The sequence below is a fragment of the Girardinichthys multiradiatus genome, chromosome 7 (genome assembly GCF_021462225.1).
Source record: "Girardinichthys multiradiatus isolate DD_20200921_A chromosome 7, DD_fGirMul_XY1, whole genome shotgun sequence".
NCBI classification, from domain to species: domain Eukaryota; kingdom Metazoa; phylum Chordata; class Actinopteri; order Cyprinodontiformes; family Goodeidae; genus Girardinichthys; species Girardinichthys multiradiatus.
Window position 1 is genome coordinate 9,551 of NC_061800.1, and position 144,179 is coordinate 153,729.

Consider the following 144,179-nt stretch of genomic DNA (forward strand, 5'->3'; position numbering starts at 1 on the left):
AGAGGTTATGCGGTGTATGAAACGCTGGAAAAGCTGCTCAAAATTGAACTGGCATCTGGGGTGCCTGGATGGTGACAGTTTGCTGTTGCCATTTTAGGTTGCCCCTCCTGGAGGCTGGCAGGGATGGTCACAGTTTGCTGTGGCTGATCCTGTTTGTCCTTTGGGGCCATCAATTTGAGCTCTTTCTACCGCACTTTACAAAATTAAACAGAAAGTGGTATTTGCCAATCCTCTTGTGAAAATCAGTGATATTCACTCTAAAACCGATTTTCAACTTTAACTATTACACTTGTGCAAAACTGCAGATTGCTATGGTTGTTCCTGTAAACCTCAGTGATGTTCACTCTACAAACCGATTTGCAACTTTAACTATTAACCCTGTGTAAAACTGCAGATTGTTGTGACTATTCCTCATTTTGTGCTATTTTCACCAAACTTTAGAGAAACTAAGACAAAGATCTGTGTTATAATGGTGTTTGCCAATCCTCTTGTACAAAACAGTAATGTTCACTCTAAAACCGATTTTCAAACTTAACCCGGTACAAAACTGCAGATTGCTATGACTGTTCCTGAAAATAACAGTGATGTTCACTCTAAAACCGATCTTCAAACTTAAACCGGTACAAAACTGCAGATTGCTGTGACTGTTCCTGAAAATAACAGTGATGTTCACTCTAAAACCGATCTTCAAACTTAAACCGGTACAAAACTGCAGATTGCTGTGACTGTTCCTGAAAATAACAGTGATGTTCACTCTAAAACCGATCTTCAAACTTAAACCGGTACAAAACTGCAGATTGCTGTGACTGTTCCTGAAAAACAAGTGATGTTCGCTCTACAACCGACCTTCAAATTTACCTGTTAAGATTATGCAAAACCTAATTTATATGACACACACCAAGACTTGATCAATCTTGGCTGGGCCTTCCTCGGGTTAGAGTGTATAGTGATAAATGGCCGAAACACTCAATGACACCCGAGGTCCACTACTGATGATGTGTCTAATCCTTTAATGTTTAATCTCTAACCATTCAATATTTAATATTAAATGTTTACCATTTATGGTTCAACTATAGGCGTTTTTAGCTTAATTTTGCTTCAATCCTGAGCTATTCTTCAATTTCATGTTTTAGACTGCTGTTCTTTTCCTTACTACTGATTTTTCTGTATTTTACACTGTAAAATAGAATCTTTCCACAATTTTAGTTTTTCAGTAACTGTTTTTATCAATTTTTAACTGCATAGTTTATGTTGTACAGCCACAATAGAACATAGTGCTCTTTTCAGTTGACTATAGGGATCATGTACTAGGTACATAACCCACACTTAGCTGTTTTCTCACCTTGCAATTTGTGACCTTACTGGGTTTGTTAATGGTGATAATATTGATCCAAATACTAGTAATAGTATACTACTCATTGGAAGGAGTTTAGTGATTTTTACTGGTAGGTTTTTCACCCTTTCCTCACCTCTTTTCCCTCAGGTCTTGCCTTGAGGGAGTAGAGGGGGGCAGAGTAACGGCCCGATCCGGCGGGGGAGAATGCAGCCCGTTCAGGCGGTTCTCCCTGACCTCTGTCCTCCTCGACTTACTCTTCTCTTCCCCTTTTCTTTTTATGTGTAATCCTTAATAATCCCTTGAGTTTCATACCCTTAATGCTTGTTCTTGCCTAACACCTAAATTCACTGGGTGTTTTAATGCCTAAACTTAAAAATTTGGCTTATTGTATTTTGGGCTTGATACCTAAAACCTAAAATTATTGAGTTTGTGTTTGATTAATAATTTTTTATATAATATTTAATATATATTTGTTTATATACTTTTTATCTTTCAATTTATGGCCTACCCTGATGTCTTACCCTAAACCTAAGGTTTCAGGGTTATTGCCTAAAACCTAAATTCACTGGGTGTTTTAATGCCTAAACTTAAAAGTTTGGCTTATTGTATTTTGGGGCTTGATGCCTAAAAACCTAAAATTATTGAGTTTGTGTCTGATTAATAATATTTATATAATTTTCTTAATATATATTTGTTTATATAGTGATAAATGGCCGAAACACTCAATGACCCAGAGGTCCACTACTGATGATGTGTCTACTCCTTTAATGTTTAATCTCTAACCATTCAATATTTCATATTAAATGTTTACCATTTATGGTTCAACTATAGGCGTTTTTAACTTAATTTTGCTTCAATCCTGAGCTATTCTTCAATTTCATGTTTTCGACTGCTGTTCTTCTTTTCCTCACTACTGATTTTTCTGTATTTTACACTGGGAAATAGAATCTTTCCACAATTTTAGTCTTTCAGTAACCAGCCTTTCAGGACTTATCTTACAGTGGGATTAGGACCTCAGCATTTATTTAGTAAGTTAGCTTGTTTGAAGGAGAGCTTATACAGCCTTAGCATGTTATACAACTCTGACTTTAGCTCTTTATTATTATTATTATTACTATTATTACTACTATTTCCTCTGCTTGGGTGCGGCCAAGGACATGAGAGCTGCGGACGGCGTGCGACGGCCAGTGCATTACCTTTGACTTTCCAGTTTCAACCACTCAGTCGCTGGACGAGTTGGGGAGAGTCACCGAGAGAGAAAAATTGCCTAACCCTAAAATTGAGTTTGTGTTTGATTAATAATTTTTTATATAATATTTTTAATATATATTTGTTTATATATTTTTTATCTTTAAATTTATGACCTACCCTGATGTCTTACCCTAAACCTAAGGTCTCAGGGTTATTGCCTAAAACCTAAATTCACTGGGTGTTTTAGTGCCTAAACTTAAAAGTTTGGCTTATTGTATTTTGGGGCTTGATGCCTAAAAACCTAAAATTATTGAGTTTGTGTCTGATTAATAATTTTTTATATAATTTTCTTAATATATATTTGTTTATATAGTGATAAATGGCCGAAACACTCAATGACCCAGAGGTCCACTACTGATGATGTGTCTACTCCTTTAATGTTTAATCTCTAACCATTCAATATTTCATATTAAATGTTTACCATTTATGGTTCAACTATAGGCGTTTTTAACTTAATTTTGCTTCAATCCTGAGCTATTCTTCAATTTCATGTTTTCGACTGCTGTTCTTCTTTTCCTCACTACTGATTTTTCTGTATTTTACACTGTAAAATAGAATCTTTCCACAATTTTAGTCTTTCAGTAACCAGCCTTTCAGGACTTATCTTACAGTGGGATTAGGACCTCAGCATTTATTTAGTAAGTTAGCTTGTTTGAAGGAGAGCTTCTACAGCCTTAGCATGTTATACAACTCTGACTTTAGCTCTTTATTATTATTATTATTACTATTATTACTACTATTTCCTCTGCTTGGGTGCGGCCAAGGACATGAGAGCTGCGGACGGCGTGCGACGGCCAGTGCATTACCTTTGACTTTCCAGTTTCAACCACTCAGTCGCTGGACGAGTTGGGGAGAGTCACCGAGAGAGAAAAATTGCCTAACCCTAAAATTGAGTTTGTGTTTGATTAATAATTTTTTATATAATATTTTTAATATATATTTGTTTATATATTTTTTATCTTTAAATTTATGACCTACCCTGATGTCTTACCCTAAACCTAAGGTCTCAGGGTTATTGCCTAAAACCTAAATTCACTGGGTGTTTTAGTGCCTAAACTTAAAAGTTTGGCTTATTGTATTTTTGGCCTTGATGCCTAAAACCTAAAATTATTGAGTTTGTGTCTGATTAATAATTTTTATATAATTTTCTTAATATATGTTTGTTTATATACTTTTTATTTTTAAATTTATGGCCTAGCCCTGATGTCTTACCCTAAACCTAAGGTCTCAGGGTAATTGCCTAAAACCTAAATTCACTGGAATTATTTATTACACCTGAACACCGGGGTTTAACCCTAACTTCCAAGCCTGTTAAAAGCTTGATTCATGCTTTATTTCACACCTGGTGGGTTTGCTTACTTTAAAAGTTTTCTTACTTTAGTTTGACCTATACACCTGATATTTCCCATCTCAGCTTTTCTCTTTTTATATTTCTGTTCATGTTTCTACTGTACAGATGGTTTACACCTGGTTAAGTCCACTTCATCTTGCAAAAATAAAAGTCCGTTTTTCACTTACCCAGCATGCATTGCGCATGCTGTCAACTTCGTTTTTTTAAAGATTAATTCATTTTTAAAAAACCTACTATGGTCTCTCTGAACCCTTATACTTTATATAATTGAGCTCAGGTGGCCTTACTCTATCACACCAAGGAGACTAATTAGGTCTTGAAGTGTAACAATTGCGGTCACCAGGACTGAACTGGCTAGCTGGCTTAGTGACCCCTGGGCCGTTTCTGAGTTTTCATTCAAGAAGCAGGTCTGAATTCACACCTTTCTGGTAAGTTTTCTCACCTTGTTAAAGTGGTTGTGAACTGTTATGGACCATCAACTAAGCATTCCAGAGGTTATGCGGTGTATGAAACGCTGGAAAAGCTGCTCAAAATTGAACTGGCATCTGGGGTGCCTGGATGGTGACAGTTTGCTGTTGCCATTTTAGGTTGCCCCTCCTGGAGGCTGGCAGGGTGGTCACAGTTTGCTGTGGCTGATCCTGTTTGTCCTTTGGGGCCATCAATTTGAGCTCTTTCTACCGCAATTTACAAAATTAAACAGAAAGTGGTGTTTGCCAATCCTCTTGTGAAAATCAGTGGTATTCACTCTAAAACCGATTTTCAACTTTAACTATTACACTTGTGCAAAACTGCAGATTGCTATGGTTGTTCCTGTAAACCTCAGTGATGTTCACTCTACAAACCGATTTGCAACTTTAACTATTAACCCTGTGTAAAACTGCAGATTGTTGTGACTATTCCTCATTTTGTGCTATTTTCACCAAACTTTAGAGAAACTAAGACAAAGATCTGTGTTATAATGGTGTTTGCCAATCCTCTTGTACAAAACAGTAATGTTCACTCTAAAACCGATTTTCAAACTTAACCCGGTACAAAACTGCAGATTGCTATGACTGTTCCTGAAAATAACAGTGATGTTCACTCTAAAACCGATCTTCAAACTTAAACCGGTACAAAACTGCAGATTGCTGTGACTGTTCCTGAAAATAACAGTGATGTTCACTCTAAAACCGATCTTCAAACTTAAACCGGTACAAAACTGCAGATTGCTGTGACTGTTCCTGAAAATAACAGTGATGTTCACTCTAAAACCGATCTTCAAACTTAAACCGGTACAAAACTGCAGATTGCTGTGACTGTTCCTGAAAAAACAAGTGATGTTCGCTCTACAACCGACCTTCAAATTTACCTGTTAAGATTATGCAAAACCTAATTTATATGACACACACCAAGACTTGATCAATCTTGGCTGGGCCTTCCTCGGGTTAGAGTGTATAGTGATAAATGGCCGAAACACTCAATGACACCCGAGGTCCACTACTGATGATGTGTCTAATCCTTTAATGTTTAATCTCTAACCATTCAATATTTAATATTAAATGTTTACCATTTATGGTTCAACTATAGGCGTTTTTAGCTTAATTTTGCTTCAATCCTGAGCTATTCTTCAGTTTCATGTTTTAGACTGCTGTTCTTTTCCTTACTACTGATTTTTCTGTATTTTACACTGTAAAATAGAATCTTTCCACAATTTTAGTTTTTCAGTAACTGTTTTTATCAATTTTTAACTGCATAGTTTCTGTTGTACAGCCACAATAGAACATAGTGCTCTTTTCAGTTGACTATAGGGATCATGTACTAGGTACATAACTCACACTTAGCTGTTTTCTCACCTTTGCAATTTGTGACCTTACTGGGTTTGTTAATGGTGATAATATTGATCCAAATACTAGTAATAGTATACTACTCATTGGAAGGAGTTTAGTGATTTTTACTGGTAGGTTTTTCACCCTTTCCTCACCTCTTTTCCCTCAGGTCTTGCCTTGAGGGAGTAGAGGGGGGCAGAGTAACGGCCCGATCCGGCGGGGGAGAATGCAGCCCGTTCAGGCGGTTCTCCCTGACCTCTGTCCTCCTCGACTTACTCTTCTCTTCCCCTTTTCTTTTTTATGTGTAATCCTTAATAATCCCTTGAGTTTCATACCCTTAATGCTTGTTCTTGCCTAACACCTAAATTCACTGGGTGTTTTAATGCCTAAACTTAAAAATTTGGCTTATTGTATTTTGGGCTTGATACCTAAAACCTAAAATTATTGAGTTTGTGTTTGATTAATAATTTTTTATATAATATTTAATATATATTTGTTTATATACTTTTTATCTTTCAATTTATGGCCTACCCTGATGTCTTACCCTAAACCTAAGGTTTCAGGGTTATTGCCTAAAACCTAAATTCACTGGGTGTTTTAATGCCTAAACTTAAAAGTTTGGCTTATTGTATTTTTGGGCTTGATGCCTAAAACCTAAAATTATTGAGTTTATATATGTTTGTTTATATACTTTTTATTTTTAAATTTATGGCCTAGCCCTGATGTCTTACCCTAAACCTAAGGTCTCAGGGTAGTTGCCTAAAACCTAAATTCACTGGAATTATTTATTACACCTGAACGCCTGGGTTTAACCCTAACTTACAAGCCTGTTAAAAGCTTGATTCATGCTTTATTTCACACCTGGTGGGTTTGCTTACTTTAAAAGTTTTCTTACTTTAGTTTGACCTATACACCTGATATTTCCCATCTCAGCTTTTCTCTTTTTATATTTCTGTTCATGTTTCTACTGTACAGATGGTTTACACCTGGTTAAGTCCACTTCATCTTGCAAAAATAAAAGTCCGTTTTTCACTTACCCAGCATGCATTGCGCATGCTGTCAACTTCGTTTTTTTAAAGATTAATTCATTTTTAAAAAACCTACTATGGTCTCTCTGAACCCTTATACTTTATATAATTGAGCTCAGGTGGCCTTACTCTATCACACCAAGGAGACTAATTAGGTCTTGAAGTGTAACAATTGCTGTCACCAGGACTGAACTGGCTAGCTGGCTTAGTGACCCCTGGGCCGTTTCTGAGTTTTCATTCAAGAAGCAGGTCTGAATTCACACCTTTCTGGTAAGTTTTCTCACCTTGTTAAAGTAGTTGTGAACTGTTATGGACCATCAACTAAGCATTCCAGAGGTTATGCGGTGTATGAAACGCTGGAAAAGCTGCTCAAAATTGAACTGGCATCTGGGGTGCCTGGATGGTGACAGTTTGCTGTTGCCATTTTAGGTTGCCCCTCCTGGAGGCTGGCAGGGTGGTCACAGTTTGCTGTGGCTGATCCTGTTTGTCCTTTGGGGCCATCAATTTGAGCTATTTCCACCGCAATTTACAAAATTAAACAGAAAGTGGTGTTTGCCAATCCTCTTGTGAAAATCAGTGGTATTCACTCTAAAACCGATTTTCAACTTTAACTATTACACTTGTGCAAAACTGCAGATTGCTATGGTTGTTCCTGTAAACCTCAGTGATGTTCACTCTACAAACCGATTTGCAACTTTAACTATTAACCCTGTGTAAAACTGCAGATTGTTGTGACTATTCCTCATTTTGTGCTATTTTCACCAAACTTTAGAGAAACTAAGACAAAGATCTGTGTTATAATGGTGTTTGCCAATCCTCTTGTACAAAACAGTGATGTTCACTCTAAAACCGTTTTCAAATTTAACCCGGTACAAAACTGCAGATTGCTATGACTGTTCCTGAAAATAACAGTGATGTTCACTCTAAAACCGATCTTCAAACTTAAACCGGTACAAAACTGCAGATTGCTGTGACTGTTCCTGAAAATAACAGTGATGTTCACTCTAAAACCGATCTTCAAACTTAAACCGGTACAAAACTGCAGATTGCTGTGACTGTTCCTGAAAATAACAGTGATGTTCACTCTAAAACCGATCTTCAAACTTAAACCGGTACAAAACTGCAGATTGCTGTGACTGTTCCTGAAAAAACAAGTGATGTTCGCTCTACAACCGACCTTCAAATTTACCTGTTAAGATTATGCAAAACCTAATTTATATGACACACACCAAGACTTGATCAATCTTGGCTGGGCCTTCCTCGGGTTAGAGTGTATAGTGATAAATGGCCGAAACACTCAATGACACCCGAGGTCCACTACTGATGATGTGTCTAATCCTTTAATGTTTAATCTCTAACCATTCAATATTTAATATTAAATGTTTACCATTTATGGTTCAACTATAGGCGTTTTTAGCTTAATTTTGCTTCAATCCTGAGCTATTCTTCAGTTTCATGTTTTAGACTGCTGTTCTTTTCCTTACTACTGATTTTTCTGTATTTTACACTGTAAAATAGAATCTTTCCACAATTTTAGTTTTTCAGTAACTGTTTTTATCAATTTTTAACTGCATAGTTTATGTTGTACAGCCACAATAGAACATAGTGCTCTTTTCAGTTGACTATAGGGATCATGTACTAGGTACATAACTCACACTTAGCTGTTTTCTCACCTTTGCAATTTGTGACCTTACTGGGTTTGTTAATGGTGATAATATTGATCCAAATACTAGTAATAGTATACTACTCATTGGAAGGAGTTTAGTGATTTTTACTGGTAGGTTTTTCACCCTTTCCTCACCTCTTTTCCCTCAGGTCTTGCCTTGAGGGAGTAGAGGGGGGCAGAGTAACGGCCCGATCCGGCGGGGGAGAATGCAGCCCGTTCAGGCGGTTCTCCCTGACCTCTGTCCTCCTCGACTTACTCTTCTCTTCCCCTTTTCTTTTTTATGTGTAATCCTTAATAATCCCTTGAGTTTCATACCCTTAATGCTTGTTCTTGCCTAACACCTAAATTCACTGGGTGTTTTAATGCCTAAACTTAAAAATTTGGCTTATTGTATTTTGGACTTGATACCTAAAACCTAAAATTATTGAGTTTGTGTTTGATTAATAATTTTTTATATAATATTTAATATATATTTGTTTATATACTTTTTATCTTTCAATTTATGGCCTACCCTGATGTCTTACCCTAAACCTAAGGTTTCAGGGTTATTGCCTAAAACCTAAATTCACTGGGTGTTTTAATGCCTAAACTTAAAAGTTTGGCTTATTGTATTTTGGGGCTTGATGCCTAAAAACCTAAAATTATTGAGTTTGTGTCTGATTAATAATTTTTATATAATTTTCTTAATATATATTTGTTTATATAGTGATAAATGGCCGAAACACTCAATGACCCAGAGGTCCACTACTGATGATGTGTCTACTCCTTTAATGTTTAATCTCTAACCATTCAATATTTCATATTAAATGTTTACCATTTATGGTTCAACTATAGGCGTTTTTAACTTAATTTTGCTTCAATCCTGAGCTATTCTTCAATTTCATGTTTTCGACTGCTGTTCTTCTTTTCCTCACTACTGATTTTTCTGTATTTTACACTGGGAAATAGAATCTTTCCACAATTTTAGTCTTTCAGTAACCAGCCTTTCAGGACTTATCTTACAGTGGGATTAGGACCTCAGCATTTATTTAGTAAGTTAGCTTGTTTGAAGGAGAGCTTATACAGCCTTAGCATGTTATACAACTCTGACTTTAGCTCTTTCTTATTATTATTATTATTATTACTATTATTACTACTATTTCCTCTGCTTGGGTGCGTCCAAGGACATGAGAGCTGCGGACGGCGTGCGACGGCCAGTGCATTACCTTTGACTTTCCAGTTTCAACCACTCAGTCGCTGGACGAGTTGGGGAGAGTCACCGAGAGAGAAAAATTGCCTAACCCCTAACCCTAACCCTAACCCTAACCCTAACCCTAACCCTAAAATTGAGTTTGTGTTTGATTAATAATTTTTTATATAATATTTTTAATATATATTTGTTTATATATTTTTTATCTTTAAATTTATGACCTACCCTGATGTCTTACCCTAAACCTAAGGTCTCAGGGTTATTGCCTAAAACCTAAATTCACTGGGTGTTTTAGTGCCTAAACTTAAAAGTTTGGCTTATTGTATTTTTGGCCTTGATGCCTAAAACCTAAAATTATTGAGTTTGTGTCTGATTAATAATTTTTATATAATTTTCTTAATATATGTTTGTTTATATACTTTTTATTTTTAAATTTATGGCCTAGCCCTGATGTCTTACCCTAAACCTAAGGTCTCAGGGTAATTGCCTAAAACCTAAATTCACTGGAATTATTTATTACACCTGAACACCGGGGTTTAACCCTAACTTCCAAGCCTGTTAAAAGCTTGATTCATGCTTTATTTCACACCTGGTGGGTTTGCTTACTTTAAAAGTTTTCTTACTTTAGTTTGACCTATACACCTGATATTTCCCATCTCAGCTTTTCTCTTTTTATATTTCTGTTCATGTTTCTACTGTACAGATGGTTTACACCTGGTTAAGTCCACTTCATCTTGCAAAAATAAAAGTCCGTTTTTCACTTACCCAGCATGCATTGCGCATGCTGTCAACTTCGTTTTTTTAAAGATTAATTCATTTTTAAAAAACCTACTATGGTCTCTCTGAACCCTTATACTTTATATAATTGAGCTCAGGTGGCCTTACTCTATCACACCAAGGAGACTAATTAGGTCTTGAAGTGTAACAATTGCGGTCACCAGGACTGAACTGGCTAGCTGGCTTAGTGACCCCTGGGCCGTTTCTGAGTTTTCATTCAAGAAGCAGGTCTGAATTCACACCTTTCTGGTAAGTTTTCTCACCTTGTTAAAGTGGTTGTGAACTGTTATGGACCATCAACTAAGCATTCCAGAGGTTATGCGGTGTATGAAACGCTGGAAAAGCTGCTCAAAATTGAACTGGCATCTGGGGTGCCTGGATGGTGACAGTTTGCTGTTGCCATTTTAGGTTGCCCCTCCTGGAGGCTGGCAGGGTGGTCACAGTTTGCTGTGGCTGATCCTGTTTGTCCTTTGGGGCCATCAATTTGAGCTATTTCCACCGCAATTTACAAAATTAAACAGAAAGTGGTGTTTGCCAATCCTCTTGTGAAAATCAGTGGTATTCACTCTAAAACCGATTTTCAACTTTAACTATTACACTTGTGCAAAACTGCAGATTGCTATGGTTGTTCCTGTAAACCTCAGTGATGTTCACTCTACAAACCGATTTGCAACTTTAACTATTAACCCTGTGTAAAACTGCAGATTGTTGTGACTATTCCTCATTTTGTGCTATTTTCACCAAACTTTAGAGAAACTAAGACAAAGATCTGTGTTATAATGGTGTTTGCCAATCCTCTTGTACAAAACAGTAATGTTCACTCTAAAACCGATTTTCAAACTTAACCCGGTACAAAACTGCAGATTGCTATGACTGTTCCTGAAAATAACAGTGATGTTCACTCTAAAACCGATCTTCAAACTTAAACCGGTACAAAACTGCAGATTGCTGTGACTGTTCCTGAAAATAACAGTGATGTTCACTCTAAAACCGATCTTCAAACTTAAACCGGTACAAAACTGCAGATTGCTGTGACTGTTCCTGAAAATAACAGTGATGTTCACTCTAAAACCGATCTTCAAACTTAAACCGGTACAAAACTGCAGATTGCTGTGACTGTTCCTGAAAACACAAGTGATGTTCGCTCTACAACCGACCTTCAAATTTACCTGTTAAGATTATGCAAAACCTAATTTATATGACACACACCAAGACTTGATCAATCTTGGCTGGGCCTTCCTCGGGTTAGAGTGTATAGTGATAAATGGCCGAAACACTCAATGACACCCGAGGTCCACTACTGATGATGTGTCTAATCCTTTAATGTTTAATCTCTAACCATTCAATATTTAATATTAAATGTTTACCATTTATGGTTCAACTATAGGCGTTTTTAGCTTAATTTTGCTTCAATCCTGAGCTATTCTTCAATTTCATGTTTTAGACTGCTGTTCTTTTCCTTACTACTGATTTTTCTGTATTTTACACTGTAAAATAGAATCTTTCCACAATTTTAGTTTTTCAGTAACTGTTTTTATCAATTTTTAACTGCATAGTTTATGTTGTACAGCCACAATGGAACATAGTGCTCTTTTCAGTTGACTATAGGGATCATGTACTAGGTACATAACTCACACTTAGCTGTTTTCTCACCTTTGCAATTTGTGACCTTACTGGGTTTGTTAATGGTGATAATATTGATCCAAATACTAGTAATAGTATACTACTCATTGGAAGGAGTTTAGGGATTTTTACTGGTAGGTTTTTCACCCTTTCCTCACCTCTTTTCCCTCAGGTCTTGCCTTGAGGGAGTAGAGGGGGGCAGAGTAACGGCCCGATCCGGCGGGGGAGAATGCAGCCCGTTCAGGCGGTTCTCCCTGACCTCTGTCCTCCTCGACTTACTCTTCTCTTCCCCTTTTCTTTTTTGTGTGTAATCCTTAATAATCCCTTGAGTTTCATACCCTTAATGCTTGTTCTTGCCTAACACCTAAATTCACTGGGTGTTTTAATGCCTAAACTTAAAAATTTGGCTTATTGTATTTTGGGCTTGATACCTAAAACCTAAAATTATTGAGTTTGTGTTTGATTAATAATTTTTTATATAATATTTAATATATATTTGTTTATATACTTTTTATCTTTCAATTTATGGCCTACCCTGATGTCTTACCCTAAACCTAAGGTTTCAGGGTTATTGCCTAAAACCTAAATTCACTGGGTGTTTTAATGCCTAAACTTAAAAGTTTGGCTTATTGTATTTTGGGGCTTGATGCCTAAAAACCTAAAATTATTGAGTTTGTGTCTGATTAATAATTTTTATATAATTTTCTTAATATATATTTGTTTATATAGTGATAAATGGCCGAAACACTCAATGACCCAGAGGTCCACTACTGATGATGTGTCTACTCCTTTAATGTTTAATCTCTAACCATTCAATATTTCATATTAAATGTTTACCATTTATGGTTCAACTATAGGCGTTTTTAACTTAATTTTGCTTCAATCCTGAGCTATTCTTCAATTTCATGTTTTCGACTGCTGTTCTTCTTTTCCTCACTACTGATTTTTCTGTATTTTACACTGGGAAATAGAATCTTTCCACAATTTTAGTCTTTCAGTAACCAGCCTTTCAGGACTTATCTTACAGTGGGATTAGGACCTCAGCATTTATTTAGTAAGTTAGCTTGTTTGAAGGAGAGCTTCTACAGCCTTAGCATGTTATACAACTCTGACTTTAGCTCTTTATTATTATTATTATTATTATTACTATTATTACTACTATTTCCTCTGCTTGGGTGCGGCCAAGGACATGAGAGCTGCGGACGGCGTGCGACGGCCAGTGCATTACCTTTGACTTTCCAGTTTCAACCACTCAGTCGCTGGACGAGTTGGGGAGAGTCACCGAGAGAGAAAAATTGCCTAACCCTTAACCCTAACCCTAACCCTTAACCCTAACCCTCTAACATACGGAGATGAGCTCTTGAGTGACATGCGTCGGCCCGTGCCTTGCCTTTGACTCCCTACACCAAACTTTTTCGGTCATTAGACTGAATTAGGGGGATGTCATCGTGACACTAAACTCACCCTAACCCTAAAGCAGGTCAATTTTAGCAAGTCCCATTGCTGGGAATGCTCTTGGCCACGCACACTTTTGTGATCCCGCCCCCAATTGCCTTAACTCGCCCACAGAGCGTCAAAGTATGGGGAGGAACAGGTATGGCCAATCCCATGCTGGGAGGACCCAAATCAATCCCTTCAGGGACTTGCAGAAGCCCAACTCCAATGGGAATACATATAAATGCAATAGCCATCTCTCTCATGGTTTCTATATACCCAGAATGCCTTGGGAGTTTTAACACCGTTTTTGGGCATTTTCACCACTTTTAATCCTTTTTAACCCCCTACAACCATATATTGGCGTGTTCGTCTAATCAAGGGCTTTCCGCTGACATACATATATCCCACCTATAAACCACTTTACAAAACAGTCGAACCAAAAACAAACAGAAATTTCCCATGATGCCGCTGGACTCCGTATAATTATAGAATGCAACCATGAGTGAGAGTACTCTATCCCGGAGAGATCTAAAACATTTTTTAATGCCGACCTTCCAGGGAATCGGGAAGATACCTTTTGAGGTAAGCTTCCTCACATGATTATTACTTATCATGTGACTTGATCCTGGGGTCGTGCGGTGTATGGGGCACAGGATCAAGCTTAGCACTCCAGGGGTTGTGCGTTGTATGGAACACTGGAGATGCTGATTCCCTCTACTTGATCCTGGGGTCGTGCGGTGTATGGGGCACAGGATCAAGCCTAGCACTCCAGGGGTTGTGCGTTGTATGGAACACTGGAGTTGCTCGTCCCGGCAAGTGTCCTTCCCGGAGGACGGCCGGACCGTCGCGGCTTGCTGCGGCCGGTCTGGTTCGTTCTCTTGGGGGACACCAGGGCACGGGGGGCCGTAACGACCTAGAGAGGCTTGCTTCTCTGGGGGGGCCCCTCAATCCCCTGAGATGAGACCATTTCTCAACCTTACTTGGGCAGGCCGGAGTAACCTCACGGTGTCAACAACCGGCCTGTTTACCGAACGGTTCTGGGTAAGGAGGTAAGTATGCGGCCCTCCTGCGTTCCACTCTGGAACAGCACGCAGGATGTGGTGGTCCAGGGCGTCAGGACCTTAAACGTGGCCCAGTCTTCTATGAGGGTTAGCCTCGCTCATGCACGGTCCATTTTGCACCTCACACGTCCAATCCAATCCGTCCTCTAAACTGTTGTTCCACTTCAGGGTTCCAGGGTTCCTGGAGAAATCCAGGTCCCCGTTACCTATGGCATTGGGATGGTGGTGGCTTGCTGCTGCCATTCCGATTAGCCTCTAGGTGATAACCCTCACATTGGTGGTTCAACAATTGGGCTCCTTCAAATTGTCATCTCCCTCCAAATTTACATCCCCTAACCCAGCTTAGAGGGTTAGGCCGTGGATGCACTGGACAACCATTCCCTTTGTTTATTCAGATTATTTAAAATTTTTTACTAACTCACTCAGATAACGTTTTTCAAAGCTCGAGCTTTAGTATATTGTTTATTTTCTATATTAAATTTTACTCCCTGCAGTATCTCATTTTAATTCCAAAATTAGAAGGTTCTATTGAACAATTTTAAACAAAAACCAATTGGTCTTCATGACACACACCAAGGCTTGATCAACCTTGGCTGGGCCTTCCTCGGGTAGGGTGTCTAGTGATAATGGCCGAAACACCCAATGATCCCGGGGTCCACTACTGATGATGTGTCTCAAATTTCTATTTTAGTTCAAATTTTACTTTAATTTTAGTTTTACATTTAATTATCCCTTTTAACTTACAATCTCTAAGATCAGAATTAAATCTATATTTCTGTTTCATTCGATTTTTAAGCCAAATTTTTAACGTTCCCATTAGCTTAACTAAGTTTTTATTCCCTCCCAAACATTTTACCTACAACCTCCTGCATTGGGGTTGTGGGCGGGGGTGTGGGGACATGGGTAGAGTGGTGGTGGGGGTCCTGGGTCGGTTTGATTTGTCATTTGGGGAAGAAACTCGTCGTGGCTCCATTCTGTGACCGGTTGTCCTTGGACTACTGTGGGTTCCTAGCCGGATTGAATTGCGGCGTGGGGGGTTCATCCGAGCCCCTTGCTTAGCTTCTTTCCGGTATTGGGTTTTCATGGTGGCTCGGGGATGCCGGCCAGTTTGGTTGCCTGCGGTGGGATTGAAACTTGTTGTGGCTTCATTCCGTGGCCGGATTTCCTTTGTCTGCTATGGGATTCTTGCCGGTCTGTGTGCGGTGCGGAGAGTCTGTTAGGACCCTTTGTTAGCTGCATTCCGGTACTGTTTTCCTTTGGTGGATGAGGGATCCCGGCCGGGGTTGTTGCTATACGACGGGCGGAGACCTATCGCTGCCACTTTCCGATGTTGGGTTTCCTTCGGTGGCTGGGGGATCCTTGCCGGCTTGGGTGTAGCCAAGGGGGCTTAATCGAGCCCCCTGTTGGCCCCATTCCGGGACGGGGTTTATCCAGCGGCTGTGGTTCCCAACTGGTTTGCTTGGCTTTGCGGCGGGTGGAGGACCCTCCTGGCTTCATCCGATTCCTGGAATTACCTGCACGATCTTTGCCTGGTTCCTGGGCCCTTGCTCGCTCCCTGATGTGGTATTAGGATTGTGTTATTGTGTACCTTCCACCTGGGTCTAACATACGGAGATGAGCTCTTGAGTGACATGCGTCGGCCCGTGCCTTGCCTTTGACTCCCTACACCAAACTTTTTCGGTCATTAGACTGAATTAGGGGGATGTCATCGTGACACTAAACTCACCCTAACCCTAACCCTAACCCTATATAGATTTAATCTTTTAATGCAGCTCCAAGTTTTTTCCACATTTCTATCTCCTGTGGTGGACTTTGTTGTTGCATTTATTTTAACACAATATTGTCTATATTATGCTGTTTTTCCATTACTAATATTTTGATTTGTCCTGATGCAGCTGCTTTTGCTGTCTTATCTGCAAATGCATTCCCTTTTATGACATCATTTTTGCCAGAAGTGTTAGCTGCACGCTTACAGGCTGCTAATTTTGTAGGGAGGTGTACTGATTTCAGTAATTTTTTTAATAAATCAGCATGTGTTACTGGTTTCCCAGTAGATGTTACCATGCCTCTATTTTTCCAATATTGAGCGAATGTATGCACTGTTGCAAATGCATATTGACTATCAGTATAAATAGTTAACTCTGCAGCTTGCGCAGAATAATGTGAAGGTAATTGCTTCGCTTTTAACACTATATCTTTCGTCACCACTGCATATCCTGTTTGTGTCTTCCCTCCTCTTTTCTGGAAGAACCATCTACATAGACTATCTTGCCCTATACCAGGGGTAAATCCTGCAAGTCACTTCTTGTTTTTGCTTCTTTTTCTGCTAATTCTTGACAACCATTCTGAATTCCATCTTCAGTTGTGGGTAACAGTGTTGCTGAGTTTAAAGTGGTGCACCTTTCTATAGTTAAGTGTGGTTGTGACAGTAAGGTTGACATGCAGGACAAATGTCTAGCAGGTGATAGAAAGGTCATAATCGTCTGCAGTGATAATGCTGAAACTGCATGGGGAACTCTTAAAGTTAAAAGGTGAAATAACACTATTGTGGCACTGACTTCAACTGCCATGGAGGCAGCAATTGCAGCTCTCACACAATATGGTTGCGCACACGCAACACTATCTAGTTTTGAAGAGAAATAGGCAATTGGTTTCATTTTATCTCCATGTTGTTGAACCAGAACTGAAGTCATAAAATGTCCCTTGCAATCTATCATCTGAACAAATGGTTTACTATAATCTGGTAATGCTAAAGCAGTACTGGAAACTAGAACTTGTTTTATGTTAGTAAATGCTTCTTCAGCTTCTACACTCCATCTTAGTTCAGACGTCATTTTCAGCTCTTCCTCATACATTAATTTGTTCAATGGAGTTACTATTTCTGCATAATTTGGCACCCAGTTTCTACAATAATTAGTTAGTCCAAGGAAGGACATCATTTACTTTTTTGTTACTTGTTTTAGAACTTATAATATTGCAGTCTTTCTTTCTTCTACAATTGTGTGTCCCCCTGCGCTAAAATTATGACCTAAGTATTTAACCTCATTTTTACACAACTGAAGTTTGTTTTTACTAACTTTGTGTCCTTCTTCTGCTAAATGTTTTAATAATGCTATTGTGTCATTTTTACAGGTCTCCTCATCAGGAGAGGCTAATAGCACATCATCAACATATAATCAACCCTGACTACCTCCTGGAGGGTCAAACTTGGCCATACTTGCACTCATTACCTGAAAGTATATAGTTGGACTTTCACAGTAGCCTTGAGGTAGTCTGGTATAAGTATATCTTTGTCCCTCAAAGGTGAATGCAAACCAGAACTGACTATCTTTATCTACAGGTACAGGAAAAAATGCATTGCTTATATCAACTACAGTAAATATTCTAGCATCCGGTCTTAGGGAATTTAATAATGTATAAGGATCAGGAACACACGGTGCCCTCTGAACAACTGCATTATTAACTACCTGTAAGTCTTGTACCATGCGCCATCCTGTTGATAGAGCTTGTTTTTTAACTGGAAAAATGGGGGTGTTACATGGTGAGTCTTCGCATGGGTTAGGGTTATGTAGGTCATCTGGTGTCATCTGATGTTGTAGTCGAATAATTACATTTCTTCCTTCTGTTAATAAAGCTGTCCCTATGTCTAGGGGTGGTTTGTTTGGAACATCCAGTGAGTAATAGTAATAAGGTGCTCCTACTCCTTTCAACACGAAAAAATCTCCTAGTTCTGCTTTTCTCTTTACTACAATATGTCCTTCTGAGGTCAGAATTAATGCTAACCCCAGATGTAGTAATCCATCTCGTCCCAATAGATTCACCAGACACTCAGGGAACATTAGAATAGATAGCTGGCATGACTATCCATTGGGATCTCTTATCCAAACTGGTTCAGACTCACAGACTTTTGTCAATTTCCCACTAGCTGACCTTACTGTTATTTACTGATCACTAAGTCTGGAATTTGGGATTGTTTCTCTACAGGTGGTCCTGCATGCTCCGGTATCACAAAGAAAAGTAATTGATTTTCCATTCAACAGTAAGGTAACTTCAGGTTTAATGCTATCTAGGGAGAGAAGGTCCTAGAAATTTAGGAGGACATCCTGCCCCTGTGTTTTTGTTTTCATCAGTGTCTGAGGTACTGGGAACAATTTCACTTGTTTTCTGTCCTAGTCATGCTGAATCATTATTTCTCCTCTCAGAACAGTATCTGATCGGATGTCCTTCTTTCCCACAACACCAACACCCTGAGGTGTATTGTCTGTAGTTTCCTCTGCCTACTCCTCCTCTCTGACACCTGCGATTTTGTCCTCTGCCTCTAAATCCTCCTCTTCCTCTGTTGTTCTGATAATAAATCTGTTCTTCTTCTTGCTGAAAAAAGGTGTTGACTATCTTTTTCTGTTTCTTATCCTTCATTACTTTTTCTGCATGGAGGGCATGACTAACATAGTCCTCTAGAGTTGTTGTGGGGAACCCTATAAAATGTCTCCTTTCCCAGGTATTAATTGCATCCCTGCTCTCCAATTTTGCATTATTTGCTGTTATTTCAGCTAACTTTATGTTCTCTCTCTTTTCTCTTCCTAGAAGCTACACCTGGCCTGGCTCTGTGTCTACCTGTGACACCTTTCTGGAGAGGGGAATTGTCCGAGCTTCTGCTGGAAACAACTTAATGCTCACCTTCTACAGATGATCCACATGGCCCTGTCTTTTAGTGTTTAACCCTTTCTCTCTCCTAGACATGGCTACTGACTGAGCTTAACTGTAACTAACTCTATGTGCTCTCTTTCAGACTCTAACCTTGAAAACTGGTTCAGAGTTTATCTGTTCTTTCTTTCTAGGTGAAACGACTAAAGGAGCTACATCCATTAACATTTACTTTTCCTTCCCATAGAAAGTACTCCTGGATCAGTGCTTCTTTGTTCTCTTTGTGTCTCTGCTCTGTTCTCTCAAACCCCCAGTCAGTCGTGGCAGATGGCCGCTCACACTGAGCCTGGTTCTGGTTCTGCTGGAGGTTTCTTCCTGTTAAAAGGGAGTTTTTCCTCTCCACTGTCGCTACATGCATGCTCAGTATGAGGGATTGCTGCAAAGTCAACACCAGTGACTCTCCACTGTCTCTACATGCTCATCCAGGAGGATTGAATGCTGCAAGTCACTGACTGGATGCAATCTGCTGGGTTTCCTTAGATAGAAAAACGTTTTATTCAATTTGAATAAATAACTGAATCTGACTGAACTGTTCAATGGTTAGGATTAATAGGAATGTATGAACCTGACTGTTGTGAAGAACCTTGAGACGACGTGTTGTGAATTGGCGCTATATAAATAAACTGAATTGAATTGAATTAAAAATAAAACTGAATCCCTGGAACCAGCATGTAGTGCATTTTTTTAACTGCTGTCGATAAGCTCCTTGCTCGTTTTCATCTTCTTGTAGACCACTGTGTATTTTAAACACTTTTGTTAGTCTAATCCTATATTGTTCAAAAAGCTCTTCTTGTTGTAGTACAGCTGCATTTCCAGGTTGTCTCCGTCGAGCCCCGACACACCCAGTCTCATTGTCTTCCGCTCTATGAAACATTGTTTTCTATGATTTTCTTCTTCCTTTTCTTTCTCTTTCACTTTACGCTTCTTTACTCCTTCCTCTCTCCTTTTTGCTACTTCTAACCAATAATCTACATCCTCATAACCTTCTTTTCCAGTAAAAATATATATTTGTCGGCTTGCTGTCTAAAGTTTACACAGTTCTTATTATTCTGATTTGATGGCTGGTTACGTTGATGGTTGTGATTGGTTTTTGCTCAGAACGTCATCTGCAGCAGTGAATTGTGGGTAATATACGCATTTAAGCGGACTTCGCCGAAGGGCGGATGTGGGGCATAAAGGGGGCGGGGCTAAGGACCACACTACGCACTCGAACCCATCAACGGGAACGCGCAATTCAGGGACACAAGGGTGGAAGTGCGGGTTTTGGGACAGAGCCTTTGTCTTTCCCCTCTCTCGGAGTTCCGTCAGCCGTCAGACCCCAGTGGGTGGGCCGAAGTCCAGTAACAGAAAGGGTCTGAGAGTCTCCCTGATGGAGCCTGCCGTGCGCACGGTCTTTACTGGATTCTACCAACCCGCTGGAATCCTCAGGCATATTGGTCTCTGGCTTGAAGGACCAAAAATGTCAGGTTTAATCAACCTAAAATATTTATATCATCACAAAAAGAAGAGAAAGACAAGAGAATTAGTTTCTTACTCGCTGCGAGGAGAATGGACAGAGATGTGCTTCAGTTACAAATCTCCTACCGCTCTGAAACACATCTCGCCAAATCCTCTTTTTATTTAAGGTGGTCCCTAGTTACATGAACGTTGCTGCTCTAAAGGGTGGGAAATAAACAGCAGCAACGTGACATAGATCATGCACATCATTAACTTGTACAAACACACTTGCATTGTCTCCATAATCTTAAGATATGTGCGACCCTTGCTCAGCACGATCAGCTGTTATCCTTGTGATGAGTCCCCAACTGTGATTGCATCATCCCTCTTTCACCTTTACTCCTTGCCTGCAAAAGAACTCATCACATGTTTGCTTACAGCATGAAAGGTTATAAAGGTCAAATAGCAAAGGTAATAAAGAGGAAATGTAAGATAAATCTATATACAATTATTCCAACAACAATGACTATCTTTTCTATAGTTTTAGAAATGCATCTGATGCAACAAACATGGATAGGCAAAAGTTATTCTGACGCCCCATAAGGATGTTTGGAACAACAATCTGATGAATCTGACAGATTTTGTATTTGACTTTATATTGACTTATGGGAGAAATTGTGTTTCTTTGTATGTTGAAACCGGATACAGTGGTTGTGTTTGGTATTAGAATTTAAGAACCATCCGTAAGGTATCAGTTCAGGTCTTACAGCAGATAGTGGTTACAACAGTTTGTGTAACAGGGTATGAGGATCAAATACAAGGTAAGGACACCCATGAACTGTACATTATAAGCTGTTCAATAATTCTCTTCGGCTGAAGCATCTACTACATTTGCCTTTTTCAGGTGATAAGTATTTTTTTACATGAAATAAAAATGTACATTTAGGCAAACCGATGGCTATGAATGAATCTGCTGGACATATCCACTGCATGTCACAGAAACCGCTGAAATAAAACAGATATGTAATAATGTTTGGGACCCTGCATCCTTTGAAACAGGCAAGCCGTGGGTTTGGAATGCGGCTTTGGTTATTAGCTTGTTACAGATGTGCACGTGACTTAGGCTTTAACGTACATAATAAGACGACACAAGACTGGTAAAGTAAGGTGCACAGCAGATCTGTGCTAATGGATTAGGTGCCAAGTGCAGGAGAATGCTCGCCTGATTGATGCTTATGTGTAAATGTCAGATCTCCCTAGAAACATTTCCCCAAAAAGTGTATTTATATTTACTGCGCACATATGAACATATGATGATGCATTGTACACGTGTGGGGTTTCAAGAGCCAAAGCAGACATTCGGATGTAACAACTAAATCTAAAAAAGGCACAATGGTATCTTATTAATGTGAAGGCACAGCTCAAGAGTTTTTACATAGATTACTAATTCTTTAAGAAAAACTTTAGTGATTTCATTTAAAAACATCAAGTTCAGATGTGTTGGACAGAGCTCAGGTTTCCCTTATAAAAACATCTTTGGTTGGCTCCATCCTGGTAAACACACTTGTAGATTCATACTTCATTGTTATTACTGTATATCATCGCTAAAGCAACAGCTGACAAGCAGAGAGAACAGCACATATATAATTGAAAAAAGAAATATAAAACACATATATAATATTACAACATATGCAGTATGGATAAGCACTGATATAGTTAAAGTAGACTTGAGGGTGTGTCCTCCTGTGGCGGATGGACGAGGTTCTGCTCTACTCCATGATGGCAGGACTGAAAACTCCACGACCCTGAGTGGAGCCTCTGTGGCTCTGCTGAACGGACAGAAGACAAGTCAGTAAAGGAGCACAGCATCAAATTCTATAAAAAAAACCATGGGGATGAGAGTGGGACTGAGCATTAAAGCAGCAAAAAAGGATGGCAAAAAGTAAGAAATCATCACTATTGGATGGTTTTTAGTTGCTTCTTTTACAGTGGAGCAAAGCAAAGACCAGGATTATTTCACAAAACTATTATTCAATTCAATTCAAAAATACTTTATTAATCCCAAAGGGAAATTAAATGTTGTTGTAGCTCATATTATGAAGGTTTCTTCAAAGAGACATTGTAGATGCTGATGGCTGTGGGCAGGAAGGATCTCCTGTAGCGCTCCGTCTTACAGCAGATCCGAAGAAGCCTCTGACTGAAGACACTCTGTTGTTGTAGGACAGTCTCATGAAGAGGATGCTCAGGGTTCTCCATAATGTTCTTCATTTTATGAAGAATCGGTCTTTCCACAATGATCTCCAGAGGTTCCAGAGGAGTCCCCAGAACAGATCCAGCCTTTTTTATCAGCTTGTTGAGCTTTTTTAAGTCCCTGGCTCTGATGCTGCTTCCCCAGCAGATGATGGTAGAAGAGATCAGACTCTCCACAACAGACTTATAGAAGATCTGCAGCATCTTGCTGCAAACACCAAAGGACCTAAGCTTCCTCAAGAAGTACAGTCTGCTCTGTTCCTTCTTGTAGATGGCTTCACAGTTGCATCTCCACTCTAGTCTGTTGTCCAGGTGAACACTGAGGTATTTATACTCCTCCACCACCTCCACTTCTTCTCCCAAGATGGAAATAAATATTAGGAAAAATCCTCCAAGCTGCACAGCATACGATACCGGAGAGGACAGTCGTCCAAAAAAAATCAACTGTATCCAACAGAGCTATTCCAACTGGAGGAGGAAACATCATTGTTTGGGGATACTTTTCTGTAAAACGGACAGGATGACTGCACCGTACTGAGGAGAGAATGGATGGGGCCATCTATCAGGAGATCTTAGCCAACAACCTCCTTCCCTCAGTGAGGGCATTGAAGATGGCTCGTGGCTGTGTCTTCCAGTATGACAATGACTCGAACCACACAGCCAGGGCAGCTAAGGAGTGGCTCCGTAAGAAGCATCTCAAGATCCTGGAGTGTCCTAGCCAGACTCCAGACCTGAACCCAATCGAAAATCTTTGGAGGGAGCTGAAAGTCTGTATTGCCCAGCGACAGACCAGAAACCTGAAGGATCTGGAGAAGATCTGTTTGGACCAGTGGTTCAAAGTCCCTGCTGCAGTGTGTGTGAACCTTGTCAAGAACTACAGGAAACATCTGATATCTGTAATTGCAAACAAAGGTTTCTGTACCAAATATTAAGTTTGGTTTTTCTGATGTCTCAAATATTTATGTCATGAAATAAAATGCAAATTAATTACCTAAAAAAATCACACAATGTGATTTTCTGGATTTTTGTTTTAGATTCCGTCACTCACAGTTCAAGAGTACCTGTAATAAAAGTTAAAGCCTTCTGCAAGTGGGTGAACCTGCAAAATCGGCACTTTATTGGTCCCCACTGTATGTCAGTGGTCACACTGCCCTACCTGATCAGTATAGGTGTAACTCAGAACCTAAACTCAGATTTCTGGGAGATAAAGGACTGACATAAGCAATCATTTTGTTCTGTGTGCCATCTCCTTCTGGAGCCCATATTGGGCTGATGTTTGTGTGTTTGAGGCTGTTCACCTGTCTCTCTGTTGCTGTCAAGGTAGTGCTGCATGTTGCAGGAGTCCTGTGCAGCGCCCATACTTGGGGCCACAGTCAGAGGCCTGATGGGGGCGAGCTCCTGGTTGATGGCTGATGTGCCAACTGGAAGCTCACTGCTGCTCCACTGGATGCTGCTGAAACCTTGGCGAGGAATCTGATCCAAAGACACACTGGCCTCACTGAGGTCTGAAGGTCCACAGTGAGACAGAATGTTTACTCCTGTTAGATGGGAGGAGAAGGTCTGCTCAAACATGCAGCTGCTGTGAGGGGCTGTCTGGCTGCCTGCCAGTCCCCCCTGCTCTATGTGGTTCAGTCTGGTGACACTGCTTGGACAAAAGCCAGCTCTTGGGAATGTTTGGTTCCCTGAATTTTGGCTCTGGAATGTGCACGTCATGTCATGCCCATTCTGCACGATGCCAGCATGTGGCAGCTTCTGCTGCTGGCTCTGAGGCCACTGCTGAAGAGGAGCATTGTGGTTTTTAAATATCATGCTGTTCTGCAGGAACTCTGGATGATGTCCACCAGGAACTGTGGAGGTGTTTGAGGAAGTGAACTTGTTATAGGGAATCGTGGGCGGCAGAATGTTTTGTACCGCAGATGCTGTGTTGCTCATTTGCTGAGCAGAACTTTGTGGCATCTGCCCAGCTTCTGTTAGTCCAGGTACCTCCAGACTGTTTTGTGGCTGCAGAAGCTTCTTCGGCTGCTGGGCCAGAACAGAACCACCCTGAGAGCAGCTTGCTTGCCTGATGGATACCTGTTGGCAAGACTGAAGAGCAGGGAAGGCATCATTCACTGAGATATTTGGTACAGTGAGCTGTGGGAGCTCAATAGATGGGATGAAAATGTCATCCAGCTGCAGCTGCTGAAGAGGTGGCAGACTGCTGTCACTGTGAAGAGGGTCCTGGTGGGCGAATTTCTGGTTCCTGTTGCCAATCGGAGCAGACTGGGCCAGGCTTTGCCCAGGAATCGCCGCTCTGTTGACTGTTTCTTCATGGTGCGCGTAGAGGCCGTTCACTGGGGAGTAAGAACAATCAGGACTCTGAGTCAGAAACAGCTGCGGCTCACACAGTTCAGAGGATGAGAAGTTGTTAACTTCTTTCAGGCAACTGAAGGTGAGGTTGTTCAGGCACTCCTCTCCCCTCTCCTTGAACACAGAGTCAATAAAGTCTATTATCTCATCAGTGATGAAGTTGTCCAGGTCCAACCGAGCACTTCCTGGTGGATCCTCTTCCTGGTGTAATCTCTTAAAGCAATTTTCCCACTCCATCAGCTCAACATCATCTATCTCCACATTTCCCAAAACATCTTCAAAGTCTCCGCTTTGTGTCAGTTTCTCCAGGGTGTCGATCACAGCTATCACTGACTGACTGGCCTCCCCCTTCACCAGCAAAGGGTCAGCTATTGTGGACTTGTTCTCCTGCCACTCATCGCTGGCCACACTGACCAAAGCGTGGCTATCCATAAACACCTGGTCCACAGGTAGGGTATCCACTGTCTGGGTGTAGATGGTTTCATCCTGTCTCAGGAAGCAGTCCAGCAAAGAGGCAGGGGCCATGTCCTTCTTGGTGTCCTTGCTGTCAAACATTTTGTCAAACTGAAAGTGGAAGAGATCCATGGTGGGGCCTGTGTTGTAGAGGATGGCCTCTCCAGTGGCACGGCTGAAGGGCAGCTGACATCGTCGCTGCCGCAGATACTCCTCTCCTTCAGCGTTGCTGAAACAGAGAAGGCGGTACACATTGCATCACCCATATAATGAAACACTCGTGCAGCCTGTTTGGACTTGGTTCTATCTGATTTTAGAATTCTGCCTGCTGCTGATATATCCAACCACTCACGTCAAAGCTTTCTGGTATGCAATGATGAACTCAGGTCTTCCTCCTTTGTAGATGAGCTTAGCGTTGGAGTTCACCCACACCCAGCCATTAGACTTACTGAGAAGTCTGAACACAGTCAGACCGCTCTCTCCTGTTTTAATCACTGTCACATTACAACAAACAAAGAGACTTAAATAATGAAAATTGGTTTTGCAAATATTCAAATATGGTAAATAATGTGAGACAATTATTCAAAAAAGACAGCTCCTACAGTTACTCCAACATTTGATCAAATAAAGCACAAAATGCAAATAAGCCCCCTGAGTAGAAACTCTACAGAGTCACCTTTCACTGCAGGTACAGCTGCCAGTCTTTCAGGGTGTGTCTCTACTATCTTTGCCATCACTAAGCTGAGCTCCAAAACTTTCAGCTTTGAGATTGAGATTGTTGCCCATTCTAGGTCAAGCTCAGAAATTTTCAGATTTTGCCAAAGATACCATGTGGATTTAGGGCAGGACTTTAACTGGGACATTCTGACACATAAATATGCTTTGGTCAAAACCATTGTATGCTGACTGTATGTTTAATATCGTTGGCTTGCTGGAAGGTGAACCTTCATTCAGTCTCAGATCTTTTACAGCCTTTAACAGAATTTTTCTTCCATGATTGTCCTGCATTTAGCTCCATATGTCATCTGATCAGTTGTGACCCTCTTCCCTGTCCCTGCTGAAGAAAAACATTCACACAGCATGACACAGCCACCACCATGTTTCATTGTAGTGGTGTGCTGGTTAGGGTGATGTCCACAGCACCATTTCCCACATATATGCTGTATCCCCTACCTTGCATCAAGCAGACTGCAAACATGACTTTGTATGTCGTTCTTTTGACACGGTGGTTGTTGTTACCACTCTTCCATAAAGGCCAGATTTGTGGAGTAAACAACTAATAGACAGATTCTCCGATCTAGGTTGTGGATCTCTGCAGCTCCTCCAGTGTTACCATGTGCTTCTTGGCTGCTTCTCTTTTTAATGCTTTAGATAAACAACAATGTTTTGGTGGGTTTGCAACTGTGCCATACTCTTTCTATTTTCAGATGAACTGACCTGTGCTATGTTGCTATAACATGTTGAAAGATTGACATATGACCTAACCTGCTTTAAAACACTGTAATGCAAAGAACACACGTGAGAGGAAAACATACTGCGGATGTGGTTGTCAGCACAGTACATCATATCAGCAGCATGGATGAATTGGTAGCCTGAGCCCTTCATGCACAGTTCAGTCTCACAGTAACCCAGAATGATCTTCCCCCTGGAGATACAGCCAAGAAAAGTCATGTTAGCCCTGTTGGATCAGATGTTTTCAACTGCTCTCCATGCCTAACCAACCTTTCACTGTCAGCACAGGAATTAAAGGGACCGTACCTTACATCATCTGAACTTCAGTTTATTTTCTAATTGAATCTAACTTTGTTTTTGTCTCTTCAGACTCTACTGTGCTTCCAGGAACTTTTTCAGTGTTTTGTTATCAAAAGTAAATACAAAATATCTGATCTGAAGTTATGCAGGACCTGCTATCGACGCCTGTGGGTGTAAAATCCAGCTTGTGCCTTGTTTGGAAGAGGAGCATTTTGGCTCTGATCTCCACGATGGATGGAGGCTGAACGGGCATAGCAATGGCAAACAGAGCCAGCTGGACCTTTTTACAAGTCTCACTGTCCCTGGAAACGTTTTGAGCCTGGAGGTACTTTAGTCGCCCGTGGAACTTCAGGGCCTGTTTTCAAAAAACATTTAATTTACATGATGATTTTAGATTTTTTTTGTAAATTCCCAAATTAGGATTTGACAAACCAGGAAGCCGGAGGAGTTGTCCAAGAGACATCGGAAGCGACACACAAAGCTTCTCTCCAGGAAGGATGAGTTATCAGGAGGGAGCTGCTCAGGATTGTACATCATTACAGTACCGCAGCTCTGCGAGACTGAGAAGGCAACAAACAAGGAGACAAGGCACATAAAGTAATGGGTTCAGCTCAAAGATTAGGAATCACACTTCATATTTTGGGTAGTGCAGATAACAAGACAACAATGCAACCTTTAAAACACAGTATTCTGCCACTACAACATGCACAGTGTGTACTGTACATTCAGAGGCAAGTATGGGACTCTTTAGATAGACAACAAATAAATCAGGAAATTATTCTTAAGTCAGATGTTTCAAACAGTTCATGCACATTTTGTGGGTCATTGTAAAAACCACTTACAGTCTGCATCTGAGGCAACTGGAGGAGGGTTTAAAGCAAAATGGAGCTGCTCTCTGAACATGGCTCGATCATCAGTGTGGATGAGCTCAAACACACTCTGGTGGACCACATCTGACTGTGGGGAGAGAGGACAACAGCGATCATCAACAGCTTAACTTCATCATCATCAATTCAGTACTGAAACAAGACAGAGTTAAAGTAAGGTCAGAAAGACCCAAACACTTTCAATTCTGGATTAATATGAATGGCAATGGTCTTATTTTTTGATTCATTTTTAAATTCTGGCCTTAACTTTCAGGACCCTGCATGGTCAAGTTCCTCCTGAATAGTTAAGGCCATGTACTCCAACTTAAGCCCTCAGGTCCTCAAACCACAATCTACCCATAGTCCCAAGGACCAGGTATAAAACTTTTCAGACTGCAGCACCTCGACTGTGGAAAATCAGCTGCTATTCTTATTCAATTAGGCTTTTCCTTAACATCTGTTTTTCAATTATGATATTAGTTTTCAATTTCAATTATATTTATATGATACAATTTTTTTTATATTTCATTATATTAATTTAAATCATGTTTTAACTGCATTCATTTTTGCTATTTCTTTGTGCAGCAGTTAGTGATTTTTGTTTGTGAGGCGTGCTTTCTAAATATGAGTCACTCACTGAATGATTCTGGTTTCACAGCGACCTTTACTGATGATGTGTGACACAAGCAGGCTTGTCTGTTTTTACCAGCCACACTGGACAGGAAGGCTGATGTCTCACCTGCTGGAAGCCCAGGTAATCTTTGATCGTAGGAGACGCGTAGAACACCATTCCTTCAGATGTGACCACCAACACAAAGCCGTTCAGCGCCTGCACAGGGAACACAGAACCATGATGTGGATGAACAGAACCTCCACATGTAAAGTAATTTGGTCCTGATACAGGGACACTTAGCAGAACTAACAACTGTTATGTTAGTAACATATGTTTGAGGAGTAAAATCATTGGGTGTATAACTGGCTTTGAAACCCAATATACAATAAAAAAAATATAAATGAGTTTAACAATCATATGAATGTAAATCTATACAACAGTTCATGCAGTACTGTTGGATTGGCTTCCTGCTGGTCAAAGAGAAACCAATCCAGCTGGCTGTTTATATACTAACAGCTGCTGCTGCTATAGTTGCACATTACTGCTTCTTGTTATGAACAAAACATGTGTTTACACATGGCTGATAGGTGAGTGTGCTACTTGATGAGTAGGCTCTGTTTAAAAGCAGAAAACCTACAGAAACCTGTGCAGAGACAAGCAAACTCACCCTGTTGGAACTATCTGCCGAATAAGACATGGGCTACATCACCACAGTTTCACTAAAACCCTGATTTTTAAAATGAGGGGGATTCTAATACCAGGGGGTACCATGTAATTCAGAGACTATACTTACCAAATGTGTTTTTTATTAGCAATAAATTGCTAAGTTAAAATTGATTAATCTGGGCTTTTTGGCATGCTTGACAATATGCTTTAGGTCATCCTAGGCGCAGCTGCAAGATGAAAGCTGCTGATGCAGAATCAACTAGAAAAAGTCCTTAAACCCAGCACTCGTCGGATAAATATAGAGGTGGTGTAAAAACATTCAGGACAGGTTGAGGTGCAAACACACCCTCCATTTCTGCTACCTGTATGACCCCTTCTCTTTTCCAATGGTTATAATCAGTCTGACAGAGAGAGGTATCCCAATCCTTGTGGTTTTTAGTATAACAATGACCATCAGTGGGACCCTTTGTGAGGTTCCTTGAGACGACATTGTTGTAAATAAGTGCCGTTTCATTAAATAATCTGAACTGAAACTATCTGTGTAGTTATGCTGCTATAGGCTTAGGCTGCTGGAGGACATAATGACCACTTTCACCCTCTTCGCTACATTCTCATACTACTCTCCAATTTTGCATTATTTGCTGTTATTTCAGCTTTTAACTTTGTTCTCTCTTTTCTCTTCCTAGAAGCTACACCTGGCCTGGTTCTGTGTCTACCTGTGACACCTTTCTGGAGAGGGGAATTGTCTGAGCTTCTGCTGGAAACAACTTAATGCTCACCTTCTACAGATGATCCACATAGTCCTGTCTTTTAGTGTTTAACCCTTTCTCTCTCCTAGACATGGCTACTGACTGAGCTTCTACTGTGACTAACTCTATGTGCTCTCTTTCAGACTCTAACCTTGAAAACTGGTTCAGAGTTTATCTGTTCTTTCTTTCTAGATGAAACGACTAAAGGAGCTACATCCATTAACATTTACTTTTCCTTATAGAAAGTACTGGATCAGTGCTTCTTTGTTCTCTTTGTGTCTCTGCTCTGTTCTCTCAAACCCCCAGTCAGTCGTGGCAGATGGCCGCTCACACTGAGCCTGGTTCTGGTTCTGCTGGAGGTTTCTTCCTGTTAAAAGGGAGTTTTTCCTCTCCACTGTCGCTACATGCATGCTCAGTATGAGGGATTGCTGCAAAGTCAACGCCAGTGACTGTCCACTGTCTCTACATGCTTATCCAGGAGGAGTGAATGTTGCAAGTCACTGACTGGATGCAATCTGCTGGGTTTCCTTAGATAGAAAAACTTTTTATCCAATTTGAATAAATAATTGAATCTGACTGAACTGTTCAATGGTTAGGATTAATTGGAATGTATGAACCTGACTGTTGTGAAGAACCTTGAGACGACATGTTTTGTGAATTGGCGCTATACAAATAAAACTGAATTGAATTGAATTCTATGAAAGTGTTAGTGCAGTCTCTCACCTGGAGCAGCAGCTCTCCTTCTGAGAAGCCAAAGGAGTCCATATTCACCCCAGGATACACCTGACTGCATTTAGTGTTCTTTATGGATGCTGAGAAGGTCGTGAAACACAAAAGCAGTAAGCATAAGTGTTCTCCAGCTGATCAAAAGACAAGCTGAATGCACGGTGAAAGTGAAACAAGTTTTTAGTAAAAAGCTTTGGAATTTGACTTCATACAGACAGTAAGGTGAGCCTCAGTTCAGGTTTTAGTGTTAATTAAACATTGGGACAAACATAAATAAAAACATATTACTTATCACAAACATTTGACCTGCACTTCTCCACCTTACAATTGTAAGTATGACCAATAAACTGATAAACTGTAATCCATTGTGTACCTTTCTGAGCTGGCAATGATTTTAGAACCCAAACCATCTAAGAATGCCTTACACTCTGACTTAGGTCCCAACATTTTACATTATGTGTGCTGGAACTGGGGCTTTAAAACAAATCTTCTTTTTGCCCTCTTTATCCCTAATAAACATAAAGGAGAAGTAATCTAAACCAAGACATACAGAGATTGGACAATGAAACTGAAACACCTGGTTTTAGACCACAATAATTTATTAGTATGGTGTAGGGCCTCCTTTTGCGGCCAATACAGCGTCAATAATTCGTCATGGGAATGACATATACAAGTACTGCACAGGATAGTGGCCAGGTCACTACGTGATACTGGTGGAGGAAAACGTTTCCTGACTCGCTCCTCCAAAAGACCCCAAAGTGGCTCAATAATATTTAGATCTGGTGACTGTGCAGGCCATGGGAGATGTTCAACTTCACTTTCATGTTCATCAAACCAATCTTTCACCAGTCTTGCTGTGTAACCCAGGATACAATGTTTGAACCATTGGATGCACATGGTCCTCAAGAATGGTTTGGTAGTCCTTGGCAGTGACGCGACCATCTAGCACAAGTATTGGGCCAAGGGAATGCCATGATATGGCAGCCAAACCATCACTGATCCACCCCCATGCTTCACTCTGGGCATGCAACAGTCTGGGTGGTACACTTCTTTGGGGCTTCTCCACACCGTAACTCTCTCGGATGTGGGGAAAACAGTAAAGGTGGACTCATCAGAGAACAATACATGTTTCACATTGTCCACAAGATTTGCGCTCCTTGCACCATTGAAACCGACGTTTGGCATTGGCATGAGTGACCAAAGGTTTGGCTATAGCAGCCCGGCCGTGTATATTGACCCTGTGGAGCTCCTGACGGACAGTTCTGGTGGAAACAGGAGAGTTGAGAGTTGAGTTTAATTCTGCCGTGATTTGGGCAGCCGTGGTTTTATGTTTTTTGGATACAATCCGGGTTAGCACCCGAACATCCCTTTCAGACAGCTTCCTCTTGCGTCCACAGTTAATCCTGTTGGATGTGGTTCGTCCTTCTTGGTGGTATGCTGACATTACCCTGGATACCATGGCTCTTGATACATCACAAAGACTTGCTGTCTTGGTCACAGATGCGCCAGCAAGACGTGCACCAACAATTTGTCCTCTTTTGAACTCTGGTATGTCGCCCAAAATGTTGTGTGCATTTCAATATTTTGAGCAAAACTGTGCTCTTACCCTGCTAATTGAACCTTCACACTCTGCTCTTACTGGTGCAATGTGCAATCAATGAAGACTGGTTACCAGGCTGGTCCAATTTAGCCATGAAACCTCCCACACTAAAATGACAGGTGTTTCAGTTTCATTGTTCAACCCCTGTATGTGTCACACTTCAGCAGACTGATGTAGGGTTTCATTAGAGCTGGTCTTCAGTGCACCATTGCCATCTGTTGTACTTAAGACCTTAAGCCTTGGGGACCCATCCATAAACAATCTAATGGGCTTTACTTGATTCAGTTTAGGACATGCTGCACTTTATTAGCCATGTAGTGGTTGTAAAAATTAAGAAGTTTAGATCTAGATTTTAAACCCTAAGCCAGTTTTGAGATGGTATGGTTGCAACAATTGAGAATATATAAGATTCAAGGAGAACCAACATATTATTTGCTACTGCTCTTCCCATAAGACAGAGGGATGAGGCTCTCCACAGTTGCTTTAAGAAATGGAATATGGTTTATCATGTTACGTCATGCACCCTGGTAAAAATATTAATGCCCAGGTAGTTGATGTCTCCTGTCTTTGGTGAGATATTTCGACTGATCTGTTTGAAATAATTGGATAATTAGATACAAATGTGTTTACCTGTCTCATCCTTGAAACTGTTGCTAGTTAGTTATGAGGAAACGGTGGTATGCTGAATGAATTCTTGCTGTAACATGTATATGTTTTCTGATAGTGTTGCGCTCCTACATATGAAAACCCTGCAGAAACTCTTAGGTGTCAACAAAAACAAAGAAAAGCCAAAGTTGACAAAATAATAATTACTGATCATTTAAAAATGTGTTCTGCATTAAATGTTTTCATGGTTATATGGGCTTTTATTGGCCCTGCTTACAACTGGACCTCATTAATCTTGGAAAAAGTCTGAGGCTAAAACAAATTCCCAGAGTACAGTCAACAGAGAAGCACATTCATTATCTGACAGAGAACAAAGCCATTGTTAACAACTGTTGCCATTATAAAGAAAAGGCAAGAATGATTGATGGCAGCGCTATCAGAGCTTGTTTGAAATGAACTCAGAACCTTCCACTGCATGAAGAACCACTAGTCTAGTGTTTGCCTTGGCGTGTTCTACAGGCAGTTAATAAAATACCTTAAAAGTAAAGTCAAGGTTCATCATTTTTCTCTAGCAGCTCTGCATGCTGCGTCATGTTCACAGTAGTTTTCCTGTTGCTCCCACAAACACACACACACGCACACACTCTCTGGTCCTCCTATAAATCCACTGGTTTGGCAGATTGTTTACATCCCTGTGACCATGTGACCAACTGGTGGTTCTGTTGTTCCCTAGAAAGTCTGGATGTCAGGTTATGAAAGTGGAGCAAAAACAACTAAACAGGCTAGACATAGCTCTGCACAGATCTCTGACAGAAAGAAAACTGATCCGCCAGTATGTGTATCCATGCACATATACATAAAACACACCCTGTCTTTAGGGAGTTTTGTAAATAGTAGCCATTGAGATTGTTTCCCATATCTGGACAACCACTACAGGAAGATCCCAGGATATGGCCTCTCCCTGAGTGGCCGTCTAGCCAGGTCACGCAACTTTTTTAAGGAGCGGAGGGCCCTCAGAGCTCCTCCTCAAACACAATACTGAGAACAAGCTGCACCTCCACAAGTTCGGGTCAACAATAAAAAAAACAAATGCTGCTGCTTTTAAATATTAACAGTCATGTGGGCAGATTATTAGTTTAAACTGCTTCAAACTAACTGTCCACCACTGCTCCTTATTCTGCTCAGGGTTTTCGTGAGCAAGTGAACCTCTATGTGGCGCCATTTGCTTTCTTTCTGCTTTGTGCTCTTCCTCCACAACATTTTCAGTTGCGAGCAGTCTTGTTGCTCATGTTGCTGTTGTGTGCAGAATCGCTGCAGCAGGAGAAAGAGATGGATAATGATACTGTGAGAGCAGATATTCCTCTGTGAAAAAACAAAACACTGCACAGGGATGTGAAGCCAAAGCAGCAGTCATTCCTCTCATTTTCTTTAAACCACCACTGCTTATTCAGACCACAGTGTTACTTTGTCTTATCTCACACTCCCTCAACAGTTTGCCTTAGTTTTGTTACATGAACAACAGCACAGCAGAGGGATAGCGTGATGCTGTGAGACATCCGGGCTTATAAATACCAAATTCTTATTATGACCAGATATTAAATCTCTCCATGTTTTTTACCACAATTTGGGAGAAAAGCGCTTTTAGTTCAGGCTTTAGCATCTGAACTTTTCACCACAGATGGAGAGAGAAACAGCTGCCATCAGCACAATGATCCATCTTATTTGCTTAACAACGTGTCAGGATGGCTGACCACCCATTCTGAATTGAAAAAGAAACGAGTTCATGTTTTCTACACTGACTAAACCAGAGGGAGTCACTACTGCAACTCATGCAAACACCAACATCTGTGTTTGTTTAAAACTATGACTAAGACAAAGGTGATTTTAATCCTCAGAAACCCGAGAACCTCAGAACAACAGGTAGTTTAAGCTCTTAATTACAAAAAACATGTCCAAAACAAAACCATGATACAGGCTGCAGATCTTCCTGCAAGACCCTCTGACTCCATCAGCTTTCAGTGTAAACCGACACCAACAGAGGCCCTTTTTCAGCACCAAACTGTAACTTCCTGTTTTACAAAACAGCTCTTTGTGCGATTGATAAAATTGCAGAGCAGATTTCTGATGCAGAAAATCATCTCTGCTGCTCAGAGCAGAGAAGGAAGATGCAGTTCAAGCACTCAACAATCACAAACAGGCAGACGTCATTTAGCCTGTGCAGTAAACCTCTGTTGAAGAAACTGATGCTATAAAGGAGCTATACAGAAACAACTAAACCATCCAGTTTTTAATAATATTAACCACAAATGTAAAATATTGGTGCAGAGGGAAGCAATTAAAACTGAGCAGGGACAAAGGAAATGCTGTCATAGGCTGGGAGTCTGCTACATTGAGAGAAGTATAAAGCATGCCAGTGATGCAGAGTGGAATATTATCTTTATTTGAAAATATTTAGTTCCAGTAGATCCTGAGCAGAGATCTCTGTTCTCACACAGATGTGCAGGAAGGGCAGCACTAACAGCCAATAAGAGCTGCTGTAGCAGGTCCTCAAAGCAGACTTCATCCTTCCAATATGACTAACTAATGTTCCTGTCTGCTTTTAGGAACAGAGGAACAGATCACACCAGCTGTTCTCTCACATTAAGTAAAGTAACATGTCTGTTAGGCAGATGACTGCAGGCTACCTGAACAGATAAACAAACTAATTACTCAGCTAATATCAGTTTTTAATACATTTTTTACTCTATAAAACACAAAATGGCAAAAGGTAGAATATTTGCACTTGAAAACTATTAATAAGTTTAGGAGGAGTTATGTTGTGTAGTTTTGCTCAAGTCTATGTATCAAAATCCAAATAATAAATACATTTTATATATAACTTTATTATAACCATAATAATTGACTAGTTATCTTATTTTAAAACTTTACTGGAGGTCATGTGAGATCTGAGCAGTTGCAATAATTGCTGCTTCTTGGCTTTAAATATAGCATATAATAATGTTATACACATGTTTTACTTTATATTTTTGGTTTATTGCCATAACTTTGTATGAAACCTTGAGCAAGTATTTTTGCTATATAAAAGTTATATCGTCTGACTCTCACAGCAGCTCATGTCTAAATGTATATGTATACTACAGTAAAATGAACCTAATGCAGGCTAGTGAAAAGCATATCTGCTCATTGGTAAATGAGTCTGGAAGTTTTGAACAGTAACAGCGAATTTGAGAGGAAATGTAGCGCTGCGGTTTAAAGCTGGACAGACTGAGAATAAACCTTTCAAAGAATGGAAATTTGAAAAAAAAAAAGAGAAAGCATAATTAAATCTGTGTCCCAGTGGTTACTATGGGCTCTCACGATATAGTGAAAGATGAGTCCAGATGAATCCTTACACAATGCTGTCTCTGCTCACATGAGATGATGCTGAGCCAAAAATCAGCCACTGATCTGAATTAAACAACAGCTGCACATGTCTTTCACGCAGTCACACTGATGTCCTCATAGTCTCTGCTCCACTTCTATCATGGGCACAGCAGTTTGTTGGCATGAATCAGATATGGCAATTACTAAATCATATCAAACTGAAGCACATGCTGTGGATTACCTTGGCAACTATGACTGCTAACAGGCCCTGAATGTTTTTAACAGAAAGCTACTCTACATTTTTCTCAGATTTCTAACAGCGTCACACAAATATGTCAGCAGCATTGAGCCATAGGCTTTCCAAAACACCCAGAGCTGCCTGAGAGAGTCACGCTATGAGACGATCAGAATGCTCCTGCAGAGATCTGCCACTCTGAGGCAGCACAATAATGTTTCATTATCTGCTCTCTGAATCTCACCCCCAAAAACTGCTCGTTTGTTCTTCTCTCTAAAACCTTTTCTTTTACCTGAAGATTTACAAGATCCTTATCTGAAATTCTAGGCATGTCCTAACTTGAACGGCCATCCATGACTAATATTTTGACTGATAATGGTGATTTTTGATTAGACAAGCTGCTGAATCATTTGTCTGTTAAAATACTCAAATAAACAGTTTGGCCATGAGGTGCAAGTCAAAGGCTTATCACGCTGGCAGATCCAAGCTAAAATAAAACACACCTTTACAAAGAACACCACTAATAACATGGTTCACAATCAGAAAACAATAGGGCTGCTTTGTGTGCCACACCTGTGTGAGTTATTGCTGCAGACAGCTGAGGCAGCTACAGCTTAAATGGTGCCTCCACGGTGTTTGTCAAGATGAACACTATAAGCTCCATGTCAAAAGAGGATGATGCAAGTGGTTTGTTCAGAAGGATACATTCTGTACTCTAAACACATCCCATCTACAGACTAAAACCGGAATTCTGGACTTTTATTAATAAAAAATGACAGTATTTATTTCTCTGTAGGTGCTATAAACACAGATACAAGGGTGATTAATGATTACTGTGATCAACAAATAACCATTTACTTAGGAAGACAGCATTTTATCATGGATGAGTGTTTGCATCAACTAATTAGCTGTAGAAGGCAGAAAGCAATCATCTTTCCAGGAGCAGGAATAGGAAAAAGGACTGAGGTAAGTTTTCCTTGACTGCCTCAGGGGAACATACAGCTTTGTGTGGAAACATCCACTATCCACATATATAAATATTTACAACTGTGAAGTTCATTTGTGGTCAGAACTCATTTATTAGCACAACAGAAGCACTGTAATTCTGAAATTCAAATGGATTTGTACATACACAATACTTTGCCAGCAACAGCAACTATAACTATTCTGTAAACATCTTCTACAAGGTTTAGGAGTGTGTTCATAGATGAGAAAACCAGAACTGCAGCGTCCGCTCCGATTCATCCCGAAGTGTTCAAGAAGGTTAAGATCAGGACTCGCTCCACACCAATCTTCTTATACCTGTAGCCATGAAAGTGGTTGGAAAACCAGAATTTATTTGTCTGATGTTGTGACCCAATACTTTTGGCAATATTGTGTACATATGCGTGTCATTCTCACCAGTCACTTTATTTGGTACAACTGTTAAAATGCTTGTCGACACCAACAGTGCTTCAAGTAATCACACAGGAGTACATCAGTCCAGTTAGGTATGTAGATGCGGTGAAGACAACTTGCTGAAGTTCACAGCGAGGATCAGGGTGGGGAAGGAAAGAGATTTAAGTCACGTTTAACATTACTGCCAGACAGGCTGGTCTGAGTGTTTTATAAACTGCTGATTTGCTGGGATTTTTACACTCAACCATCTCTTGACTTTACATTAATGACCCAAAAAAAGGAGAAAAAAAGTGCTAAACAGCAGTTGTGTGGACCAAAACGCTGTGTTACTATCAGAAGTCAGGGGAGAAAAGGCAAACTGATTTGTCGACCATAGAAAAGCAACAACAGCTCCAAAAACCATGCATCAAATACAAGTACCATTTCAGAATGCATATCACATCACACCGGCAGTCCATCTGCAGCAGCAGAAGACCAGACTGGGTGCTGGATTATATTCTGGATTACAAACTCTAGAGCTTTTCTCTCACTTTTTATGACTTAGTGCCAGTTTCTAGTTAAATTAATACTTTGAAACATTATAATAGCTGACAAAAACAAACAGATTTTCAGAACTTCAACTTGTGTTTGCAGTCTTCTTTAGCACTCTCCAAATTAATGCCACCATCTCTCCTGGGTGTTCCAAACACATGGGAATGGTGAGGGAATGGTGGTGGAGAGGTGAGGTGTGTTTACATCTGGCAGAAGAATCAAAGGAACAGAACATGATTTAGAACCTAATGTCAGACACATTAAAGCTTTAACTCGTCCAATTGTTACAGCCTCTAGCAGGATGCCAAATATCTCACTCCACCTGGACAGCTCTTATCTTATGGTGTTCATAGCTGTAAATCTGCTGCAGCAACAATCAAAACAAACAAAATAAATGTTACTTTCCAAATGGGTAGATAAGGCTGAAACTGTACCACAGCATGGATACTGTTGCAAAACACTGTAGGCCTGCAGGTGAATGGAGGTCTGAAGCACAGACAGTAGTAACAATAGTAAATGTGCCTGACAGTCAGGCTTTTACATGGATAGTTTTCAGCAGAGTAATCTGTGCCATAAAAGCAGCATAAAAATAAGACATACAGGGGTTGGACAATGAAACTGAAACACCTGTCATTTTAGTGTGGGAGGTTTCATGGCTAAATTGGACCAGCCTGGTAGCCAGTCTTCATTGATTGCACATTGCACCAGTAAGAGCAGAGTGTGAAGGTTCAATTAGCAGGGTAAGAGCACAGTTTTGCTCAAAATATTGAAATGCACACAACATTATGGGTGACATACCAGAGTTCAAAAGAGGACAAATTGTTGGTGCACGTTTTGCTGGCGCATCTGTGACCAAGACAGCAAGTCTTTATGATGTATCAAGAGCCACGGTATCCATGGTAATGTCAGCATACCACCAAGAAGGACGAACCACATCCAACAGGATTAACTGTGGACGCAAGAGGAAGCTGTCTGAAAGGGATGTTCTGGTGCTAACCCGGATTGTATCCAAAAAACATAAAACCACAGCTGCCCAAATCACGGCAGAATTAAATGTGCACCTCAACTCTCCTGTTTCCACCAGAACTGTCCATCAGGAGCTCCACAGGGTCAATATACACGGCCGGGCTGCTATAGCCAAACCTTTGGTCACTCATGCCAATGCCAAACATTGGTTTCAATGGTGCAAGGAGCATAAATCTTGGGCTGTGGACAATGTGAAACATGTATTGTTCTCTGATGAGTCCACCTTTACTGTTTTCCCCACATCCGGGAGAGTTACGGTGTGGAGAAGCCCCAAAGAAGCGTAACACCCAGACTGTTGCATGCCCAGAGTGAAGCATGGGGGTGGATCAGTGATGGTTTGGGCTGCCATATCATGGCATTCCTTTGGCCCAATACTTGTGCTAGATGGGCGCGTCACTGCCAAGGACTACCAAACCATTCTTGAAGACCATGTGCATCCAATGGTTCAAACATTGTATCCTGAAGGTGGTGCCGTATATCAGGATGACAATGCACCAATACACACAGCAAGACTGGTGAAAGATTGGTTTGATGAACATGAAAGTGAAGCTGAACATCTCCCATGGCCTGCACAGTCACCAGATCTAAATATTATTGAGCCACTTTGGGGTGTTTTGGAGGAGCGAGTCAGGAAACGTTTTCCTCCACCAGTATCACGTAGTGACCTGGCCACTATCCTGCAAGAAGAATGGCTTAAAATCCCTCTGACCACTGTGCAGGACTTGTATATGTCATTCCCAAGACGAATTGATGCTGTATTGGCCGCAAAAGGAGGCCCTACACCATACTAATAAATTATTGTGGTCTAAAACCAGGTGTTTCAGTTTCATTGTCCAACCCCTGTAAGTGAAACAACATGCACACTGGTACATTTCTATGAACTGTAAAAAATAACATCCTCTGAAGCCGCCACACAGCCTTCCTGCACGTCTGGTTTATTAAGGGTTCCTGCGTGTTTCTTTATGACAAAATTTCTAGATTGTTTTTACTGCATTTTTATAACATTCTGGAGAAATTATTATTAACCTTAAACCTGCTTGAAGAGCAGTCGATTCTTATTACATGCAACATAACTGGCTTCCAAACCTTGAAAATTGTAAAGTAAAATTCCGTACTTTTCCAGAATTTTCAGGGCTGTTTGGAAACTCTGAAAGGTGTGACCCTTCTCGTTGATTAATATTTGGAATAAATTATTATCTGTCTCTTCATTTCCAATCTGGCACTCCAGCATTTCAGAAACATCCTTCCGCTGATCTGCCTTGCCACACCAGGTGATGCTGCAGCAGAAATGCAGATTCAGAGGCATACTTTAGTCTGCTGTGGCCTTTCCATGCAGCCATGTTGTTATGATTCTGGCACGTCTGCTGGTCCTGCTCTACCCTGTCTCCCTGGCTGCAATCAGCAGATGAGATGCACCTGGTGGCTGCTGCAGTGCAGTGCAATCTGTGGCATTCCAAGCACCTGTTTCTTCCCTGATATATACTGACTCTGACAAGCAGATGGTGCCAGACTTCTGAAAGCCATTGTGTGAGTAGATATCCAGAGTTCTGTCCTGTCTGATCATTGGTTTTTGACCTTGCCTTGTCTCTTGGATTTTGCCTCTCTGCCTGCCCCTTGTTGGACTGTTTGGATTTTGGTTTTCAACCCTGTTTCCTGCATCTGCTTTATGCCTCTGCCTGCCCCTTGCCTGACATCTCTTGTTCCGATCATTGACCTGTTTCTGTCCCTGAATTATTGAGCCAGCCTAGCCCTTGGATTATTCAGCCTAAAGCCACCTGCCTCTCTTACCTGCACTGTGGAGATCTCGGCCTGCCACCCACTGGTTTCAAGTTCAACCCAAGACAATAGCAGGTTAGTGACTTTTCTGATCTTTGCAAGATCTGGAGAAACTACAAGTCTCTAATCCTTCTTTCTGCTTCAGTGATTCCTGGAAGCTGTGGATTTTAATCAGTGACGTTTTCCTGTGGCTGAATAAATCTTTTAATCTTTCAGTTCTGTGTCTGGCTGAATCTTGGATCCACTTGTTTCTGATTTGTAATACATGTTTAGTTTTTACGACAATTGATTGGTCTGTTCTGAGACACACCCTGGAAAGCTAAAACATGTTCATATCACTGAGGAAGCATCACAGTTTTCTGGAGGTTTAACGTTTCCTTCTTAGCTACATATCTATGCTGCTGAGCAGCACAGCTCGTGTCTGCACATGTTCAGAGAAATGGCAACAGACTGCGTTGGTAAGTGACATCAAGAGGAACTTCTAGTTGTCTTTCTTGAATAAGTTCAGTATATTTCACCTGAGCTCCTGCTGACTTGCAGAACAGTAGGTGAAAGGCCGTGAGAGGAAGCAACACTGGAAATTCACAGCTTGTCTGACTGCACGTAACATGTCTGTTTTTGCTCTCCATGCAAGCTGATGAGCCTGATAAGTATTCTGCACCTATCAGTGTTTTTATATCACTCCCTGAAGTTTATTTAAACATAATCATGATTAAGACAAGCCTTGGAGGAGGCCTCTCCCTCTGTGTGGCAAACATATTTAGAGACACATTCTCCTCCCCCCCCCCACTAATCGCAAAGTGTCACATACCATCAGAGATCCATTCTACATTTCATGACTGCTCCAGGCTGGGAAGACATGATTATTCAGTTAACATAGAGCAAACCTTACAATACATTTGATGACTATAAGAAGGCTGCAGTGGGTGTGGTTCATAGAGAGAGTGGAGAGGAGTTAGATACACTGAGGATGTGTTGCTTCCTAAAACCACATTCCTGCATGCTTTTCATTCCTTCCTCAGCTGTCAAATGACGTGCCAAAATATTTTCACATGTCACTCTAAAATCACTTTCAACTCTCACTTCATTTGACCAGGTGCTTTACTCATTTATAGAGAGCATCAGTGCACCTTGACCCAACCCTTCTGACAGGAAACCCACCACACTCTGCAGAGGATGATACAGAAACCCTTCATCTGAAAACACTGGGCACTGCATATGTCCATTCTATTTCACTATTTGTATTCTGTCTGCATTTCAAAGCAAATGAAACATCCTGGCAGACATATAAACTCAACTAGGAGAAAGGTCCTTGCTTGCTAATCAACATTTAAAGCAAGCTGACTTGCCAGTGGAGGCATTAGAAAAGTTTAAACAACTTAAGCTGCCTTCGACACCTTCTGTCCTAGGAATTACCAACAGGGACATGCAGGATCATAAACCCACAGCATGGTTATTTTTCACTTAGGACTAGTTTTAAACTAGCCAGTGGTTGATACTTGGCAGGGAACAGCTCACATTCTGTTTAGAGCAGTGATTCTCGAACGTTGGGGTGGGCCCACCTATGCCCCCGCCCCCAGGGGGGATCAATGTGTCCGGACAGGGGAAGGGGAACCTTTCTGATATTTAGCAACTTGGACCTGTTCAATCAAACATATCAGAGTTTCCATGGTGACATGATGAGGCCCAACAAGCAGCCTCTGTATGCAGAACTCCAGAGGAAAACTTTTAATTCCTCAACAGTTTTAAAGCAAATGTGCTTCCTGATGTCACCTAAATCAAGTTCAGAGCCTGTCTGAGGAACGTTGTTATTTGATGCTACGTGAACGTTGTGAAAGCAGTTAAAGATGGAACAGAACAATAGAAGAAGTAGACTTGAAGACAGATTTGTGCTGTTAAACTTAAAATGATTGAAAAAAGTGGGAAAATATACAGTGATGTATACTACAGAGTAGCTGCTCCTGAATGGCTGCATGTCATGCCGAGCAACCTCAAACCTTTCATAGAGGTGCATGCAAACTCTAGCTCAGACCTTTACACTACAGATGCATCAATCAGAAATCAGAGTATTTTTGTAAATTCTGACCTGCTAATTCTGATTTCAGGAGATTCCTAAATATCTAAATATAATTAACAGCATCCAAAATATTTATTTCTTGCTCTCTTGCAGTAACCACACATTAATAACTGATATTATGTGTAACGGATTAGTTGCTATAAAACCAGTATACTAGCTAAAAACCAAACCATTGTGTTGTTGACACTGTGAACTAGCTTTAACTTCTTATATAGTTTGGTTGTTAGCATGGTTAGCTTCAGTCTAGGAGAATGAAGACCATTTTAAGTGAACTCAGAGATTTCCAGAAGGCTGCTAACATTTTCAGAACACACAGAGGTTGGAAACTGCAAACAATAAGAAGGTATGCAACCGTTTCTTCACTTTAAACTGCTGTAACTTTTACATTACACCATTTTAAATATGCAAGTGTCATGAATAATACAATAGTGTATATTTTTCTGTTAAACATGTAAAACCCATTGGTTTAGAGGCCATGCTCATTCAGAAAAACATCAGTATCACACTAAAGTTGTATAAAACTATTGTTTTGTTTTCAGTTTATGAATATTTTCTTCCATTTCTAGTTTCTCATTTTACATACAGAGTTCTCAGCCCTAAATGGTCTGACGTAGCTTGTCTTTAGAAGAGCAGCTTGTGTTCAAAAAGAGCTGAATGTAGGGGTGGGTGGTATACTGCTAATATATCTGATAATATATGTATCAAATGACAATATCATGATTATCAAGTATAAATCTTCAAAGCAATCTTTCTGCATCTAATGTTTTTGGAGCGTAGCTACTCCCAGTACTCTTAAACCTCCACCCTTCTGGAGAACTCAGAGTTACAAGTATTCAGAGATGCCAAATTTTGAGACAAACAACTTGCTTATGAAGTAAAACAGCTCTAAATCCAGAAGCTGTTGGGATGTAAGCAGGAAGAGACATAGCACACATGCAGCTTTTAGGAACCCAGACTTCCAGGATGATAGAGATGTCTGCTCGTGGCCATCAAACTTACTCAGGTTTTGTGAAAAGCTACACTATGGCTGATAAAAAACGGAGTGAACTAGTTTCAGAGTAAGGACCTTTTGGGAGAAGAGCTGTAAGAGAAGCTGTTCATCCTGCAGACAGAGCAGGGGTCAGGGGCCAAATGGGTTATGGTTTACATTAAATGAATAGTAAATAGGGGTTAGGGTGGAATTAAAAATACTGCAATAAATATTGTGTTTCATGATAATTATTGGGATATTTAAGATCATCAGCCCTCAGTGAACATGTCACATTCTGTGTACAGTACAGACCAAAAGTTTGGACACACCTTCTCATTCAAAGAGTTGTCTATTTTCATGACTATGAATATTGTAGCTTCACACTGAAGGCATCAAAACTATGAATGAACACATGTGGAATTATATACTGAATAAAAAAGTGTGAAACAACTGAAAATATGTCTTATATTCTAGGTTCTTCAAAGTAGCCACCTTCTGCTTTGATTACTGCTCCACACACTCTTGGCATTCTGTTGATGAGCTTCAAGAGGTAGTCACCTGAAATGGTTTTCCAACAGTCTTGAAGGAGTTCCCAGAGATGCTTAGCACTTGTTGGCCTTTTTGCCTTCACTCTATGGTCCAGCTCACCCCAAACCATCTGGATTGGGTTCAGGTCCGGTGACTGGAGGCCAGGTCATCTGGCGCAGCACCCCATCACTCTCCTTCTTGGTCAAATAGCCCTTACACAGCCTGGAGGTGTGTTTGGGGTCATTGTCCTGTTGAAAAATAAATGATGGTCCAACTAAACGCAAACCGGATGGAATAGCATGCCGCTGCAAGATGCTGTGGTAGCCATGCTGGTTCAGTATGTCTTCAATTTTGAATAAATCCCCAACAGTGTCACCATCAAAGCACCCCCACACCATCACACCTCCTCCTCCATGCTTCATGGTGGGAACCAGGCATGTAGAGTCCATCCGTTCACCTCTTCTGCGCCGCACAAAGACACGGTGGTTGGAACTAAAGAGCTCAAACTTGGACTCATCAGACCAAAGCACAGATTTCCACTGGTCTAATGTCCATTCCTTGTGTTCTTTAGCCAAACAAGTCTCTTCTGCTTGTTGCCTGTCCTCAACAGTGGTTTCCTAGCAGCTATTTTACCATGAAGGCCTGATTCACACAGTCTCCTCTTAACAGTTGTTCTAGAGATGTGTCTGCTGCTAGAACTCTGTGTGGCATTGACCTGTTCTCTAATCTGAGCTGCTGTTAACCTGTGATTTCTAAGGCTGGTGACTCGGATGAACTTATCGTCTGCAGCAGAGGTGACTCTTGGTCTTCCTTTCCTGGGGCGGTCTTCATGTGAGCCAGTTTCTTTGTGGCGCTTGATGGTTTTTGCGACTGCACTTGGGGACACTTTCAAAGTTTTCCCAATTGTTCGGACTGACTGACCTCATTTCTTAAAGTAATGATGGCCACTCGTTTTTCTTTACTTAGCTGCTTTTTCTTGCCATAATACAAATTCTAACAGTCTATTCAGTAGGACTATCAGCTGTGTACTGTATCCACCTCCTGCACAACACAACTGATGGTCCCAACCCCATTTATAAGGCTTGAAATCCCACTTATTAAACCTGACAGGGCACACCTGTGAAGTGAAAACCATTTCAGGTGACTACCTCTTGAAGCTCATCAACAGAATGCCAAGAGTGTGCGGAGCAGTAATCAAAGCAAAAGGTGGCTGCTTTGAAGAACCTAGAATATAAGACATATTTTCAGTTGTTTCTCACTTTTTTGCTCAGTATATAATTCCACATGTTAATTCATAGTTTTGATGCCTTCAGTGTAAAGCTACAATATTCATAGTCATGAAAATAAAGACAACTCTTTGAATGAGAAGGTGTGTCCAAACTTTTGGTCTGTACTATATATGCCTATCTGCACACATGAATGGAATGATAATATAAAAACACCTATAAAAGTAGTAGAAAATACAAGACAAAACCACTCTAAGAGTTTTTTTCAGCTAAAACAGAATGTTTTTCTGTAGTGGTCTATCTTGTTGAAACTTCTCTAAATATATAATAAATAAGTTTTATCTTCCTTTCCTTGTTCTCTACATGCCTGTTCCATTGAACCAGAGGCCAGTCAAAGCACAAAAACATCACCAAACTAACGTTTAAATTCATACCTTTATTCAGCAACAAAAACCTGCTCTGACAGAAATGTTTAAACCAATAGGCAGGTATCCATAGCTACATGTGATGAGGATCACATGTAGCATTAGTCTGGATATAGAAGGGATGATTATGGTGTCATCTGTGGGGATAGTGAGACTGCTTACCTTTAAAGTAGCTCTTGACCCTCAGGTAGCCCACACTGAGGCGCAGGACTGAGAGTTTGTCCAGACGGGAGCGAACCTCGTCAGGGAAGGGGAGGAGCTCCATCAGTCTGTCCAGCTCCCCGTTTAGCCGATCCCGGTGGCGCTTTGAAGGGTTCGATTTAACAACGTCATTACTTTCAGCAGCCTTCTTCCTAAGGGGTGAAAAGAAAATAACGGAGAAGTTAAAACCTGCCTAACCAGCTCCTCCATAAGCATTGCAATGGGGGTTGCATTGTGAGATGTGGTAATTAACCAATTAACAAGCAACATACACATCACGGAAATACATATCAGCAAAGAGTCTCTTTTCACTCATCTGAAAGTGACTTCAAAGAGCCGTGAACAATAAGACCATGTTGAAAGGAAAGTTTAAACCAGAGAACCACTCAGCTTTGTGGGTGATTATTGCTTCTAGTCTATATCTAACTAGCTGATATAAATCTGTGTGCTTTGGACAACTTGCTCTTCTCCTATTTTATTGCTTAACTCTCACTGTCAAAAAGGGAAGTTCTCATTTTAGACTAAGTCATTTAAACAGGAAACATATGGTGCTTTTACAGAGCTAGAACAGGAAAATGGGGAGTGTTCACCTTATCAAACCGGTTAGATCTAACAGAAATAAAACACTAACAAGGACAAACACTGCCACAGTTAGATTATTAGATTATACTCAATTATATTAAATGTATTACTTGTTTAACATCTCTAATGTTGGCAGTGTTGTGCTCTGCATTCAGCTGTGTATTAACACAACACCAAGGAGAAGCAGCTGTTGGTGCCTTTCAGTCTGGGAAGGGTTTTAGGTCTGGACCAGAAAGAGCCCAAACTGAACTAGGTTCAGCAGGAGAGAATGTTCATGACAATGCAGCAAGCAAAAGAAAAGCAACAACAACAGTGTAAAACATAAAATAGTTTTTTTTCCGAACAAACCACAGGAGTCCTGGAACAATGGCCAGAAATTGTTCCAGAGCCAACAGGTTTGGTGATTTGGACTTGTTTTGCTGTCACAGCACCTGAGTACCTAGCAGTCATCCAGTCAGCTATGTACTACTCTTTATAATAAAGTATTACTGTAGAGGCTTGGCTGAAACGGGCCCGTGCAACAGGTCAATGATCACAAATACAGCTGCAGATCCATCACAGAATGGCTAAACATCCAACATGATGTCACAATATTCCTGTCAAAGTTCAAAAGTCAACCCAATCCAAATGCAGAAGAGGACCTCAACAGAGCTGTGCAGAGACTGTAAACAAGCCCAAAGGTGGTGAAGCAGGGCTGAAGAGAAGAGGGGGTCAAACTTCCTCTATGATGGTGTGATAGACAGAGAGTCATACAGAAATCCACTACTTCAGGTTTCACTTAATGTTTGTTCAAACAAAGATGAATAAAACAATATTATGGTTGAGGTGCAAACACACCCTCCATTTCTGCTACCTGTATGACCCCTTCTCTTTTCCAATGGTTATAATCAGTCTGACAGAGAGAGGTATCCCAATCCTTGTGGTTTTTAGTACAACAATGACCATCAGTGGGACCCTTTGTGAGGTTCCTTGAGACGACATTGTTGTAAATAAGCGCCGTTTCATTAAATAATCTGAACTGAAACTATCTGTGTAGTTATGCTGCTATAGGCTTAGGCTGCTGGAGGACATAATGACCACTTTCACCCTCTTCGCTACATTCTCACACTACTCTCCAATTTTGCATTATTTGCTGTTATTTCAGGTTTAAACTTTGTTCTCTCTTTTCTCTTTCTAGAAGCTACACCTGGCCTGGCTCTTTGTCTACCTGTGACACCTTTCTGGAGAGTGGAATTGTCTGAGCTTCTGCTAGCAACAACTTAATGCTCACCCTCTACAGATGATCCACATAGCCCTGTCTTTTAGTGTTTAACCCTTTCTCTCTCCTAGACATGGCTACTGACTGAGCTTCTACTGTGACTAACTCTATGTGCTCTCTTTCAGACTCTAAACTGAAATCTGGTTCAGAGTTTATCTGTTCTTTCTTTCTAGATGAAACGATGCCCTAAAGGAGCTACATCATTAACATTTACTTTTCCTTATAGAACGTACTCCTGGATCAGTGCTTCTTTGTCTCTTTGTGTCTCTGCTCTGTTCTCTCAAACCCCCAGTCGGTCGTGGCGCATGGCCGCTCATACTGAGCCTGGTTCTGGTTCTGCTGGAGGTTTCTTCCTGTTAAAAGGAGGTTTTTCCTCTCCACTGTAGCTACATGCATGCTCAGTATGAGGGATTGCTGCAAAGTCAACGCCAGTGACGTCCACTGTCTATACATGCTCATCCAGGAGGAGTGAATGTTGCAAGTCATGACTGGATGCAATCTGTGGGTTTCCTTGATAGAAAAACTTTTTATCCAATTTGAATAAATAACTGAATCTGACTGAACTGTTCAATGGTTAGGATTAATAGGAATGTATGAACCTGACTGTTGTGAAGAGCCTTGAGACAACATGTGTTGTGAATTGGCGCTATAGAAATAAAACTGAATTGAATTGAATTTTGACATCAATTGTTTTCTACCAAAAAGTCTCCTAGCCACAGCAACTACCTGTCTGAGAGCAGACCCAGAGCCAGCTGTTAGGACTGATCACAGAGGCACGATTTTTTCAAATCACAGGAACAGTTCACTGACATGGACAGCAGCCAACTATACCAGCCAAACTCATTCTGCTGGCTGTTTAAGAAAAGCCATCCAGACTGTGAGAGAAGCTTTGTTTCATCTGGATGACTTCTGCTGTGCTGAATCTCATCATCCCTGAAGAATCACAGCCTCTCTGGAAATTGTCAGTGGGCCACAGAGACCCTTGCTCCTCCATCTGTTTAAACTGGTCCCAGCTGACAGCAGCAGGCAGACTAGATGCTGCCTCAGGTACACTCACGTTCCTGACATAACACAACTGCAACTTCTCCCTGACAGAACGGCAGGTTTCACTAGAACCTCCAACAGCAACGAGGTGTGAAAGGAATACATGAAATGAGTATGAAAGGACGCATGGCTGTTATGAAAGATTCCGAAGTAGACAGCACCATAAAACTAAAACCATACCAAATGGGTGGAATTGACCAGCACCCGCAGAAACGTTAGTGGCAGATTTTAGTAAACACAAACAGTGTGTGAACACTGGGTTCCAAGACACTCGGTGGTGTCTGCACCACTCAGCAACACAACAAATCTGTTGTGTTGCTTTATTTAAAGAAATATATAGAATATTCCAGTAGCTGCAAATAACTTGGTCTTATTTATTATTATTTGACACAATTATTAATTCCTATTTCATTTATGTGTAAGTACCTTTATATTTTATTTCATATTTTAATGTATTACTTTTTCAATTTTAGATTTGTCAACAAAGATTGCGGAAGTACACTACACTACTGATTTTATTTCAGTGTATTTTATATAGTAAAAATAATCTCATTATTAAAAGTGGTTACAAGCCTTTATTCCAAGACTTATCCTATTTAATAATGTATATGATGTAATTAAATATTATCTCTATTAAAATGTTTATTCCAAAAATATTTGAATAAACAGTCAGTTACTTTAGAGGAAGAAGGCATCAAGGAAAATGTGGTTTAAAGGCATTAAATGTTCTGCAAGTACAATAAATGTGTTTTCTTCCCAAATACATTAATATTTTTTAAACAATTGTTATTTCAGTGTTCACCAAAATAATCATGGCATGTACAATGAATCAGCTGATTTGAAAATGGCAGCATTATCAGGAAATTTTATTAAAAGAACTACTTATTGTTAAAAACAGGAACTTTCAGGAAGCTTCAGGGGGATGTTTCACAAACTGCTATTAGTAATAAAACCAGTGTCAGCAGCTCTTTATAGCAGTAAGTAAAATGTAACATCATACTAAGTCTACTGATGTTAGAGAGGATGAGGAGTCAGCTGGTGACATAATTCCAGAAACAACAGACTGCTGTGAGGGATTCTGAGGTCTGTGGCGGTGAAGACTTATGGACACACATAACACAAAGTTTGACCAGTTCTAATCGCATCAGATCACATGGTTTCATGCCTGAAACCTGGAGGACAATTCAGAGACATTTTTGCAGTCCGTGTTTTTTTTCTTTAGAGAAACTTTGGTTAATGACAGGCTATTAAATTTCCTCCTCCACCGCTAACTCGCACGCTGCCCTCATACTGGAGCTCTACCTTCTCAGAAATGATCTCACTCTGCAAAAATGCTCTGCAGAGACAAAAGCAGAACAATTTTCTCTTCCTTGATTTTAGGACTCACGTGGGTCGAGCAGATATTGGGGTGTTCTGTCTGAAGGAATCATGTTTTAACAAATTTCTCTGTTTCCATCTGGATTTGTGATCGGAGCAGGACAACTCATCCAGTTCTGCCTGGACTATGTTTGTCTGCTGGAAGCAGGCTGGACGTCAGCCTGATGCTAAAGGATGGCTCAGTGGCACAAAGAGGCTTCAGAACACAGACAGCTCAAACCAAATAACATGCCATACAATAAAAAGATGAATGGGCTAGAACAAGATCAGCCACATCAGTTACAGTCTGCAGCATAAACAATGTGGAGTCACTTTAAAATAAGTTTCCACTTCTGCTCTGAAAAACACATATTTATTCAATGTTTAGAAAAGTAGCAACCAAAAGTAGAACTAAGAGAAGCAAGATGGTGGAATGATGTGAAGGCCAAACAGAACTCCAGATGGCCCTGAGATTAAAAGGGATAAACGTGTGTCTTCTGACTACAACATCAATGTTGTACCGATATCTCCTATACAAACAGCAAGACATAACATAAAAAACATATTACAGACACCTCAGACAGAAAGAAGTTTTATTGTTCAATAACCACCAGAAGTGTCTACTGTTATTTGTATTAACACTACAGGAAATTAAGTTTGAACCAGGGCTGGAACCCAACTGATATTTGTGAAACATGAATGGATTCAGAAGAGTTCATATAGTGCATATCAGACTAAACCGTGTCCCTACATGGTGATTAAATCAAACTAAACCTTTCGGGCATGCCTGTAGAGGGAACACCTCAAACACTCGACTGATTCCTTATGATTTTCTCATGATGTCACACAGGGGAGCCAAGATACCAGGAAGAGAATTTTGGACCTCCACAAGTCTGGTTCACCCTTGAGTACAATCTCCAGATGCCTGAAGGTGTCATGTTCATCTTTCAAACAGTAACACATGAGTATAAACAGTATGAGAATGTCCAGCCACCATAGTACTCAGGAAGGAAACTGGTTCTGTGTCCCTGAGATGAACATTTCCTGGTGTGAAATGTGTGAAACAGTGGTCTGATGAAATTAAAATAGAAGTGTGGCCATAATGACCATTTGGATGGAAAAAAAGCGAAAGGCAGTGAAGTGTTTGTGGGTGTTTTGATGCAACTGGTGAACTGGTGGACCACACAAACAAGATGGCCTTATGAACATTATGTGAACATTATGTGAAGTATTGGAGCAATATCTAAAGACATGACCTGGGAAGTTAAGGCTTGGGCACAACTTGGTCTTCGAACACCCCAAACATACCACCAAGTTAGTTTCAAAACGGCTTTAAGACAACAACGTGAAACTTGACTCAGTGACACCAATTCTGTCTAAAGCAATGGCTAAAAATGACCCGTGTCATTTCGATCCAAAAAGGAATTCTACCAAATACTAATGAATAGTTTATAATATTCTGAGTTTGAATACATTTTTAAAAAATCTCTCATTATTCTAGAATTTTTGGAATACTGACTGACCTAAAACAGGAAACATTTTTACAGTTAATAGAAACTGCCATGAACGGCTCTTGAAGTGGACCCAAATGCAGACAGGCAGGAGGCAAAGTGGTTTGGTGAGAAGCAAGGTTTAATTTAACCAAAACTTACAGGGAGGTATGTGCAAGCAGCTGCAGCCATGGACATGGATAGGCTTGGCAAGCCAAACCATCATAGACAGACATGGACAACAGACTTGGCAAGAATGGAGGAGAACAGAATGAACCAGCAAGGAACAAACATAAATCATGTGTATTTATTGGGCATGGAACAGGTGATGCAATGACACTGATTAACAAAGTGCAGGTGGACCGAATGAAGCTGATTGCAAGCTGACTGTGGCAGGGAGTGGAAACAAGACATAGCTGGAACTAAACAGGAATGCAAGGACAGTCAAACCTAAGGAGCATCTTGTAGATAAAACAGAGCATAAAATGAAATGCACTATAAATAGAATACAAGAATCATAAGAAATTAAACCTAAGGAAAGAACTAAAGCAACACCTGGAAAACAATGATCAGAAGCAAGATGTCACGGTTCTGTCACGGTTTACTTGGAATTGGACCCAGAATGCAGACGAGCAGGCAGCGTGATGGTAAGTGAAAAAGATTTAATAACGAAAACTCACTCATACAGGAGGCAGGAACCAAAAACAAGAGGAGGCAAGACAGGGCATGGCATGATCAAAAAATACGACTTGAGCATCAAACTTGACACATGGCATGAGAGTGAAAGATGTTCGCGAAAGACTAACGAACAGGTGTGAATATATCGAGGGAAACCAGGGGAGCCAGGGCCAGATTAACTTGGACAGGTGAGCCCGAACTAACTTAATGACAGACAGACAAAACGGGATGCGGCAAACAACAGAGACTCTAATAAAGAACTAGAAAAACCTGAATCTAAAGCATAACAGATCCGAGAAAACTAAACTGACAAAACATGAACAAGACGACAAAACAAAGCTATGACCAGGAAAATAAACAGAAACATGATTCAAAACTTGAACAGTGAAAAACATAAGGAAAAACCCCAAAACCAAAAACCAAACAACCCTACATCATGACACAAGATCTAAAACAACCAGAAAAACAATCAGAATCAGAGAAAACCCCAAAATAAAACTCCAACACCTTTAAATCATGATATAACCTGTGATTTCACCATGAATACACCAAGTGCTGTACAAAAGAAAGTAAAATAAAAAATATAGTTTAAAAAAACCGTTTTAAAGATCTTAAGCTCAGTGGGAGAGTCCTGCAGCTTATAAGTGGCACAGTCAGCAGCCCCTGCTGATAGGTCTTCTAGAATCTACTACAGATGTATGGGTTTAAATGTCCTGTGATTTTTGCCAGTGCTTGTCCATGCAAAGTTCTGTAGGTATGAGCAGGGATGCTATACTGTATTTCGAAGAGCCAATTAGAAAGCAGTGTGACTTCTACTGCTATGAAGCCTGGCAGAACAGAACCTTGAGCTACACCATGATAGAGAAGACGTGAAGAAGAACTTCAATGTGAAGCATCTAATGGAATGTATCAGTCCAACAGATATGAAGAAAACCACATTTAACCACTTTTGTTTTGCGTTAAGAGTTTCACTAGACTTTGTCTCTTTCACTACACATTTCTGTCATAAACCTAAAAAGGCGACTCTCCTCTGGCCATGAATAAACCACAGGTGGAGACAGTAAAATCCAACACAGCTGGATTTCACAAATGATTTCACAAATGAAGTGGGCAATGTAAGAGGACAGCCGGTGTGATGTAGCATTGACGTCACCACTACACAATAAATCTGTGTCAGAAGTCTCCCCATGCCAACAATGCTGGACAAATCTTGTGCAGTAATCCAGTTGTTGGTCCTCCTACCTGTGGGGTGAAAGCCACAAGGGCAAATGATAATGGAGACTGTCTGCTGAGATCTTCATCCCTCCTCGTCAGAACTGTTTATTTCCCAAGCAACTGAAAAATATTCCTTTATGTAATGATTCTTCTTCTGGAAGGGGTGTTTCAAAGCTACAGGACTAAAACTTATGATACTCCTGATTCTTTGTAACATGTAAGGAAAGTGTTGATTATTTTTCTGTTTTAATTAGGGATGAACAATATATCAGCATTACCTTCGGTATCGGCCTGCTAAGTAAAACTGGGCAGATCTTAATAACCATTATTTGTTACCATGTTGTTGCTGTTTGTGTATTAGAGTGTGACACGGGAGCGGATTTTCTCTCCTGTCCCATCCTGCTCCCACAGAAAAATGTCTTGTCCCATCCCAATCCCAGGCCAGCATAACAAAAAAAATCCTGTCCCATCCAACTCCTGGTAAATTGACTCCCACTCCTGTGCCACTCCCATTTTTGTTTTCTTCATTTAGTTTTTGGCAATTTCTTTGTTTGAAGGACCAGTTAGGTCCCTGTTTTTAGCTGTAGTAAAGGCCAGTTAAAGTAAAAAGAATAATAATGAAGAAATAATAAAATATCAAACAAGGAAACAGACCATGCCTATCTTAGCTGAATAAACAAAATGTACATAGTTGTATTTTACTCATTTATTAAGTGACTGTTTCCTTTGAACAATGACATTACTTTTATGTTTCAAGTTGCTGAAACAAAAGAAAAATGCACCTAGTAAGAGAACTGTTCTTGGTGAACAAAAGGCCAAAAAGGCAAAACCTTCATAATTTAGAAACTGTACCTCAATGGTTCACAGCCCTGGTCCTCAGGGACCCCTTCCCTGCAAGTTTTAGATGTGTGTCTGCTCCAGAACACTGATTCAAATTCTGACATGACCTCCTATACAGGCATCAAGAATGGAGGGTCAAACTGGACAAAACTTACTACAATAAATCATCATTAAATAAATAAATGTTGTGAATATCCAATAAGTGAAGTAAATGTAACATTAAATGTGCCATAATTAAAGAGGTAACATTTTATTTATTTCACTACATCATTAGAAACAATAAATGTTCCATTATATCATGAAATAGACTATTATTCAATTAATGTGCCACTGAATAATTAAGTATTACATTGTAAAGACAACATGACGTAATTAGTGGTACACTTAACTCTTTAATGATGTATTAAATAAATGTAATTAATTGGACATTCAATTTGTTTGTATTTCACAACGTATTTATTTAATATCTTCCCTTGATGAAGCCTTTCTACGGAGCCCGTGAGGGGACATGGGGAAATTCTTTTTCTTTTGCGTCCCCACGCAATACCTTTTGCGTTCTCACGCAATAGTCTTTGCGTTATCTCGCAATACTTTGTGGGATAGTTTCCAAACCAGATAACTGCAAAAATGGAACAAACACTGGACCCGTTTTTGAAATTTATTGAGTTTTATTTTGAAATTGGCCTTAAATAAAATGATCTCCAATCAGACTTAAAGACAGTTATTATCCACATGCTGTCAAACTACTGAACTCTGGACAATAATACTGCACAAAATCGCATCTGTGACACTTTGTTTGCTTATTGCTGCTGCACGATGTATACTTTTTTTTTTGCACGCCATTAATGCTTTTCTTTTTATCATGAGTTGAACAGTTCTTCTTATCCTAAGTATTTAATCGCATTGTTGACTGCATGTTAACCTGCATATGACAAATAAACCATATCAATGACATATCAGTGTTGTTTGTTTTGTGAGCAGTTTCTCATCTGTGCTGCTGTTCCAAAATGCACAGCTTTCTCAAGGAGATTAACAACTTTTGCGAGTGAACGAAAAAGTATTGCGTGGGGACGCCAAAGAAAAAATTTCCACCATGTCCCTTCGCGGGCTCCGTACCTTTCCCCTCTACTGTGGCAAAGGCTCTTAAATCTTTAGTGCACATGCGAGCAATTTGTTGATCAGATGAGACTTGACACATGATGGTACTTTTCGTTTGACGAATGAAGAGATGTAGGGCTGATTCAATCCAGAATCTGCCTTACAAGTGTCCCTTAATCACTGGTGAACTTGATTACGACTAAATACATTTTACAAGCAGCAGACTGCGTGTTAACACCGCTACATTCAACTCTCCTGAAGTCCGGTAATATTTGCAACTTTCCAGTCTCTATGAGTTTTGTTGGCCCCGTCCCAATACCCTCACTACACCCTCTATGAAGTGTGTACTTTGGATAAGTCCTTACTTCTGACTTTACGTTACAAATCCAATTTTACCATGTCCAGTTCTCCACCTGCAATTGCTCCCTCCATTCTGAACCAGGTGGAAAATATTGATCAGAAGCACTGTTGGCTTGTGGGTCATGTAGTTCGTTTGACTCGCATTATAGTATAGGCTTCTTGGAAAAAAAGTACACAATGGCGGCGTCGATCCAAGTTTTTTATTTCTTAAAAGTTTATAACAAAGTCTCAGTTTTACATTTCCAAAGACAATTGATCCTAGTTTGTTTTCCCTCCTATTGGTTAGCTCCCGCTCCCCTCTGCTCCCGTTCATTTTTATCCTGTACCGTCCGCTGTCTCCCATCCAGCGGGATTCCCAAAAAAAATGTCAGCCTCTATTGTGTATGTGTTTCAGGAGAGGGAGGGGTGGTGGTTGGCCATGTGGTATTTGTTTAGGCATGTGAAAGGATTGCAGCGCAGGACAGTAGGGTGTTTAACTAATGCAGAGAAGCAATGTCAGCATAGGGGTCGTTTTCTCACGGTGTTAATGTTTATCAGGGAAAGTCTCATGCACTTCTTCAATTGTTACATCATAACTTCAAGTCTGTATGCTAAAATAAATAAATACAGTAAAAGAGGTAAAGGGGTATGAGGAGATAGGCACAAGCACCACTGTACCCTACAAGGACATGCGGGTATAGATAATGGCTGGCTGGCTGGCTGCCTGGACGGATGGATGGACGGACGGGTGGATGGATGGATAGCTGGACGGACAGATGGAAGGACGGATGGACGGACGGATAGATGGATGGATGGCTGGACGGACGGATGGATGGATGGATGGCTGGCTGGCTGGATGGATGGATGGACGGATGGGTGGATGATGGATGGATGGAAGGATGGATGGATGGACGGACGGGTGGAAGGATGGATGGATCAATGGACGGGTGGATGGATGGACGGACGGACAGATGGACGGGTGGATGGATGGATGGCTGGACGGACGGACGGACGGGTGGATGGCTGGATGGATGGGTGGATGGATGGACGGACGGACGGTTGGGTGGATGGATGGACGGACAGGCGGATGGCTGGATGGATGGGTAAATGGACGGACGGACGGCTGGCTGGACGGACGGATGGACGGGTGGACGGACGGGTGGACGGACGGGTGGATGGCTGGCTGGACGGACGGATGGGTGGATGTAAGGATGGATGCATGGCTGGCTGGACGGACGGGTGGATGTATGGGTGGACGGCTGGCTGGCTGGTTGGATGAATGGATGGACGGATGGATGGATGGATGGACAGATGGACGAATGGATGGATGGATGGCTGGCAGGCTGGATGAATGGATGGATGGATAGATAGATAGGTGGATGAAGTGAGGAGGAGCTCTGTATTGAATCAACCCATCTACCTGCATGAATTTCTTATATGGACTGTGCACTAATAGAATTTTGATCCCTCTTCACTCAGGCTGTCATTGCACAATAAAATAATTGTATGTTGATGGTAGAAAGACTACATTTTGGTCAATCTAAACTACATACATATTTCCACAAATACACCACCAGTGTGCCTGCCCAGCACCACCCCAGCAGACAATAATTAACCCGGATTGCCAAGAGGAGAACCTCTCACAACAACCAGTAAAAGGACCGCTGGTTCTGATAACAGAGCGAAAATAAGAAAAAACCGAAAACAGGTTTAGAGTGGGTATTTGGAGCTTTCAGTCATGCTGCGCAGCACGTACGCAGAGTAAATTAGCCGTGAATAATGAGACGGTAACCAGCAGTGCGTTCAGTGCCATATACTACAGTACCTTACAAAAGTAATTTACATTTTGTCATGTTATATCAGCAAAATTCTCTTTTATGGGATAGAAGTGAGTGGAAAATAGTTTTGAGCTCTGTTACCTCTGATAGTCCTAAGGACGGTTGGGTTATAGAACAATATCATCCCAAGCTGTCAACATCACACAGAGAACTGTTCAATCTATGATCTAAACATTAAGACAGCTGCTGACCTACAAAGACATGGTCATCTACCTTAACTGACAGCCTGGACAAAGAGAGAATTAATTAGAGAAGCAGCCAAGAGGCCCATGGTAACTCTGGAGGAGCTGCAAAGATCCACAGCTTAGTTGGAACAATCTGTTGATGAAAACTGTTTGCGCACACAAAAACGTAGTTGTGTATTCCATAAATCTGACCTTCACAGAAGACCACTGAGGAAAACACTATTGTTAAAAGAAAGCCATGTTTCCAGTTTGCCAGAAGTCATATAGAGGACTCCTGTAGAGTAAACATGTGGAAGAAATGCTGTAGTCTCTATGAGACCAACATGTAGGAGTGGCTTACCTACAAAGGGCTATATGTGGTTGAAAACTAATGCTCCAGATCAGTCTAAAAACAATATCTCCATGGTGACCAATGGTTGGGGTGATGGATGGAGGTAAGTGCAGGATTATCCTGTAGGAAAACCTGTATGAGGCTGCAAAAACCTTGATACTGGAGTGGAGGTTCACCTTCCAGCAGGACAAAAACCCTAAAAATACAGCCAGAGCCACAATGGAATTGTTTCAATATTCAAAGTTCAGACCTAAATTAAGTTTGAGCTATTTTGCAAAGAAGAATGGGTGCAAATATCAGTCTGTGCCTGAGCAAAACAGGCAGAGACATATCCTAAAGACTTACATTATGTCTTTATAATTGTCATTCTTTACCTGTATGAGTCAAGCCAGGTAAAAATAACCCAAATATGTCATGTTTTGGCCTATAAGTGACAACTGAAAAAAACAATAAAAATAGCTTTCATCATTCTAAAAATGACATGATTGTAATATCATTAATGTTTTGTCTTATCTTCATTTATTTATACTCATTCGTTTCTATAGATCACAAAAAAATCTTTTGTTCGGCACACAAACAATTTGCCATGATGTGAACAACATTATGAAGGACACTGTCCTAATTTATTCCTGATTCAAAGTTGTATAGAAAAGTAAGCAGTAAATGGTGCACTTACTTTCTCTAAAAAAAGAGTCTGCACCATCCCAATTTGGTTTGGTAGTAGGCTGCACAGCAAAATGAATCAGAAAGAAGCACAGCAGGAGTCCCAGTAATAAAAGGCAATCTTAACGGGCAGCTCTGCCATGGAATGCCCCGATGTAGTGACCACAACATTTTGTGCTCGGGCTCAATAGTGCCTTTGTGCAGCAGAGCCCAGCTGGCTGTGCAGGAAACCTCAGCTCAGAATCTCCAGAAACAAAGATCTTGCACTGGGAACCGTCAGATCCTTATGGGCAGAGACCATGTATCTATGCTAGACCCTGAGAGAAAATTGTAATGTTAAGGTACAGCATACAGAACTGTACAAACCTTTACTTGGACTGAGGTTACTGTCCTCTGTTGATCTATAAAGTAAAACACATTGCAGACTTCTTTTTAGTGGTAGTAGTACTGTGTAAAGAACCTCCAGGTCATGCTGCCAGACACAACTTCTCTTTAGAAACCAAACTAGCAGCTACTCAAAGCAGGGCTCATTAAATCTTCTTCTGTTCACTGATCGAACCCATGAAAACAATCATTTAAATGTGGCGAAGAACCCCCTGCACTGTGGGAAAAAAGGAGGATCCACCAAAGGTGTAGTCTTTTAAAGCAATGATGGCTCCACTTATTGCGGAGTCTGTAAATGAATCGGGGGTCAGTCCACCAAAGAGTCTCAATACAAAACTAAAAAGAAAGAGGACCTTCTACATTTCTACACAGCATGAGTTGACTGGCCAGATCTCAGTATATAAAGGTCAAGGATGGAGGCACATCTGGATGAATATGACCTTCACTGCATGAAAAAACATCATGCCCCTGTGATCTATAAAACCACATTGAATCAGAATCAGAATCAGAAAAGCTTTATTGCCAAGTACGTTTTTGGACATACAAGGAATTTGTTTTGGCGTAGTTGGTGCAATACAATACAAATTAAACAGTATAAACATATCTACAATATAATATAAATATATGTGCACAGTTTTAAGTGAGCGAGAGTAAATATAGAGCAGTATAAGATGCAAGAGCAATACAACAGTGCAGGTGATCATTGTGCAAGTAAAGCAGGAGTCCAAGCTGAGCGTTAATGTAACGCATAGAGTTACAGGTGTCCTGTCAGCAAAAAAAAAAAAAAAGGGGGGGGGGGGGGGGGGGGGGGTGAAAGGGAGAGTGTCAGGGTGGTTTCCGGGCCTTGTTAACCAGGCTGGTGGCAGATGGGAAAAAAAACATTGGCTCAAGAGTATCCAGCACTCTACAAGGTCTGCTGCTGCATCTAGAAATGTCAGCTGAATCTAGATCATACAAGGAAGAAGCTACTGATGGACAGTGCAAAAACACCACCAATTTCTCTGAACAGAGGTTCATCTTAGGAGAAAACAGATGAAACACATCCTGGGATCTGACAAGACCACATTTCTGCTGCTTTTCTAAGACTGTTGTGTGTGAGCATAAAATGGCAAGGACTAATCCAGATTATTAGGCATCTGTGAAGCACTGTAGAAATAATTACTCATCAGTTTTTCCCAGATGATAATAGTCATTAAAGGATTCAAATATTTCTAGTGTTATAAACAGAATTTAGTCATCCCTCCTCTTAACACATGTGGAGATATATTATGTGTGTGCATTAATTATTATGATGTTCATAAACAGTGTGGGAAATAAAATGTATAACCTGTGTTAGTATAAGACATTGTGGCCTGCAGAATTGTTGTTGCACAAACTTGGCCTTGAGTGTGATGAAGCAGAAAATACTGAAGAACTGCATGTGTGGGAAAATTTGTGATAATGCAACTACAGAGTTACTTCCTGCTTATATCAGTAGATACGAGATGCAGCTGTGAGACCGGAACATGTCCTAATATGGTAGGCAGGAAAATGTGTGTAACGTGACTACATGTGTGAAAAAAATTGCTTTTATTGAAAAGCAATGGCCCCAGGGAGAAGCTCCGAAGTCGTCTCGGTGTGTGTTGTGTTACCACATGCGAGAGCTTCCCTGGTCCAGGTATTTGAATAACATACAGCTGTCTCCGTGTGATTTATTATAATGTCTTGTGAATTCTTTCAGCTTACGGTGAATAAACGAACACACAGAACACCCCTTGGGAGGGTGCTTCAACACACAATAGTTAGGATATTTTTTTATTAAGAGATTATGTTAAACTAGGGCCAGAACTAAAGAAGACAAAATGTCAGAGCATAGTTTTGCAGGCCAGAGATGAAATCTAAACCAAGTATCAGACCAGGCTCCTGATCTGAGGATCTTAACTGGAGGATACTTGAGTTCTTGACTTAACTCAACCCTGATTCCTTTAACTGGTGTACAGGTGGTACACAGGTGTGGTGAAGGAGCTGTGGCTGAAACATTGGATGGATGGATGGATGGATGGATGGATGCCTAAGCCTAACATGAGTCCCACTGTATTATTTAGTGCAGTCTACCTGCAGACAACAATTATAAAATGTCTAGTTAAAAAACTAAAGGCTGTTGCATTTCCAGGACTTCAGAAAGACTGCATGTAAACTTAGACGCAGGCTGATGGGAATAATCTGTCAAAAGAGCTGCAAAGACCCTATGGACAGAGAAAAAGATGTTGAAAACCTGCAGGCTTCATTTCTGATAAAGATGTCCATAGCTTTCTGTGTCGGAATGAGTTTGAAGATAAAGAATAGTGCTGGTTAATACAAGAAATTAAAGTGTTGTCTACCAGTATTGTTTAAAAACTGTAAACTGCGCAAGCCAAAGGTAGAATCCTCAGGAAAACGTTTGCCTAATGCTGTGTTGATTTTTTTGTGCACCTTTAAAAGAAACAGTCATTTCAGATAACAGTAACCACTGAGTCCAACAGGAAAAGAATAAAAGTCAGACACTAAATTGTTTTTGTGAAACAATTTCTTTTTGAACTTTCATGTTGGAACCTCATTGCTCCCCTTGGTCCATCTGAAAGAAATGATTGAGACTCAGATTGAAAGCAAAGCTCTACAGGCTGAGACGATAACAGACTGTGAATAGATGGCGTAAAGGCTGGTCAACCATCTGCTCCACTAAAATCAGCAGGCCTGTTTCCACCAGCTGGACTGGCGGGCGTATAAACCCATGAGGGTAGTGTGGTGAATGAGCGCCTTTTTCCACATAACTGGAATAAACACTGCAGTGGTCACTAACCAGAACCAAAACTTAATGGATGATGCACCAGATAAAACCAAAGGTCTTCATCATTTAAAGGAGAAAAAAACCTGTCTTTATACTTTCACATCAGGATGTATAACTGGGCATGCTGTCTGGACCTTCCATGCTCCTTATCCTGAGAGGCAACAGCGACAAAACAACAACAAGCATCTAGCTGTTCACATTTACTGTTAACATGTACTTTAGGTTTGGGCTGTGCAGGATCATGCCATTGACATGTTCTAGAGCAGGAGTGGGGCACCTTTTCTCTCCCAGGGGCCATTTCAATCTTCAAAACGTCATCTGAGGGCCACATTCAAATTTTAAATCCTATTAATGCAACAATTATATATTCATAAAACCTTTGTTTTAGTTGCTGCACATTTATTTTTGCAAACATATGTACATTTCAGTTTTTTTGTTGTTTTATCTTACATTTGGTTTCTTTCAAAATACAAAATAGTGTTATAAAATACCGCCCAAATAAAATTGAGGCATGTACAGTTGATTGTACAAATTACAAATATTTCTCAGTTTTACATCAACAAGAAGTAAATCTTTTTTCTAATATAACCAGATAAGGTGGTTTGAAAGCCATAAAATAAACATAATGGTGTTCTGTTTGACAATTACTACATTAAACACTCACATAATGTGATGGCTGAAACTGCTTCTCCTTAGCATCCAAACTTCGACGAAGCGCTGTAACTTTATCAGTTCGCAACTGCACTCTCAGCTCCTCCAGTTTAAAATGCTTACTCCTGTAATGTTGCACAATATTGGACTTTTTTATCACTGCCAGCACCTCCCACAAACTAAACACACAGGATTGCTTTTCACTTCGACGAACAAATATTCGTTTGTCCATTTCTCTTGAAAAACGCGACATTCAGCAACTACTTTTCTTTTTTTTGTCGTCGCCATGATTGAAACCTGTCCATCAACTCTATCTCATCTCATGTTGTGTTCACTGACCCTGATCCTGGCTCAGATACCTGCATTACTGATGCTTATATATCAGAAATACCATTTCTTATGGTTTTTTTCTTCGCCAAAACTTAGTTGTTTTATTTGTTCACCTGGAATTGCTTGGTGGGCCGGACAAAAGGATTCCAAGGGCCGTATGCGGCCCGGAAGCCGTAGGTTCCCCACTCCTGTTCTAGAGGATACCCTCCATGTGTCCAAAAGCAAAGGTTCAATAAGTTACAAACTGACAGACTATATAATATATAATATTCTGAAATCAGATCCTGAGCAGATGGTGCGGTGTAAATAAATGACTGCCTCGAGAGTCAACTTTGATCTTCTAATGTCCTGGGAGTCCTTATTGACAAGTTCACGTTGCCTTCAATATGCTCATCAGATTGTAGGAAAAACCCCTCCATATACAATATACCTTACATATAATGTAAAACAGCTGTATGGCTGTATGGGGTACGTCCGTTTGAAATAAGCAGAGGACCTCTTTGTAGACCCTACACAGGGTGATAAGACACAACAAACATCTGGACCCTTTCTGGGTATTTTCACTGAGAACCTATGATGAATTGTTACTCTGCTAAATACAATCATGGAAAAAAGACAGTGCACTCTCATTCAGTTTCACATCAGGATAACACAATGATCAGGTTGTAAAAAATCTCAAGTCAGCAAAAACACACAATGTCATTTACTAAGCAAAGATACAACTGAAAGCCGTGAATGAAAAACTAAGTACACCCCCTATTTCAACAGCTTGTAGAACCATGATTAGCAGTAATAACTATCAGTAGTTGTTTTCTGCATTACTCTATGGTCTCTCACATCGCTGTGGGGGATTTTGTCCCACTCTTCTTTCTAGCGCTGCTTCAGCTCACAGACCTCAGTGAACATCTTGGTTTCTCCACAGTTCTTCAGGAACCGAATACAGTCTGTCGCCAGACGTTTTCCACTCATTTTCATACCTGATGATTTTGTCATTTCCTTTAATTAACTTAGAATGTAATGAAGGAAATGTGGTTATGTTAATACAACATATAATATCTAACAACAGGAGGATGTTTGGTTTCATCGGGATAACAGTCAGTTATATTTAATAAGAATAACTGGGTCAAACCATGATCAAAATCAAAATAAATTGAAAAATGGTGAATATTAAGTTTCAGAAAATAGTACATAATTAAACTTAGATAAAACGTGAATTTTGAGGGTGTTTTTCTTTTTCATAATTAATGAAAATACTTAATTACAAAGGAAATTGATATGGAGTAATTTAAGTTAAGTGATCTGTTTGCAGAGTATGAAATAGCAAGACACAGGTTTGCCATCAGGGTTTGAAATGACAAAGGATTGTGTGGATCCTGGCCATTTTCACTGCAGCAGCTGAATCTGGATGGTTTGAAATAGAATAGTTTAATATACAGAGGGGTTCATGGTCGACTTCATAGCTGTGTTTCCAATCCAGGAACCTTTTCCAGAAACAGCTGGATAGTTCTCTGGAGTAATTATTTATGAACCTCTTATTTTACTGCATGTGTCTGAGTAAAGGCAGATCACCTAACTAGACATTTACCCCAGTAAAGAGTCCTGGTAGGGAGGTTGCACTTTGAACCTTCATTGTAGAGTTTTGAGAGGGAATGGGGCTAGGATTTCTGATTGGTGCCATATTTTTAGCATTATGTTTCACTCATTCCAATTTAATCTCCTCTATATTTTCTTATTATAAACTTCTGTGTTCCGTATTTCAGGTTGTTAAAGTATATATAAGAAAATATTTGTTTCAGAGACACAAATAAAGAGACACATAACCTTCCAAAAATGTGTTTCACTTTGGGATTTTAGTTACTTTTTAAATTTTAATGTAACCAGAGGTTAAAGTTCAGTGGCTGCGGAACACCAGCTAATAATCCCAGCTGACGTTCCAATCTTTCTGGCTGAATAAGGGATGCCAAATGTCCTCATAACCCTTTGTAGACTGATGTGCAGCAACAATTGCTTCTCTGAAGTCACTGATAACATCTTACATCCCTGGTGTTGTGGTACCACGCCCCTATTTGCTCCAGACCAGCAACATGCCAAAACATCTGCTTGTATAGAGGTGGTTATTCTTGTCAAAAATAAAAGACTTAAATGATCAACAAAACCCTGTTGCTACTTTCCTTCTTAAATCTGATGGAAGCAGCAATGATTACGTTCATTTTTCCACATACAACTCTTCCATATTCTTATTGTCTAATAAATACTAACATTGGGGATTCCGTTGTGTATGTTGGTATACTTACTTTAAAATCTTGTGAAGACTGGATTATTCTATAACACTCTGACCAATACTTTGATAAAGGTGTTCCATTACACACGTTTTTGATGAATTGTGGTTCTAATCGTTGTCATTGCCAGTCAACTTATATGAAATATGAGAGAAGATGAAAACCACTATGAGCAATCTACTGCTATTAGCTATTATGTACTGAAGTCTTATAACCATATTTCATTACAGTATGAGTGGTTGATAGTAAATGATTTCCAATGATCAGTTGTCAAAGCTGGTATGAAATGTCCACAAGGTGAGTACAAACTGTTGAATTATTTAGACCAGGAAAAGTCGGGGATAAAAGTGTCCAAAAACAACACAATATAATGAAGAGGTAAAATGACCAAAAGCCTCTATCCTCTTTAGGAACTTCTAATAAATAACATTTGATGTTGTAACATTTGGCTGCAATTAGTGAACAAAGGACACCTTTACCAATTACCTGGTGAATATTTGTGTTGTTGTTCTGCACTGGCTAAGTGGAAATCAGACTGAAAGAAGCATCATGGATAACATTTGTTTCTAACGCAGACAACAAAGGGCCAGATTTATTCATTGTTCACTGATCCTATGGACTTAAAGTCACTCAGACTAGAAAAGAGTTCATGTTGACCCTGATGTGCTGCATTTCAGAAGAAACATAGTAATGTCTTTTAAAGACAGCAGCATACATGCAATAACTAACTTACTGTTGCTGAGATAAAATTAGCTACAAAACATTTTCTGCTTCACATCCTAAATACATGAGCGTGAAAGCCTTTGATTACTTGTTAAGTATAAAACATGATTCTATATGTCAATATTTGAAATAGTAATCATTTTATTGATTTAGGTTTTTCATTCTTTTCTTTCCTTTTTATAGATTTAGACAATGAAACAGCCACCACAAACAGTGTCAACAAAACCAATACGGATTTTTTTTTACAGTCTTAGACCTGATTTAGACGTCTACAGAAACATTGGCGCATAATGGCCTCTATACCAGACTATTTTTCTAGTCAACAGCAGCCAACCATATTTTCTCGCAATGGGAAAAGCAGCAGCTTCATAGGGCCGTGAGTGCTGAAAAGTCCCAACATGAGGAGCAGATAGAAGAGGCTTTCAGCCTCGCTGCTGCTGCTGATCCCAGAGGCCTGTGCGCCGTGCGAGGCTGGATCACATTACAGTTACCCAGAGAGAGGCCGCGAGCCCCCGCCCTCCTCGGAGCATCGCGTGAGAGCAGCAACCGAATCTCAAACTTGATTGTGATTAATGCGCGAGGGCAAGATGCCAGATCCAAGTAGACATTTTTAAGGTGGTCTTACCAGCACATAGCCCTACACGTGCACTACAACTTTACTCGTGTTCATTTCTGCGTTATTGTCACAATTTGAACGTTTTCCCCGAGTCACAAATTCATGACAGTAAATGAAAGCTACGACAACTAAACTCTGTTTATAGCAAAAAATGGTTTCATAAGGTAACTCGGAGCCAATCGGCTTGGAATACTTTTATTGAATACAACGAAGCTATTTGTAGTTGTCTTTCACGCAAATGAAACCATAAGTTAATTTCTAGTGAAACGTATCTGTTTTGAATGCAGGTCATTTTTCTTGGGAAGTTAGCACACTCCTAAGGTAACAGCATAACGAGGCAAGTGAAGCCAGAAGAGAAAGAAAGAGCGCTTACTGCTTGAGGACGGGCTTCTTCCTCTTCTTGTTGGCGTATGTCCCCGGGTTATTAAACATAATGACATTCGGTTCAACTCAGTTTTCCGCCAGCTTTCCGTCCGATCAGCCCGTTCACTAAGCCTCAACAACTCCGATACTTTCTGCCGGGGTCCGCAGCGGGACGGGGGCGGCCACTGCAGTCGACCTTGGACGCTCGACGCTGCGGTCCGTGTTCTCCTGGACGTTTGTTGAAGTGGAGGAAATGGAAGTAAAGAAAAAATTTGGCTCACAATCCAGACTATGTCCAGCCCCTTCTCTTTGGATAAACAACGCCGCCTTATTATTACAACTGAGAGTAACTTGAGTTTTCTTTCTCTCTTACACACACACACACACACACACACACACACACATAAGGCGTTTTCAGGAAATGTGTACAGTCTATGGAACTGTGTTTTAAGGTGGACCGGGCCCTTTTTGCTTGTTGCTTGCGTTCTGTATGCTTTTGGAAACTTCACGGTAGGTCCTGATTTTTGACTTACAGTTGATAACTACGCACCAAATTACAAAACCAAATGTTTTCTTATGAAACACAGTGGAGTAAAGGTATTATTACAGTAATGACTAATGTAAATTCAAAATTCAAAACAACCTGACTGGGTTATGTGATTGACCAACACCAAGTTGTGAAGTGAAAGCAAAATGATCCATAGTTTCAAAGGTTTTTACAGATAAAAATCAGAGCAATGTGATATTTACATTTGTATTCAGCCAATGATGAGTTAACACCTTGTATTGTTACTGCATATTTAAATCTTTTTTTTTTTTTTTGCTGTTCCAGTTTTGCACATGTAGAAATTCAAATTATGACCTATTCAAAATTTCCAAGTTTCAGTCAGATTTGTTGGACATTGTGAATAGCAATTCTTAAGTTTTGGGACGGGTTTTATATTGGATTCAGGTCTAGATTTTGACTGGGTTATGAATATGATTTTAATCAAAAAACATTTTGTAGCTGTAGCTATTGGTGAATGTAAATTAATTTCTTTTTGGATTCTTTCAGTATTTAGCTTTATCCATCTTCTAGTGAACTCGGATCCTCTTCCTTGTCCATGCTGACAAAAGTAATCCCCACAGCATGACACTTCCACCACCATGTTTCACTGTGGGGAAAGTGTGTTCAGAGCCATGTGCAGTTTTTGTTTTTGTCCCTACCCATAGCTTGTTGTCTCCAGTCCTAAACCTTACATTTTGGTCTTATCTGAGCAGAGCACATTTTTTCACATGTTTTCTGTGTTCCCTCCATGGCTTGTGGCGAACTGCAAACATGACTTTTTATGGCTGTCTTTTAACAATAGCTTTCTTATCTCTCTGCTATTAAGGCCAGATTTGTGGCGTGCACAACAAATAGCTGTCCTTTTTTCCTTTACCCGAGCTTTGGACCTCTGCTGCTTTTCCAAAGTTACCACTGATCTCAGGGTTGCTTCTCTGATTGTTACTCTCTTTGAGTGGCCTGTCAGTTTAGGTGGATGGCCATGTCTTGGTTGGTTTGCAGTTGTGCCATTATCTTTCCATTTTTAGATGATAAATTGTACACTGCTCTGTAAGATAAACCCAGGACATAACAAACTTCTGAGGCCTTCACTGAACAGCTGCAGTCATATTCAGATTCAATTACACACATGTATTTACTAAGATGACTTCTGAAGTAAAGTGGTTGCAAATGATTTTTAGAGGTATCAGAGTAAGGGGAAAGAATACAAATGAAAGCCACACTTAGAACCAAATAATTAGAATTTAATTTGTCAAAAATTACCAAACCAAACATTCTTCTTCCTCTTCACAGTTGTGCACTACCTTCTCTTTGAGCTAATTTATATTGTGAACAAACAGGTGCCTCCTATTTAAGAACAAATGCAAATGTTTTACATGTCGGTTAGAGTGCATTCCTCTGCAAATTGGGAATAAATCCATTTGAAAACCGTTGCTTAAATGGAAGAGATAAACGACTCAAAGATTCAGCAGATGTTCAGCTCCAGGGTGATTAATAAAAGGAAGCACCTGTGTGTGCTGTTTCAATTGAAAGACACCTATGTGAAAAAAAGCCATCATCATGAGCCCTCACAAAGTCCCATTATTATAAAAACTCCAACCCTGTTGAAGGGTTTACAGTTTGCCAAATAATTCATTAAATGGCTTAAAGACAACAGTTACAACATTTCATTTGTTCACATGTACAGCAAGTTGTTACAGGAAAGATGTGGGTCAAAGGTGGCTGGGATGTCTGGCTGTGTGCAGGAGAGGAGGGAGGATGGTGAGCTTGTTTTTTTTAACTGAACCTATTGAAGAATGTGTTCAGATGATTGGCTGTGTCCAGACATCCATCGGTTTGCGTGAAGCCTGTGATCTTCTTCATCCCTGACCACACATCTCTGATATTCTCTTGTTGGAGCTTGATCTCCAGCTTCTTCCTTTAGGCCTTCGTTGCTGTCTCTTATCTTGACTTTAATTTTCTTATTCATACTCCTCAATAATTCCCTGTCTCCCTCTCTGAAGGATCTTTTATTCTTGTTAAGGTCCTTCAGGACACTAGTGATCCAGGGTTTGTCATTGGGGAAGTACCTCACCGTTCTGGTGGGGATGGCGTTATCCACACAGACGTTTATATAGTCGGTCACACGCTCAGTCATGGCATTGATGTCCTCTCCATGTGAATGTGGGGCTGTAGTTGAGGTATTATTTGATCTTCTTAGTTGCAAATCAGCTGCTCCCAGATGTGACAAAAACCAAACAAACACCTTATTCCTATGGTAACACATCATAATAAATGCCCCCCCAAAAAAAGAAACGTTAAATTCTTCCAGCTACACAGTATCTACACAGAGGTAATAATTGTCCAAAAATGCAACGTCTCAGCCAGAAAAGGACCAATTTAAGTGTTTAAAAATCATAAATTAGAATACCTGCTCCTTTAACTTCCGTCTTTCCTTACATTTGTGGGTCAATATACAGTGGCCAAAGCATACAATTGCATGTAAATATGGATGTTACAACAGATCAATATGCATCATCTCTAATGCCTACACCACCACTGTCTCAAACATTTTAAACAAAACCATGGCTACATGTGAAGAACTGAATCAGCAGAAAGATATGCATCATTACTGTTTTCCTCCGGGCTGATGTTACACTGAAGAGGCCTCCCAACCCCACACTGAGCTGAACAACAAAATATAAACTGGGTTTGTGTACTTCAGCATTTGGTTTGTGGTTTTCAGGCAGAGCTGTGTGCATGTTCCCATGGGTTTAATCTTGTGTGTGTGTGTGTAGCCACAATACATTCCAGCGTGATCGTCATCAACAGCAGCTTTAGCTTCTTTATTCTCATCTAAACTGGGAAAAGTGGTTTCCATTATGGCAGGACTGCAGCTTCACTGTTTTCTATTGTTCTGAGATCATATAACTACATTTTAGTAGGATGTGCTCCTAACCTGTAAGTCAACAGTTTACATGTTCAGTAATAAATATTTATTCTATATATTTATCCGGTCCCGGATAAAGCAGAAGACGACGAGTACGAGATTAATAAAGTATTTTTTCATTGAATTGAATTTAGCTCCATCTATTTTCCCATTTACTCTGAGCTCCCCTGTCCCTGCTGAATGTAGGCGTCTCACAACATGATGCTACCAATATCATGTTTCATATTATGGAATGTGTTAAGGATGTCGCATTTGTCTTTCACTTAACATGAGCGACTTTGCATTGGTATATTACATTAACACTCAATAAAATACTTAATATGATGATAAAAGTTAGTTGTGGCAAAATTTGAAAAGTCACAGAGGTCTGAAAACCTTTGCAAGGTTCTGTAAAATTATTCTGCTGCTCATTTAAATCAAATGTAATTTATTAATTATCTTCTGAATTTGACCAATTGCGTCTTCAGGATGGTGTGTAAAACTCTGCCTGGTTGATGTTAAATGTCTGGTAGAACGCTGACTCCTTAAAAAGATTGATTGTGTGTCAGACACACTGTGGACTGTCTGTGAGGCTGAAAGACAAACCTCTCAGCAAAGAGAGCATTCATATTCAGACACCAATACGACATTTAGACATTGAGATGTCTCAATCACAGCAGCGGTGGCACAACTAACCATCTTGGTATTGGCCAATGTCATTGCAGAATAACTTGTAACTGACCTCATCGTAGCTGCTTGATAAGAGAGGGAGGTGGGACCGTGTGAGAGGAATCAGTAATATCCTTAAATTGAGTAATGGTCCACTACATCATCATCTTAGACACTAGAAACAGGCTTATATTCACTGCACATGGTAGTATTACTGAAAAGCTTCGCATGACAAATATGTATATTCTGTAATGCAAAAACAAAACAAAAGAGCAAAGTGTAGCGGAGTCAAATTCCTTGTTTATATGTACAAACTTGGCAATAAAGCTGATTCTGATTCAGAGCCTGGATAACTTCATTCAGTTTGAACAGACACATATACTTCTGAGATGATTATTTTTTCATTTTTTACATAACTGTGTTTTGAGGTGGCGAGTGTGAAACCATCTATAGGATATTCTGTGGGCTCAGTGACGCTTTTTAAACAGGCAGCAGCTTGACAAGAAGCAGGACTTCTGCCCTCTGGGAGGAGGAAAAGTTGCATCTGAAGAACAGGGCTGATTTTAACACAGCAACATCTAGCTATGTTTTATTACACCCTCCACCACAGCTCTGTTAAATTGAACATTGGGGCATTTAAAGCGATTGTTTAATTGTTTCTGTTAATTTTCACTCATGTGGTCAGACAGATGGAGTTGACTTATTAGCATGGTATGGAAGTTAGTACTGGGTGTTTGGCATAAAACCAAACGCCACACTGTCACACAGAAACTGAGGAAAGTTGCAGTTTTGAGATAGACCCTTTTACAGGAAGCATAGAACAGTAGTCACACACTTTCACTCTTTGTCCCAGATATGCTCTGGTCACTTAGAACATTAGATAACATGACAGAGTTGTTTGAACTTATTAAGAGGAGCATCAGTGTGTGGAGCTGAAGGAGATGAGCTCAACATCAGAGGAGAATACAGGGACAAAACACTTTTCAATCATCTGTTGCGCTTAATTGACTCTGAAATGGACATCAGCCAGATCAGTGTTTGCTCACTAACAACAAGTTATTACAGCAGCATCAACTGGAGGACACCTTCACTGGTTAGTGTGGTGTGCTGCTAGAACTTCCCGTACTGCCCCTGTTTCTGTCTAAAACAACAATGAAAGAATACAAAGGTTGATCAAGCATGATCATGGGATGATGTCTGAATAGCCCAACAGTCAGCACTTCTTCTCCATACTTCAGACATCTGCTATTAGCCCATCCTTTGCAGCTTCGCTGGTGGGTTGACCTTTCCTTTACCAAGTATTAAGTATGCTTTTACTTTGCCTGGGTACTGTTTTAATCCCACTGGCAACCTAAACAGAACACAGAAACCTGCAGTGGGCATTTTGCTACATTCCCCTAATGGGATACACTATGACAATGGATGACACACCAGGGAGGGAATTATTTTCTTGAGTCTCTAACAACATCAGACATTCTTCATCTTTCGCAGAAGCTGCTGTGTTCTCAGTTCCCAGTTCTCAGTATCCACCAGCATTCTCCCTTTATTTGTGTGGGTTGTAGATGGGTCTCTGGCTTCCTGGTCTTACTTTGCACCTGATGGCAGCGGCGTCAGAATCAAACTAAATAAAATCAACTGACAGACAAAGTAACACAATCCTGGTCTCACATTCACTGGCATACATTTTGTTCGTTTGAAAGTCTGGACTGTTAGGAACTATGGTATAAAATGAAGCTGTTACTTTTCATGAGAATCATCCAGTATTTCCCATTTTAAACGGGATAATAAAGTTGTAACTGAAGCCTTTTGATTGGCATTTCATTCAGCTCTTGTCATTGTTGATACATGGATACGTCTGAATATTTTATTTCATTTTTAATTGTTGTAGGTCTATTCAAACCAGACCCATCTTGACCTTGGCTAACCTTTTCTGTGTAGTTTTGCAGTTTTTTTTTTCTTGTTGTTTAACCCTGTTTTTCTGTCTGGACTGTTTATCAGTTCGTTAGCCTTTCAAACTAAATTACCTGGCCCTGTTTGGGAGGCAACAATTCTATATCTGCCATAATCCTTCGGTGTTTGAGTTTGTCTCTTGTCAGTTTCTCCTCACTTTCCTGTATATGTTCTCTAGTTGCTGCCATTTTAGTCCATTTCATTGTTATATTTCGATATTTCTGTTATTCCTCTGGTCTTATCTGTGTTCCTGCTCATCTGTGTTAATTAGCCTCCCTACTTCAGTTGCTCCATATTTTTGCTCTTCTGGTTCATTTGTCATTTCTCCACCCTGCCTCTGTATTTAAGCTCAACTGTTTGCCTTCCTGTTCTTTACTGTCTCATCGCCTGGTTCTCTGGTTATGCTCCTTGTCCTGTTTTCACCTTTGTAAGTCACCAGTTCTGTTATCATTAAATATTTCAAACCCACCATGTGACTCCCAAGTTCCTGTTTGCACTTTGGTCCTGCAAAAACATGAGATCTTTTAATATATTAGGTCAGTTTTAATAAATACAAATCTTTTCTGTCATAAGCTCTGCATTCATTCATGTTTTTTCTCCTGGTTTTATCTCATTTAGGGTCAAATAAAATCTCAAAACAACAGTTGGTAGTCATTATGTTGGCATAAGAGGTCAAAAAGACACCTTTAAACCACAAAAAAGGTTTGGAGATTTAGAATTTTTAAAACAACAGACCATTTGATCTAAAACGAAGACGTTTTAAGATTTTGCACTGCCTTTGGGTCAGCTGACAAACTACAGGACATAAAAGTTTTAATCTGTATAGAAGTAACAGAAGAGTGTGTATTTAAGGCAGGTATGAGGTAGAGCAGAAAAATGTCGGCTACTACTTTGGTTGCAATGCCTTTTTAATGACAAATACTGAACCTCTTCCCTGTTGGCTCAGGCCCTGCTACAGAGGAGAGAAATAAAACCAGTGGAAATCTGGCAGAGTTGAATTCACTAAACCCTTTAGCTGGCCTCACAGGGCTGCAATGGAAACACAATTACAAGAAAAAAAAAGTCAGACATACAAACAAGTCATTTACTTTATCAGGTTATAATTTTAAACATAAATCTTAATAGCTGCAGGTGTTACTGACAATCAGCAAAATTAGAAGCAATCTACTATGAAGTGATGACTCTTAAGATTAATCTAATTACTTTAATTTGTACCTCCTTGTCTCCTCACTCCTCCTGTCTCTTTGGAATCTGTCTTTTCTCAAACGTTGAAGGGTATCTCACCTCCCAAAAATGCAGCTGGAAGAAAGGGATGGCTGGAGGAAATCCAAAAGATCTTTTTTCAGAAGTCTTTTAAATGGCACACAATACAGGATTCCAGATGGTAAAGTAAATTTAGAGTAATTACACTCTTGATCAAAATCTTTAGATCAAGGAAAAAGTTATGAGTATTTATATTTCACGTTTCTTTAAACTGGTCCAAAATACAAAGAGAAAACTGTATTCAAACAGGTTGTTCATCAAAAGTTACATATCTGAGCCCAAAACCACCCACTCAGTAATAAGTAGGCCGATTGTTTATTTTATTTATTGGACATGCTTGATTCGATTGTTTCTAGGAGGTTGTTGGGAACATTGCTGCATGTGGTGAAGATGGCTTCACAAAGTACATCCACTGTCTGAAACGGATGTAATTCTCCTGGAGGAAGTCTTTTGGGTTGAACTGCAGCGTTATGCTATTTGATAACCCAGTGGTCCCAGCAGCACAGATGAGGACCCTCAGTCAAGAGGAATGCCTGCTTGCAACATCTCCACATAGCCAAGTGATGCAAAACCTGGAGCTCCTATGTTGTATTGAAGGAAAAACTCTCAGATCAAGATGGAGCCTCTTCTACTGTGTCACACAAAGAACATCTCCACTAGGATCTCCTTGTCATTTGAGTAACATTGGAAACCACAAAGTCCATCCAGATTAAATTATTTTGTCTTGTCTGAATTTAGAAGCCAAAGATTTAGAGTCATCCAGTTTTTTATGTCTTCAAGACATGATGTCTGTATTCTATCTAACTGGTTGGATTCACCAGAAGTTATGGATAGCTACATCTGAGATCTGTCTGTTAGGTTCGTGTTTGTTTACTATTTGCTCAGCCAGGTGCTTTTCTGTTCATTTCTTGCTCTCTAGATTCCTTCTGGTTAGTTTTGTTGTTTTTCTGTGTTCTGGTGTTAGATATGTTTAGTTATATTCTGATAGATCTTGTTCTTGTTTATGTTCTTATTCTGGTCATTGTTTTCTTGTATTCTGATCAGCGCCATGCTCTCTTCTTCTTCTTGTATTATTTATTGGCAGTTGGCAAATAACTTTGAGGTGTGCATTACTGCCACCGACTGATATGGAGTGTGGTTCTTCATGGTTTTAAATCTTATTTACTATTACAACAATCAAATTCTATTTATTAATTTAGTTTTCTTGAAAAAGTTAATTATAATTGCGCCATGCTCTCCTTGCTCATTTGTGTTAATTAGTCACTCCTTCTGTCTCCCTGCAGCCCTGGTCCACACCTGTGTCATATTGCTCCTGAATAGCCTGTCTCCCAGTTCATTGGTTCTCACTTCACTTCCCTCAGTTTATAAGCTCTCTGATTTGCATTGTTCTCCACTGGTTCCTTCCGTTAACACCTTGTTACCTATCCTCTGTCGTTGCCCTAGTCCAGTCCTGAGTTCTTCCATGTCTGTTGCCTGGATTTTCATGTACCTGCTACCAAGCCGTTAATGTTGAATTTCACCTGCCTGTACCTGGTAACCTGTAAGTTCATTTCTTCATCAAACCTTTTTTCAACTCCACTCAATCCTGCATTTGGGTCCTACCTCCAAAACTCAAACATGACACACATGGAATTATGTGGTGAACAAAGTGTAAAAAAAACTCTTCCCAGAAGTTCATTGAGAGAAGGCCAGTCATTACAGCCAAGGGCGGCTACTTTAAGGATTCTAAAATATAACGTATTTAAAGTTATTTTACAATTTTTATTTTTGTTTGCTACATAAATGAACATGTCTTCATTCACTGTTTTGATGCCTTCACTGAGAATCCCAGTACAATGTAAATAGTCATAATCATAAAGAAAGCCATTAAATGAGAATGTGTGTGTGCACTAAACCATGTGGTACTCAACAAGTCCCCCTGGAATGTAAATAATTTATTATTTACAACGTATTAGTTTCCACCCGTTTCTAATATATTAATACTATCCTGTCCCAGCACATACATACAGATCTTTGTTTCAGATATTATTATTAGTGACTTTCACCAGTGCGGTTTCAGTGCTATGAAGGGCTCTGAAAACTGATTGAAGCTCTTTGAACAGGTTATGACTGTGTAAATGCTCACACATGATTAGAAACTATTTTCTCAACAATTTTAGATAAGCCAGGAACTTATTGAGTCATCTTGATCAAGAGAACATATCTTAAGTGAAGGTTTAATTACAGTTCTGTTTACTTTCTTTGCAATGCCATGTTTTTTCTTGCTTTGTTTTTATCATACCCACAGAACTGTGCACAGGTTGGTGTGCTTAGATGTCCTAACCTTATCTGTGCAGGGTGTGGTACACAGGTGATGCTACACAGCTGCTTCTTGTAAGGCCTTAATCAGGAGATGCTTAAAAGGAGCAGAGAACCAACGGAGAGACACAAGATTGTTAACGCTGCTAGAGCGGTAATCAGGCCAGCCTAACTGTAGGTTACTGAATCGTTAAACCACTTGAACTTACCAGAGAATTTCTCTTTATTGCCTTAGACCCTGTTCAAGTTTCCTAGCCCTGAAGATAGGTTCCCAGCTCCGTGAATCCTAGGAGGATCCCTTGATGTGGACCCCCACCAGTCTCTCTGTTGCTCCCAGCAAGGCTCCAACCTTCATCCGCTGCTGAATTAAGATCACACATTCATTCAGCTGGATTACCCTTTTCTATCAACCAGACCCATAACCCTGCTCAGGTTTATTGGATTTAAGTCTTGTGTTTAGATGACATTCTGGGATTCCTGGGTTTGATGTTTTAGTTTGTATTTCCTTGTATATTATTTCCTCAGACTCCCTGCTGATCCGGGTTAATTTGCCACCCCCTTCAGTTGCCTCTTTTCTCTCTCACACCAGCTACTCCTGATTTTCCCTCTGATTAGCTCCACTGGTTCATCGGTCTATTCCCCAACCACCTTATTTATTCTCTCTGGTTTGCTGTCTTCACCACTGGATAGAACTGTTGACTATCTGCTTACTACCCTGATTCCATGTCAAAGGTCCTGCCTGTGTCTCATATCCTGCTCAGACTTGTATGTGTTTTTTCTGTTTAAATTATTAAAGAACTTTAACTCACCCATGTGGCTCTGAAGCTACTGATCTGCACATTGGTCCTGCAACCTCCCAGCCTAACATGACAGAGCTACGTTAAAATCCTCGTATGTATCCCTTTACTAAGTATTGATTGATCACATCTCAAATGGGGGCGGTAATCAAAGCAAAAATTTGATTGGGATTGGGTCTAACATACAAGTTGAAGGTTTAGATGAAGCAAATGTTTGGAGTATTTTTATACAACAGACTATTTTTCCAGACTAAGTAGGACTTCTCCAAATGTATGGAGCACCAAATTCCTAACATTTTGCTTTAAAGTACGCAGCTCTGAATTAAACAAGAGAGCCAAACCTAACCCTATGAATAATTACCTTCTTTATCAAGGGGGTTACATTGTCTAATGCCACAAGCAGTGAAGAAGTAACACTGAACAAAAACATCAATTTGTGAAGGGTAAGAAATTAAATTGCTGCTGTTTACTGTTTTTTTTTTTTTTTTCTGTGATAAGGACATTTAAAATGAAACAGATTCTTTTGAAGTTGTTACAGAATTGCCTGATAAAAATCTGGGAGGAGGCTGGACTGAACTACACACAGAACAAAAACTGGTAAAAGCTCCCAGAATGCATAGTATCAACCCATTTACATGACAGCTCCCAGAAAAGAGGAGTTTTACAGATTGAATCTGTTGTGGAATTTTCTTATCAAAGTGGGTAGAAGTTGACTCATAACAAGAGAAAATCCGGACTTTGTCTTAATAAGTTTTATTCAAAGGCATTCAGCGTTTGAAGACCCTGACACTGAGGTTAGTCAGTGAAACAGAGCCCCGATCAACATTTACACACAGTATTTATACCAGAACATGACAGTGTTATCTCAACTGCAAAGAGTCTGTGTTTTACGACCCTAGACCCTTCTCGGGTTCAAAGGTGACAAGGTTACCTAGGAACAACCATCTACTCTCCCAAAGGCATCACCCTGAAAAATGGCCTTAACCATTAAACTTCTGATAATGACTTTTACAGCTTTCTCCAATAACACAGAGGTTCAGGGGAGTGAGGTAACCCAAAGGTCATACACTGTGGAATGTTTTTCAAAGAATTTCCATCACACTCCTTTCTTCTGATTACAAGATAATCACAACTAAAGGAAAATTCTTCAAAACCATCACCCCTCTCAGCTAACAGATAATCCAAAGCCATTCTAGTTTGCAAACTCATCGTTCTAATAGCTTAGGCTGATTGAAGTATAAGTTGTGACCGTAGGTAGTAAGTGAGCTAGATAACATACTCCAGACCAAGTAGCAGGCAGATACAGATATGATCTATTTCCACACATCCAACCCATGTTCTTAGGACACGAAAACCCATCTCTACTAGGAAAAGTAACAAGAATCCTGGTTAATTTACATGCCATGCCATACAATTAACCTCCATCCGGTAAGGCTGTAAGATTAAGAGTTAACACAAAGGGATCTGGAGCCAAAGATTCTGAAATAGTATAAGGATCAGTCCTGACAGGACAAGGTTTAGATGTATTAATGTGGGTCAAGGCACATGAAACTGGTATAATAGTTTTACAACCCTCCGTCTTTCCAAGGAAATAAGGTGTACTTTCCTCCTGTGTAATACAAATATCTGGATCTTTAATCGGATTTCTAATACCCCGAATTCTATAAAGAGTTCCTGTAGAAGCACACGTTAAATTAATCTCACTAGAAAATTTACTAACATTTCTGCTTTTTCGTACAGTATAATTCCTCACAGTTTTGATGCATCAGTTGCCACCATACATTATCAGTATGATCATAGTAGTCAGAAAAGTGATTAATCTCTCTTCGAATCCGCTGATGAATATTATTAGTCAGATTAACCACACATTATCTTTGCTGTACCTTTCCCAAAATGAACACAAGAGTTATAAAAAATATTTGCAATACCAATCATTAGCATCAGAACAGACCATCTTCCATATAGCTGCATTGTGACCTTGAAGTGGAATGTCCTTTCTTCTGGTACTGAAAGCAAACAGTTTTTTCTCAAAGAAAACAAATTATAAACACAACTTAAAAAACAAAAAATCCTGCTGTCTCTCCTGAGTGGCTTCAAGCTGCCCTATTACCAGTCTGGTACAGGTGGGCGGTTGTAGGAAGCTCCTCTAGAAATATATTTAGAAACAGGAACTCTAACCTGCTGGAAGTTAGGCTTCCATAGTCCAACTAAACAACGGTGGAAATGAACACATTCAAATTTGTAATGATACCATAATGATAAATATCAAGCAATAAACATAAATGTTAGATAAAAGCATCCGAGATATCCTCCTCAGAGTCAGTTTCGCTGTCAAAGTGGGAGGAAAGAATCTCTCACTGTGGTGTGTGTGCAGTGAGGCAAATGACCTTATGATTTCTAACTTTCAGGCAATGTGATGGCCTTAAGTAGATTCTGAAATATTGTTGCACTGCCCAAGGGATTATTGTGCCCTTGTAAGAACAGTGTTCTTCAACCACCTGTTCAATCACTCGCCAGTGATTAGCTTACAGTTCTTTGTCTTGTGGTGGTCCGCTGTCCTCACACCTTTCAACCGTGGATGATCCAGTTAGAAGATGACTTGTGTCCTGGAAGCCAGATGAAGCTGGAGGAGCTGGAGCTTTCCTGCAGCTTTCCTGCAGCTTTCCTGGGTGTCTAGTAGGATCTGATATGGGCCATTCCAGCCCTGGACTTCCTGTGTTTTCTCCTAGATTCTCTGACCAGAATCCAGTCCCCAGGAATAAAGGACTGGAGGGTGGAAGTGGCTGTTTCTGATAATGCAGCCTTCACCGTCTGTGAAACTTGAGAAAACACAGTGGACAGGTTTTGACAGTAAAACAACATCCTATCTTCACACAAAGATGTGGAAGAAAATTATCTTGGCAATATCCGCATGTCCAAATTAGGAGACCTGCCACACAGCACGTCAAAAGGACTGAGATTTGCCTCTGTCCTTTGTCTCAATCTCATATAAGTGAGAACAATAGGTAGAGCCTTCACAACACTTGGCTAATTTTCAATTCAAAGTCCCATTCTCAAACCTAAGTGCTTAACTACATGAACTTCATCAGAACATCCAACAAAATCAAAAGAATTGATCTTCTGACTTCACCTGATATACTAGCAATGACCATCAGCTAAATATTTTGAATATCAAAAATGTGACATGATGTTTGAGGAAGGTCTGATTACAGGTCAACATTTCATAGTTTCAGAATACCCAAAAAGAATTTCAAAAATGGTCTAATCTGTGGAGATGTAAAATTTCACAAAAGAATCAACACCATAATTTCAGAGAGGTTTTCAGAATGTGGTCTTAGGGAGCTATGCACTATTTATATAAACAAAGTACAACGTCTCTCTCACATTGTCACTAAGTCCTCACTGGAGGTATGAGCTACCCTTTTTTCCCATGAGTGCTAAAACTTTTGGAACCCCATGTTACTTTATTCTGACATTCCCCTCTTCTGACGCAGGGTCCAACCCATGCGACAATCCAGCAAAAAGTTTGTACAAAAATGTTTTAGTAACCAAGATCACATAACCTAGAACCAAAGAAATGAATTCTGACATAACTATGTGTCACTATGAATTTAACGAAAGCAACATAAATAAAATCCAGATGTGTTTAACTGCAATTCAGTTCCATTAACAACAAAACACAAACTTTAGTTATTCAGTTCATCAATGTCTCACTTAGAAATTAGTCACATATCATCCTAATTTGTCTTGTATGAAGATGAGTATTAGATTAATGGACATCTAATGTAATTCAGATGCATAAACCCTACAAATTGAATCTAATAAATAATTCCCACCAAGTATAAAGTCATGACTCAGATTCTTTATCAAAAATATATTCCTTACTTTTGGCATATCTTGAATTGTTCGTTCGTTCGTTCGTCGTCTTCCGCTTATCCAGGACCGGGTCGCGGGGGCAGCAGACTCAGCAGAGACGCCCAGACGTCCCTCTCTCCAGACACCTCCTCCAGTTCCTCCAGGGGGAGCCCAAGGCGTTCCCAGGCCAGCTGAGAGACATAGTCCCTCCAGCCTGTCCTGGGCCGTCCCCTGGGCCTCCTCCCGGTGGGACGTGCCTGGAACACCTCCCCAGGAAGGCGTCCAGGAGGCATCTGGTATAGATGCCCGAGCCACCTCAACTGGCTCCTCTCAATGTGGAGGAGCAGCGGCTCTACTCCGAGCCCCTCCCGGATGGTCGAGCTCCTCACCCTATCTCTAAGGGAGTGCCCGGCCACCCTACGGAGGAAGCTCATTTCAGCCGCTTGTATCCGTGATCTCGTTCTTTCGGTCATGACCCAAAGTTCATGGCCATAGGTGAGGGTAGGAACGTAGACCGACCAGTAAATTGAGAGCTTTGCTTTTCGGCTCAGCTCTCTCTTCACCACAATGGACCGGCACAGCGCCCCCATTACTGTGGCAGCTGCACCGATCCGTCTGTCGATCTCCCGCTCCATTCTTCCCTCACTCGTGAACAAGACCCCGAGATACTTAAACTCCTCCACTTGAGGCTGGAACTCCCCTCCAACCTGAAGAGGACAAGCCACCCTTTTCCGGTCGAGTACCATGGCCTCGGACTTGGAGGAGCTGATCCTCATCCCAGCCGCTTCACACTCGGCTGCGAACCGCCACAGCGCATGCTGTAGGTCTTGGCTAGAGGGGGCCAGCAGGACCACGTCATCCGCAAAAAGAAGAGACGAAATCCACTGGTCCCCAAACCAGACCCCCTCCGGCCCTTGGCTGCGTCTAGAAATCCTGTCCATAAAAGTTATGAACAGGACCGGCGACAAAGGGCAGCCCTGCCGGAGTCCAACATGCACTGGGAACAGGTCCGACTTAGTGCCGGCAATGCGGACCAAACTCCTGCTCCGCTCGTACAGGGACCGGATGGCCCCTAATAAAGGGCCCCCGATTCCATACTCCTGGAGCACCCCCCACAGGGCATCACGAGGGACACAGTCGAATGCCTTCTCCAGGTCCACAAAACACATGTGAACCGGTTGGGCAAACTCCCATGAACCCTCGAGCACCCTGTAGAGGGTATAGAGCTGGTCCAGTGTTCCACGGCTGGGACGAAAACCACACTGTTCCTCCTGAAGCCGAGGTTCGACTATCGGTCGGACTCTCCTCTCCAATACCCTGGCGTAGGCCTTACCAGGGAGGCTGAGGAGTGTGATCCCCCTGTAGTTGGAACACACCCTCCGGTCCCCCTTCTTATAAAGGGGGACCACCACCCCAGTCTGCCAGTCCAGAGGCACTGTCCCCGACCGCCACGCAATGTTGAAGAGGCGTGTCAACCATGACAGCCCTACAACATCCAGAGACTTGAGGTACTCAGGGCGGATCTCATCCACCCCCGAAGCCTTGCCACCGCGGAGCTTTTTAACCACCTCGGTGACTTCAGCCTGGGTGATGAAAGAGTCCAACCCCGAGTCCCCAGCCTCTGTTTCCACCACGGAATGCGTGATGGCAGGATTGAGGAGATCCTCGAAGTACTCCTTCCACCGCCCGATAATGTCCTCAGTCGAGGTCAGCAGTCTCCCGCCCCCACTATAAACAGTGTTGGCAGAGCACTGCTTCCCCCTCCTGAGACGTCGGACGGTTTGCCAGAATCGCTTCGAGGCCAACCGGTAGTCCTTCTCCATGGCCTCACCGAACTCTTCCCAGGCCCGAGTTTTTGCCTCTGCCACAGCCCGGGCCGCAGCACGCTTGGCCTCACGGTACCCGTCAGCCGCCTCAGGAGTCCCACAAGCCAACCACAGCCGATAGGACTCCTTCTTCAGCTTAACAGCATCCCTTACTGCCGGTGTCCACCACCGGGTTCTGGGATTGCCGCCACGACAGGCACCGCAGACCTTACGGCCGCAGCTATGGGCAGCAGCATCGACAATAGATGCAGAGAACATGGTCCACTCGGACTCTATGTCTCCAACTTCCCCCGGGATCTGGTCGAAGCTCTCCCGGAGGTGGGAGTTGAATACATCCCTGGCCGAGGGCTCCGCCAGGCGTTCCCAGCAGACCCTCACTATGCGCTTGGGCCTGCCGAGTCTGTCCGGCTTTCTCCTCCTCCAGCGGATCCAACTCACCACCAGGTGATGATCAGTGGACAGCTCAGCCCCTCTCTTCACCCGAGTGTCCAAAACATGCGGCCGAAGGTCTGATGATACGACAACAAAGTCGATCATCGACCTCCTGCCTAGGGTGTCCTGGTGCCAAGTGCACTGATGGACACCCTTATGTTTGAACATGGTGTTCGTTATGGACAATCCGTGACTAGCACAGAAGTCCAATAACAAAACACCACTCGGATTCAGATCAGGGAGGCCATTCCTCCCGATCACGCCTCTCCAGGTGTCACTGTCGTTCCCCACGTGGGCGTTGAAGTCCCCCAGCAGAATAATGGAGTCCCCGGGAGGGGCACTATCCAGCACCCCCGACAGGGACGCCAAGAAGGCAGGGTACTCTGCACTACCACTCGGCCCGTAGGCTGAAATGATAGTCAGAGACCTCTCCCCAACCCGAAGGCGCAGGGATACAACCCTCTCATCCACTGGGGTAAACCCCAACACGAGACGGCTGAGCTGGGGGGCAACAAGCAAACCCACACCAGCCCGCCGCCTCTCCCCGTGGGCCACTCCAGAGTAGAAGAGAGTCCAACCCCTCTCAAGGAGATGGGTTCCAGAGCCCACGCTGTGCGTGGAGGCGAGCCCGACTATTTCTAGTCGATATCTCTCGACCTCCCGCACAAGCTCAGACTCCTTCCCCCCCAGCGAGGTGACATTCCACGTCCCTAGAGCCAGCCTAAGCATCCGGGGATCGGGCCGTTGAGGTCTCCACCTTCGTCCGCCACCCAATCCTCTTTGCACCGGTCCCTCACGGTTCCCCCTGCAGGTGGTGGGCCCACTGGAGATCTTGAATTGTCAGCTAGTTTAATGGCACCAGGGAAAACTTTCAATCTAATAAATCACCAATGATTCTGCATGCAAAACTAATTCTTCAAACTAGTTTAAACTATTTCATTAACCTTTTAGTAATAAAACACATAAATCTAAAAGTCATGTTACATCCTTAATCATTATACAAAAAAGCATGTTTTTAAGGCAACAATCACTACAAGCATTTTGATTCTATTGTCTCTTAAACAGTGTTAAAACTCAGGAAGGGAGGTGCTGAGCGTTACCATGACAACAAAGGCATGAACCAACCTGGTAGGTGGGCGGAGTCAAGCAGAACTAACCTCTGATTGGCAGCCTATGGGCGGAACCACAGTTTCTTCATCCCATCCCATATTAGTGAACCTTAAACTGCAAAACTGTTAACATGCACCTACCTCAGAAACAAGCTGCTTCTTAACTCTCCTGAAAACTCAAAGTTTTAATCAATCTGGGATTTAGAAACATTATTCTAAACATGGATTATTGTTTCATGCAACATGTAAACAAACATTCATTCCAACAAAACAAAGACAAAACATCAAAGACAAACAAATGGCCAAATTTGAAGCTTCAAGAATTCAAAGAAATTTTTAACAATCTCTTTTCAGAATATGTTTTCTCAGCCATATCTTTTAATGCTATAATTGATCAATGTTGTTATGACAATCTTCAGGATCCTTTTAAAAAAAAATGAGTGCACATATTCCAAAAAATCTCAAAGTATTTAGAAGCACAGCAACAGTTTTCTCTTAAATGAATCCAAATTTACTGATGCTGAAACCTTTTGCTAATTCTTTGTACTGTAACTCTATAATAATAACTACAATCCTGAGAGTTATTGTTATAGTTCTCTTTTTGTTTGGCTCAATTTGATCGTAGCTGCATTGCAGAATTTCAAGTTAAATGCAAAGAAGTATTTTAATTCAATTCAATTCAAATTCAAAGATACTTTATTGATCCCCGAGGGGAAATTAGAAAAGTCAGCGTTGACATTTTTATGGTATACCCAAACTAAACAAAACTGCAGTGTTTGACTTAATCAGAAATTAAGATAAGAAGCTTGTCTCCAAACTGGACTTTTTCTCATTTTCTTTAATTTGGGCTATTTAAATTTTGAGAGTTGGGGAGAACTTATTACTAGAACCCCTCTTTTACATTCCAAATGCTGTTCCAATATTTTATCTCTTAGTAATCTGAAATCACCTTGTGTACCTTTGTACTCCTATGTATTCCTTTAATCTTTAAACCCTAAGAAATCAAACAAGGAGACTTGAGTTTGAGCCGACAATCCTCTTACTGTTAAGAGAGCCTTTATTTCTTTTCTTTTCCTAAAATGAAGGATTTTACTTGTCTGGATTCTGTTATTAAAATCCTAACCTTGGTTCCAAAACTAAACTCTTCAACCCCAATCTGTGTTCCCCAGAGTAGAAAGTTTTGAGTATTATTGCATTTCAAATCCACCAAATGACTGGAACTCATCATTGGCTTAGATCTATTTTAATAGGTAATCGGTCTACCTTTAATTAAATATTATAATTTTATGGACCCAAAATCTATGGCTTACAGGCTTCAGGAGTCCAGGAACCACAAGTTGAGTACTTCTGCAGTGAACAATGGTGTTAACTTTCTGCAGAGATTGAAGGATTGGCTAAATATATTGTTTCTGCTTGGACCATAATCAGATATAAAATTATTAGTTCACAGCTCCTAATTTACCTCAGATCATATTTGCTCCTAACACAGTTCATAAGAAGCTTCAGACAAACATTATGCTAAAAAGCCAAAAAACAAAACAAACAAAAACCAGATCTGTTTTAAAATAAAGTAAAAGCATGCTTAAAAAACTTGGTACTGTGGTGGAAAATAACTCCACGGTTCTGAAGGCCTTTTCATGCAGAGTCTTTTAGGAAACATGAGATTAGTTTAATTTTTGTGTGGTACCACTGTCCAATCAGATTCTTTCTAAATAACCCATTTTTCCATTCTCATTTTAAAGGTTTGTTTTACCAAGGAAAATGTGTTTAACAAAACCAATTACTCTCAAACGTTTTTAAAGTTTTTAGCTGGTGATATCTTAGAAAACAAGTGTTTTAATATTCCTATGCAACACAGAACTGATTAAGTTTCTCTTTCCTTCTCCAAAGGGAGAAAAAAGAACCTGCAGAACCAAACCTTTCATAGTTTTTGTCAGGACCTGATATAAGGTACAGTGTAAATCAACACGCTGCATGAATCAGAAGAGGGAAGAAAAAACCTAATATAACTTCTTCCCAGCAGCTGCTGTGAAAAACAATGAATTTGTACTTTCCATAAGCGTCAGTTAACACTTGCGGACAAAAACTGCACCAAACTGTAAATACTGTGTCAGAGATTGTATGAAGACCATCTGCAGTAGAACTAAGCCTGTTTTAATGAGGTCTCTACCCATTAGATTTATGGGTTACAAACTCTGACAACAGAAAATAATACCTGAAGGAGAAACCCATCAGGTTTTACGCATTCGCTGGGTTTTAAAAATACTCCTTCATGAGATCTGTCCTGAGAATAACATAGAAACACTTAGTTACTGCTGAGTTTTGGAGATGTTGTAACTTCCTCTGCTTTTAATAACTTTTAATAACTAGAATAATTGACCCTGAATATTCCACGACGAAAGATAACTTGTTTCTCTGAAAGAATTAACTGGAAAGTATCAAATGAGTTAAGTTATCACCCTTTTAAAGATACTTTTCTAACCCTAAAATAATATTTTAACCCGCTATATCTGTCAACGTCAATCAAGCGTGTCACATGAGCAGCGGTTTATAAGCGTTCTTCGTTGCAGAAAATAGGAAAAGATTTATGCAAATATGTGTGTGTTTGTACGTTACCCCCATCAGTTTCTAAATCGCTCCAGAGTCAGACTGTCAGGCACACAGTTCTCTATCAGTCCAAAAAACAACCAGGCCCTTCCCAGGTCTGTTGGTGAGACATTCAATCATTCTTTGTCCACTTTATCTTCTCCAGGAGGGAGAAAGAAGAAACTTTGCTCCGGTTTCTCTTCTGCCCGCATAAGATGCTTTCAATATAAATCCAGTGTATCACTCTTCTGGCTCTTGCAAACAGCATGGATCGTTGTCCATCTCAGTGGGTCCAGACTTCTTCTGAGTTTCGTTTTTTTTTTCTTGTAGAAAGTCACACTGCGATTTTCAACATGCAGGAAGGCAGATCTCTCTCTTTCAGGCCGTGCTGGAGAAGCATCTCTGGCGGAGTAGCCATGGAGAAGGGCAGATTTCTAAAATCCAGACTCAAAAACGCAGATGTTGAACTCAAATCCCATATATGTGTGTATTTGTGTGTGAGAGAGGCAGAAGAAAAGTTTAGTATTGGTTCAGATTTTGCACAAAGAAATATTATCAGTCAGTCAGTCAGTTGTCCACCTGCCTGTCACTTCCTTCCACAACATGAACTATACTCCTTTCTAAAACAACTTTCTTTTCGACTCTCTAATGTCCCTTTTCACTTTTACCTTCTTTTACGACTGATCGCAATATTTAAGACAAACGAAACTTCCTTCAGGAAAGTTTTAACTCTTTAACCCCTTAATTGATGCACTCTGTGCTTTTTAATCTTTTCTTATGTTTTGTTTTTATTTTTCCATCAACTGTTTTACTTTAAACTATTTAACTTATTTCAACGCTGTGAAAAACCAAACTTATCTTCCAAATTAAAGCACATTTAACACAATCATCCCCACTTTTTCCTTTCATTATTTTATAAATCAGAGTATGAAGAAGGAGACACCCCTGATGCCTCAAGGTTCCGGAACCATTTTTTTTTACCTGTTCGTCGGCACATCTGCCGTCTGGCTTTTCTCCTTTATGAGGTGTAGAAAATTGCTAAAAACCAACCGCAAAACCCTGTGTTCTGCTTTATCCCATTGTTACCAATAAGAACCTCCCTGCCATTCCTTTTGCAGGGTAACTGGGCCCTCAGCTGATGTCCTCCCTCTCGCAACTATGGAACCTAATTAATTAGTTAGGAGATGATGGTTAATGTGTAATAAAAATAATAATATACATTATATCATACAGAGCAACTTCTCACCCAGATATATTTGAAGACAAATAGTTCGGATCTAATCGTCCAGAAGCCGCAGGCGGACATGAGGACTCCCCTCCGTAAAATGGAAGTGGACTGAGAACAACTCTCAGGCTGGCCAGGCGTCCGTGTCCCCTCCTGCGGTCTCCTCTGGCACGTTAGATCCTGTTCGTGACGCTAAAATTGTTGTGGAATTTTCTTATCAAAGTGGGTAGAAGTTGACTCATAACAAGAGAAAATCCGGACTTTGTCTTAATAAGTTTTATTCAAAGGCATTCAGCGTTTGAAGACCCTGACACTGAGGTTAGTCAGTGAAACAGAGCCCCGAACGCTATTTACACACAGTATTTATACCAGAACATGACAGTGTTATCTCAACTGCAAAGAGTCTGTGTTTTACGACCCTAGACCCTTCTCGGGTTCAAAGGTGACAAGGTTACCTAGGAACAACCATCTACTCTCCCAAAGGCATCACCCTGAAAAATGGCCTTAACCATTAAACTTCTGATAATGACTTTTACAGCTTTCTCCAATAACACAGAGGTTCAGGGGAGTGAGGTAACCCAAAGGTCATACACTGTGGAATGCTTACTGCAAGAATTTCCATCACAAATCCCCATGACATCAAAGAGCTACAAAGCTCTGCGCACAGCATGTTCTCCCTCTTTGCCCACAGCTCTCCACAGGCTGCATTGGGAAGGACACAAATGTCTTGATCTTGCTGACAGAGTAAAAGACTGCACCTTCACCAAAACTAGGAGTAGCTACCTAAACTGTCTGAGCTTCAGCAGAATCTGGGTCATAGATTCTCCAAGAAGAGACAGGTTGTCTCTGAATACAAAGCGGTTTTCCTTCCACTGCCCTGAAGAACACTTCATTTGAAACCGCAGATCCACACGCATAATGTGTCCACCAGTCCAAGCAGATGCTCGCCACAGCCAATAGACACAGAGCAGCAGCAACATCTCCTCTGTTAATCAGACCTACTGAACTTAACCAGTTTATCAGAATGGTTCACCATGGGAAGTTGGGTCTGGGCACAGAATATTAGTTTTAGGATAAAATTGTAGTGTTTATTTCATAGTAATTTGCTTTCTTTGTGTTGCTGAACTGCTTGAGTTCTAACAGGCCACTGAGCTTGATGCTACAAAATTGGTTTTGCGATGTGCTTTAAAGTTGTGACAAACTTTACTTTAATGAGTGGCTGAAACACTAGTGGTCCAGTAATGTGAGCTTGCTCTGTTTTATCTGTGATTCCCTTTCCTCAACCCACTAACTTGCATAAAATGTCTCCAAATTACTTAACAATGTGTTAAATTGTTTCTGTTTTCCCAGCTGCTAATGCTAAGATGGTGGTTATCACCATTAGGTCAGCGGTGTTTAGTACACACTTTGCTCCGTTCGTGCTGCGATTGGCTGTAGTGAGCTGCAATCTTGGTAGTCCGTCACTCCATTCTATGACTAGTTAACATGACATTAAGAATCAACTGTCCAAAATGTTGTTTCTATTTCAACAAATGCGTTTTGAAACATTATTTTGTTAAATTAGTGTTTTATTTTCCCTTCTGCTTTGCATTATTAACTGCTGGTTTTAACACCTAGCATCTATTGTTCTTTGTTAGCTTTTAAAGCTAATTTGGCCTCACTCCCATTTCCTAAAATGATTCTTGGTTCTTAAACATGCATTTCACACTGAACTGTGATATCACTGCATCATTTTTTTTTCAGTTATTGCTTTCAATTTCATTCTTATTGTTTTTACTCTTTCTCCCATAGTTTATTAGTTTATTCTTTTCATTTTTACTTAGTAGACAGTACTCAGATTGGTTGAATGTTATTAGCCTAGTTTTTGACTAAAGTATTTTAATTTGAAGTTGAAGTATTGTTAGAATATTATGTTTTGGAAAGTTGTTTGTGGTGTTTTCAGAGTTGCCTCAGAGTTCATCTGCTTAGCTGTCTTTCACTCCTAGATGAAGCCTCTAAAGAAGCTACAACCATTAATGTTTCACTTTTCTTTCCTATAGAAAGTACTCCTGGATCAGTGCTTCTGTGTTCTTTTTGTGTCTCTTCTTTTGTGGCTCCGTTCTCTCAAACCCTCAGTTGGTCGTGCCAGATGGCTGTTAGTAAACCCCAGTGTGTGAATTCACTCCCTCATATAATACACACCTCACCAGGCAGGTATTCATAAAACCATAACTGACAAAGACTGAGAGCTGATTGGCTATTAATACCTGATAATCAGTAGTGCTCCTACTTGATAACTTTGATTAAAATTAACTGTTTATTATTGCCTTTGGCACCAATCAATAGTTATTCATAGCCAAACTAAGCCTACTGTTTTACAGCTTCTACTATAATTAAATGTTCTCTCAGGGGCAGAATACTCAGATTAAACTCAAAGGTTACTGATGTCAATCTAATATTTTATTTCTTCGCTTCATCTTTTTACTCTCAGTCATACTTTTCACTTAGTTTGCTGTATGAATTGTACTGACTATAGTTGATTTTAATAAGATTTATGAAAGATGTCACTATTAAGCAATGATTACAATATCAGATCAGACAAATAACAGAGCTGGCAGGAGGCGAGCTTATGATGCCCACATGCTGTAAAACAGTTTATCCAACCTTATCCTGGTGACCTCCACTTACTTCTAAAATGAAGCTGAATTACTTCCCCACCAAGGGTCAGATAGGTTCAGTGTCTGCCGCACTAGTTGTTCAGGGTTTTATTTAATGTTTTAGCTTTAGACAAGACAGTTTACAAATGAAAGTCACATCATATGTCTCCATTTTCTGTGTTTGCTTTGCTAGCATTCAGATATGTTACTGGGCTTGTATTTTGCAGAGAGAAGGTTGAATATTTTTACCAGTGTTCCTGTCTGCCAGGTTATTGTCCTCTACCTGAAAATTTCCAACTTTCATGTGTTCTTCTGATCAAGAAAACCATAAGAGCAAGATGTCCTAATAAAATCAAACCTTATTAATACAGTCTTGGATTTGTTTTTTGTTGACAGTTTTTAGTTCTTATGAAAATCTTTGCTAGCTGTGAAAAATCCTACACTAATAGCCCTAATACAATGTTCTTTCAAATTGGCATCAAATCAGCACTACGCTAAGGTGGACAAACCCAAAGTGAGCTTTCGTATTTTTTTTTCCTGCTTCCTTCCTGCAATTTTATTTGACACCTCCAGATGCTCACCTGCAGGATTTCAACCTTGTTGCCAAGAAAGACCTGTGCGTTTCATATGGAAGGGGTGAGAAGTTCTGTAGCTTCTGAATCTCTAGCTTCCTCAGTCCCCACAGAGCCCAGATGAACAAATTCTGTACATTCTGACACTCCTAGCCTATATAAGTTAAAAAAATAAATTTTCATTTTCAACTTTCAAGTTTCAATCCTTTTATTCACAACTTATAATTTCTTTAAAATACATTTTAATTGTTTTTGTTCATCTCATATATTTAACAACTTTTACATTAAACGCCTGGTTGACTTCATAGATGAGGATGGGTGGACTACGGTGTCGTCTGCGGTGAGCCTGGAACCAAGGTCCTAGGGTTCCCCAGGGGACGGACCATGCACCAACCTTCTCCTTCGGGAGACGGAGTCAGTTCCTGTCCACCTGAGTAGCTAATATGTTGCCCCCTACTTGTTAGCTGTTAGGAAAATGCATAAACCCAGTATGACCATAATTGTTTCTTTAAATTATGAGCAGCTACAAAACCGTCAAACTGACAAAAACAGATGGTTAGTTTTATGAAAATTTACCCCTGACAATTGTAACATTACATGCTGTAGGAAGCACTGGAAGAGGAGATGTAGCGATCCAGTAGAAGAAAAAACAAGCGCAACCCAACTAAGGCTGGAACGGTTGCTAGGCGATGGTACTGCTGCAATCCGAGAGACAGGAAAACAAATCTACTAGCAGGGAAGAGGGGTTTGAGAGCGTTTGATCCGTGCAGAGAGCCAGTTTGCACGTGAGCAGAAGGAGGCAAGTGGGAGGAGAAAATACAGGTCCTTCTCAAACAATTAGCATATTGTGATAAAGTTCATTATTTTCTATAATGTAATGATGAAAATTTAATATTCATATATTTTAGATTCATTGCACACTAACTGAAATATTTCAGGTCCTTTATTGTCTTAATACGGATGATTTTGGCATACAGCTCATGAAAACCCAAAATTCCTATGTCACAAAATTAGCATATTTCATCCGACCAATAAAAGAAAAGTGTTTTTAATACAAAAAACGTCAACCTTCAAATAATCATGTACAGTTATGCACTCAATACTTGGTCGGGAATCCTTTTGCAGAAATGACTGCTTCAATGCGGCGTGGCATGGAGGCAATCAGCCTGTGGCACTGCTGAGGTCTTATGGAGGCCCAGGATGCTTCGATAGCGGCCTTTAGCTCATCCAGAGTGTTGGGTCTTGAGTCTCTCAACGTTCTCTTCACAATATCCCACAGATTCTCTATGGGGTTCAGGTCAGGAGAGTTGGCAGGCCAATTGAGCACAGTGATACCATGGTCAGTAAACCATTTACCAGTGGTTTTGGCACTGTGAGCAGGTGCCAGGTCGTGCTGAAAAATGAAATCTTCATCTCCATAAAGCTTTTCAGCAGATGGAAGCATGAAGTGCTCCAAAATCTCCTGATAGCTAGCTGCATTGACCCTGCCCTTGATAAAACACAGTGGACCAACACCAGCAGCTGACACGGCACCCCAGACCATCACTGACTGTGGGTACTTGACACTGGACTTCTGGCATTTTGGCATTTCCTTCTCCCCAGTCTTCCTCCAGACTCTGGCACCTTGATTTCCAAATGACATGCAGAATTTGCTTTCATCCTAAAAAAGTACTTTGGACCACTGAGCAATAGTCCAGTGCTGCTTCTCTGTAGCCCAGGTCCGGGGAATGCGGCACCTGTAGCCCATTTCCTGCACACGCCTGTGCATGGTGGCTCTGGATGTTTCTACTCCAGACTCAGTCCACTGCTTCCGCAGGTCCCCCGAGGTCTGGAATCGGCCCTTCTCCACAATCTTCCTCAGGGTCCGGTCACCTTTTCTCGTTGTGCAGCGTTTTCTGCCACACTTTTTCCTTCCCACAGACTTACCACTGAGGTGCCTTGATACAGCACTCTGGGAACAGCCTATTCGTTCAGAAATTTCTTTCTGTGTCTTACCCTCTTGCTTCAGGGTGTCAATAGTGGCCTTCTGGACAGCAGTCAGGTCGGCAGTCTTACCCATGATTGGGGTTTTGAGTGATGAACCAGGCTGGGAGTTTTAAAGGCCCCAGGAATCTTTTGCAGGTGTTTAGAGTTAACTCGTTGATTCAGATGATTAGGTTCATAGCTCGTTTAGAGACCCTTTTAATGATATGCTAATTTTGTGAGATAGGAATTTTGGGTTTTCATGAGCTGTATGCCAAAATCATCCGTATTAAGACAATAAAAGACCTGAAATATTTCAGTTAGTGTGCAATGAATCTAAAATATATGAATGTTAAATTTTCATCATGACATTATGGAAAATAATGAACGTTATCACAATATGCAAATTTCTTGAGAAGGACCTGTATTTGTTCAAGAAGCATTCAATCTGAGAGCGGAAACAAAGAATTGAGGCAGAGCAGAATATAAGAGAGAAGTTTTGAGTGCAAGCTTTGCTAAGTTTGAATACAAGCAGAATGAAATCCTGCTCTTAAATTGAACATATGTGCTCTAGATTTTTGGCAGTAAATTTCCCCAATACTACCATACTACCCCCAGTGGCAGATGGCCAGGATGCTAAACTGAGAACAGGCCATGGTTTAGGAGTGAAAGCCTGCTGTGACAAAAACTTTCAGAATTGGTGAAACTAATGATTATTAGAGCGCATGCTAATTGTGATTCTGTAAGTGAGTGCTTCACACTGAGTGTGATGAAGAACCTGCGTTTGGAGTAAAAACAATTTATGATACGAAAATGTTTCATTGAATGGGCATCTCAATGGGCTCTTGCTTGAACCGAACAGAATAGTTTTGCACTGTGAAACACAGGTTCAAGGGCTTGAGTTGTATTATAGCATTAAAAGTGTTTCCCTGTAGGGACACTGTGGACGAATTTAAAGTAAACAGATACGACAGTCACTGGAATTCTAATACATTGTGTTCCAGTGGATTGATACTCAAAACCGAAATTCTGCAGCCAACTGTAGCCATGTTTATACTGGTGGTTACCACGACTAAAAGGGAAACAGCCTATGAGTCACACTGGCATGCTGACAGACAGGAGGTGTTATGTAGAGTTTTGAGAGTTCAGCTTTAATGAGTTTGAATCTGTTCTGGTCAGAATTCAGATGGAAATTACCCAAACAAGTCATCAGCATTTGGACAATAATTTCAAACAGAACATCTGCTCTGATCTACAGCATCTTGTTGGACCATCTTTTGTTGAATATTGGACCATTTGCACGTTGCTGGACGCTACCAGGCCTTCCGGTGTTATCGGCAATTTTGTACCCCAGGATAGTCCGCTACTTCAAATCCCAGCGGGAACCGCAGCTGATAGGACGGGGCTTCCCAGTTCTGACGTCACAGTGGGCTATACAGTAAGGTGAGCCCTTTAATGAGGCGCTTTTCACGCTGGAAACCGAAACGCGGTTACCACGCAACTTGAGCATCACTCTGGAAAAGAAAATCCCACGTGGACTTTCATTCATTTTCCCCGTTGGCCAACGAGATAACTAAGCGAGTTAAGCTTACAGGAATAAAAAGGCTTGTAAGTTTTCAACTTTACCGATCGAGGATGTGGATTTAACACGTAAGCAAAAAAACCGCGGAGGTTTCAAGGAGATGGAATCGCCTCCCTTGTTTTTGTTCCAGTTGACTGTTGACGGTTCGTGATACTGCTTTTCTGCCAAGGAAGCCAGAAGTAAAATGGACCCTTCTACTCTGAAATATCCACGGAAACTACCCCCACCCCTTTTTCTTCCCTCCTCTGGCCCAGGGAAGACATCACCAATTAAAATCCGTTGTTTTTTTCTTTATTTCTTTATTAGAAATAGCTTGGGCAGGATAGAGTAGGATTTTAGGCGATTTAGAATCGCCACTTATAGTCCAATGTGTTCTAAATTGTATGTGCATGCAACATTTTTATTGAAACTTTTATTGCTGTTGGATATCTGAAAGCCGCTGTGCTTTTCAAGGTGTGTGTGTTTTGCTGTGTTGTTTTAACACCTGAGAGCAAGCTCAGGGCACATTTTAAAGTTGGACGGCTATAATAACTTAATGGTGAAAATCAACCATTTTCTTTGTCTTCAACTTCATGTTTATAAGTTGCCGTCAAAAGTTTTACAACTCTATGTTTGCGCAGACTCCCCAGCGGTGGAGATGTTTTATGACTTACAGTAACTAAGCTACACTCTGGGAGTGGCCTCCCCAAGCTTCGTTCAACCATATTCCTTTTGTATCTTGCCATAGCTGCCATAACCACTGGTTTGATCTCATACACACTTGATGCTGTTTTTATTTTGTTTAGTTAGATATTTTACCCTTTTTGTGTAGAACTTTGCATGTTTGATTAGGTGAAGATTTAATAAATATTCATGTAGATAAAGAGAAGGCGTTTGTGTTTATTTTGTGCAAGAGTGATTTGTCAGTCAAAATAAGGTTAAAGTTCCCCACGGTTGATTAAACAGTGACATCTAATAATAGTTACCATCTATTACTGAGAACTTAATAATTGTAATTATCAAGGGCTTTGAGCCACAATTACAACCCCAGAGGTCATCTCTGATTTCGATTCATAAATAAGGATTTTTGGTTAAGAAATTAATTTGGTCAAATTATGATTTTCAATTATAATTATTGATAAATATTTATTATTTAATAATCATAATCCCAACAATCTTTACCACACTATTCCACAACTACACTGGTTACAAAACTGTTTTAGGGTTCACTTTAAGAGGTCAATGTATGCTTTCATTTTCTCTTGCCCTCCATTTTCTGCTTCCATGATCATCTATAAAGTATCTTAAATAAACTGAACTTGACTGCATTGTCTGATTACTAGGATCAATTCGGGATGCGTGTGCTTGACTTGTAATCTGTCTGCATGGTTGGACAGTATTGACCTTTTTTTGCAAAGTGCCTTGAGATGACATGTGTTGCTCTATATAAATAAACTCAATTGAATTAAGGAGTGTTGAAAGGCCATATACAGATTTTCCATTTGAGACAGTTTTTTATCTATCCTGGAGTGGACGACCCAGCAAATTCACCCCAAAGTCACACTATGCAGTTATCTGAAAGACAAAATCCAAAATTCCAAGAGTTCCATCTGAGACTCAACAGGGATCAGTTAGTCTATTAAATTGTAAAGTTTGAGAGTGGACCAGTGACGACATGTTTAGCCGCATGCTGTCATTCAACCACTAGCTGTCTAGGTGGTGTCCAGAAAACAATGTGGGTTACATTGATAACTGGCGAACATTTTGGGGAAAACCTGGTCTGATCCAGAGAGACGGCATCCATCCCATTTTGGATGGAGCAGCTCTTCTTTCTTGGAATCTGGCCGAATTTATTAGTTCTCCAAAACTCTGACAACCCAGGGTTCAGACCAGGAAGCAGGGTCGTAGTTTAACACTCCTCTCTGCAGCTTCTGTACTGTTACCCACCCATTACCCTATTAAGACAGTGTCTCGCCCACGGCCAAAATTGAATAGATTAAAAAATAATCTAAAAGGAGGAAATCAGGAAAATCTAATAAAAATAAACACAACTCAGACTGAAAATAACAATGTGGCTTACTGAACATAAGATCTCTCTCTTCAAAGACTTTGCTAGTTAATGACCTGATTTGTGACAATCAGATTGATTTATTTTGCCTCACAGAAACTTGGCTGCAGCAAGAGGATTATGTTACTATAAATGAGTCAACTCCTACTAATTGTTAAAATTTTCACATTCCTCGAAATACCAGGCGAGGAGGAGGAGTAGAAACCATCTTTCAGTCCAATTTATTGATTAGTCCCAGACCAATCAATAGCTACAACGCTTTTGAATATTTAATCCTTAGTTTTCCTCATCCAAATTGCAAAGCACTAAAACCTCTTCTGTTTGTTGTTTTGTACCGTCCACCAGGCCCTTACTCTCAATTTTTGGATCAGTTTTCAGACCTTTTATCTGATTTAGTGTTAAATACAGATAAAGTTATTATAGTGGGGGGTTTTAACATTCATGTTGATGCTGAAAGTGGTTTAAAGTAACAACCTTTAAAGAATTTGTTCCATTTGTAATTTCCTCATTATCACAGAAAAACACAGTGGACGGCATTAATTTATTTTCTTCCCCTTCACAAATTGCTGTTCTAGTTCATTGTGTTTCTTCCTCATTCTGTGTGGGAATAGACAATGTAGTCCTCTTGAAAAAGAAGATAAATATACATAAAGTCATCTTCCTATTATACATAGGAAGATGACTCTCTGCTTTAATTTAGAGCTGCGTATTTTAAAGCATAGCTAATGCTAGAAAATTGGAAAGAAAATAACACTCTACACATAGAATTTCTCATCATTAATAGAAGAGAATATGGCTCTGTTGAGCCATATTCTCTTGGCTCTCAGCAGTAATAATTTTGTTGGATTTTTTTATAAATAAAATTGATTACAAACTGAACCTGATCAGTGTTTGGACTGTTTTGATCCTGTGAAGCTTCCTGAGTTATCAGAAATATTAGCTTCATCTAAACCTTCAACTTGTATGTTAGACCCAATCCCAACCAAATTATTTAAGGAAGTGTTCCCTCTGATTACCAGCCCCATTATAGATATGATTAATCTATCTTTAGTAAATGGATCAGAACCACAAGCGTTTAAGGTATCTGTAATTAAACCTTTACTTAAGAAACCTTCCCTTTATCAAGATGACTTGAAAAATTACAGAGCTATATCCAATCTTCCGTTTTTATCTAAAATGTTTGAGAAAATTGTTGCTAATCAAATGTGTGAACATTTATACAGCAATGACCTGTTTGAAGAGTTTCAGTCAGGCTTCAGAGCTCATCATAGCACTGAAACAGCACTAGTGAAAATCACTATGATGTTCCTATGGCCTCAAACAGGGGAGAGTGGGGTGATTTGTGCCATTGGGGAATTTGTGCCACCCCCGTTTCTAGGTAACCATCAAAGAAATAGGTCATGTGACCACACATTTTTGAAGAGTTAGCTATTTCACTCATCCTGCAAAGAAAGAGACTCATTGCATGAGAGAAAACCACATTTAAGTTAAAAAAAATGTTTTTTGCCTTTAAAAGTAAAATTTCTATGATTAAGGTTTTCTGATTGTTGTGTCTGAACAGTTATAGACTAGTACAGACCAGTTCAAGGGGCAATGGCAGTAGTGGTAAGGGTTTGTCCTGTAACCGGTGGTCTGGCCTTGCCTGCCCTCTCGTGGTCAGAGGGCTCTCTGGTGCCTGTGTATGACAGCTTCACTTCTGTCAGCATGCCCCAGGGCAGCTGTGGCTTCAATGTCATTGTGTGAATGTGTGTGTGAACAGGTGGATCACTGAATATAGTGTAAAGCGCTTTGGGGTCTCTGGAGACTTGATAACACACTAAGTGCAGGCCATTAACTTTTTAGTAGGAAAATATTCCACATACGTTTTGTGCTTTGTTAAGCTACTCTGAGTCTATACAGCTGGCATAATGTTAACTCAATACTGCTGGATAATGCATTTTATCCACAATGATGGGGTTGGGGTGATTGGTGTCAAAGGGCTTGGGTTAAGTTGAGGCAGTGGCCTAACTTAACCCTCATAGTCAATGGTGACAATGACTATGAGGGTTAAGATGTTTAGAATGATGATGGTGACAATGATCTGTCTGCTGGGGACTTTGTCATTGTGAACTTCGCAGGCAAAATCAAATCCTCCAAGTATGTTGGACTGGTTAAGAAGGTTGATGGTGCCGATATCAGTGCAAAGTTTCTTAGTCGAACTAATAAGACAACTGTGGAAGGAAAGCCCATCTTCACTTTCAAAGAAAATGATGCCGTTCTCCCTAGAGCAGATGTGCATAGGAAACTACTCGCATCACAACTGGATGGTACAGCCAGAGGGGAGCAAGAATTTATATTATAAGCATCGACGAGTGGAATGTTATGTAGTAGACAAAATCTGTGAAGTCAGCTTGGTCTTTATGAATTTAATTTTGTTCTAAAAATGTGTTCATGTGGGGTTAAAAAATATACTTATTTACCACAATAATCAATGGCAATGGCAATAATGCATTCTCTCCAAAGCACAACTTACCCCACACTGGTGGCAAGTCATGTCACGGGACCACTTTTTTTCAGGAAGCTATATTTCCTAAATACTGTATTTCAGATCCAGAGTGATTGTTCCCAGGGATGCACCACAGCCTGAAATTTGTGTACATATTTTAGTTGGAAGCATTACTGCCATGGCCTCGATTTAAAGTCACTCTAAAACTGGCACAATTCACCCCACTCTCCCGTAATGGACTTGTGTCGGTACTTGTTCTTTTAGATCTCAGTGCTGCATTTGAAAGGCTGGAATGTGCTGTGGGAATCAGGGGAACAGCACTAGGCTGGTTTAAATCTAATTAAACAGATTCCACTTCATGTAAATGATAAATCTTCTTCAAACTGTGGAGTACCACAAGGTTCAGTGCTTGGAACCATTCTCTTACTATGTACATGCTTTCAATAGATACAATTATTAGGCAGCATGGGATAGATTTCCACTGTTATGCTGATGATACTCAGCTTTATTTATCCCCAAATCTAATGAATCCAACCAGTTAGATAGACTACATGAATGTCTTGAAGGCATTAAACCTGAATGACTTTAGACTGTCTGCTTCTAAATTCAGACAGAAGTTGTCATCTTTGGACCGGGGTCTTTGAAAAAGAAACTGCTTAGTCAATCAATTAATATGGACGGCATTAAATTGACCTCTGATAATAAAGTAAAAAACCTTGGTGTTATTTTTGACCAGGAGATGTCATTTCAATCCCATATTAAACAGATTTCTAGGATTTCCTTCTTTCATCTCCGGAACATTGCCAAAATTAGAGCAAAAACGAGTCCATGCATTTGTTACTTCAAGGCTGGACTATTGTAATTCTTTACTATCAGGATGTCCACAAAATGCAGTTAAAAGCCTTCAGCTGATTCAAAATGCTGCAGCAAGAGTTCTGATGAAAATTAAAAAGAGAGATCATATTTCTCCTATTTTAGCTTCCCTTCATTGGCTCCCTGTGAAATCCAGAATAAAATTTAAAATTCTCCTCCTCACATATAAAGCCCTTAATGATCTAGCTCCATCATACATCAGAGATCTGATTGGTCCATATGTTCCTAACAGAGCACTTTGTTCTCAGACTGCAGGTTTACTGGTGGTTCCTAGAGTCTCTAGAAGTAGAATGGTGTCATGATCTGAGGATATTTGAGTTTTGTTTTAGATCTTCATGATTGTTTCCCAGGTGGTGCTTTGGTTCATTTACTTTGAGTTTAGTTCCTTTTTCTGATTTTTGTGTATGTTTTCTAGATTTCACTTTTATTCCTTACGTTTTGTAAGATCTTTTTTTGGCTAGAATATTTTATTGCTCCTCTGTTTAGCCCATTTATGCTCTTGTTTCCATTCCCTGCCAGAGTCCATTTGCATCAGCTTCATATGTTCCACCTGCACTTTGCCAATTAGTCTCCTAGCTTCACCTGTGTGTTTATACTCCTCTGTTCTGTTCATTTAGGGTTGCTGGATCGTTGCATTATTATCACGCATGTCAGGTCTGTCTGAGGCTGTTGCTACACCAAAGCTTTGGTTCCATGTTCAGCCTTCCTCATGCCTGCATGTAAGTTTTTGTTTATTTAATAAACCTTTTAGTTTCAATGATCTGCTCCTGCCTGTCTGCATGATCCTCCTCCTGAAACCATTTCGACAAATGGGAGGCAGATCTTTTAGTCATCAGGCTCCTCTCCTGTGGAACCAGCTCCTGGTTTTGGTCCGTGAGGCAGACACCCTGTCTACTTTTAAGGCTAGGCTTAAAACTTTCCTTTTTTCAGAAATCTTAGAGTTAGACTCGTTCAGATTGTGCTGTGCTATCTCTGTAGTTATGCTGGTGTAGGTTGCTGGAGGACATATTAACCACTTTCCCTCACTTTGCTACACTCTCATACTACTCTCCAGTTTTGTGCTATTTGCTTAATTTGTTTCAACTTTTAACTTGATGATCTGTTTGTTCCCTTTTGTAAATCTACAACTGGCCTGGGCCTGTGTTTAACTGTGGGACCTTCCTGGAGTGGGGGCATCGGCTGAGCTGCTGCTGCCAACAACTTGATGTTCTACTTCTATAGATGACACAAATGGCCCTGTCTTTCAGTGTTTAACCCTGTCTCTCCTATGCATAGCTACTGGCAGAGCTTTTACTATGAATAACTGTATGTGGTCTCTTTTATACTCTAGACTTGAAAACTGGCTCAGAGCGTATCTGCTTGGATGTCTTTACCTCCTAGATGAAGCCACTGAAGGAGCTATTACTGCCTTTCACATTTTACTTCACTTTCACATGGAAAGTACTCCCAGATTAGTGCTTCTGTGTTCTTTTTGTGTGTATGCTTTGTTCTCTCAAACCCCGGTCTGTCATGGCAGCTGTCTCTCCATGCTCATCCAGGAGGAGTGAATGCTGCAAGTCACTGACTCAATCTGCAGGGTTTCCTTAGATGGATTTTATTTTTCTTTAATACTAATTTGACTGCATTGTTTGATAACAAGGATCAATTTAAAATGTGTGTAGTTGACTTGGAATCTGTATGATTTGATTGAATTGACTTTGTAAAGTGCCATAAGATGACATGTTATGAATTGGCGCTACATAAACTAAACCGAATTGGACAATTTAGAAAAAGACTGAATTTATATGGCTTGTTATGTAGGTTTGCTTAGTAAAAAGCTCTTCTCTCTAAAAGAGAATTGTGGCACAACTTGGGTTTGCAAAGTTTCAACTAAATGAACCACAAGACTTCTGGAACAAAGGTCTCTGGACAGATGAGACCAAAGTAGATATCACTGACCTCTAAGCAAAGCACCATGTTTGATTAATCTCAGAAATGGCACATCAGCACAAACACCCCACATTAACTGTCAAACACGGTAGAGGAGGGGTGACAGTTTGGTCACATTTAGTACTGATTGGACCTGCAAATCTACATGAGAGTGACTGAAAAATTAATGTTTAGCAATGATCCAGACCTCTACTGTACTGAAATGTTTTGATTGGGGCACAAAACACTTGTGCACAAATAGATTTTGGCAGCCCTTAATGAACAGAAGCAACATTGTAAAGAGCAGTGGATCAAGATTCCTCCACAACAACATAAGAGACTGCTAAATCTATAGAGAAAACGGCTAATTTAAGTTACTGATGCTGAAGGATTATTAGATTTCCCATTACTGCAACAGTCGTGACAGCAATGGTTGCTGCCCATCAGTGATTCTAAACACAAAGGCAAATCTACAACAGAATAAAATAAGTGTTTCAATGATGCTGTGAAACTTTAGAACTCATATGAATCAAAACACCTTGAAATATACCTAATTACAAAATCTACTTAGGGCCAGATACATTTATACACATAGTATGTTCTGATGCATAAAACATGGCTTTTCAGACATTCAGTTGCATTCTATATTTATATAGGAAAATAAACATATTGCTACACATGGCATAAATTTCTGGATCAATGTCCTAAGAGAAATGTAACAAATATATTCATACAAAAAAACTTGCATCATCTATCTCTGTACATTTAGAATGTCTGTCTGCCGTTATGGTTGGAGAGTTCTGCTAAAATCAAGCAGTGCCTAAGACTGCCTACCCTGTCCTCTCTACAGAATGAACACTGTGTGAGTTAATTTCTAATATATCAATTTCATGAAATAATTTATAATTGTTTTGGGAAAAGGAGACTTTTTGTAAGCACTAAGAGAACCCAAGAAGCCTCCTCAAAAACAAACGATGGCCTCTGTTGGGCATCATGGACGATGTGAGATGTCAGGCTTTGCTTAAAGCTGTAATATGAATACCAACGTGCAAAGTTGAGCAAAATCTTATCTGAATCCAAAAATGTGAAAAACCTGAGGTCTAAGATCATGTTGCATTAGAAGGGCTGAAAGACAGAATTTAAGTGTGGTTAAGAAAGGAATCTGATGGAAAAGAAATGAGTACTGCCATCTGGTGGTAGAAAGATTGTGAGACAGCGAGGAAGTGAATTTGTTGTGCAACTGCAGTAATACAATGGACCTTTATGCATGCAACAGCCAGTAAATTTTCTCTACGGTTATTTGTAATGATGATTGCATTTAGCTTAAAGCAAAAGATACTGTTCAATAAAATGATTCCAACTGTGAATAATTTAAAACAGTTTTTTATTAAATAACCACTGTAAGTTGCACACACTTACCAATTCAAATCCTGTCATCACTGAAACCTCTCTAATACCTTATTGGTCTTACCCAAAATGTTCAGAAACCTACTCACTCCCTTCACCATACTCCTGATCTTGTATTAACATATGGCATAGAGAGTGAACAATTAACTACTCTCCCTTGTCTCACCACTTTTAAAAATAGTGGTCAGACAAGATAGTTTTTTTGTTGTTTTTTGTTTTACTTTGATAAAGGCACTTGAAAATGTTATGCCTCTAAATAAGACGCAAATCAGAGTCAATCAGTCAGAGAAGGTCTTTTAATTGAGTGCTGCTTACTTCAAATAAAAAACGATATTAAGAAAATTGGAAGAAGGTGGCTCCAGGTTTCAAACAATTTAATTAAATAAACCATATTAAGCATGGGTTTAATATACATTCAAGTCTATAGATTGGACTTGAAAACATCAACTGACCATGTCTGTTCAATATCTTCAAATTGTTACATAACATTGGTGCAAGGAATGAAAAAGATGAAAAAGGTTTGCTCACCAACTTTTTTCAGGTAACTGCCCTGGGAACAGACAGTATGTGCTGGTGTAAAGGTGTTTCACGATTCCAACAAACACAGGCCATAAACTAAGATTCAAAAATGACACATACAGCTAATTATATGGAACCCCATATGCAGCACCATTTTACTTACATGTAGGAATTCATGGGTTTCACACCCTGGTGCCAAAATCTCCACAGCTCCTGATTTCAGACTACAATAATTGATGGTCTATTTAGACTAATGTGATTTAAAGTGTATGAGCTTTTATTGAGTTGGTATAATTTAAACAACATAAAATGTTGAAAGACGTTTAAATGGAAATTCTTTCCGCGGCCTACAACATGCATCTTATAGATATAACTACAGGATAGAGGAATGGCAATAGTTAAGAACCTATCTTAATCTATATCCAAGCTGTGACCCTTCCTTCTCGTGGACCACAAAACATGAAAAATGTTCATCAAAGGTTCCAAAATGTTGTGCAAAATTACCAACTATTACAGATGTCTCTAGTTGGATCATGATAGATGATAAAGCAAAGCATAACCCAGTATCTGGAAGATGAAGTCCACATATGATAAAACACCAGAACTGTCTTATATATTTTTTTTAAACCAGTACTGCAATGAGTCATGATTTAGTTTTGGTATAAAAGGGTCATAGATTTAATTATAAAGTAGTTGTTTACACTATAATTTAAATGTTTACATTGCTACCTCCTTTTTTATAAAGCTTTATGTATTTATTTGACCATACAAATACAAAACAAACTCTGGGAAATAATTATATATTTTATACACAAGGCCAAGGTAATAAAAAAATGATATTTTATTTAAATAAAAGCTAATATATTTTGTCAGTTTTATACAAAAAGCCATTAAAGGTTATTTAAAAAAAGGTTTTGATTGGTTGAGCGTGTGGAACTACCTTCAGGCAATGACCGGGCAACTAACGTAATCGATGCGACATCCCCAACTTCAAGGCCCAAATGCGTGTGACGTATATTTGAGTCGCCGGGTAGCGGTAGTTTTCGGGTCACCGTTTGGAGGACAGCTAAGATGGCTCTGACGGTGGTCCGGTTCCTCTTCCCAGCGGGATCAGCTGCTGTCAGAGTGAGGAGCGTCGTTCAGAAGGTGATTAGCACAAATGGGTTCTTCTGGGTCGGTAACGGCCTGGTGAGGAGTTTTGATTCACAAGGACAAGCTAACATCGTTAGCTTCTAGTTTACACTCAGTCAACGAGCAGCGTAATACTAACCGGTGCTTTTAAGCAGAAAATAAACCAACAGTGTTAGATACTGCTGAGCTAAAGGCAGGAGGTTCGCTCGTTTTACATGTTGCCAGCAGCACCGTGGATCATCCCAGCTTTCTGCGGAGTTGAACTGACAGCTGTGGAGCTTGTGTGTTGGTTAGAGTCCGGCTCCCCCATCGAGATGTTTCACAGCCACGCTTCAACTTCATGGAGCATTCAAGTAAAGTCGTACGCTATATTGATAAAATACGATAAAAGGTCCAAAATAGTTTTCTAATCTTGAAATGTATCCAAGGTTTTAATCAACACTTCCTGTATAACATCATTAAGCACGTTTTAATGTCTTGGTTTTCTCTAAATTGGGACTGACCAGAAACCTAACTGAATACAGCTTAAATGATTATCTGCTGATTTATAGCATTTTAAATAGACACCAAAATAGGAATGAGTGTTTTGATAATTTAATCGAAGTGGTTGGTCGTTGTTAGGAAGTTGTTTAACTGTTGAAACACAGATTTTTCAATTATCTTACTGATGAAGAGGAGGTTTGATATAGGCCTATAGTTCTGTAGTAGCAGCTTGTCCAAGTTGTTCTTTTTCAATAAAGGTTTGATAATTGCTGTTTTCAGGGCCTGGAGGAAAACACCTGACAAAAGGGACGTGTTTATTATTTGTTTGAAATCAGATGTTATTACAGGTAAAACTTTCTGAAGGAAAGCTGTGGGTAAAAGATCGAGACAGCAGGAAGAAGAGCTTAGTTGCTGTACAATTTCTTCTAAGATTTTGTAGTTTATTTGGTGAAATTGGGAAATTTAGTCAAAATCAGTTCTAGTTGGAGACAACATTGGTCCTGGAGTTGATGTGGATGTTCTGACTGCCTCTCTGATCTTTTGGGTTTTTTCAGTGAAGAAGTTAACAAATTCATTGCAGGTCCTGGTAGAGTGGAGTTCAGATGCTACAGTTACAGGAGGGTTTGTTAACCTGTCGACCGTGGCAAATAATGCTGGAGCATTGTTAATGTTTTTACTGATGATCTCAGAAAAGAAAGATTCTCTTGCATTTTTCAGTTGTAGGTTATATCTGTATAATCTCTCTTTATAGTTAATATAGTGAACCTGGAGTCCAGTCTTTCTCCACCTGCGTTCAGCTTTTCGACAATCCTTTTTTTCACTTCTGACTGGTGGAGCACTTCTCCATGGAGACATTTTCTTCCCAGAAACGACTTTAATTGGAGCAATTGAATCAATGATGTCTGAGATTTTAGAATGAAAGTTATCTACCAGCTCATCTACAGTGTTACAGGGCAAAGTGGAGGTAGAAGAGTAAATCTGGTTAAAGGTTTCAGCAGCACCGTCCTTAAAGATGCGTTTTCTTATCATGTCTCTTTGGTAAACTGAGTCATTGCAGATGATGCTTTCAAAAATAATAGAAAAGTGGTCAGATAGAACAACATCAGTTACAGACACCTTGGAAATGTTTAGACCCTTAGTGATGATCAAGTCCAAAATATGTCCCTGTTTGTGCGTTTGCTGTTTAACATGTTGAGTTAAACCAACATTTCTAAGAGTGTCACATAGATCTATTGGACTTCTGTCTTCAGGATTGTCCATGTGAATGTTGAAGTCTCCCACAATAATGAAACAGTCATAATAAACACAAATCACAGATAAAAGCTCATTAAAATCACTGATAAAGTTTGTTTTGGACTTAGGAGGCCTGTAAATATTCAAGAACATGGTTCGGACCGGGCTCTTTACCTGGAGAGCCAAATATTCAAAAGAGTCAAATTTGCCCAGAAATACTTTTTTACACTCTAATAAATCTTTAAACAAAGTGCCCCCCCTCCACCTTTTCTTTGCTCTCTGCTCTCACAAAGAAAATTGTAGTTTGGAGGCGTCGCCTCTATCAGAATGGGAGCTTCATTAAATTCATGTAACCATGTTTCTGTTAAAAACAGAACATCAAGATCGTGGTCAATAATGAAGTCATTGATTAAAAATGATTTTCCTGACAGAGATCTAATGTTCAATAAAGCCAGTTTATATGATTTAGTTGCTGATATTAACTCTGTGTCTGGTTGTACCTGACAGTTTATGGCTTTTGTTGATTGTTTATTATTGTCTCTTATCCTTTTAGCTTTCTTCTTTCTGTCACATACAGGTCCTTCTCAAAATATTAGCATATTGTGATAAAGTTCATTATTTTCCATAAAGTCATGATGAAAATTTAACATTCATATATTTTAGATTCATTGCACACTAACTGAAATATTTCAGGTCTTTTATTGTCTTAATACGGATGATTTTGGCATACAGCTCATGAAAACCCAAAATTCCTATGTCACAAAATTAGCATATTTCATCCGACCAATAAAAGAAAAGTGTTTTTAATACAAAAAACGTCAACCTTCAAATAATCATGTACAGTTATGCACTCAATACTTGGTCGGGAATCCTTTTGCAGAAATGACTGCTTCAATGCGGCGTGGCATGGAGGCAATCAGCCTGTGGCACTGCTGAGGTCTTATGGAGGCCCGGGATGCTTCGATAGCGGCCTTTAGCTCATCCAGAGTGTTGGGTCTTGAGTCTCTCAGCGTTCTCTTCACAATATCCCACAGATTCTCTATGGGGTTCAGGTCAGGAGAGTTGGCAGGCCAATTGAGCACAGTGATACCATGGTCAGTAAACCATTTACCAGTGGTTTTGGCACTGTGAGCAGGTGCCAGGTCGTGCTGAAAAATGAAATCTTCATCTCCATAAAGCTTTTCAGCAGATGGAAGCATGAAGTGCTCCAAAATCTCCTGATAGCTAGCTGCATTGACCCTGCCCTTGATAAAACACAGTGGACCAACACCAGCAGCTGACACGGCACCCCAGACCATCACTGACTGTGTGTACTTGACACTGGACTTCTGGCATTTTGGCATTTCCTTCTCCCCAGTCTTCCTCCAGACTCTGGCACCTTGATTTCCGAATGACATGCAGAATTTGCTTTCATCCTAAAAAAGTACTTTGGACCACTGAGCAACAGTCCAGTGCTGCTTCTCTGTAGCCCAGGTCAGGCGCTTCTGCCGCTGTTTCTGGTTCAAAAGTGGCTTGACCTGGGGAATGCGGCACCTGTAGCCCATTTCCTGCACACGCCTGTGCACGGTGGCTCTGGATGTTTCTACTCCAGACTCAGTCCACTGCTTCCCCAGGTCCCCCAAGGTCTGGAATCGGCCCTTCTCCACAATCTTCCTCAGGGTCCGGTCACCTCTTCTCGTTGTGCAGCGTTTTCTGCAACACTTTTTCCTTCCCACAGACTTCCCACTGAGGTGCCTTGATACAGCACTCTGGGAACAGCCTATTTGTTCAGAAATGTCTTTCTGTGTCTTACCCTCTTGCTTGAGGGTGTCAATAGTGGTCTTCTGGACAGCAGTCCGGTCGGCAGTCTTACCCATGATTGGGGTTTTGAGTGATGAACCAGGCTGGGAGTTTTAAAGGCCTCAGGAATCTTTTGCAGGTGTTTAGAGTTAACTCGTTGATTCAGATGATTAGGTTCATAGCTCGTTTAGAGACCCTTTTAATGATATGCTAATTTTGTGAGATAGGAATTTTGGGTTTTCATGAGCTGTATGCCAAAATCATCCGTATTAAGACAATAAAAGACCTGAAATATTTCAGTTAGTGTGCAATGAATCTAAAATATATGAATGTTACATTTTCATCATGACATTATGGAAAATAATGAACTTTATCACAATATGCTAATATTTTGAGAAGGACCTGTATAAGCACATAGATTTTACAACTACAGGTCCTTCTCAAAATATTAGCATATTGTGATAAAGTTCATTATTTGCAATAATGTCATGATGAAAATTTAACATTCATATATTTTAGATTCATTGCACACTAACTGAAATATTTCAGGTCTTTTATTGTATTAATACAGATGATTTTGGCATACAGCTCATGAAAACCCAAAATTCCTATCTCACAAAATTAGCATATCATTAAAAGGGTCTCTAAACGAGCTATAAACCTAATCATCTGAATCAACGAGTTAACTCTAAACACCTGCAAAAGATTCCTGAGGCCTTTAAAACTCCCAGCCTGGTTCATCACTCAAAACCCCAATCATGGGTAAGACTGCCGACCTGACTGCTGTCCAGAAGGCCACTATTGACACCCTCAAGCAAGAGGGTAAGACACAGAAAGACATTTCTGAATGAATAGGCTGTTCCCAGAGTGCTGTATCAAGGCACCTCAGTGGGAAGTCTGTGGGAAGGAAAAAGTGTGGCAGAAAACGCTGCACAACGAGAAGAGGTGACCGGACCCTGAGGAAGATTGTGGAGAAGGGCCGATTCCAGACCTTGGGGGACCTGCGGAAGCAGTGGACTGAGTCTGGAGTAGAAACATCCAGAGCCACCGTGCACAGGCGTGTGCAGGAAATGGGCTACAGGTGCCGCATTCCCCAGGTCAAGCCACTTTTGAACCAGAAACAGCGGCAGAAGCGCCTGACCTGGGCTACAGAGAAGCAGCACTGGACTGTTGCTCAGTGGTCCAAAGTACTTTTTTCAGATGAAAGCAAATTCTGCATGTCATTCAGAAATCAAGGTGCCAGAGTCTGGAGGAAGACTGGGGAGAAGGAAATGCCAAAATGCCAGAAGTCCAGTGTCAAGTACCCACAGTCAGTGATGGTCTGGGGTGCTGTGTCAGCTGCTGGTGTTGGTCCACTGTGTTTTATCAAGGGCAGGGTCAATGCAGCTAGCTATCAGGAGATTTTGGAGCACTTCATGCTTCCATCTGCTGAAAAGCTTTATGGAGATGAAGATTTCATTTCTCAGCACGACCTGGCACCTGCTCACAGTGCCAAAACCACTGGTAAATGGTTTACTGACAATGGTATCACTGTGCTCAATTGGCCTGCCAACTCTCCTGACCTGAACCCCATAGAGAATCTGTGGGATATTGTGAAGAGAACGTTGAGAGACTCAAGACCCAACACTCTGGATGAACTAAAGGCCGCTATCGAAGCATCCTGGGCCTCCATAAGACCTCAGCAGTGCCACAGGCTGATTGCCTCCATGCCACGCCGCATTGAAGCAGTCATTTCTGCCAAAGGATTCCCGACCAAGTATTGAGTGCATAACTGTACATGATTATTTAAAGGTTGACGTTTTTTGTATTAAAAACACTTTTCTTTTATTGGTCGGATGAAATATGCTAATTTTGTGAGATAGGAATTTTGGGTTTTCATGAGCTGTATGCCAAAATCATCCGTATTAAGACAATAAAAGACCTGAAATATTTCAGTTAGTGTGCAATGAATCTAAAATATAGGAATGTTAAATTTTCATCATGACATTATGGAAAATAATGAACTTTATCACAATATGCTAATATTTTGAGAAGGACCTGTATCTCCTATTAGGGGCCCACGTTTTTCCTGGACATGATAATTTCTGATAGAGTTACCACTGGGGCCCAGACTGTATCACAGAGAAGTGATTTGAAGGTCCTGATTAGGAGGAGATAGATTAGGAGGTGGTGGAGGTCTGCGGTATTTGGAAGATGTTGGTTTAGTAGCAGGGCCTCGGCCACGGGGGGTGTTGAATGGAGAAGATGTCAAAACCATTTGGGTCCCGATTTTAAGAGCTCCTTTCATATCAGAATCCAGTAAAGCAAAAAGCGAGCTTATTGGGGAGATGGGAGAGTTCTGTGCGGTCTGGGTCTGGGGGGATGGGGGTATAATGGGGGGGTCCACCTCTCCAGTGGATTTCGACGGGGAGACCTTTTGTGATGACCTCTCTTTCTCAGCCAACTGGCTGATTGTTTCTGCTGGAGCTGTTGGAGGCAGCGTTGTTGTTGATGCTCCATGTTCTCTGCTGAAGGTTGAAGCTGCTGGCGGATTATTTACTGAATAGAAGAGATTAGATGTGAGACGTCTGACTCCTGGCTTGTTCAACAGAAACTATCTTGCTTGAAGAGTTGTCTTTTTTCCCAAAAAATATTAAAGTTGTTGATGAAGTTCACAGGTGTAGAAGCACATGTTTTTTTCAACCACTTATTAATCATCAGAAGTCTGGAATAAATCTCATCTCCACAGAAAATCGGTGCAAAGGGTCCGCTGAGAAACACCTTAATATTGAGACCTCCAACAATATTCAGAAGACGAGTGAAATCCTCCTTCAATACTTCTGATTTTTTCTTAGCCACGTCATCCATGGCTCCACAGTGTATAATAAGGTTTTCTAGAGACGGGCGCTTTTCTGTGATTGCAAGAATATTCTCTGAGATATCAGAGACCACGTTACTGGTACCAATCAGAACTTCTGTGTTTTTCTTGTTGCAGAAGTTTTTAATCCCATCCACAGATGTGTTGCCCACTATTAAGGTTCTTGGTCTGGTGGGGCGCTTTTTCTCTGGCAGCTTAGGAGAAGACTGTTTAGAATGAAGGTTGTTCTCAAACCTTTTATTGTTCTCAGAAGATGGATCATTTTCCTGGTTTTCATTCAATAGTGGAGCAAATTTGTTCTGGAGGAGAACTCCATCATTTCCAGCTGTCTCACTCCTATCAGTTGTTGTGACATCAGCTCGCTGTCGAAGTCTCCTTTTCCCTGATTTATTTAATTGCTGAGATCTTCCAGTGAGTCGTCCACCTTGATTTTTTGGGCATGGCCCTAAAACATGCCTGGGGGGTCCGCTGGTATGTTTATTCTCAGTGTTCTGATTGCCGGCTGAGTCGTTGAGCTGGATGTCACTGTTTGGGATCACAGGCAGAGTTGAATCATCGTTGTACCTCATATTCACCTCCACATTCACTTCTAGTCCATGGATTTTCATCTCCAAAACAGACAATTTCTGTAAAAATTTGTCGAAGTCCTCTGTGGTGAAGGGAGTCATTTTGTGCTGATTAGCTGGCGTCAACTTGTCCTTCTTTCGAGTTCGATTATAAAAACATCAAAATCCTTAGAAAAAAATTAAAAATAATAATCCTTGGGAGTCGCTGGTAAGAAGTTGTTTTAGTCTAATATTTCCATAATTTTATCTAAGAGATAAAAAGTGAGGAGTAAAAGAATGCAAGCAAGCAGGGAGCTTAGGAGAAAAGTGTCTGAGCAGGAAGAGAAGCAGAAAAAGCAGAAAAAAAAGTGACAATGGCAACATTTTCTAGATGATTTGCTTTCTTTTCCTTCATTAATGTGAGTTATGGCATCCATGTCACTAAAAATTCACATCTAGTGTGAGCAACAAAGGCAGTTTGAGGCCATCCTGCTGGGGATGCAGAGTCCGAATGTGATGCCTTTTAAAATATAATATTCTGACCAAATATTGCTTCCAAACAGTCCTTTGTGATTGTGTATCAAACTGCAATAACAGTTGGAGTTTGATATGTTGTGCGGCTCTAGTATGAATGCAGCTTTCTTTTTAAAAATGATTTTATGCTGCAATACTTGCAAAACAATGACTGAAAAAAACACTGTAATATTTTTCAGAGGGAAGAGTAGCTGTCTTGCAATCTAAAATTGTATGTTTGATTCCCATGGGCAAGGCACTTTAACCTCAAGTTGTCCACTGATCTGTGTAGTGGTGTATGAATGTGTACATAGAGTATCTCATACAACTACATGTTGGATTTCAGTTCAGATTCAGATTTGAAAAATACTTTTAAAAACCAGGTGAGAAATTTGAGCCTCACTGCTCCTCCTGGAGGATGGTTGATTGCATCGTGTTATTGACTTTGCAGCAATTCCTCATACTGAGTATGTATGCATGTTTGGACAGCGGAGAGGAAAACTCTCCTTTCACAGAAGGAAACCTCCAGCAGAACCAGAACCTGGCTCAGTGTGAGCGGCAGTCTGCCCTGACTGACTGGGGTTTACAAATGCAGTTATATCAAGTTTTAGTGGAGTGGAAATGTAGTAAAAATGCAATGAGATTTGTTTTCAAGTTGCTTCAAATAACAAGGAAACAAATATATTCCTTGATGATGTAAGGAGCCCTACTTTCTCTGTGACTTCAGTCCACCAAATTTACAATACATTTCAGCGACTACAATACTGTAAAACCTACTCAACTAAAGCTACATTAACTGATGACTAAACTCTTAAGTAAAACTAAAATGAGATTTTAGTCAAGACTAGGGTCAGAACTGAACTAAAATGAAGAGTGACTCTGTGATGCAGGCAGGTATCCATACGAGCACGGTGAGGAGCCTGCAGTACGGCTGGTGGGCCTACGCTCTGGGTGAGAGGACGACTCCACGGCTGAAGCAGTACAGCAAAATCATCTCTGTGGACGGCAACTTGGCCTCAGGGAAAGGGGCGCTGGCCCAGAAGCTGGCTGACAAACTGGGTAATAAGCACCACAGAACACTGTGAGGCTGTCTGCTACCTCAGTGAGGAGAAAGCGGATTATATTTGAATGTGTGTCCACAGGGATGCTCTATATGCCTGAGGCAGACATCTTCTACCTGGACAAGATGACTAAGGAGAAGGAGTCCCTCCCTCTTGACTTTAATGGGATGTGCAGCCTGGAGAAGTTCTACACAGACCCTACAGCTGCTGATGGGAACAGCTACAGGCTGCAGCTGTGGATGTACGTCATGAGGCTGATGCAGTACTCGGATGCCATAGAGCATCTGCTCACCACAGGTACCATAGACGGACTCACACTTCTCTAACAGGGTTTGGGAAGAAAAATGCCAATCTCCATCCTGATCTTCTGTTTATAAGGCCAAGGAGTAGTCCTGGAGCGGTCTCCGTTCAGTGACATGGTCTTCCTGGATGCCATGTTCAAACAGGGTTACATCAGGAAGGAATGTAAGTACCTGGCAACATAGCAGCAGTGGTTGAGATTTTACTTTGAAACTTTTACAGTGAAACATGCAGCTTGAGGCATAGCCATGCTACAGTATGTTTTATTTTAGACCAGTCTGATTAAAAACCAGCTACACAGGATTCTTCTTTATTGATTTATTGCTCAGGTGTGGAGCACTACAATGAGATCCGAAATATCAGCATCTGTGAGTTCCTCCCTCCTCACCTCGTCATATACGTTGACCAGCCAGTGGAGGAGGTGCAGAAGAAGCTGAAACAGAGCGGAAAGGTACGGCTCTGTTTCCAGCATTGGAAGGCGGGGGCTACTTCTAAATGATGCCAGCGAGCCCAGGCTTGTACCACTGATTGGTTCAGAACGCCTGGAGTCAAATTCCCATCTTTCCCTCTGAGTTCACTTTAATATTGTTTTTATGGTGACACATTAAGACAAAGGTCGTCTTTGTTCATGATATAGAGAAGGTATTTGGTTAGCGGTTCTGCTGGTGATGTCAGCAATAGATTATTATTTGGATTCAGTCTACTGCACAGTGTGGGCGGACAGCAGAAACCTGCCGCAGAACCGGGCTCAGGTTGGGTGGTTCTGCGCTGACTGGATGGATGCAGCAGTTTCTGCACTGAAGGACATGAAGTTAGAGATGTAAACATGATCAGTGGATCACACGACAGCAGCCTTGGCGTATAACTAAGGAGGTAACACGACCCAACTGTAGGTTCTGTTTTCTCAATTAATCATTTCTGCATTAGTCTTAAAAATGGGAAAAAATCCAGACAGGGAACTAGTTCCCAAAGAGAAGGAAGGGCCTTCCTCTGTTGGGCGGAAATATGGAACCCATTAAGCTTGGTCAGTGTTTTTTAGAGAGCCTGCGAAAATGATCTCATGATTTTATCATTCTCATCACAACTCTAGCTGGAAGCTTGGCTTGTCAGAGGACCTTTCTGGAGGCTCTCATCATAAAGAATGGGAGCAGAATAATAAATACATAATCCCTCTGAGGCAAGATTATTCTAATGTTGACAATATTACACAGGAGAGGGGAGAAGGTCCTACAGACCAGTTATATTTGACTCATTGGGTTAGAGTATTTACCCAGTGGATTTATGGGATAGGCAATGTGAATTTAACATTTAAATTACAATGCTTTATTTTTATTGTGATAACAATAAGTGACTATAAAAAGTACTTTATCACAGTCTTTTCTTGCACTGCATGAAGTCAAAACCCAACAAACACAACGACTGCATTAAATCTAAAATATTATCAAGATTATAAAGCTTAGTTTTACAATAAAACTAGAAGAATGCAGAAAGACAAACCGTTGCATAAATGAGTATGAACATTACAAAGAGAGACTATTAAAAGTAATCTGTCATGAAAACTAATTAAAAGCAGGTCTGAATAAAAAAGGAATTAACAATATAGACAGTATATTATACCATGCAGTCATGGTGGGTGTAAAACGGTTCAATCTGACCCTAACCCTTAAAGGGTCAGATGTTCAAGGCTTTATCAGGTCAGAGGTGGAACCTGATGAGTGATCAGGCAAACCTCTAGGAGTTAACAGCAACATCTCAGATGTTTTAGAGGAGACCAGTGACCACTGGGACAGGAGTCAGGTGAAATCAAAATGACCAACAATATAATGTTAATGTATAATGTGAGTATTTTAGATGCTTGTTCCAAGGATGAAGCCTAACCCTAACATTCATACATTTCATGTTTACCCTCCCCTACATCCTCAACAATCTGTTTTTAGCCCAGCATTTCTAATCAGACAGTTAGGAGACTGGGAAGTTATGTTCCTGAAGATAAGAACACCTGGTACTATTGGTTTAAATGTACTTTTTATTAGCCTGGTTTAGTGCAACAAAGCTTTGTTTTAAATGGTTTCATATTTGTATGTTATATGCTATTTCAGTCCTACCTGCAGAATGTGCCCCTCCAGTATCTGAAGAGCATAGAAGATTCCTACAAAAAGGCTTTCCTCCCCAACATCAGGTATGTGCATAGAGAGCGCTAGACAAGCATCTCTGACCCAGAGAGATGTCACTGTTAACGATCATTAACCCTGAAACGGTGTCGTCTTCAGAGAAAAGTCAGAACTGCTGGCTTATGATGCAACCCAAGTTCAGGATGTGGAGCGGGTAAGAGTGTGTAGGACCAGACACTTTAGGGAATACATCCTGGATGTAACTTTGTCTCCTAAAAGACATGTTCACCTCCATGTTGTCCCCAGGTGGCAGAGGACATAGAGTACCTTACGTTTGAAAAGGGGCCATGGCTGGAGCAGGATGACGTCAGCTACCACCACATGAGAATGTTGTGAGTGCCTCAGTCTGTCTCTGAGGAAGCCAGGTTCTTACAAAGGAGCTCCTCAACAAGCAGCTTTTCTGCTCATCTTTCTTTCAGTGTGGAGGACAAACAAAGGGTTTCAGTCCTGACCCACATACCCAAGTTCCTGCCTGAGATCACCATCGGAGCCCATGACTATGATGAGAAATACTACGCGTACAAATCAGTAAGTTGTGACATTGTTGTCCTGAATTGGCGTGGGTTTTGGATTTAGTCTTACTGCTACAAGATGGAAAAAGTCAGTGTACATACAGGTGCACCTCCGACAATTAAGAGTATCTTTAAAGCAATATTTTATTTTGGTTGGAAAAAGTCAGAGCACAGAAATGTGCTCCTACTGAAAGGTATGTCTATGTCCTGTACATTGTATGAACACAGTACTTCTGCGGGTCTCTTTTTGGATGGATTACTGCATCAGTGCCGCGTGGCATGGAGGTGATCAGCCTGTGGTTTTGCTGAGGTCTTCAGGTTGCTTTAAAAGCAGCCATCATCTCGCCTGCATCGTTGGTTCTGGTATCTCATCTTCCTCTTGACCACAGTCTAGATTCTCTGCTAGACTTGGTTCAGACCAGTTTAAAGCAGGTCCTGTTGGTAATGAAATCAGCATATTCCTCTTGGAAAATGTTTGGGTTTTCCACACTTCAATTTATTTTCCAAATGATGCATAGCTGCTGTAGTTTCCATTGGTTTAGGTTTAAACCACATTATTTCTCCTCGATTTGCCACATCATGCTTTGTTTTCAACATTAGACGTATTTATCTTTTTGACTCACTGACTGAATGGAATCTCATTGAAGAATAAAAAAGGCTGTTTCGCTACATTTAGACCACTTTAACCTCAGCTTTAAACTAACTGCTTAAAAGGCCAAAAAAAGCACCAAAAACTATTCTTTTGAATTTTTACAAAAGCAGTAAATCTACCAATGTTTTTGTGTTCTTATTTGACAACTCCAAGCATTCTAGATTTTGAAACGGATATTTTTCTAGGCCATGTTCTGGATTTGTCTGTGTGGCAACTCTTGAAGCTTTGACTAAATTGTGAAGCACGTCCGTGTTTGGGGAAGACTCACAAGTTATGTGCCTGGAGCTGGAGTCAAGACTGATATTAAAGCCAGCTTTTTCAGCAAAGACGGCTCACCCCCCTGTGTAGGGTGTCAGTGACTGTCTGGTGGCCATCTGTCCCATCAGCCCTTACAACTTTGTTGACCTGGAAACAATGATTCCTTCAACATGGTTGTTTTTAGCGTTTTGAACAAAGTCTCTTGGCATTTATGGAGGACCAGTCCTGGTATAATTAAGAATACATACAGAAATAAACAAAGGATGCATTTAATGGCCCTCTATTTTATTTTGTGGCCCAGGAACGATATTATGGAGTTATTGCTGTATGTATTAACTCTGACAGGACTGGTCCTCCATAGGTGTTCTCCAGGCTGCAGAAAGAACATGGCGTGTTCTCCACTGGCTGTTGCTGCAGGCATTCTCTGCATGGAGATGTGTTTGGCACCACAGTTCCTGGTGGTTCATTTTAGTTTAGTTCCAGCAGCGAAACGAATGCTGGGATGCTTTCAAGATGTAAATGCGTTGCAGAGCTGACGGCTTGTTAGGGCAGCACAAATAAAGTGATGTCTTCATGTAAACAGTGAGGAAAAATCCTTCATCATGTTTAAGGGTGGATAAAGACGTTAAGCTCAGTGATTTGTTGTTTTTGTTCTGACTGAAGCCATCAGTAGAGCTCTTTCATTTCATTTAAGGATAGGCTGTCTTATCTAATGCAGAGAGCTTTGTTAACGACTAAAAATCCATTCTCTGTAAAGTCAGCTTTGTTCTTTTTTTTTTTTATTGACTGCTCATATTTTTCTCCTCTTTCTTGGGTCACCAAGGCAGCCTGATGAAACTCATTTTCCTGTGTGGAAATATCGAACCCTTCGTAGTTACAAATGTCACATGTGGAATATTCCACCCGGCTGTTTGTGCCATCGGTCTTGTGGGGAAACATTTGGGTCTGACCTTTTCTATTTATTGACTGGAGCCGTTTTTGTCTCCCCCTGCTGCACGAGTCAGGCTGCGTAATGCAACAGGAGGCCATGACCTGACATTTCACTCAGTCAGGATCTCAGAATGAGGACGACGACATTCAGCGGCAGAATGTCTCCCTCAGCACTGACATTTGCAAAACTGGCGTTCCAACTTCCTCTGAAACTGTAAACTGCTGGCTTAGTGTCCTGCTTAGGATTGGTGGGGTGTCGGACCCTGGGGAACATGTTTTTTTTTTTTTGCCCTATTACAATCAAGTGTAATTGCACATCCATTACAATAGGTGGCAGTGGTGTTCTCATTGTCAGTGTGCCCAAGGAGTGTTAGCGATATGATGTAGTGTTTTTTTGCGTACAACCAGCATAGAGCAGGAGATATATGGTGCAGTGATCAAACCGTGAAGATATACCATGGAAAAATATTTAATAGGGATGAAAAGAAAGGCGGAGAGAGACGGAGATAATGAGACAAACAACAGTCACCCGAAAGCTAAGATGAGGAAATATGATGAAGCGAATGTAGCGCTTCGTCATCAAAGACATGCCGAATATTGCCAACAGTCATTGTGAATGCAACTTCAGTAAACCAGCGAGCACTGTTGGCATCATAGAAGGTGGCGTACCAAATTGCTCAGTGCAAAAAAAAAACCCTCACCATATCAGAGAAGATAACTGCCTGCAGCATTAGACATGGTTTCTGTCACGCTGAATGATGCAAGTGTTGCAAATTTAAAACTATCCCTCTTTCCAACGACACTGTCGCCAGACCAATAAATGACATTTCTAACAATCTTTAAGAACAGCTGGTAGATAGATTCCCAGCTGTTCTTGAGCTCAGAGGCAAACACTTTGATGCACTTTAAATCTTTTCTGTTACACACTAAAAAAATGTTGTAGGTTTATCTACATTTCTTCATTTCTGTAGAGGGTGCAAAATATGTTCTTGTTGCAGGGGGCGTAAATTGAGAAGCACTGGTTTGGTGTACGTTATAAACTTCTTGCTGTTCTCTGTTAAGATAAAACCTGTATTTCAGGATATCTCCATTAATAAATGTATTTGTTATAATAATTATCTTGTTCTTTCAGCTGCCTGGGAAGAAGTATGCTCCCGGCTACAATGAAGATGTTGGAGATAAATACATCTGGCTGAAGTGAATTTTCTTTTTGTTCAGCTTTGCTGTTGGCTGTTCTGCTGAGTGAAGTCAGTCATTCTGTTGTACATCCGTAGTAAAAAGTATGTATCAAAGACATAAATGTCTTTTTGTTTTCACCAATTAAATCACAGCTGTTGGGACTTGACTCCATTAATAAAAGGTAAACACATTCATCCTGGCACTAAAACTACAAAGTGTCATTCCATCACTGATTTAACCCTTGACTACAGCTTCTTTTCCTTACGCTTGTGACTAGCAACCATCCCAGCTACAGAATGGGACTTGCCTGTATTCGATCTGTGACGGTTTGTTTTCAGTTCTTTCCAACACATACTGAGAAGGCAACGACAATGGTGACGAGCTTTATTACTGTTTTATTTTTGCCTGGTGGGCTCGCAGTCCTGTAGGCCGGTTCTTAAAAATGAGTTGGAGCAGGATAAAAGGATGACAATAAGTTATGTCAGTTTTTTTTTTTTTTATTGCGCTGAGTGATCAGATGCAGGTTAACTTATTTAAAAAAATCATTATTAGTTTAACAATTACAGCAAAAAAGACAGTTTTATACTAAATGATGGACTAACTTAATGGCAGTATAGTCATGATCAGAACAGGTGAAGCTGTCAGACCCCTGCTGAAGTCAGTTTAACTTAAAATGGAATTTAAAATCAGTTCTGGTTCAGCAAAGATTGCATCCAAAGAAAAGCAGAAACCTCCCCAGATCTTAACCCCAATAAGAACCTGTGATCAGTTCTCAAAAAGCAGGTGGAGAAACATGCTGAAACACTGATCTGCTCTAGGAAGGAAGGAGTGGGTCAGCAACGGTCAGAAGTTATGAAGAACCTTAAACACCGTAAACATTGGATATTTCCAAGAATTTGATGTATTTCTTAATGAAAGCCTTTAGATTTTTATGACACATTTTACCCCCTGAATAAAGTTATTTATGGGGTAAAACCTCGGAATAAAAGCCATGTTACTGTGGGTTAATCTGCAAGGGGAAGATGTCAGGAAGCATTAAGGCTTTAACTCGGTGTATAAGTGTGTCTGTCACATTAAGGTTGCAACTTTTTCAGGTCACTTGAAAGAAATTGACATGGACATAGCTCTCTGGTAGCAGCCGTTTGCATTGACTGGGTTTTACAAGGTACATTTTTGTGTGCAGTCTGTCATTTGCAGAAGTAACAGAAAAGTGGTTTGGAACTGAAGATTCTGACATTCTGAATACAGCTAAGATCAGATATGGACACACACTAAAAATCCATATCTATTTAATTCAATTTGAGTTCAGTTTATTTAACGCCAGTTCACAACAAAATAAAGTCCATTCAAATCAATCATGCAAACAGTTGTCGTCTTCCGCTTCATCCGGGACGAGGTCACGGGGGCAGCAGACTCAGCAGAAACGCCCAGACGTCCCTCTCCCCAGACACGTCCTTGGGGGGAGCCCAAGGCGTTCCCTGGCCAGCCGAGAGACAGAGTCCCTCCAGCGTGTCCTGGACCTCCTCCCGGTGGGACGCGTCTGGAACACCTCCCGAGGAAGGCGTCTTGGAAGCATCCGGTATAGATGCCTGAGCCATGCAAACAGATTAATTCTAATTATCAAACGATGAATTCAAGTTCAGTTCATTATTCAGAAAAATGTCTCTTACATCACACTCAATTACTTCCTGGCAACAGGCTAATTAGGATTATTGAAAGCATTTCTTGTAGCTAAATGCCAGGATAATGATGGATGTCCATAAATTAGTATCTAAAGTATCTTGTCAAATTATCTATAAACTATAGGACTTTGGTCAGAGTTTGCTGGAATTTTGGCCCATTCCTCTTGACAAAACTGCTGGAAATAAGTCAGGTGTGTAGGCTGCCTTGTTAACAAACCTTTTCAGCTTGGCTCACAAATTCTCTATGGGACTGAGATCACAGCTTTGTGATGGCCACGCTACTTAGTTGTCTTCATGGTTAGGATCATCGCCCATCTCACAAACCGCTGGAGGAGGTGTTTGGGGAGAGGGACATCTGGGCGTCTCTGCTGAGTCTGCTGCCCCCGCGACCTGGTCCCGGATAAGCGGAAGACGACAATTTTGTGTGTGACTCCAAATCCAGGCCCCCATTGGTTACTAAATTTGATTTCCATTGATGATTTTTGTGTGATTTTGTTGTCAACACATTCAACTTTGTACAGAACAAAGTATTCAATGAGAATATTTCATTCATTCAGATCTAGGATGTGTTATTTGAGTGTTCCCTTTAATTTTTTGAGCAGTGTATTTATCCTAAGACATCAGAAGTTTAGATATATGTTCATTTATTTGTTTCTATTCATTTATAATTGTGTTGTGGGTAAAACAGAGGTACTCCCAGAAATATAAATATAACCCTCATGTGTTTCACCATGCACCTCCTTAGAAGTCAACACCTCAGTCTTCAAATGAACTCCAAAACCAACTGGTAACCTATTAAGAGACAATATGCACATGGTCCTCAAGAATGGTTCGGTAGTCCTTGGCTGTGACGCACCCATCTAGCACAAGTATTCGGCCAAGGGAATGCCATGATATGACAGCCCAAACCATCACTGATCCACCCCCATGCTTCACTCTGGGCATGCAACAGTCTGGGTGTTACGCTTCTTTGGGGCTTCTCCACACCGTAACTCTCCTGGATGTGGGGAAAACAGTAAAGGTGGACTCATCAGAGAACAATACATGTTTCACATTGTCCACAGCCCAAGATTTGCGCTCCTTGCACCATTGAAACCAACGTTTGGCATTGGCATGAGTGACCAAAGGTTTGGCTATAGCAGCCCGGCCGTGTATATTGACCCTGTGGAGCTCCCGACGGACAGTTCTGGTGGAAACAGGAGAGTTGAGGTGCACATTTAATTCTGCCGTGATTTGGGCAGCCGTGGTTTTATATTTTTTGGATACAATCCGGGTTAGCACCAGAACATCCCTTTCAGACAGCTTCCTCTTGCGTCCACAATTAATCCTGTTGGATGTGTTTCGTCCTTCTTGGTGGTATGCTGACATTACCATGGATACCGTGGCTCTTGATACATCACAAAGACTTGCTGTCTTGGTCACAGATGCGCCAGCAAGACGTGCACCAACAATTTGTCCTCTTTTGAACTCTGGTATGTCACCCATTATGTTGTGCAAGATCTACTCTGGTCCAGATGCAAATAAAGCACTAATATGGCCCTTCTTTAAACTCTCACAAATTAAATAAAGTTTTCACAAATCCCAAATTGTGTTTATATGTTTCTATTAGTGGAGAACAATCTAGCCCAGGTTCAAAGTGTCTAAGTACTGTAGTTTTTGAGTTGGAGCAGATTAAAAATGCTCAAGGTGATAAAAAATTAGGTGGAATTGCCCTTTAACTGTTTCCTGAATCGGAAGCTGTAATGTCATAATTACGAGATTCTAATTATGAGAAGAGATGTCTATTTTTCTTTGGTGAATGCGATGAGCTTTTGTAAGGAAATCATGTATGAATTATACTCCAGAGTTCCTCTAACTTGAGACAGTAGAAAATCTAACATCATTTTATGCTTTTTTAACCTGACAGGGAAGAGAAAGGAGCATAGTTTTGGTGCATCTCTCTGTTTTCTGCTGACATGTTTACTTTTAAGCCTGTTGGCCACTGTGACCTCTGACTCTTAACTCACACTCACAGTTTTAAATATTATCTCAGCATAAATGAAGTGTCAGCATGTGGTAATACGGATCAGCTAGTTTTGATTACAGGCTTTAGGGATTCAAAGGTCATTTGCAGTCTTTTAAAATTGAAAACTGGTGATTAACGTCAATGTACTGGCATATGAATGAGTAGCACTTAATTATGACAGTAAGCCTGCAGCCCGCCTTAGACCCCCCTCTGGTGTGAAACGTGTTGTATGCCCTTACTCTTCTTCAAAGAACTGTCCATTTTTATTTAACTCAGTCAATTTTATCCACTCCCCTTCACCTTCGGTCAGTTTAATTTTTTTATGTAAACTTTATATGAACTGAATTAAAAAGAAATGAAGTGGGTTGTTGCATAAAAAGGACACAGATGAAGTTTAAATCCCAATACATGTTGTCTGATCCAATCCCGGTTATTGGTATTGAGTCTTTTATAGTCAGTTTTACATTCAGTTTAATTACATACATGCAATGCGACTGAAAACATTAGATACAATAAATAATAGCAATACATAAGCAGCCTATATTTGAGGAAACCAGTGGGTTGCATAAGGTTAAAGTACAAATCGGGGCACATGGGGAGTACAAGTAGAATGAAAGAATTAGTTATCCTAGAGTGGTGGACAAAGAAATGACGTGTGTTTCCACCCCTGTGGTCAGCAGACTGCCGGATGTGGCTGAGAGCAGCTTGTTTACTTGCTGCCCTGTGGCTGAACATCAGGCTACTCTGAAAAAAAAGAGGGAATAACAGACAGCGCAGCAGCCTGGAGCAGTCACACTGAACTAATGGAGGGTGGAGAACATGAACTCTGGAGAGGAGTGTTTGCCACAATGTGCTGTCCGCTATAACGCACCTCGAGGTCTTATCAGTTGTGAGAGCAGGCAGTGGAAAATTACTTATAGAATGAAGCTGTAACTCTAGATCTGAGCTGCACTGGAAGCACTTAGTCAACCTTATTGGCTGGGAAGACAAAAGCAACAGTGGTGTGAACTGAGGGACATTTTCAGACCTTAATATTGAAGGCATTTTAAATACATAATTTTGAGAAAAAATGTAAATAATTATTCTGTACATTTTACATATATAAAGAATTTTTGCAAAATGTAAAAAAGTTCAAATGGACTTACAGAAAGAGCTGGCAAAAAAAAGACCCAGTTCAAGCACTGCGAGCTAAGCAGGGGTCAATGCAGTGCTACTGAGGTTGACAACAGATTACTTCTTCCCCCGGTGCTAAGATCAGGTCCATGGGCAGTTGAATGTGTCTTTTTATTTGATCTCTGTGTCAAAAGATGTTTCTTTCTGAGCTGTGGATCTCTGAAGCACCTCCAGAGGTACTGTAGGCCTTTCCATGTTCTGATGATGGACTGAACAGAGGTCTGTGAAGTGTTAAAAGCTGGGGGGTTTGTTTTGTAACCCAACTCTTCTTCAGGATTCTCCATTATTTATTCCTGCTGTGTCCCTTGGTTGCTATGATTATGTTTGTTCACTAATGTTCTATAACACAACTCTCAGGGCTTTGTAGAACAGCTTTTTCTCTACGTCAGGGGTTCCCAAATATTTTAGCCTGTGATTTTCAAAGTAACAGTGGCAGATACTGATGAGCCCTTACAAATACATTTGATTATTTCACTATATACACAGTGAAATAATTAAATGTATTTTTAAATGACTTGATTTTTTATGACATTTAATTATTTTAATTTCATCATTTAAAATGTGTATTTAATTTTTTCATGGGACATTAATTGTGAATTTCATCATTTAATTGTATATTTAATTATTCAGTAATGTATTAAACAAATTAATGGTCAATTTATTTATTTAATGGGATATATTAAAATGTATTCTTTTGGCCCTCTATACAACTCAGGGGTCATATCATGATGATTCTGAAAATCACCTAGAGAGCCCCCACTTGGTGTCTTGCGACCTCCTGGGGGGTCCTGACCCCCACTTTGGGAATCCCTGCTCTACGTTGTCTTGGTCTACCACATACAATTCCAATTAAATACACTGAAGTTTACAGTGGAAACATGAAAAAATGTGGAGAAGTTTAAGGGGGATGAATAATTTGCCAAGGAACTGTAGTAAACTTTTAAATCCCACACCAGTGGCCCCAACCTTGGTCCTTAGGGCCCACTGTTCTGCTTGTTTAGATGTTTTCCTGTTATCACATAAATGAATGGGTCATTAAGGCTACTGCAGAACCTTCTGACGTGCTAAAGATGATTTGAATGTGGTATGCTGAAGCAGGGAAATATCAGAGAGCTATGAGAATTAGGGTTTGTAACTACTGCCCTTCACCACCAATCTACAATTCCAACTGCAGGACCGTTGTGGTCTGTCAATTAAAACATCCCCAAACACTAAAGTAACACTATTAATGTTCTATTCTCACACTGCGGGCATTGCACATGACATAGCGCTAGAACGCGCTATCTGTGGAGGCTTCAGCCCTTAACAGTGATATGAAAAAAATTAATGAATGAATTTATTTTCTCGCACTAAAACTCATTTCTACATTTACCAGATTTGTTCGTCCAAAATTAATGCAACCAATAAGAAAGGTGTCTTCTTTCTTGAACAATAATAATAGAATAATAATTCTAAAACGTGTAATTTCAGAAATATTGACTATTGTAATGCATTCAGGATGCTTATATAATTTAGTGTTTAATTAAATAATAATTTGGTCTGTAAAGTTTTGTCCTTTGAATACCAGCCAATAAGGCGGTGGAATTAGGACAGTAGATGAAAGTATGAATCAAGCTCTGGCATTACTGAACAGCAAACTGCACACACATGGAATTAATGCACACAATTTCTTAAAATATAAGTGGTTAAAATGATCAATAAAATGATGCAATATTACCATTCAGTGTTATCTATATTTGAGAACCAAAGTTTATCTTGAGAAACCTGGAAATGAGGTTAGATTAGTTTTAGAAGTAACTAAGAACAATAATTGGTATACCTCCAAACAACCAAAGACAAAGCAGGATCAGAAGAGCAGCTACAACATTATTTTAACAAAATAATATTTTAAAGAATGATTTGGCTGAATTAACTCTCAATGTTGTTTAATTAGCTGTCCTTATTTAGTGAAATTATATTTAAGGAAATATTGTCTGAAATGGGAATCAACAACCTATCTGGATAAATGATTCTTAAATTCATTCACCATTCCTTTTCACTCTGTACACCTCACACTTCCAGGACCAGACAGACTCCTGTCATCTGCAGAAATACTCAGATGATTCTGCAGTCGTGGGGTGGATCAGAGATGGACAAGAAGCTGAGTACAGGAAGGTGGTGGACCGCTTTGTGGCATGGTGTGGAAACAATCATCTCATTTTGAACGTGACTAAAACAAAGGAGATGATTGTAGATTTTAAGAGAAACAGGAATAAGTCAAAAACTATTTCTATCATGGTAGAAGAACTGGAGGTGGTGGAGGAGTATAAATACCTCGGTGTTCACCTGGACAACAGACTGGAGTGGAGATGCAACTGTGAAGCCATCTACAAGAAGGGACAGAGCAGACTGTACTTGTTGAGGAGGTCTAGGACCTTCAGAGTTTGCAGCAAGATGCTGCAGATCTTTTATAAGTCTGTTGTGGAGAGTGTGATCTCTTCTCCATCATCTGCTGGGGAAGCAGCATCAGAACCAGGGACTTAAAAAAGCTCAACAAGCTGTTAAAGAAGTCTGGCTCTGTTCTGGGGACTCCTCTGGAACCTCTGGAGATCATTTTGCAAAGATGGATTCTTCATAAAATGCTACAACATTTAATGTCCCTTTAGGATTAATAAAGTATTTCTGAATTGAACTGAATTGAATGAGCAGCTTTAGAGATAAACCATTGATTAATTCCTTCTATCATTCCTTAAGTTGGCACTGAAGCAGGAGATGTATAAATCGTTTTACATTTAGGTTTTTACTAACCTGCATGAAGCAGGAGTTGTTTCATGATTCATTTACAATAACTACTAAACACTAACACACTTGTTTTTCTTTTATTATCTTCAGGTAAACTCATATCAGATATGTACAGAATAGAGACAAAATGCTCTTAGTAAAAATTTTGTTTATTAGAATAACAAAAAAAAAAGACAACTGGCAAGTACAGGGAATTAATACTTTGACTGTCTAATCATAATCAAGTATTTATATACTTTAAAGGAAGATGAGGAGACAGTGGAGTAGATGATGATAGGACATGAGGGTGAAAAGGATCACTGGAAGCTTTTGGGTATCTGCATCTAAACCTGGAAGTATGGTCTCTGCTCCTACATAGCTATTTGCATTACACTATGAAGAATGAAAAATAATAAGAGTTCACACTCCAGTAAGTTAGGTTTACATGAAAACCTAATCTTAAGAAAATGTGTATGATTTATGTACAAGGAAGACTGAAAGTGCTCTGTTTGATCATTGAGGGGTACTCTATTAAGATACATTTCTTACTATGAATTTACATGCCAAAAAGTGGTAAGAAGACAAATGCAATTAATTGGTATTGTAAGGAAAAGCTGCAGTGACACAGTTCATAAAATACCAACATTAACTTAAAATGTCAAAAAGAAAACACACTGCAACCTCCCGCTTAGCCTATAGTCAAAGCAGATCTCTGCTGCTCCAAAAACTCAGTGAGCATTTTAAAATGTAGGCACATTCTTGATAAATGGATTGCATAGATTAAGCTTTGAGTCTACTTTCTCCCCTGAAAACATGTTAAAACTACTTTTTGGGACATATTATGTCACAGTGTGTAGTGATGAAGGACCAAAGCAGGCACATAATGGAAAGGATATATTTTAATAAACGAAATGATGAACTTACAACCACGAAGGAAATGAAGGAATCAGGAAGACAACAACAGGGATTACAGCATTGACCCGACAATGAGAGAACAGAAAAACTTAAATATAATAAAAGATTAACAAAATGACATGGAAAACAGGTGGGCCTCGGAGGGATGGGAAGAAACAAAACAAAAGACTTCAGGGGGGTTGTCCCGAGTAGGTGCAGAGTTCAGGAGGACGGTCCGTAGTGAAGATGCAGGAACCTTGCAGGCCTGCGACGAACGTGCAGAAGCCTTGGAGTCCAGCAGTGGCAGAGACGACAGCCTTGGAGGCTGGCAGCATGGAGAGTCTCCGAACCCATTGAGAACCTTGTCTGGAGGTCAACCACAAAGAACCCTGTTGGGTGGTCAACTGAGGCGGACCCTCTGGGAAACTTGTTTGGAGGTCGACCAGGAAGAACCCCTTTTTGGAGATCAACCACAGGGCATGGAGGACCCTTAAGCAGGGCAGTGGAACCCTTGCAGGAATCCTGGAGAATGGCCATGGAACCCTCAGAGGAGACCTACATTACAAGATATGCAGGAATAATTGTACAGTTTCAACAAAGAGACTAACATGTTACTTTTTAATACATCTAGACACCATCCATCAGTTTTCTATACCTGCTTCTTCCGTACAGGGTCAGGGTGGAACTGGTGCCAGAAATCTCCAAAATTTTATGGATGAGAGGTGGGGTACACCCTGGACAGGTCGCCAGTCCATCACAGGGCCACACAGAGACACACAACCAAGCACACTCACATGCACACCTAAGGGCAAATCAGAATCAGAATCAGAAAAGCTTTATTGCCAAGTACGTTTTTGGACATACAAGGAATTTGTTTTGGCGTAGTCGGTGCAATACAGTACAAATTAAACAGTACAAACATATCTACAATATAATATAAATATATGTGCACAGTTTTAAGTGAGTGAGAGTAAATATAGAGCAGTATAAGATGCAAGAGCAATACAACAGTGCAGGTGATCATTGTGCAAGTAAAGCAGTGCAAGTAAAGCAGGAGTCCAAGCTTAGCGTTAATGTAACGCATAGAGTTACAGGTTACAGGTGTCCTGTCAGCAAAAAAAGGGGGGGTGTGGGGGAAAGGGAGAGTGTCAGGGTGGTTTCCGGGCTTTGTTAACCAGGCTGGTGGCAGATGGGAAAAAACTGTTCTTGTGGCGTGAGGTTTTGGTCCGGATGGACCGCAGCCTCCTGCCAGAGGGGAGAGTCTCAAAGAGTCTGTGACCGGGGTGGGAGGGATCAGCCAGAATCTTCCCTGCCCGCTTCAGGGTCCTGGAGGTGTACAGTTCCTGGAGCGACAGTAGACTGCAGCCAATCACCTTCTCAGCAGACCGAATGACACGCTGCAGCCTGCCCTTATCCTTGGCTGTAGCAGCGGCGTACCAGATGGTGATGGAGGAGGTGAGGATGGACTCAATGATGGCTGTGTAGAAGTGCACCATCATAGTCTTTGGCAGGTTGAATTTCTTCAGCTGCCGCAGGAAGAACATCCTCTGCTGGGCTTTCTTGATGAGGGAGCTGATGTTTGGCTCCCACTTGAGATCCTGGGAGATGATGGTTCCCAGGAAGCGGAAAGATTCCACAGTGTCAATTGTGGAGTCACAGAGGGTGATGGGGGCAGGTGGGGCTGGGTTCTGCCTGAAGTTCACAACCATCTCCACTGTCTTTAGAGCGTTGAGCTCAAGGTTGTTCTGGCTGCACCAGTCCAACAGATGGTCCACTTCCCATCTGTACGCAGACTCGTCACCATCAGAGATGAGTCCGATCAGGGTGGTGTCGTCCGCAAACTTCAGAAGCTTGACAGACTGGTGACTGGAGGTGCAGCTGTTGGTGTACAGGGAGAAGAGCAGAGGAGAGAGAACACAGCCTTGGGGGGAACCGGTGCTGATGGTCAGGGAGTCAGAGACGTGCTTCCCCAGCCTCACGCGCTGCTTCCTGTCAGACAGGAAGTCAGTGATCCACCTGCAGGTGGAGTCGGGCACACTCAGCTGGGAGAGCTTCTCCTGGAGCAGAGCTGGGACGATGGTGTTGAAGGCAGAGCTGAAATCCACAAACAGGATCCTGGCGTAGGTTCCTGTGGAGTCCAGGTGCCGGAGGATGAAGTGAAGGGCTAGGTTGACTGCATCATCTACAGACCTGTTGGCTCTGTAGGCAAACTGCAGGGGGTCAAATTAGAGAGACCAGTTAACCTAACAGTCATGTTTTTGGACTGGGAGGAAGCCGAGTACCTGGAGAGAACCCATGCACGCACATGGAGAACTCCATGCAAAAAGATCTCTGACATGGAGTTGAACACAGGACCTTCTTGTTGCAATGCAACAGAGCTACCAACTGCGCCACCATGTGGCCACATCCAGACACCATCCAGACATTGAAAATATTGGTGTAAACTGGGGCAGTTTGGTAAGCTGGTGAATAAGCCAGCAGTAAGAGGATTGAGAACTCCGATGGAGGTGCAGACATTGCACAATAAATGTAACCTAATGTGATTCCAGCAGACTTTGTATGTGTAACCAAACTGGATGTGAAACCAGTACAGAGTTGGACTTTCTGACAGTAAGACAAGTTTCTTAACAAACCTCAACAAAAATAAAGATACAATTAGTGTGAGAAAGGTCTCCAAATATCTACCAAGAAAGTAAAATAAAAGATTGCTGGCCAAGGGCAAAACATGGACCTGCAAAAAAAGCAGTGGGGGAAAAACCCTCAGAAGAGCAATCTAAAATACAACTCAGGGCATGACTGTGATCTTCACAAAGTTATGGGGGAAGGACAAACCCTTGTCAAGTACTTAAAGTCAAAGTCTTGAAATTCTGAAAAAAGCAAGAAGAAACAGTTTAAATGGAAACACACACACACACACACACATAGCGGCTGCCGGTAAATGCAAGACAGGAAAATGGGCCACTTGATCTAAAGGCATTTAAAAGTAAACCAATTCAATTCTAATTTACCAGCTACTGATAAAAAAATACACACAAAGCAAGAAGGGGCTAGCTTTAACCCCTTCTATTTAAATGTTTTCACAACTTGGTATGAAAACAGTTTCTGTTTAAATATATTGTAATACTTAAATACCCTTTTTGCATTTGACCTCTTTAGAACACAGATGACTGCCTGAATAAAAAGAAAATACTAGATGCATAAACAATTTCTGAAGCAGAATACCAAACATTAAACCCCCAGAGCCATAGGTGTGCCCCCCCCCATTACCCAAGTCAAAATTAAGCAGCACAAACAATTGCTTTTGCAATATAAAGCAGTATGAGTGTAGCACTCAGATTATTTCATACTATGACTAATTATTGATCCACGAGTTTAAATTAATTAGACAAAATTTACTGAACATCCCATCTTGGTTTGCTCGGGCTCAGGTTTTTTTTTTATTTTTGGTGGAGCTTTTATTACAAATGAAATCTGAGCAGATGTAAAAGTCCTGACATTAATCAGAGGGATGAAGCAGGTTTCTGGGTTGGGAGTTAAATGTGCCTGCAGGACGTTGGTCTAGGCGGTGACATCCCAGCAAAACCCTTTGCCAAAAGCCGACTTTAAACTTTCATCTTAAACTCACAGCCTCCAGGATTAATACTAATTTAATGCTGTACAGCAGCCAGATGTCACTTTGGAAGGCAAATGTTGTCCTTCAGAAGTGCTATGGGAGCCCTCACAGTGACTCAGTAATAAAGCTGAGGAGAGATCACTGCTGGGGTTCATTTGTCGATTGTGGCTGCAGTTCAGTGTTGTGAAGCCTCTGTACCTGAAACAGACAACCCCACCAGGGGGGAAGAAAAGGGAAGTCACTGTAATCGATAAGGCCAGTCACCTTCCATCAAGCACCTCACCAGCAATGTTCAATACAAGGATTCGTTCATGCTCCAGTTCAGGGCATCCCAGAAGGTTTCAGTGAGGAGGCAGCAGATGGCAGTGTTGCTGTCTGGATGCATGCGTTCTGGCAAGGAGGAGAGAGAGTTATTTGGAAATGGTGCAGCTCACTCTGGGTGTGTGTGGCAACATACATGCTCCTAGATATTTGAGTTACTGTGTGAAATTAGTGAGGAGATCTTTCTCTGCTCGTTCTGGCTTTTATTTGCTGAGCTGAAAACTAAGAGAAGCCTCTGGCTACAGAGAGGCTGTCTGTCCCTGCTGCATCATATTCCCACAGTAAACATTCACTCTCCTGATGGCCTCAGCATGCATCAAAACAAAGGACGAATGAAGAAAATGGAGCAATGCAAGGACAAAATGGAGCTGCAGGATGATTACGATAAATATCTGTTTCTTAGCTGCATTTAATTCTAGGTAGGTTTTAAGAAATCATTTTATATGTTGATCTGTTTGAGATAACATCACATTTATGTAGTTTTGTATACATAGGTGTAAATACAGCCCTGTTTTATTAGTAAGTGTTGACCCCTTTTAGTTGAGTAATTCAGTTTAAAATGGATATTAACTGGTTGAAACATATGATAAATACAGTGATGGTAAACAAATTAAAATCACGCACCCCTCAAAGGTTTTACACGCACCTTAAATGGTCTCATAATCATCCATTCCCTCATTTTACAGCTGTGGCTTTATCGTTTGACATGCTAACTCAGTCTTGTATATTTAGAGATAGAGCTTATAGATAGAAATAGATAGAGATGGAGAATTTTTGTTATTTGTATGCACAGGTTCTGGTCTGAACCCTGAGGTAAGCTTGTTGGAACATATACAATTAGGCCCTATCTGTTTTTGTCCCCCAACCTCCAAATAATCTTTCTAAGACTGTAACTTGATACATAAATACTTTAAAGCCTTCCCAGATTATTGGGCAGCAACAATTGTTTCATTAGGGTCATTGCTGATGCCGTCCCTTTTTTTCCGTTGTGTTAACAGACACCTGGGTGCTTTAGCGCAGTCAAACCTCCTGCTGCTACAGACTTGATTCAGTGTGTGCATTTTGGTTAGGCTTTGCTTTCAGTTAATAAATAAAATGGTTGCAAATACACTAAAATGCTGAGTGTTGTTCTTGTAGGTTTTATTTAACTTGATTGGTCAAACAGCAACAAAGTTTACGCCTCACCTCTGGGAATTATCTGGAGTAAAGGACTTTATTGCTTTATGATATCAAAAAGGTAGTTTAAAAAAAAAAGCCAAACTTTGTTTTTCTAATGATAAATTGTAAATAAATGTAACCAGAGATCTACCAACCTGTCAGCATTCTTTCATTTAAGTGAAGCAAACCCTGAACATGATGAATGTGAGACATAACAAGGGAAAACAGAAGACCAAGTAACATAGCAGAGGAGGTAATGAAACAGAAAACAGCAAAGGAGCGGTGGTGCTTATATGAAAATGCATGAAGTCAGAAATATAGAGACCAACAGGTGTGACAATGGAGTTTAAATGCATGATATCATTAATAAAGCAAAAGATTACAGTAATGATAGTAAATTGCAATACATTACTTGAGAAATAAAAGTATTACCTTGCAAGAATAATGACAATGTTACCATAGCGATAAAATAAATTGCAACAACAGAATTTTTAATGAAACCAACTGATCTTTACACAAATAGAATCACAGTTAAGTCATTTCAGAGGCAGGAAAATTCAACCAGTTCTGCCCAGATCTAAAAATACTATTCAGGTCAATATGACTCTACCTACATGTCTTATTCGAAGTATTTTGCTTGAGGAAGCAACAAATTGTTCAGTCCTCATTCCTGAGCCTGCTTAGGGGCATATTCAGATTTTCTGGATACCATGGACTAGCTAGAGTGGGGATGAGAGGTCAGGAAAATGAATGCAGACACAAATGCAGCTGGACCAGTCATTTTGACCCTTAAACCACAGAAGAGAAGCAGCTGTCAGCAATTTGATTGTTAAACATTGGGCTGAATTCAAGTCGACCATACAAGCCATCAAGAAGAAAAAGAAGAAAAGCACTGGTGATGGAATTCTGAATATTGTCCTCTGGCTTTCACCAGCTTGTGTAATAATTAACACACAATTCAGTAATGCAGCAGGACCCGGTAATTAAGATCTCTCCTAATATCTTTCTTATTCTAATTCTCTCTCCCTCTGAAAGCTGGTGCTACTGTTAAATGAGCGGAGCGATGAGAATGCTGCCCATGCCTGCAGTAGGGTTCATGGCTAATTTATGACCAGCAGCAGTGCGGTAGCTTGTTGTGAAGACAGCATGAACATCCAATCAGCAACATTTACTGCTGTTTTCTATCTGAAATTTTGCATAGATGTCATTCAAATGTTTACCAGTATTATATAGTGTAGATGACTCATTCTTCATTATTTTTTTCAATTCAACAAAAAATCCTTCATTAATCCCAAAGGGAAATGAAATGTTGTTATAGCTCATATGATGCAGGTTTTGTTGTAGATGCTGATGGCTGTGGTCAGGAAGGGTTTCCTGTCTTACAGGAGATCTGAACAAGCCTCTGAGTGAAGACATTCTCTTGTTGTACTACTGCTCAGGGTTAGGGTTACTGCTCCATAATGTTCTTCATTTTATGAAGAATTATTTGAACAATCATCTCCAGAGGTTCTGGAACACTTGTTGAGCTTCTTTTAGTTACTGGCTCTGCTACACCAATAGAGAAGGGCAGGGGAGATCACACTCTCCACAAAAGATTCATAGAAGATATGCATCTTGCTGCTGACTCTGAAGGACCTAAGCTTCCTCAAAAAGAACAGTCTGCTCTGTTTTTTCTTAGAGACAGTATCAATTGTTGTGTCTCCAATCTTATCTGTTGTCCCTGTGATCACCGGTGTATTTATATCTGCTACTGCCTCCACTTCCATAATTCAAGTGGTCAATACAGAAGTGACTTGAGTTTTGGTTGATTTTGATCATTTAACAAAACTAATGTACAAAAGTTACATTATTTATGGTCAATTAAGGTATTAAGCTAGTGCTGAATAATATCTTGGCGACATTTGATAATGAAAATATTTCTCCATTCATTTATTTAGGAGTTATCTTAATAAAAAAAACATTCTTTTGAAATTGTTCACATATTTATAATTTTAATTCAAAATATTTACATAAACGTTACATAAAACTGAATTTATTTTCCACCAAATCTATGTATCTATATTTAAAAATGTCTGTACATTAGAAGAAAAGTGGAACCAAAATCAATTCTTTGTGTGAACAAACTTAACTAATAAAGCTGATTATTGTCATAATTTGTTGTTGTACTTTGTTTGTTACCTTCTTTGCACTGCCATGTTCTTTACTTGCTTTATTTCAGTTCATTCAGGTTTATTGGATTCATTCCATTTTGTTTTTGTTACTTCACTGGATTCCTGTGTTGTTAGTTTATATTCCCTCATGTTTATTAGTCACCTTCCTCACTTACCTATTCCACCAGCTGCTCCTGATTCCCTCCCTGATGACCTCCTCTAGTTCATTAGTTTATTTCCAGACCTTCCTTAGTATATATCAGAATAAGAATCAGAATCAGAAAAGCTTTATTGCCAAGTACGTTTTTGGACATACAAGGAATTTGTTTTGGCGTAGTCTGTGCAATACAATACAAATTAAACAGTATAAACATATCTACAATATAATATAAATATATGTGCACAGTTTTAAGTGAGTGAGAGTAAATATAGAGCAGTATAAGATGCAAGAGCAATACAACTGTGCAGATGATCATTGTGCAAGTAAAGCAGTGCAAGTAAAGCAGGAGTCCAAGCTGAGCGTTAATGTAACGCATAAAGTTACAAGTTACAAGTGTCCTGTCAGCAAAAAAAGGGGGGGTGTGGGGGAAAGGGAGAGTGTCAGGGTGGTTTCTGGGCTTTGTTAACCAGGCTGGTGGCAGATGGGAAAAAACTGTTCTTGTGGCGTGAGGTTTTGGTCCGGATGGACCGCAGCCTCCTGCCAGAGGGGAGAGTCTCAAAGAGTCTGTGACCGGGGTGGGAGGGATCAGCCAGAATCTTCCCTGCCCGCTTCAGGGTCCTGGAGGTGTACAGTTCCTGGAGCGACAGTAGACTGCAGCCAATCACCTTCTCAGCAGACCGAATGACACGCTGCAGCCTGCCCTTATCCTTGGCTGTAGCAGCGGTGTACCAGATGGTGATGGAGGAGGTGAGGATGGACTCAATGATGGCTGTGTAGAAGTGCACCATCATAGTCTTTGGCAGGTTGAATTTCTTCAGCTGCCGCAGGAAGAACATCCTCTGCTGGGCTTTCTTGATGAGGGAGCTGATGTTTGGCTCCCACTTGAGATCCTGGGAGATGATGGTTCCCAGGAAGCGGAAAGATTCCACAGTGTCAATTGTGGAGTCACAGAGGGTGATGGGGGCAGGTGGGGCTGGGTTCTGCCTGAAGTTCACAACCATCTCCACTGTCTTTAGAGCGTTGAGCTCAAGGTTGTTCTGGCTGCACCAGTCCAACAGATGGTCCACCTCCCATCTGTACGCAGACTCGTCACCATCAGAGATGAGTCCGATCAGGGTGGTGTCGTCCGCAAACTTCAGAAGCTTGACAGACTGGTGACTGGAGGTGCAGCTGTTGGTGTACAGGGAGAAGAGCAGAGGAGAGAGAACACAGCCTTGGGGGGAACCGGTGCTGATGGTCAGGGAGTCAGAGACGTGCTTCCCCAGCCTCACGCGCTGCTTCCTGTCAGACAGGAAGTCAGTGATCCACCTGCAGGTGGAGTCGGGCACACTCAGCTGGGAGAGCTTCTCCTGTAGCAGAACTGGGACGATGGTGTTGAAGGCAGAGCTGAAATCCACAAACAGGATCCTGGCGTAGGTTCCTGTGGAGTCCAGGTGCCGGAGGATGAAGTGAAGGGCTAGGTTGACTGCATCATCTACAGACCTGTTGGCTCTGTAGGCAAACTGCAGGGGGTCCAGGAGGGGGTCGGTGATGTCTTTTAGGTGTGAGAGCACAAGGCGCTCAAAGGACTTCATCACCACAGAGGTCAGGGCGACGGGTCTGAAGTCATTAAGCCCTGTGGTCCTTGGCTTCTTGGGAACAGGGACGATGGTGGAGGACTTGAAGCAGGCTGGCACATGACATGTCTCCAGTGAGGTGTTAAAAATGTCTGTGAAGCCTGGAGACAGCTGATCAGCGCAGTGCTTCAGGCTGGCTGGTGAGACAGAATCCGGACCAGCAGCTTTCCGGGGGTTCTGTCTCCTGAAGAGTTTGTTGACATCCCTCTCCTGGATGGAAAGAGCCGTCCTCGGCGTGGGTAGGGGGCTGGTGGGGGGGAACTTCAGGGTGGGGGTTGGAGGTGCCAAGGCCCCTCTTGAGGTTGGGGAGGTGGGGGTGGTGGATTGTGGCTGCAGCTGTTAGGTGGTGTCGTGGGGGATGGTTGCAGGACTGTCCCTTTGTCTTTCAAAGCGGCAGTAGAACTCGTTCAGGTTGTTGGCGAGGCGTCGGTCGTTGATGGAGTGGGGGGCTTTTGGCTTGTCGTTGGTGATCTGCCTGAGCCCTTTCCAGACAGACGCAGAGTCGTTGGCTGAGAACTGGTTTTGGAGCTTCTCAGAGTACAGCCGTTTGGCCTCTTTCACTGCCTTGCCAAACTTGTACTTCGCCTCTCTGTATATGTCTTTGTCCCCACTCCTGAAGGCCTTTTCCTTATCCAGTCTTAACCTTCTGAGTTTGGCTGTGAACCAGGGTTAATCATTGTTATAGCTCACCCTCCGTTTCACAACTGGAACCCCAGCTCGGTGCCACACACTCTCTCCGCTTAGGCCGGCCAGGATCCACGCCTAAGCCACCATCATAACAATTAATGACGAGCTCTAATTCTGACATTCTTCTTGAACTTGTAGTAAACTAAAACTTAACTTAACTGAACTGACAGTACAATAAAAGGTCTCTCTGTTTATATTTTTAACAGTGTAATAGACGTCAAGTGTCATATGTCTGGTGACTTAGCTCTCTAATAAAATCATGTTCTATATTTTAGTTTTCGTGAGTTTTAGTGAGATTCTTGCTAATACTCTACCCTAGAATCCGTCTATATGTGCCCTTGTTTCCCTTTGAGCACCTGCCCCTCTAATGGTCTTTGCACGTCCCTGGTCTGCTGAAACAATCAGAGTACCTTTCACTAGAACCGAGGGGCCAAGCCCATCTCCTGAAAAACAACACCCCAGCATAATCACCCCTCCACTAAACTTTACAATTATTGTGATTATTAATCTGAGAATATTAATTAATATTTAATATTAATATTTTAATATTTTATCAAATAATATTTGGGTCTGTTAAGGGTTGTCCTGTGAATACCAGCCCAGTAAGGCGATGGTATTAGGACAAAATAGAAAGGTGTGAGACGAGCTCTGACATTATTTAACAGCATAAACTCTGCACATTTAAGCGCGGACGGTGCGTTAGGAGCAATCTTCTGTGTTTAAAATCACCCTTGAAGTAAAGTTTGACTTAACTTAAAAACACAAACATGGCACGTGTGCTGCAGATAGCCTGCTAGCACTAAGATAGCCGAGTTTCACACAAACAAAACCAAACTTCATTAGATGAAAAACGTTTAGATCATTTCAATCTAAATCTTTCTATTATTTTTCTGCTCATGAACTGTGGTGAGGAATGTTGTCCAAACGACGATGAAGTTTGAAGAAAGTATCCACAGTGAACAAGGGTTAGCTTCCCGCTAACCTCCAGCTGTGGATGAAAAACGGCTCGTTGTGTCCGCCAACCACGCTGCACGTTAACACGGTGCTGTGGTCTCTCCTGTCTTCCTTCCACATTGGGAGACCGCTCCGCTCGGCTTCGTAGACACCGCTTCTCTGTAGGGAACTTCTCTGGGACAATTTGCTTCTGCAGGCCTCAGAGAAAAAGTAAGCAACTCTTACACCTTAATTTCCCCGTTTATGAATGAAAATACCGGATACACAGACAGTATTTCATTCAGAATCAGAATCAGAATCAGAAAAGCTTTATTGCCAAGTACGTTTTTGGACATACAAGGAATTTGTTTTGGCGTAGTCGGTGCAATACAGTACATTCGTACTTATCTTTGCATATGATCGATGATCGTATGACATCCTTGGATCCAGTTGAAGAGTTTATGTCTGTTTGCCAGCAAAGAGACATCAGCGCGCTTGTCTCCCCTATCCTGTCCCTTTCAAAGGCCATGTGGAAGAGGCCGGATGTAGCAACAGCTGTGCTTTTATTTGTGTAGTGGCATCACAGGAAGTTTGCAGTTATCCCGTTTCCTGGCTGTGCCGGAAGAAGGTTAATGCACTTTATTTTGAAAAGTTCCAGAAGAGGGTTAGGGTTAGGGGGTTAATGTTGAAATCCATGGCTGGGTCCCAACACAATTGGCACAATACAGCCAAACACATACCATTCTCCTGGAAACTCCAGACTCGCCCATCAGATTGCCAGATGGAGAACTATGATTCATCACTCCAAATAAAACGCCTCCACTGCTCTACAGTCCAGTGGCAGTGTGCTTAACACCACTACATCCAACGCTTTCCATTGCACGTGATGTATTGCTTGGATCCAGCTGTTTAGCCATGGAAACCCATTCCATGATGCTCTCTACACTTTGTTCTTGAGCTAATCTACAAGCCACATGAAGTTTGGAGGTCTGTAGCATTTGACTGCAGAAAGTTGTCGACCTCTGTGCACTATGTGCATCAGCATCCGCTGCCCCTACTTCATCAGTTTACATGGCCTATCACTTTGTGGCTGAGTTGCTGTCATTCCCAATCACTTCCACTTACTAATAATACCACTGACAACTGATGCTGGAATATTTAGAAGCAAAGAAATCTCACTACTACCACAGTAACACACTGGAATTTACGATGCACCTAAGAGCGACCCATTCCTTCACAAATGTTTCTAGAAACCCTCTGAATGCTTAGGTGCTAGGTTTAATATATCTGTGGCTATGAAAGTGATTGGAACACCTGATTTCAACAGGGAGTACGGCAGACGACCGGGAATAAGGGAACAGACTTACATACAACAGAGATGAACAGAACTACATGGAAAATGAGTGGGTGTTTTCCATGTAGTTCAGGAACCAGGATCCCAAACAGGTGCAGATCATGACAGCTATGGTACAACACAATAACACAGTGTAATGTCTACATGCAACAAGGAACAGAGATTCCATTTCATTTCTATAGCTTGACACTCAGCACTAAATTATTTAGCTGAAATAACTAAAGATATGCCAGTTAGACATATAGGAAAAGAGTTAACAAGCAATTTGCACCTTGATTCTCTGATTCCAGAGTGTGTGTGGGGGTGGGGGTGGGGGGTATCAACAAAAACAGCGATCACAAAAATATGTAGCTTCATTATTTATATGTGTATTATATATAGCTTCATTACACTACCAGCCAATCACACACAGGTATTTTTCATCCAATCAATAATGGATGATGTCAGTCTGGCTGTCTGTCATACAATTCTCTTTATCATCATTGCTGAGTTGATGTTTACAGGAAATAATAACATTTGAAAGTTTCATTCTTTCATATGAAGTCTTTATCAAATTTAATGATAGGTTATAAATACATATGCATATTGCGGTAACAGATGGACTGGGTGGAATCAGTATGTATAAACACTTTTTTCCAGAGACTTAATGTTGCCAACATCATATGTAGGATTTGGGCTAAATATTACTTTCCATTTTACATCTATTGCCAACATATGTAGGTAGACTCCCCTTCACACTCTGTCCTGTCATCACAGGAATGAAAGTTATTTTAAACGCTCACACACAAAGTGTGAATGTAGCAACAGGAACCATCTGTTCAGATGGCTAAAGGACTCCACAACAAACAATGTTGTGATGCAATGTGACGGCATACCTCTCTGTCATATCCTCTGACATGTCAGATAATAATGGTATTGATAATCTGTCACCTAAGGTGCTTTATGTGTCGCTCTGCTGCAGATATATCTGAGTGAAATGTGCCTCCAGTGTCCATATGTCCACTGTGTCGATGTCATGCTATATTGATCTGACCAACTGTTCTCACCCTATATGAATCCTAAACTGAACCTTCTCCCTACATTGTACAACATGTGCCTGAAGAGCAGCTTGGGCTTTGCCTTTATCACATCTGTTTGAAATGATCCAACTTTCCGGCATGTGCTTCAAGAGCATAATCAGTTTGTTTTCTTTATCATCAGTTTGAACATTGTACTTTTTGGTAGCTTGTCTCTTTAAAGCCACGGGAATAACTATTTTTTTTTTTACAGATGGTTCAAGAGAGTTTAAACATAAAAATTGTCCTTTGAATTCTATTTCTTCACTTGACGTTTACAGCATTCACTGCAGTTCTGCGGTTTCTTTCAAACAGTAGATGTTGCTGTAGACAAAATCTGTCTGTTTAATAACTGGTACTACAAGACAGGTTATAGGGAAAGAACATTGCTAGTACTATTCTACACAATCTGACTTTATAAGTTTTTAGCCACTTTTAGAAGTCTATGTATAATATCCCACCAACAATTCCCTTTGTGTTCGTATTCAATCATGCATAAACTTGAAAAACAGTCCGACTTTTAGGCTGATGCTCTTCCTGCTTTGGGGCACCACATCCACTGCGTGCAGACTGTTCCAAAAATGGGGATGTGCACAATCAGCTTGTCTATACCCACTTATCCTTGCAGGATTGCAGGGTGACTGGTGCCTTTGTCATTGGGCTAGAGATGGGCAAAATGTGGACAGGTCACCAGTCCCTCACAGGAGAATATAGAGACACACAAGACAAACAGCCATTCACACGCATTCATACCTAAGCGACTTAGAGTAATCAATTAACCTATTACTTGGAATGTGAGAGGAAGCCAGAGTGCACATTAAGAACCCACACATGGCCAGCCAGGCTGGGATTACAACCCAGAATCTTCTTGTCACACGGCAACAGTGCTACCACCTGTTTCACTGTGTTATTTTGTGCATTGTGCACTTAAATCCAACTCAGTTTATTTTGATAGATTTACTGATTCCCAACCGATGTTGTTTCAAGGCACTTCACAACAAAAACCATCGGGTTTATGTACAGAAATATACAGTCAGTTCAATTCAATCCAACCCAACCAGATAGACCAGTTCAGTCAACTTTATCTGTTCCAATTCGATCCTTGCTATGAAACAATGCAGTTACATTCAGTTTATTATTCCAATTGGTAAAATGTCTTCTAAGAAAAGCCAGATGATTGCATTGAGTCAATGACTTCGTACCAATCACTACTGCTAAACATGCATGAAGTGACACTTGGTTGCAAAGAGTTGCGAACTTTGCTGCAATCACTCATACTGAGCACTTCTATTGTGAGACACTGTTCATAAGAACAGAAACAGGGAAAATGAAATAGGCTGACGAGTCCCAATCTGCTTTTATACATAAAAAAACAAGTTCTAGTTAGCTAACTGTTTAAGGGGAACTATAAATGTGTGTAACAGGAGCATTCATTTAATCC

General features: G+C 40.6%; 2 protein-coding genes and 1 long non-coding RNA gene across 7 annotated transcripts; 2 read left to right on the top strand and 1 right to left on the bottom strand.

Moving 5' to 3' along the window:
- Positions 1-20,750: 20,750 nt before the first annotated feature.
- Positions 20,751-68,468, bottom strand: LOC124871117 (aryl hydrocarbon receptor-like). 3 transcript variants are annotated; one of them, XM_047370126.1, is made up of 11 exons: positions 68,131-68,468; positions 47,013-47,203; positions 31,087-31,175; positions 29,075-29,164; positions 28,312-28,426; positions 27,902-28,029; positions 27,622-27,824; positions 27,253-27,362; positions 26,070-26,211; positions 24,214-25,946; positions 20,751-22,491 (listed from the first exon to the last, which is right to left on the bottom strand). In XM_047370126.1, exons 1-11 carry the CDS (start codon positions 68,187-68,189, stop codon positions 22,382-22,384), a joined length of 2,970 nt encoding a protein of 989 aa, XP_047226082.1. In that variant the 5' UTR covers positions 68,190-68,468; the 3' UTR covers positions 20,751-22,381. The 3 variants fall into 3 exon arrangements, with proteins under 3 accessions (XP_047226082.1, XP_047226081.1, XP_047226083.1); XM_047370125.1 differs by having other exon boundaries at positions 20,751-22,494; XM_047370127.1 differs by lacking the exons at positions 31,087-31,175; positions 68,131-68,468 and having other exon boundaries at positions 20,751-22,494; positions 47,013-47,131.
- Positions 68,469-68,504: 36 nt separating this feature from the next.
- LOC124871118 lies at positions 68,505-104,510 on the top strand. Its single transcript, XR_007038953.1, has 3 exons — positions 68,505-68,630; positions 102,357-102,458; positions 104,417-104,510. It is a non-coding gene; the product is annotated as an uncharacterized LOC124871118 (long non-coding RNA).
- Positions 104,511-106,562: 2,052 nt separating this feature from the next.
- On the top strand, positions 106,563-121,371 carry ndufa10 (NADH:ubiquinone oxidoreductase subunit A10). 3 transcript variants are annotated; one of them, XM_047371175.1, is made up of 10 exons: positions 106,563-106,719; positions 115,005-115,173; positions 115,257-115,472; positions 115,554-115,640; positions 115,805-115,926; positions 117,575-117,654; positions 117,746-117,800; positions 117,893-117,978; positions 118,066-118,174; positions 121,131-121,371. In XM_047371175.1, exons 1-10 carry the CDS (start codon positions 106,645-106,647, stop codon positions 121,197-121,199), a joined length of 1,068 nt encoding a protein of 355 aa, XP_047227131.1. In that variant the 5' UTR covers positions 106,563-106,644; the 3' UTR covers positions 121,200-121,371. The 3 variants fall into 3 exon arrangements, with proteins under 3 accessions (XP_047227131.1, XP_047227130.1, XP_047227129.1); XM_047371174.1 differs by having other exon boundaries at positions 106,577-106,719; positions 114,987-115,173; XM_047371173.1 differs by lacking the exon at positions 106,563-106,719 and adding an exon at positions 106,905-107,057.
- Positions 121,372-144,179: the final 22,808 nt, after the last annotated feature.

Coding starts and splice junctions, on each gene's coding strand:
- LOC124871117 (XM_047370125.1), bottom strand. CDS start 68,189: ATGTTTAATAACCCGGGGACATACGCCAACAAGAAGAGGAAGAAGCCC. Junction 31,176..47,012: donor GGTCAAGAGCTACTTTAAAG/GTAAGCAGTCTC, acceptor CGACCTTCTCAG/CATCCATAAAGAACACTAAA. Junction 29,165..31,086: donor AAGGAGAGCTGCTGCTCCAG/GTGAGAGACTGC, acceptor TTCCCTGTGCAG/GCGCTGAACGGCTTTGTGTT.
- ndufa10 (XM_047371173.1), top strand. CDS start 106,920: ATGTTGCCAGCAGCACCGTGGATCATCCCAGCTTTCTGCGGAGTTGAA. Junction 117,979..118,065: donor TACCACCACATGAGAATGTT/GTGAGTGCCTCA, acceptor TCTTTCTTTCAG/TGTGGAGGACAAACAAAGGG. Junction 118,175..121,130: donor AATACTACGCGTACAAATCA/GTAAGTTGTGAC, acceptor TTGTTCTTTCAG/CTGCCTGGGAAGAAGTATGC.